Source organism: Populus nigra, chromosome 10 (assembly GCF_951802175.1).
Source record: "Populus nigra chromosome 10, ddPopNigr1.1, whole genome shotgun sequence".
Classification (NCBI taxonomy): domain Eukaryota; kingdom Viridiplantae; phylum Streptophyta; class Magnoliopsida; order Malpighiales; family Salicaceae; genus Populus; species Populus nigra.
Window position 1 is genome coordinate 16,417,153 of NC_084861.1, and position 114,622 is coordinate 16,531,774.

A 114,622-nucleotide genomic window follows, 5' to 3' on the forward strand; every position below is an offset into this window, starting at 1 on the left:
GGTTCCTATCATGACCCTCACACCTTCTCTAAGGTGTCTTCGCCTGTTGTCATGAGGCGATCTGAATTGGGGCTTCTATCACGGCCCTCACACACCTTCCATCTAAGGTGTCTTCACCTTTCATAGGTGATCACATCCTCCTTCAGCTGAGATGCTTCAAAGTGGCTCCAGAATTCTCTACCACCATGTGCACTATGGGAGAGATAGCTGCCACTAATCATATAGAAAGAGAAACTTGCGGTATACTCCTCGCAATCCTCCACCTCGATTTCTATGTTTGGAGCTTCTGTGCTTTTCTGCTTGACAGCTCAACCTACACCAACTCTCTCTGGTGTCTTCGCCTTTCATCATAGGCGGTCGCCTTTTATCACAGGCGTTTACACCCCTTTAATTAGGTGCCTCTGCAACAGCTCTCTTTCCATCCTTGCATGCATTGGAAAGGTCTTCGCCTGTTGTCTTCATTAAGAGCATAAGAGACTTCTTGTTGTACAAACTTTAACAGTCTCTGCTCTGAGCTTCATCTGGAAACACTTCTTCTCCTTGCACCTGTTGTCTCATTACAGTACCTCGTTGGATCCTACGGGTACTCCTGCACAATCTCCGCGTGCCCTCGTGCAATTTCTGTTCTCCAGATTTCTCCCTATTCCTTGCTTATGTTTGACAGCAGCTCATCCTGTCACAACACCTGTCCAAGTCAAAATAGGGTGCCAATCTTTATCCCCTTGCTGTATTTCTCTTCCATTATTAGGGTCTTCATCAATTCTACCCTTGGAGAAATCACAGTCACCGAATCTAACTTCATTGGAGAAATCACCACTCCATCAGATCCTTGAACCTTCGGAACCCAACTGTTCCCTTGTTCCGTCATCCTGCTAGTCTTCAACTGTTTCATTACAAACTGCTATATATACGAAAATAGTACCGTATGGATAATCCTTCCACTAAGCAAGTTCCCAGGAAAGATTGGAGGGGTCACACTGGTCCCGCTTAAAACCCAATCTCCTAGACAGAACTTCTTAGGCCATATCTATCCATCGTATTGCCTTTTCGTATATACAACCATTTGCTAGCTTTGTCCCGGCTTTCCTTTACAAGTGATCTGGAATATACTGGTTTAACACATGATTTCTCAACATTTGGCGAGACTACCAGTGTTTAGATTCGTCAAGATTGGTCTTCATCAGTTTTCACTCTACACCTCTAATTGTCCACTTGATCGGGTGTCCAGAGTATCCCAATTTTGCCTTCCCTCAAGGCAACTGAAAAATTCTCCCCACTTAGCAGTTCAACACATGTAATTGGGTAAACATATGCACCTTCTTCTTTATCTTCATCGACCACCACGAAGACCATCAGATGCCTCCTGATCGGGCAATCTCTCTTTAATAATTCACCACCACCACTTTCGGTCTCAAATCTCAACGATCGGACCGTACCATTGCATCCGGAACGATCAAATTAGCTGGAAACAAGTCTGAAATCGTCCAAATCGCATTTCAGACAGCTACGATTTGATCAAAACAATTCTGGCCTGATCAACGGCTCAGATTTAATCTCAGATCCGGTTGCACGTACGATCAGCTACACTGGATCCTGTCCCTCGGCTCGCCGCACGGCTCGGCTCAGCTCGGCTCGCGGTTGGTGACGTGGCAGGTGGGTCCCACTTTGCTGACGTGGCTGATGACTGGGCGCTGACATGACATGCTGACTGTGCGTGATGATGTCATAATTACATCATGCTGACGTCATCCTTATCCGGGTCTAGCACGTGGGTCGGGTCGTCTGGTATTCGGGTTGGGTCGGCTCATCCGGGTGAAGAAGACGCGTGTGATGCGTGGCGCGCGTCTGTGCGCGTGGGCAGTGTCCTCGCCGGCACGTGCGGCGGATTCCGACGTCCGATTTTGACGCGGTTTTCAACAGTGGCTTCGTCTCTTCCTCCTCTACACAGTGGTATGGTCAAAACATAATTTTGACAACTTTTATTTTTGAGCAAAAATCAAACACCCCTTTAAACCATGTGCTCTGATACCAATTGTTGGTAATTCCGGTGTACTGATAGTTGCTCATCGGAGGGGTAAACACACTGAGATAATATTTTACGTGGTTCGGCAAATTCGCCTACATCCACGGGAGAGAGTTCATATTATTTAGGGATAGAGAAAGAATACAATAAATACATGGAGGAGGATCACTCAACTCTCAGCTCATACACTCTGCTGCATATGGCAGCAGGGCTGCTGCCCATGGCAGCAGCTCCTCTTTCTCTTCACTTCACGTTTTCCCTCACTCTCACAACTCTCACAATTTTGCTCTCACATAATACCTCTATTTATAGGCATTTCATGACAGCTCTTCTTGCTTTGTTGTCAACATTGGTGGCTGCCAAACTCCAGCTCATTCAACAATGGTGGCTGCCAATAGTCAATGGTTGGTGCCAACCATTTGCTGCACATGCAATGGCAACCAACCTAACAGAAATCAAGTCAGTATTTGAGATGCCATTTCGTTCAAGCTTCAGAAGAATGTTAAAAGCTATCAATATAAAATTCATTGAGACTATGATCTGCTCAACTCAAAGGTGGAAGATTGTTCATCTTATGAAAACAGTAGTCATATGGTGGTAGCTAGTCTCAATGTTAGTGAGCGTGATCAAGAATTCATGATTGATGATTCAAACTAAGATGTCATTTTGTTCAAAATTCCAAAGCTAACGTCCTAAAAATTCTGAGATACAAAGGAAACATTATCACCCCTATGATACAAGAAACAATTTGTAAGAAATCTCTCAAGAAATGGAAATGTTTAACGAGTATTGATTGAAAAACCAGGGATCCCTGCACAAAAACATGCGGAAAAGAGGGACCGCGCTATCTGATAGAATCAATCCGTCAATAACAGTACTATAGTTTCACCTCCTTCTTCTGCGATCGTTTGCTTTTACTAATTGCCTGACAACATCTCTCATTGAGGGTCTTTTGCTAGGCTCTTCTTCAGTACATCTCAAAGCCATCAAAAGCACGTTAATGACTTGATCCTTGATGCTGTCAGAACTCAAAAATTCCTCTCCAAGACTTGAATCAGCAATCCTGTTGATGTCTTCCGTGATGTTCCAAACAGACCTAACCCACCCTACAATAGCTGTTCCCTCCGTAAATGAGGGATCCAGTGCCTTCTTTCTAGTTATAAGCTCAAGCAAAACAACCCCATAACTATAAACATCAGATCCCTTCGTCTTTATTGTCGTAAATGCGTTTTCTGTGAAAGCGAAAGATGATTAGATTTTCTCTACAAGAAAAACAGTAGCAGGATAACATAATAAGTAGATGCTTAAAACAGTAGGTGAACAGGTTACCTGGAGCTATATATCCAATGGTTCCCGCAACAGAGAGGGACTGTGCTGAAGCAGCAGAAGACTGATCCATTAGCTTAGCTATGCCAAAATCAGAGATATGAGGCTCCATATCAGAGTCTAAAAGAATGTTTTCTGGTTTGATGTCTCTATGCACTACAGGAGGATCACAATCATAATGGATATATTCCAATCCATGTGCAATTCCAATAGCTATCTTATACCGCATTTCCCAATCCAGGATTGGTGGTGCTCTGGTTCCATGTAAGACATCATAGAGGCTCCCATTTTGCATGTAAGTATACAGGATTAGACCGTAGTCCTTTTGAAACCAAAACTCCTCCAATTTGAGCAGATTCCGGTGCCTGATTTTCCCAATGGTCTGAATTTCTCTAACCATGCTTTTGTTCCTTTCTTTGTGGCCTACAAATACAATTTTTTTTACTGCAAAGATTTTGTCTCCTCCCAATGAAGCCTTATAAACTGTTCCATGAGCTCCCCTCCCAATGATATGTCTGTCATTTAGATTCTCAGTAACTTCCAGCATCTTGTTGAGTAGTGAAGATGGACCCTCTAGAGAAGTGTTCTCAACATCCTGCCTATATCTTCTGCGCCTGATAAACAAGTAAACCACTCCAAGAAGCACAGAAACAGCAGCAACAGGAGCAAGGGCTATCATTACGATTGCCACTTTAGACAGTCCATTTTGATTGCTTGTTTGACTGTCACATGGCAAGAAATTTCTGTTCTTGTGGCATTTTATGGGGCTTGATGGAGAGCACATGACACATAGGCCAGGATTGCCCAAGAATGATGACGGAGAATAGTTAAGCAAGTCCATCAGTGTTTCCGGTATTGCACCTGTGAAATGATTGTTTGAAACATTGACCTTGTCCCATGAAAGGATATAATCAAGAATTGCTAGAGTTCCTGTCAGATTATTGTTTGATATATCAAGTCTTTCAAGCATTTTCAAGTTCCCTAGCTCGGAAGGAAGTTTTCCGACGAATCCATTGCTGCTGAGATTCAAGGCATACTTCAGACTCCGCACCGATCCAATGGATGAAGGAATCACACCTCCTAGAATATTCCCACCAAGTTGTAGCTCTGTAAGCATTCCAAGTTCTGGCAGGAAAAGTGGAATGCCCCCGGTAAAATGATTCTCACTTAAAACCAAAGTGGATAAGCTCGTCCAGTTCCTCAAACTTGACGGAATTGTGCCATTCAGTGAATTAAACCCCACATCAAACTCGCCTAATTTGTAACACCTTGACAGCTGAGATGGCAAAGAACCTTCCAGTTGGTTGGATGAAAGATCCACTACCAGAAGGTTTATAAGATTACCTAGCTCTGAGGGTATGGACCCTGTAAGCTTGTTCATGGAAAGACGAATGAAAGTGAGACCACTACAATTCCCAATGCTGGGCGGAATTGGGCCTGTAATGTTATTTTTGCTGATGTCCATGTACAGGAGGATAGGATTTTCTGCGAACTGTGGAAGGGTACCTGAGAGGTTGTTCTCCTCGAGGGTCAATCTCCAGAGTGTTGGGCAGCCTCCCACATCAGAAGGAATGCTGCCTTGAAGTTGGTTGGAACCCATAACAAGAATTCTCAATTGCTGCCCGTAGCAAAGATTTGGCGGAATTTCACCAGTGAACTTGTTGCCAAAGAAATCGAGCCACAATAAGCTGCTGTTGATTCCCAAAGTTTGGGGAATGACCCCATAGAATTGATTTTGTGCCAGTGAGATATTCTGTAGTTGCCTGAGCTCAGTCATCTCAAGCGGTAATTCACCAGAAAGACTGTTGTTGTACACATAGATGCTCTTAAGACTTGCAATCTTCCAAATGCTGATAGGAATTTCACCACTCAAGCGATTGTCAAACAATTCCAGGTTCTCTAATTTGCTTAGCCTTCCCAATTCACCCGGAATCTCTCCCTCAAGTTGATTTGTGTACAAGTTTAAGGTCGTCAACGACTCGCAGTCCCCAAGTTCAGGAGGAATCCTCCCAGACAATTGATTCTGGGAGAGGTCAAGGTAAGAAAGCTTTTTTAGGTGGCCAAAGGAAGATGGGATGGCACCTCTTAAGTGACTATTAATAATGGCCAAGATTGCTAAGCTGCTAAAATTGCCAAGGTCTGAAGGGAAACCCCCACTAAAGCTATTGAAGGACAAATCTAAGGTGTCCAAATTCTTGCAATCGCTGAAACCTGTAGGAATTCTACCCTCAAGACTATTATGATCTAGAAGCAACTCGGCAAGGCTTTCAAGCTTGGTTAGACTCTCAGGTATCTCACCAGAGAGTGAATTAAAGGAAAGACTCAAATACTGCAAATTTTGAAGGTACTTAAAGCCATCAGGTATTTTTCCAGTAAAGCTATTTATGGACAAATCCAAGTGCTCAAGTAGACTACAATTGCCTAGCTGTGAGGGTATGTCACCAGAGAAATTACTGGTGTGCAAATCGATGGTTTTCAAATGCTTTAAGAGTCCAATCTCTGGTCCCAATTGACCAGAAGTTGCATAACCAGAGAGGTTCAAAGAAACTACACTATGGGTTCTACTATCACATCCTATACCTAGCCAAGAACATGGAGTTGAGTCTGATGCATTCCAGCTTGAAGTTATGGAAGGAGGGACAGAATTCCACCGCCTCAAGAGTGACAACAGAGTCGACCCATCATAGTTCAAGCCAGACACGGTATAGACAGACACAAAGTACCAACATAACAGGAAGACATGATTCAAAACAGAACTCATAGTCTAAAGGAAGCTGGGTTTTGCAAGGAATGCTTTAAGATTCAACAAACGGTATAGCTAGACATGGAAGAAAACTAAGAATTTGGACACCTGAGATAGTCCTAAGAGAAAACGAGAGCTAGAAGGTGAAATGTCAAAGGGATTTTTGTGAGTTGCTTGGTGGTGGTTGATAGTGGCAGGGGGGGCGGGGTCTTAAAGGGCGCGAGTCTAAACAATTTCAATATTCTTTATTAAGAAAATATTAAATTAATATTTTTAGTTGATTTTAATATAAACACATGAAAATAAAAAAAAAAGTAATAATTTGAGGATTCTTTCAATAATATTGTCGAACACAAGCTAAAAGCTTTGCAAGACTGTCTCTTCCATCGAGAAGCTTCAAAGACACAAACTTTGCTTCAGAGCCTTAAGATTACAGAATCCAAATTTGACTGGCATTGGAACAAGCCATATGGTTGTTTTTATTGGAAGAAGAGAATTCTCTGACTTGGAATCGAAGTAGGGACAGGTTGTTCAGTGGAGAAAACATGGGAAGGTATTTTCTTCAATAACAGTTTTATAATACTGCAATGAACGTCAAGAACGAGTAGTCAAGGTGCAAGCTTGTCCGGACCAAAAAAAAGAAGGAAAAGTACACATAAGCTAAGCTATTGTTAATTTAAGGTTTCATTCATTGTTGTCTTGTCATAAAAAGCTATAAGAACAGGCACAGACAGTAAGCCAAGTGTGCATTTGGTTTTATTTTATATGACTAAAACAAACCCTTCAGGAACGTTTGCGTGAGCCCACATGTTAGGTGTGCTTCATTTGATTTACTGATCATGCTCCAAAGTCTACATATTTAAATGCCCAATTAAGCTAACTACCCTGACCCCAACAGTATTAAAACTTATATTTGTATTTTAATATATAGTTATCAAACCCAACTAATTCATTGATTTACATTCTACATAGAATTTGTTTTTTTAATACAGAAACAAAGTCTTTCTTTTTTCCTAAATCTTGATAAAAAAACTGAATCAACATCGTTTAAAGTTTTAAAAAACCAAAGCAACGTCTTTTTAGAGTCTTTTTTAATCCAAAAAATAAATTGATTTTCGGTAGCTCTAAATGTACCCATCAACGAGAAGATTAAGCTAACAAACACCCCACTCGAACTGCTTAAAAGAAAAACGAGGGACTAAACACTGATACTTTTAGACTAGGATGAAACGCTTCTAGACAAGGAGAGAAAAGAGGTCTCTTTTGCATTTTCTTGATGTGTATCTCAAGCTGATACGTTACTATAACAGCAGGTGATTCTAGATAATTACATATGAGTTTATTATAATTAGATAAAAATTTATTTTAGATAGATTGATTATGTAGATGGTTTAACAAGTATATTTATGAACAAATAAGATAAATCTAGGTCTAAGAGAAGTTTTGGTCATATCAAACTAGAATAACAACTTAAAAGAGTTATAACTTTTGATTCGATCATTGGATCATACTCAAATTTTTACAGGAGTTTTTGAATATCTTTTTTTATTGTCAAATCTTTAGATTTTGCAGATCTCGCCTTATGATCCTGATTTTGACAGTTTTTATTATTTCATTATTAATTTTGAATTTCATGTTATTTTTGGATTTTATGCTTCCTTTAAAATCTCATATTTTTATTTTTTAATTAAGATGGAGTTTTTATTCTATTTAAAACTTTGTAAATTTCTAAAAAAACAAACATTATTATTTTTATTCTAGAAAAAGAAAAAAAAAAACTTGCAAACTTGAGTTTCACATCTAGAACTCATTTTGCTCATTAAAATTAAGGTGTTCTTTCTTTGTCTTACCGTCTTCCGCTTCCGCCTCCATCAACATACTTGTACTTAGTTTCTTTTCATGCTTAATGTTGACAGGATTTAACAATTTTTGAACATCTCGGCTGGAGATGATGGAGGGGCTGAATTCTTTTCTCCACTATTCTTGCAACATAGATTTCGCTGTATATCATGTGTGGAATATCAGGATCTGTTGGGAACTTTTGGTGCTTGACTGCAATAGAATATTTCCCAGAATGGATAGAGAATCCTGTCAGCCTGGAAAGAATGGAGCTCTTTGATCGGACAGCCCCATATCAAGTGACTTCGACATCTTCAACCGCTACCTATACTGACATTGTCAGGAAATTCCGTCCTCTACTGAGAATCTTACGAATTAATTAACTTATCAGTATATAGGAAAACCTAATCTGTCTTTTAGCATTTAATTGACTTATCATTATCTAATACACCATAATCTCTTTCTTTGTTAGCTTATTCAAAGAATCGTGATATAGTTTTACTTCAATTCACAGAGATAAAGATTCATGGAAGTTCATATTCCAAAAAATCAATAAGGGTGTTTTTTTGGGTGCTGAGGAATAATGGTTTCTTCAGACTAGCTTTAGCAATTCGTACATCAAGATTTAACCCGTTATTGTTTGGATAAACAAGCCATGGTTACACATGAATTCTATTGTTCCTCTAGGGCCATTGTTGAATTGATTGAACAATTTTTTTGACTTGCAGGAGAAGCTAAAGGTGGAGGGCCGAAGGCTCGGTGAAACTTTCAGAGGATGCAATGGCATCACTTAATGTAGTCATTGTGAGTTATATGGGGGTGGGCAACAACTATTCACGAGTCGAGTTTCTAATATATTTATATTTTATTTATTATTTAACTGGTAAGAAAAATATTTTTTATTGATTTTCAAGTATTCATATATAAGTTTTAGTTAAGTTTGACAAATCTCATATCCTGTGACTGCTTATTGGTAAAGATAATTATAAAAAAATTATTTATTTGAATAGATTTTGATTGATATCCATAATATTTGTATGAAATTGTCATCCTCAGAGTAACATTGGTTAGGGAGAAATTTTTTTTATGTGGTAGAGGATAAAATTCCATCAAAATGGTTTAGGTGATTAACAATAGTTCTTTTTTTCTTTTTTGGTTTTCTGACTAAAATTGTGAATGATGGATTACTATTTTGGTTTGAGAGAGAACTGCTTAGGCTCTTCCTCTTCCCTTTCTTTCTCTGTTTTTTTTCTTTCTTCAATGCACACGCTGTTAGGAAGAGAGCAAGTTGGAGAGTCCTTTGTTTTCAGCTTCCGAGGCCTCTGTTGATCGGTTTGTGCCACATTGAACAGAATCAGGCATGTTGTGCTTCTCCTGCACATTTTTCTTCTCTTTCCTTGTAACATTGACAGTCCACCACCAGGCCCTGTCTGTTTTTCCAAACCCACATCCTGGAAGTTGCAAGGGTTCGAGAGATGAGGGAGCATCAGCTAGCAGTGTCTCCGAACCACGTGTGTCAGAATCAGATATAGCCAAGCACAGGATTGTTCGGCTTGGAAGCTAAATGTTGGAGGACACTTCATTAATCATTATTGTTATGGCTCTAAACCAATTGAGCTGTGTATTTTCAAGCTATATTCAATACCAATCCACCAGCACAAATTCTACACCAGTCCGAGTCCTGGACTTGCATCTCAGCAACATTGAGTTAGAGAGTAGCAAAGAAAAAACCTACGTCAGAAAGCAGGTTATAAACAAATTCAATCAAACTGCTACCTTTTTTTCCTTTTTATTCTCACAAATAAAATCATGTTTTCCTAAAAATAAGAAGTTCTGTTTCCTTATGGGATCCATTGGTGGACTTTCCAACTCAATCGTGTCGAGTTGGCAAACCAGAACTTGTGTAGAGCATATGGGAGGTGAGATGGGCCTGTGTATTTTTAGTCATATCCTCTTATATGCTAAAACCAGTAAGAAATCCTCCACTTTTGGTTAATTTAATCCATCGACTAGATAGACCTTATCTCAGTTTTACTAGAATTATACTTCGTGTCGCATTCTATTACCCTATCTAGATACAGAGTCCCCTGTTTTACAATACTCTGCCTCAAGGCAGAGCCAATATATACAGAGATAGAGCAGAGGCATCAAAACCCTTCTTTTTACAGCTTCCTATATCATCCATGCAGAATGCCAATCCTCCCTTTAGATATCATTATCAACATCCTCTGCTTCCTCCCTGCCAAGATTTTGGTTCGCTTCAAGTGTGTATCAAAGTCATGGCAATCCCTTATTGATAGTCCACAATTTATCACCCTCCATCTTGCTCACTCTTTGGAGACAGATAATCTAGGAAACCTTTCTTTCTTATATCATTTCTGTGTCTAGCCTTGCGCATTAACGCTGGTGCTAATGTAGGAATCGGTGAAAAGTATTCAAGAAGGTAAGTACTAGGATCCGAGGTCACAACATAGTGGATGGATCGAGTTGCTGTTGACCATGTTGGAGGGGATGGACTGGAGGAATAAAAGATTTGACCAACTCTTAGTGTCATGGAATTGGTTTAGGATTAGATGAACTTTATTAGCCTTTTGAAGTGTAAAATTGGTTTCACATTTATGATTTCTGTTAGGACAATAGCTGTTTAGCTTAATGCATGATCATGCATTACTACATTTTGTTTTATCCAGGTATAAATTGGATTAGAATTTGAAAGGTGCATGAATTTCTATATAATTTGGCCCATTCGCCTAAGATTCTTCCTATAGGGTTCTACCACTGGAGAAAGGTAAATACAAAATGAGGGCACTACCATGGATCTACATGTTCCGGTTTTTTTTTTATTATTATTTTGTGGTTAGTTTTACCTCGGTTCACAAATAGCTTGCCATTTTGTGCCAAGTCTTTCTGGTTCAACATTTTGTCCATATAATGGACCTTAGGCCACACGGTAGGGATGGTTCTCACCTAAATCTTAAACCCCAAATGGTCCTAAAAGCTTGAATCCGAGACCTATACAGATCCTTAGTTTTTAACCACTAGATGACCCCATGGAACCATTTTATGCTTAAGCAAAATGGCAAAACAAGCCTCGTAAACCGTCTAACCTGCGCTCAAGTCAAAAGGGCAATTTTTCAGCAAGGCTCCGCACAAGTAACCATTAAGATTTCCGATCTTACACTCAGACAGCTAATTTCTCTGACTTCCGAGGAAAACAATGTAAAACATATACAATTAGCCCTTCCTTAATTAGCTTACTTAACTGGATTAAGACAAATCTTTTCTCCAATAGCAAATTATGAGCTTGAATCAACAGCCCCCACCAGCAATACATAAAATTTAAGAAAATTATGATTTGGGTCCAGCATTGTATTAAGCAAAAGTTATCATAAGCTAATTAGGGTGAGAAAAAAAGTTTTTTCTATAAAATAATAATATCAGTAAGCAGTAAACTATTTTCTATGTTACACCCAACATTGTGTTCATCCTCGCCATAAAATACAACATTTCTACCAGCCTGAAATGGAGAAAAGCTGTGGAACCACTTTATTTTCTAATGTGAACAGCACTCCATGGGGCACTGCAATCTAATTTTGATAATTACGAACTCTTCCGTTTTGTCATCAGATGGAAGCCTCAAATCATTGAGTGGATTCATCGAAGAACATGGACAGCAATGAATCTTAATGATCAACCAAAATGACCTTCTTTCCTGCCAAGTGTCCTTGTTTGGCTATTTTTTGATTGTCCAACATGTTCTCCATCATGTCGTGTGACGATTTTTAGAGGGTGGGCTTCTGTGTTGAAAACCCACTCATCTAGTGAGATGACTGAAGATGGAGAGAAAAGAAGATAAAGATACTTAAGAGTCTCGGCCAGAAAGAAACTTTGCATCATATTGTCTTTGACTCCAGTATTAACCTGAGAATACCAGCAGAGCAGATGGTCAGTAGCGGCCATGGGGGGAAACAAAGAGAATATATCACTCTTTATGTTGTGAAATTTTTTCTCCAAAATACAAGTATAATCAAATACTGTACTGGCAAGACAACTGTAATCATATAGTGGCCACAAGAATCTTAGGCTACAATATAAGAATCCAAGTTTAAAACTCGAGAGCAGCTGTTTCAGACAAAGGGGCCACAAGAATACTTAAGCAATTATAGAAACATCGACTGGTCTCTTCATATTAGCACTTGAAATTAAAAAAACCCTCCCAATTACTAGCAAAATAATTGTCTTCAACTCAAAAAGAGTAAAACAACTCAGTTAAGTCCTATATGATTTCCTAGGGCCAAATATTTAAGAAGATTTTGCTTCTGACAGAAAATATGGTTTAAAGATCATCCCAGAGCAAGTTCTGACAGAAAATATGGTTCTTTAAAAGATCATCCCAGAGCAAGTTCTGACAGAAAATATGGTTCTTTAAAAGATCATCCCAGAGCAATACTACACAAAAAAATGTAAACAAATGATACATTATGGTTTTGTGGGCCAGAACGCTTACATCCTTTAGTCCAACATAGCCTGTTTCAATACGTGAGTTCTTTTCAAATGCTTGGAATATATTCCAACCCCACTCTCGATAAGTCCTGTTGCCCGTAAAACGCCACAGGTAAAAGAGCGATTCAACAGTTTCTGGTCTCAATATGTTCCAAGATGTACCAACACTCATGTCCTGAAAATGACATGTATGGAAAAACCATCAGATGGAAATAATTGATTGCATACTTGGAGGGCATTGATGATGACTTACCTCCCCAGGACGAAAAAAATAATTCTCCCCAGCCAATTTTGTAGGTGTTGATTGGTAGAAGTTGTAGCAAGTCCAAGCAAGCTGCATAAGGCAAAAGGAAAGCACAATTAGGTAAATATTAGTAGCTGACAAAAGGGTGACCTAAGGAGTGTCGAATTAGATTGAGAGTACTAATGAATGACCAAAGCACAAGGAGTACCCAATTAGATCAACAAAGTGCAACCTTATCAGGGGCATGCATATGTCCCTTGGGAAATCTGCACAAGTGCCTATACTTGGGAGCAAGTTGAAGTTCCAGTGGCCAAGATGCACAGATGCACCATGATCATCATGAAGCAAAACATAGCTTATAAAAAGAGCTACAAATGTGAGCAAGAGGGGAATAACGCACACGTATGAATGAGCAGAACTGCAAAGTCTTGCACACACGTGCTCACACAAATAAAATTGTTACATCTTAGTTTTTCACATCTTTTAGGTCGTCACTGTGTTACCAACTTCATATGGCAAGCCCACATCATTTACAAACACAACATATGCAGGCATGAAACATCAGCCGGAAAGAAAATAGGAAGATGATCTATAACCTGCAACAGAATTTGCTAGTCTAATAAATGAAAAAATGTGTCAAAAATTTATATTGGCAACCATGTCTAGTAAATGTACCTTAGGATGAAGACCACTAACTACCCAACTAAACATGCAATGGTTTCAAGTCTTGATTTGAAGGATGTTACAAATACCTCTTCAGCAAGTGTGAAGATTTTCTGAGACTCGTCAGGCCCATAACCAGATGATCCTAAAGCCAGCATTCCTGGAGCAAAGCATGCTAATTCATCCATCTGCATATTAAAAGAGAGAAGGAAGCAGGCAGACAAATTCAAACTATTCATTTCTTCTGATGAGTAATGAAGATTACAAGAAGCTAAGGCGGCATGCCATATTATCATCTAAAGGCATGAAAAACAAATAGTACCTTGTCTGACAGTGAGTCTCCATTCTTCTCACAAAGGTATGTGAAAGATGATGGTGTCGTCTTCCGAACCAAGCTTAAGAGACCTTTCATTGATTTCTCCCACATTTCTCTGCTTCCAATATTTCAAATTGAATTTTTTTGTGAGGAAGAAATTCAATAAACAACAATAAGTACATGATACATTTCAATTAAAATAGTGGAGTGAGTGTGAGAGAGAGAGAGAGAGAGAGAGAGTCCTGGCACATTAAAAATGGAATTGTGAAGTAAACGTCACCCTTTCCTGTACTTAACATGTACTATTTCTTCTCTTTGGAGAGTTCATTTTGGACCTTACTGTACTTGAATTTTTTTTTATCCCATTTTACAGTGGCATGGAGGATGGAAATATTAATCCCATATGGAGATATTAATCCCACAGTCAAGAAACCTAACTGAATTTGATGAGACAGATGACGTGAAAATTTCCCATTTCCTCAAAGCAGCAAGGTGATAATTCTTTTTCTACAGTTATTCAGGAGCTCGGCTTCCTCAGGAATCTAAATTCAGTAAGAATATTGTTTCTTCATTTTCAAACCAGTAAAGCAGGCCATTTTTTTTATATAAAATAAAAGTAACACGATGACAACATCTCACCTATAATTTCTCACAGCTGAAGTTTTGTTCCCTTGAATCCAAACTTTGAGCAAATATTCATAAAAGCTGCAAACAGATTTTCAGTAAACAAGTTCAGCATTGATTATTTTAGCAGTGTCAACATAGATGACAAAACTGAAGCCCCATCAACAATAAATAATTCATATCAAAGTCTTCAAATGGTCAATACCTGTCACCCATTGCCCCAAAAGTTATGGTCGAGTATGATCCAATTCCTCTATCAGGACTAATATAGATTGGAAGCAAACCATCGTCAGGGAAAGTTTTATTAAGCTCTGCTATAACATTCTCTGCCTGAAACATTCATTCTCAAGCAAATTAACTGCTTGCCAACAAATTAACTATCACAAAAAAGTCAACTACTTGCCAATGAATTAACCATCACTAATTTTTATTGAAGTTAATAAATAATAAGATACAAAGAAAATAAGCCCGCTTATTTATGCTTTTCTCAAATAACAAATCAAGTCCAGTTTTAGCTTTAAGGACCAGAAAATTAATGACAGGCATCATTTTGCAAAATACAAGGCCAAGGCCATCATATCTGAAGCTCTGACACAGTAATGCAAAGAACACTGGCAATTACATATGCATGGAGACGTGGGAGAAGATACCTTCTGCTGATACTTCGGGTCTCCTGTCCTATGAGAAAGAGCAATGAATTCAAGCTGCTCTGTGCCAGAATCGGCAAGAATACTGTCACCCTACAATAAAGAGAAAGAAAAATTAAATACTTCCATTGTTTGCAAGCAAGCATAAAATAAGCATCTGAACAAGTTAAAGCTCTGCAACACATCTTTTACTCCTATGAGATAATAATGTCTGGATAAGGAGACAGTGATTGAATATACATACAAAAAGTACTAAGACTTACACCAGTCCATCCTGGGTTATGAGCATTTCCATGTACCAAGTTAATGGTGTTGTAAGGAATCCCAGTAGGCGTATTCCATGCAGGCAGCAATCTGTCAGCAATGTCCCTGGCCTTTTCAAGAAAAACTTTGTCCCCTGAAAGATCATATGCACTAAGCAGTCCACCTACAACTCTGGATTCAATTTAAAGGGACAGGATATATCAGCAAGATGATCAATCTCTGAAATGTAACTAATCTAACAGACAATTGAAACATGGCATCGTTACAGTTGTTATTTTCTAAAACAACAATAACTACATATTAAACCTGATAACGCAACCTTATGGTTGTCTCAAACACGCTAGCATCATAATCCTTGTTAAAATCCAATGAGTTCGCAACCCACCTACAAACAATGGAAGAGTTAAGTAAAAACAATGACGTTAAAGCATAAATTTGCTCTATGAATGCACCTAACTATCATTACTGACTATGAGAAAAGCAAAAGCATACTGTAACATATAAGTGCAAGGGGAAATACGGAAATGCAAAGAAAACTCACTCTCTAGCTCTTTGGAACTGCTCATCTAAACCCATAATATATAGAGTATCAAGAGCATCTATTAGAGTTGCTCCAAGACCACCAAAGCTGTCAATACCTTTCTTCGACTGCGGCTGTTGGGGAAGAAAAATAAAAATTAACATGCTGAGTATGTAAAGCCTTTAGAAAAGATACAAAAATAACCTTTCATGTCCAATTAGTCTACCCTAGGTGCCATTTCTATAGGTGCCATTTCTATAGAATATTTAGGTAAAATTTACCAGTTAATCACTTTATCCTACTTGAGGAATCAAACTAGCTTAATTCAATGATCCATGTGACATCCAGCAAGGAGAAAACAAAGCACAAGCTTGACTATCATATATACATGGGCTATGAATGCCATTCAATTTTTCTCAGTGGAAATGCATTGCAAAAGAAGAGAAACAAATTAAGCACAAACCACAAACTTGCATAAATCCAAATCATACCTCCGAAACAAAACATAAAATCAACAAAATTGGTCAAAAAAGAAACAGAATTATCATTACTTGAAGCTCGTCGTGGCCCCACGCATACTTCTCATAAGAACTCCATGCATGGATCATAGCTTCTTTCACTTTCTGTCTTCTCTCAACATCAATGGGTTCGTCAGGCACATCCTTTTTCTCACTAATCAACTTACCATCATCTCCACCACCACTCTTTAACCCTTCCAACTTCACCAAACAAAAGAAAAATCACTATAAAAAATTTTTACTCGAAAAACAACACAATGAAATCACAGATCCTTTCTAGGTTTTTACCATAGTTTTTAGCTGATTCACTTCCCCATTTAATTTCAAAATCTCCACCTGCAAAAATAGTAAACTCTCATAATTTTCCTTCGGTTTCTATCACATTTTCTCAACAACCAAGCAATTAGGAGAGAAATTGAATAGATTTTTTTCCTTTTTTGGTTTACCTCGTGTTCTCTTACGAGAGTCTGACGATCCCAGACGAAGAAAGAGGCGCAAACAAAGACAATGAAAAGCAAAGCTAAGCGTTTCGGTCTTTTGAGATAATACGATGGATTACAGTACCTCCATTTGCTTGACGACGACGACGATCTACCCCTCGCCATTGCTTAGATCTAATTCCAAAACACAATAAACAGGGATCTCCTCTGTGTTTAATTGTAGACTGATCTGAGAAAAAATGGAGAGTTTGAAACGTTTCGAGATGGGGATTTCTTGGTTCCGCGTTTCGCGGGATGCAAGAGACTTTGGTTGGATTTTGGAGAAGACTACGAAAGTAAATAAGAAAAGCAACAGCATGAAAATAATAATATTTTTTACATGGATATTTTGAATTAAAAAAATATATTAAAAAATTTAAAAATATTTATAATATAAATTATAATATTTTTTATATTAATACTTAGAATTATAATAAAAATAATAATATTTATAATACAAATAATAATATTTTTTATATGAATATTTTGAATTATAAAAAAAATATTTATAACATAAATAATAAACATAAATAAAATTGAGTCTGACAAATAATTTAAGAGACTTAAATTATCGGCAGGATTTAAACTTAATGGGTCCTAACACGTGATTCAAAATCATTAGGTCCTTATACAGGATCTAATTAAAATGAGTATTGATGAAGAACCTTAAATCATTGGATCTTAATTGAGAACCCAAGCTAAAAAGGTTTTGATGCAGGATCTATAAGCAGTGGGTTTTGACGAAGGACTCAAGACATAACACCCTACGTCTATAGCTTGGGGTTTAAGCATTGGGTCCTACATCAGCACCCATTTATCTTGGGTCCTGATGCAGGACCCATTTATCTTGGGTTCTTTAGCCAAATCTATTTATTTTGAGTCCACATTAAAAATACTCATAATCTACAATATTTTTGTTATAGTACCGAACAATACAATCTAGTAAAAGCATTTACAATCCACAATAACTTCTGCTATAAGAAAATATTAATCATTTTAGTTGTAGTTAATGTTATAATAAAAATAAATTATAAATTAGATGTATGTTAAAACATTTTTTTAAGAAAGAGTAGTTGTATGTAGAACCCACAAGTTAAATTTAAATATTACTCTTGAATTAAGTTAAAAATTGTTTATAACCAAAGAAACTAATGTCATCTCTATAAATCAAAAGCTGAAATGCAACTTAAATCAATCTATAATAAAAAAATGAAGTAAGATTAAAAGGTTAAAGATCTCAACTTCATTCTCTTTCTGGTTTGTTCTAATATATATTTACAAAAGATTTCCACAAGCCACCGAAACTAATTAAGAGGCCGAGTCTTCTATACCTTTTCATACACGAGCACATAAACCCCATCTCTAGCGACTGCCGCCGCAGCTAAAGAAGAAGGTGCCCTCTCAGAAGCATTCGCTCATATGATGGATGGCATTCATGCAATCATCATCCAAATGCTGGATGATCATACATAAAGATACATAGCGCATAGCATGCGATATTGCTGTAAAACAGGGGAGGAAACCAGAAGGACACGAACCTCAACTTTTGCCATCATGACTGGCAGTATTTTGCAGATCATCCAAAAAGTGATAGCACAGGTAGTCAACAAAACAGGTGCTGATAGTCTTAAACAAGTATAAAAACTGAGAAAATACACCTTGACTGCGTGTTGGGACACGTGCTTGCAACTCTGGCATTGCATCCTCAACACAATCTTCTTCTTGACCGGTTGTTCTAGCCTATTAACAGGAGAACCAACGATATTAAGAACAGGAAAGACCTGAAATCACACTCCAGATGAGTTATGGCCGGTAACAGTCATGTAAATTCTGTTTTTGTACTTGAGCAAATACACAAGAATACAAAATTGTTGGGAAACAGGCTTGGTCTGACCTCCATGCATGACTCCTTGCGATCATATCGGCGCTAGCTTTCCTTGAGCAGCTAGGCCATCTTAATTTCCCCAGCTTCCTGTACTGGGTAACCTTGTGTAAGTGTGCCCTTTGCACTCCTTGTTTTTGCAGTAACTCTTCCTTGTCTTGGGAACGTTCACCTACGTATAGTAGAAAAGCTACAAAATCAACAAACTAACATCGCATTCTATTTCTCATCTTTCCACCAACAGAAGCTAGCAAGCAACACTACTCTCCTCTTTCCCTCCTTGTTACTTGTGGAGTAGAGTGCAAATATATATTATTTGGTGGTTTTTTGGTTTGCGGTGAGACGATATGTTTTCAGAAAAGCTTTCTCTGATACTGAAATCAAAAGACAAGTTATCTGCCACAAGATAAGGGATTATACATGATAATATAATAAGTTGTATACTCAGGGTTTAAATTCTGGTGATCATCGAGAAGGAAGTATATGACATTAACCCCTAAATGTATCAAGAGAAAGGAAGAAAAAACAGAAAACGAGGGAGCAAAAGAAACTCAAAAACTTCAACTTGTTTAAATAGTACAAAGGAATGTTGAATTAAATCGAGAAAAAAAAACATGGAACGGGAAAGGAAATACCAGAGGATGAGATAGAGGTAAGTACCTCCATTGAGCCAGAGAAGAAGAGGCGAGGACTCTTTAGAATGTAGAGCCTCAACAGAGTAATAATAGAGTGCTCGTCCAGCAGATTTATCAACAGTAACATAACCACCATATATATTGCGAGAACTCTACTTTTGGCTGTCCAGGAAAGCTCTCTATTCTATCTTTCTCTTTTAATCCCTCTTGATGATGAAACTTGGATATATCTACATGCATGTTCGGTTGCTTGAAGAAGAGCGCTGTCAATGTTAGAATTTCCCTCCAACTTGGCCTTGTAGAGATGGCCAAGTGCTTCACTTTGCCTCATGCCAGCTTCGATTTGGGCAATGGAACAAGAAACAATAAGAAAGAAAACGAGAGGCAAACATGGGTTACTTTCCATGGTATATATTTCCTTTTGTTACTCCCGTACGCAACACTATAAGAAAAAACCCCCCAAGAGGAAATTTAAATAAAGGAAGTTCATTAGTCAAGTTTCCTTTTCTCTTCTTTCCCTCCTTGTTTCCTTTCCGAATACAGATATTGCCAAATCTGTAATATTTATTCAGCTTCTTTAAATATGTAATTTAATTCACTCTCCATACACTTACATGTACCAAATCTCTTCCAACACATGCACCTAGCATAATCTTTCGGGCTTGAAAGGTACTTAGCTCAAGGCAATATACTTCTTCTAGTTTGCAACTATTAGAGAATAATATAAATCATATCCTGGGACCTCACCTAAAAGCTTAAGCTATTGGGTGAGATGGTTCTTTGACATGGTATCAGAGCCTTGATGACCAAGTGGTCACGAGTTCGAATCTCACCATCCCTATTTATTTGATAAAAATTAAGCACAAGGTAAAGTGAGCCTGTGCAAGTTTCAAGTCTAAAGAGCTTTCACTTGAGAGGGTGTGTTAGAGAATAATATAAATCATATCCTGAGACCTCACTTAAGCTTTTAGGTGAGATGGTCCTTTGACAGCAACCAAAAAAAAACCTTTATAGCTTGAAGTGATTAACTTGTTTTTCCTCTTTTATTTATTATTTTTGCAGATAGGTTTTCTTTCTCGTTTCAACTCTCAAGACCTCTACAGCACCCATACGTACAAGCTCCAACAGGCAAACCTCTCAGCCGCTACCTGCATAGGAGAAGAACAATATCTTCTGTCAACCCAACCGTAGGCTTCAATCCAGTCCAGCAGGAGCTTCTTCTCTGCGCCATAGCAACAGCAGGAGATTTGTTTCAGCAGCATCCTGTTGGCATGCAGAGAACTTGAGTCTCTTTCTTCTGATAGCAGCAGCACCTGGAATCTTTTTTTACGTTGAAGCAACGACAGCAGGTGCTCCTCAGCCACACCTTTCCCCAGCTGCAGTGGCAGAACTAGCAGCAACCTTCTCTTCCCAGCAGCGGCAGTGCTGGTTTCAGCAACACAGTAACAGTCACCACCGAGAAGATCTTCCTCCAGCAAGCAGCTCTGCACCAGCCGTGAACGGCAGTAAGCTGCAAGCTCCAACAGACAAACCTCTCTCCCCACCGTGCTCCTCCGGCCAGCGTCCATCAGCTGCTCAGTCGTGAGAAGCTCTTCTCCACCGGAGTCAGCTTCCTCTCTTCTCCCCCGGACCGCAGCTCCAATTCAACAGCGCCAGGTGAGTCTCTTCCCAACTTTGCAAATTCAGTTCCTTTGACACAGTGCGAAGGCAATTATAATTACCTTCGCACTGTGCATAGCATGCGTGAATAATTCACGCATGCATGCAGTTTTGCCTGGCCGGGTTTTCTCCGTGTTTTTTCCCCTTTTTTGAAATCTTTAAATTGTTGCTGCAGATTGTGCAATGCCGCCGAAGCATGACTTCTCTCTCAGGGAGATAAAACCAAACATTGATGGAGGAAAAACCTTGACTCCCAACATGCTCACCTTGGTTGAACCACTGTATTTCGTGTATGTAAAAGTTGTGAGAGCCTCCCACTTGCCTTTGAATCAAGCTACTTATGTTGAAGTGAAGAGTGGAAACTATAAGGCAACAACCAAGTACATTCAAGGTACATTAGCCCCCATTTGGAACCAGGTGTTTGCTTTCAACAAAGATCGTCTTCAAGCGAAGACTATAGAGATTTCGGTGAGGGGTAAGGTAAGTGTGACTAATGAGATAATTGGTAGCATTGAAGTTGGTATAGGTGATATCCCTACTCGGCTTCAGGGGGATTCTTCATTGGCACCGCAGTGGTATGGACTTGAAGATAAGAATGGAGTTTCTGGTAGATCAGGAAATTTGATGTTGGCTATATGGGTGGGGAATCAAGTGGATGATGCCTTTTCACTAGCTTGGCATTTAGACGCAGCATCTGTTAGTGTTGACAAGGTATCTAATGCTCGTCCACAGGTGTACTATTCGCCAAGACTCTGGTATCTTAAAATAAAGGTGAATGGTGCTCAAGATTTGGTAGTTTGGGATCCAAATCGAAAACCTGAAGTTTACGTGAAGGCTACATTGGGGAATAAGGTTTTGAAGACCAAAGTTTCGAAGAACAAGGGTGTGAATCCAAGCTGGAATGAGGAGTTGATGTTTGTTGTAGCTGAGCCATTCGAAGATGCTTTGATTTTGAGTGTGGAAGATGATAAAGGAGATAATATGGTGGATTATTTGGGGAAGTGTGTTAAGCCTGTGCATAAAATTACTCAGAGACTCTTGCCTCCTCTTCCAAGTGAAGAGATAATCAATCTTGAAAGGTATGGGGTGGTAGAGGGGCCGATGGAGAAGTTCTCGAGTAAGCTTCGTGTCACTATATATTTGGATGGCGTGTATCATGTTTTCGACGAACCTGCTTTATTTAGTACTGATTTGAAGGCATCATCACCCAAACTGACGCCAGGAAAAGTTGGAGATTTGGAGTTAGGAATCTTAAAAGCTGAAGGGTTGGTGCCCATGAAATCCAAGAATGGATTGAAAACTACTGATGCTTATTGTGTGGCCAAATATGGACCCAAGTGGACAAGAACTAGCACTGTTGTTAGCAGTTTAGAACCAAAATGGATGAAACAATATCAATGGGATGTTTTGGATCCATGCACAGTGATTGCTATCGGAGTTTTCGACAACAATAATTTACAAGCAGGGGATGGATGGGCAACTGATAGATTAATTGGCAAGGTAATCAGAATTCGGCTTTCTACACTTGAATTTGGTCGGATATATAAATATGCCTATCCTCTGGTAGCCTTGATGCCTGATGGGGTGAAGAAAATGGGGGAACTTCATTTCACTCTAAGATTTATCTATACTAAAGGTTCTGGTGACAAAATTTATCAATACACGCAGCCTATGCTTCCCAAACCAGCCTATACAGACCCAATGTCTGTGTACCAAATAGATAGTTTAAGGAACCAGGCTGTTCGTCACATAGCCATGAGACTTGCCCGTGCTGAACCACCATTAAGAAGAGAGGTGGTGGAGTCTATGTTGAGTGGACGGGGACCTGTATGGAGCATCCGGAGAGGAAAAGCTAATTTCCAGAGAGTGATGGAATGTTTGAAATTCCTCAAGACAGCTTTGATTTGGCTTGATGACCTACGCCAGTGGAAGAATTCAAGGACGACGATTGTCATGTTTGCAGCGTTTTCAGTTTTTGTATATTATTCAGAGATCATAATTCCATCTTTCTTTGCCTTCCTCTTCTTGAAAGCTCTGCGCAACTATTTCAAGAGGCCTCGAGACATTCTATGTTTGGATACGAATCTATCACAAGTTGAATCTGTGAATACTTTAGACTGGCAGGAAGAGCTGGACACATTCCCTTCATCTGCGCCATTCGAGGATTTGAGGCTCAGGTATGACAGATTGAGAGCCATTGGATACAGGATAGAAGAAACAGTAGGCGACTTGGCGACTCAATTGGAGAGGTTTCATGCTATATTTTCATGGAGGGATCGAAGAGCTACTTTAATCTTTACACTCTTCTGCCTAGTCGCTTGGATAGTGTTTTACCTCGTGCCTTTCCGGTTGCTTTTTTTTCTTTTTGGCACCTACATGATGAGGTCTCCAAGATTTCGAGTTACTCTTCCACCGATACCTCAAAATGTATTCAGGAGGTTGCCTTCGAGAGACGATTGCTTGCTTTGATCTAGCAGTCTATCCATCATTGATGCATCAGACTTGGGGCGGTTTTTTATTTTATTTTTTACTACAAAAAATCTAAGATTGGTTGATAACACAAGGAGTTTTTAATTCTAAATTTTAAGCGATGATGAATTTATTTTATATTGTGACTGATTTGAGTCCTTTTTCATCTATATTGTGACTGATTTGAGTCCTTTTTCATTCATGCATGATATTGATACCCTGATGCTCTAATATATTCTCGAATATATTCTGTTAAATTTGGCATGTTGCTATTTTTAATACAATAGCATTCATTCAATTTACACCATTTCAAGCACACATACACTTCGTGATTTTTGACCTTGCCCTGTAGAGCTAGGATCAGACCATATGATTACTGTAGCTGGTCTGCTTAAGATGCATTTTCTTTCTAGGTTCAGCGGCGTGGGGATACAGTGGAAAGAATCCTTGTTAACATGTGGTTTGCGTTAGAATCTGAAAGGGATGTTTAAGATGGAAAATGCATCTGCCCAATTACAGAGATTTTACGTACATCTTGTTTGTTCATGTAGCGAGTTACGAGGCTTCAACTCCAGGTGAAAGAACTGTAATTTTGTTTTTGCTCAACAGGTGGTTTCTAATTAAGAAAAACCAGTTCCTTAAGGATGGTACAGTTGTTACAAAGCCAACCATGCAATGTTTGATAAAAGGAAGATGGCTTCATTCGTCTGATAATTTGCTTTTTAACAGAGGAAGCAGCCCATATACTATAAAATCTAAAATAACAGACTGTACTTTCCGATTCCAGTCACACCAAGATTAAACTGTGAAAATTATGCTTCCCTGGCAATTCATTTGCTTCATCATCACTCTCCATGTTGTTCTTCCCATTCTTCTTCTTCACTGTTTGTTTCCTGTTTTTAGCACCGAGATCATGCTCTTTTGAGCTTCCATTTCCTTCATTAGTGACAATATCACGTGAAGTAGCACTAGAACTTGAAGCACCTCCCTCCAAAACTCTATTTTCTCCATCCACTATTTCAGGACCCTCCATAATCTTCATCCCTTTCTTCTTCTTTTCCTTTTTGTTCTTGTCCAGACCAGCAACATGGGAAGAATGCTCCTTTGTTTCTTCATTGCCTGGAGAATTGTCAGTTGAGGTCGAACTTGCTTCATTCAATAAGACAAGACTCTCCACATGAGAGTCCAAGTAAAATTTACCTGTGGGAGAGAGTATTTTAGAGCCCCAAATTCTACAGCTCCCATTTTTTTGTCTTCGAGTAAGAAATTAGCTCTCCATTCCAAGCAGTAAAAACATCTCACCATTTTTCTTAAATCCGACAAAATCAGAAACCCGACCTTTCAAATGGTCACTATTGAAAACCTTAATCCAAGATTTGGCATCACCATACTCTTTCATTACCCAGATGGAATCATGTCCTTCCCTACAGAACCTTCTCTCCAACACAACCAATGAAAGCAATCAATCAAAAACAGTAACAATCAAGTCTATATGATCCCTACAAAGCACACAATCTGGAGTTATCATTTCCCCAATCTTCTCATCTACTAAATTAAAAACCACAATCACATTCAATGCACACCTTTGGGAACTCACAGTTGTCCACTGACAAGCTCTGTTCAGAAAAGCCGACCTTGAACCCCGACGGATGACATGTTTGAAATCATTTTCCACCATTCTCCAGCATCCACTCTTCAACAAGTGAAGCTCAATCAATGGTGGCAGTATTTTCTCCTTAATGCTCCAAATATACTATTCTCACTGATTTATAGCCATGGTTGATGGTATCAAAACCAAACGCTAAAGAGGGCGCAAAGAATCCATAAGACTGGAAACTAACACTTGGCTCGGGGATAGGCACCGTCTTTCTAATACTAGGATTCCACAAAGCAGCCCTGTGTTTTTGGGTAAACTATTGGTGCTGGGGGCATTGGTTCCTCTGCTAAAAATTACTGGGTAGCTAGACCCAGTATTGTTAGCTTTGATTATCAAGTTAAATCCAAAAATTTTTCAAAGAAGTCAGCAGTGTTGGGTTAGGCTGAGCAAGACCCACTTGTGTCAGGATTTTTGCTTGGGTTCAATGTTAGGCCCATTTCTTTTAGGTTAATGCAGAACACAAGAGTGTTGGATCAAAGACAAAACCTAAAATTTTTAAATCTTGAATTTTTAAATATTTTTTAAAATATTATTATTTTTATTATAATTAATAATTTTATTTTTTGTATTATACATATTATTATTTATATTATAATTTATATTATTAATAGAATAATTAATAAATTTGAAAAAATATTATTATTATTATTATTATTATTAAATTTTAAAAATACTATTATTACTATTGAAGAAAAACCATTAAAATATTAAAAAATATAATTCAAAGTGTTCATATAAAAAATATAATTATTTGTGTTATAAAATATTATAAAGGTGAAAATTACACATCAATCATTCTTCTTCACAACATGACAAGATTCATGAGTTATAGATATACCATAAAACATTTGAAATAAAAATTTATAATTTTTATTAGAACATTTCTCTATATTATTGTATTCTTTTTCTTTAAAAAAAATCATTATATAAGTACCAGAAAGTTTTTATTTTCACTTAAAAAAACCTTTTATAAGTATTATCCACGAGCTATATTGGTCTATAAAGCTTTAAATATAAGTAATCAATCATTTTAATTAAAAAAAATTATTGTAACTAATTAATTTAACGATTATCCATTTCTGGATTCTACTAAACTACTAAGATTTTTTTTTAATTTATCATTTTTGTATACAAATATTAGGATTATATATAACAAGCACAGAAGAGACAAAACAACCTGTTGCATGATCCCACTAGGTGCGTGTTAGAGTAGTAGCCATCTATTATCAATCCGAGTGGGAAATCAAGCTCCTCCCATGGCATCTAGGAAATTCCTTATCCGGGTACAAAAGGTATAGGTCTTGGACCTTCCTTGTGATATCTAAATAAAAGCAAATCTATTTGGTATTTAATTTTTAATATTGAAAAAAATAATTTTTTTTATTAAAATCTTAGTTATTACTTATTTAGAAATGTGATTGCGGTTGTTTTTTAAATAACTTTTCATGTAAAAATACATTAAAATTATGTTTTTTATTTTTTAAAAATTATTTTTGACATTAGTATATTAAAATGATTTGAAAACATTAAAAACATATTAATTTAAAGTAAATAAAAAATTTTAATTTTTTTTAAATGTTTTTAAAATGGAAAACAAAATTAATTGATATGGAGTTGATTTCTAGATTTGATTATTTTAGAAATTATTATTATAATTATTAAACGAGCATATTTACTTGGAATCCAATTAACCTCCTCCTCTAGTACAGGACATTCGTAAAAAAAATAATTTGAAGTTGACATGACAAGTTAAATCATGACTAAGTTGATTGGATTAAAATTGATTTGATTTTAAAAAGAATTAAAAATGAGAGAAGATCATTTTTACCAACCATAAACTCCTCATACTGGGTTGAATTACTGTGAATTTGATTTTCCCCTGTGAAATTTGTGCGATCATCCAGGCTCAACCACATTAACCATTCCATGCTGGTCAAGAACAATTGAAGGGGAAACAACACCCAAACAGTCCGTTTCCTCAGCTGTGTCCCATAGAAAATCATTCCAATCACGCTACTCATGGGATTTGTGATTTATGATTTGATCTGATTTAATGGTTATAGTTTAAAATCTAGTTTATTTTTCTTTTATTTTTTTAAATAATATTATTTTTATTTTTTAAAAATATAAATTAATATCAGTATAACTTGAATTTTAAACCAACCTGATTTAGAGTATATTTGAAATTGTAGTACCGGTAACGATTCAAAGTATTTTTTACTTATAAATATATTAAAATATATTTTTTAATTTTTAAAAATTATTTTTAATATTAATATATTAAAATGATTTAAAAATTTATAAAAAATTTTATTTTAATAAAAAAATTTAAAATTTATAAAAATACGGTTCAGGTTACAAACACACCTTCAAGAACTCTTGAATCAAGATTAAAAAGGAACAACAGCAGAGGTATCGTACCATCCTCCACCTCTAACCTCATATGGTGTCCTTGCCACGTGGATGCTATTTTGTATCCTGAGTACGGCATCCCTCTCTTGTGAGGCCATTTGCGTGGCTCAAAATAAAAGCATGTAGTTATATCGCAGCTATGGGTTTTGCCACGTAACTGGATATCATGTTCCATTTTTGAAATTTCGACTTTGTAACTAAGCCGAATAAGTCATGCAATCAGGATTACTATCAATTAGTTATCGTAATTATTGACTATGACGGTATTGCCCCGCACCTTTTTTGAAGAATGATAAATAATGAACGGTAGAAGCCAGGGATGCGTGTCGTCTGAGGGGCAAAACAGGAATCAAAGATTAACATTACACCGTTAGGAGCCTTGTCATCAACTCAGATCTTCAACCACAAAACCAGCACATAAAACATTCAAACTTATTTTAGATTTTAACAATTAATTAGAGTGTTCTTGAGGTGATATTCTTCACATTCTAGTCAATGAGATTTCTTTTTTAGTCGGTCTCTCTTCTAAATCCCACAACAACACAAGGAAAAAACACCCGAGCTAACCTCTCAGAAAACGACGCTCCATCAAATTTGAAAACAACATGATATGATATTTTTCTCAATTACAAAACATCTTCTAGCAAATGTCAACGTTACTACTAATTAGGCCAAAATAAGGTACCAGAATGCAAAAAGAGAAAAAGAACAGATTTTGGAACAAGGTTCACTAACACGTGGACAAAAGAGAGTGAAATTTCGTAGCCGAGGATCCGGATGGTTAGAAAGTTTAATTTGTGAACTAAATAAAAGAAAAAAAGTCTAGAGGGTTAAAACTAGGATACTTTTTTTATACTTAAGAGTGGAGATATAATTTGTTGGAGGGGTCAGGGAAACAATATTTCCTGGCCAGCCCCCCTGGTTCCGCCACTGCATGGATGGACAGCACCATATATTATATTAATATATAGACACGCACCGCCTTTATTAGCCTATATCTTTTAGCCCCTACCCGCCTCTCTCTCTCTCTGCATTACCACCAACCACCATCTTCACTGCCGCTTCTCTCTCTTCTTAATTCTCTCTTCAAGATTCAAATCCTTAAAGCAACATTCACAATATCGCTTAAGCTTTCTTCATCTGCAATATTTCCGTCATCTTACGTCGTTTGAAGCGTGAAAGTTGATGATAAAGAAGTAATGGCTGTTAAAGTTTGTGAGCTTTGCCATAGAGAAGCTGGTCTCTACTGCGATTCAGATGCTGCGTTTCTTTGTTTCGAATGTGATTCTAACGTTCATAATGCTAACTTCGTTGTTTCCCGTCATCTCCGCCGTGTAATTTGCTCCGCTTGCAATTCTCTCACAGGAAGTTCATTCTCCGTCACCGCCCCATCTCTTCGCCGTGTCACCTGCCTCTCTTGCTCGCCGGAAAACAAAGAATTGGACTCCATCTCCTGCTCTTCATCCTGTTCCAGTACTTTATCCTCTGCTTGCATTTCAACCACCGAAACGACGCGCTTTGAGAACACAAAAAAAGGTGTCGAAACCAGCTGCGTCACCAATATCCCGGCAAGATTTTCCGGGGGTAGGCTGAAGAGATCGAGAAATTTGAGGTCAGAGTGTGTTTTTGTGAATTGGTGCGAAAGGTTGGGGCTCAATGGTAACTTAGTGGTGCAGAGAGCCACTCGGGCGATGGCGCTGTGCTTTGGGAGACTGGTTTTGCCGTTCAGAGTGAGCTTAGCGGCGTCGTTTTGGTTCGGGGTCAGATCATGTGGGGACAAGTCCGTTACAACGTGGCAGGATCTGAGGAGGTTAGAGGAGGTATCTGGGGTGCCGCGGAAGATGATATCGGCCGTTGAAATGAAGATTGAACATGCGCTGCGTAGCAGGAGATTGGAGCTGCATAAAAATATGGAAGAAGGTTGGGCTGACTCGAGTGACTGCTCTGCCTGAGCGGCACGTTCAGACTTCAGAGTATCGTTGTCAAATAAGTTCACAGGTGTGTGGAAATTAGGAATTTTCTATGTTTTCAAAGAGTTTTTATTTGTTAAGATTAACATACATAAAAAAAAACTTGTCAGAAAAATAAAGATATCTTGAGACAATTACAAAAAATAACTCGTGTTAAGCTAATCCAATCTCTCGTATAGTTTTAGATTTTAATTTTGTTATTATGTGAATACTTTTGCTCATATTAACAGTTCCACCAGGTAAGAAGAAGTTCGATAATGCCATGTGGTGCTTTCTAAAAATATATTTTTAATTGAAAAATGTTAAAATAATATTTTTTTATATAAATTATAAAAAGACACTTAAATAATATTAATTTAAAATAAAAAATATTTTGAAAAATATTTTTTTAAAAAAAAATAGGACAACAAAAACAAACAATCTCTAAGTTTAATTACGAGGGAAAAAAATCAAGGATGTTCACAAAATAATGTATTTCTTGTTTGTTACTATACTTCTTTTATAGGGTCATATTCTTCAACTTGTTAATATTAGCGAGTGTTTAATTACTATCTTTGAATAAAAAAAAATAAAAAAACACATTTTAATGTATTTCTTGTTTTTTAAAAGATAGAGATCCATTATAAAACTATATAGAATATATTTACTTTTATATCTTCATCATCTATGTTTGTATAAATAAATATGTTTATGTATTTGTTTTTCTGTTTTAATCAAATACAACCTTATTTTTCTACAAAAAAGAAAAAAGAAAAAGAATTCCAACTTATTATTTGCAAATAATAAAAAAAGGAAGAAGTGAGGTGGCGAATTCGGCAAGAGCAAGCGGCTCTCATGGCTTGCAAATGCTGGCGTCGAAAGCTTATTAATTAATACATGACTGCATGAATAAAACATCCAGGAAATATTCGACAAATGAGTTACATCCATACGTACAATATAAAAGATGGATGGATGGATGGATGGATGGATGCCATTCAATTTCAATCTTTTACTTTTCACTATCAGTACCTAACTTTCTCGATCATATTAAAATCGACTGGCAACGCTGATCTATACCTCACCTAAAAAATCTCATGCGTTGTCTCAAATTTATCTTGGCAATATTCAGCTTACATTAAATCAGCTGGACCCCATTAAGATTGTTCTATAATTAAACATTTGTCCTATTTGAGAAATTATAAAATGTTTGATAAAATTTTATATTCAATTGTGATTTAGGAATAAAATTAACGTGTTAAATAATTGAATAATATTTTAGCTTAAATAATTTGATTTATTTTTTTAATTAATATATCTAATGACTTGATATATAAAGCTTATATATTTGGTAATTGATATTAGATAAACCATAAATAGTAGTTGATGTCAAAAATATTTTTTAATAAAAATAACGACAATGTAATAGTAAAATTAATAAAAATTACAATAATATTTTAAAAAATAAACTCCCAACAAAATATACCGAAAGTGAAGAATGAAATGATAATCATATCAAGTACAAGTAAATGTTATCAGCAATCGTTAGTTGCCATCAATGATTAACAAGATCCACAGCGCAAAGCAGCAAACAAATACTAAATGGAGTGTTCTGAGTAAATTCATCTGCCAGCAAACTACAAATATATCTTCAGAAATTGCCAAAACAATGAGAAATTAATAGTTTGAGCTGTGTCCAGGAAGGCCAAGTAAATGTGAAGAGGCATTAACATCTAATACTGATCCGAATAATATTCGTACCTTTTGCTGCTGAGTTTAGTTTGATTTATCAAGTAAAGCAAGACTCTCTACAAAGTAATCCGCGTAGCCATCGACTGACAGCTCCAGCCCCGTATCACGAATTCTCGGTGTCTGGGGATCAAAAGAAACTAACCGACTCCATGAATATCCTGCTATTAATATCTCTCCATTACTCCTATGAACCACTGGCCTAGCTATATGGAGCATTTCAATCTGGTATTTTATGGCCCATGATTCCCTCACATCATATTGGTTCATCACCCATATCTCACAAAGACATCTTCCGCTATACAGACCACAATTAATGACATTCACGGAAAGAGAGTCCTTGAACACTGAAAATGACCTATCTGTCACCGCTTTCCTACGATCATCAAAACATTCAGGCAGCATTATCTCTCCGAATGATTCATTGCTTAAATTGAAAGATAGTGCAAACACTTTGTTATGGCCCGGTAAAGGTAACGGACTGTTAATGTATCGTTCAATATTGATTTTGCCCTTACGATATAGAAGCCAGTGAATAGCCCCGTTTACAAAAGCCTGATTGTCATGGCGATAAAGGGTGATATCACGCAATGCCTCTTCGTTTTCAAGGCTTCTACTGAAGAAATCAACGTTTTCATTCCAAGATCCTGAATTGAGAGAGTAAGACTGAAAAACAAATGGACGTTCGGCTGAACTACCAAGCCTCACAACCCTAGCAACCTTATAGTCATCGGTTCGTGGATCATAGCCAATGCCTAATAAAGTAGTGGCAACTCTGGCATAGGACCTCGGAGGTGGAAGATGCAAAGTTTTTCTAATAGATGGATTCCACAAAATAACACTTCCGCTGGCATCAAGTTTGGGATGTATACCCGAAAGACATACAACTCCATTACAAGAACCATTTACCTTAAAAGCATTAGGTTGGCAAAAGTCCAATTGTAAGCACCTATCTAAAGAATCGTTGTCAAGATGCAAAGAGACAGATGCTACAGGCTTTCCGACTCGAAGAATCAATTGCTTGGCTTTGGCAAAATGTCTCTTGATGAAGTAAGGGGAAGTAATGAGGGAGTTGCATGATTTTGATACACACCTGAATCTCAAAATAGATTTGATGGGTAATTTTAAGAGTATACTCATAACTACATCCTCTGGAATAGGATCCTTTGTCACTTCTTCTTCTGCCATCTTTACGTCCACGACTACATCATTTGGAATAGGATCCTTTGTCACTTCTTCTGCCATCTTTCTGCCCATCAGAGAGAAAGAAAAGGTCTCAAGATTCTTTTCTTTTCTGGTCTGATAGAGGGACTTAATTGATTGCGAAATGCCTATGGGGTGGGTGTTTACTTGGTGGTTGATGTCAAGAAAGAAGGGAAAATGTGAGGGAACAAAAGAGAGGGTCTCTGAGTCTTTTCTTGAGCTTCTTGGCTTCTTTTGCGATAATAGAGGCTGAGAGAGAGGGAATTTGGTGGGAGAGAAATAGCAGAGGAGAGTAAAATTGGAGTCCTCGCATCTTTGCTGGGCTTTGAATTTTGAACTTGGCAGCATAAAGCCCACCGCATTTAATCTCCAAATTTCATCACTTTTTTTTTAAAGGAATATTTTGTTTTCGAATTTGTTAGGAATATTCAAGAGTATAATTTTGTCCTGAAATTCTCAATAATTTTTTTTCCTAATTTACTTTTATTTTTTAAAATTTCCGGGCCCAAAATTCTATATTGTTTACACATTTAATAGAATCATGGAGGAGGAAACACGGTTATAAATAAATAAATTCTTGAACAGAGAGAGGGACGTCCTGATAAATTGGGAAAATAATAGGACCATATTAAGAGAATCTTTAAGAGTAGAGGGACTACGTTACGATTAATCCCATCAGGGGGCCAAAGGGTGTGTATCTTCTACTTACATCTAACTTAAAAATGCTTTTTTAACACGATACGAAAAATACAATATAAACTTAGATTGTAAACTCAAATCATAAAATTATAAAATTATAAGTAATTTTTTTTAACTAATTATATATTGATAATTCTAGTCAAGAAATTAATTTACATTAAAATCTGATAAAATAAGTCAATAATATTATAATCAATTAATGATTTAAATAAAATAAAAGAGGTAGATAATATAAATTAATAAATTAATGACATATAAAAATAAAAAGTCTCAGAATGAAATTTTTCAATACAGGAGAATCACTGAAAGGTAGGAAACACACATAAATCTAATGACAATCTGGTTGTTCCCATCACAATAAGTCTTGATAGATCCTTTTAGGTTGCAAGCTAATGAATTTACATTAGTAATTAACTAATATAAATTTAATATATTTTTGACAGATTTGAGTCCTGATTTCAAATATGTTGTTCTCTTCTGATTTCAAAATGTCGTTTTTTCTCGTTTGGATAAATTATTGCGTTTACGATATATAGTTGAAAAGTTTCAAATATTTAGTTCTTATCTCAACTTTAATCGAAGCAAAATTTCATTGATAGCTTTAGATATGTCCCAAACAATACACGAAGGTCTTGTATGACATATTTGACATTATTAATTTATTAACTTTGAACCTCTAAAATATTATATTTTCTATCTCCATTTGACTTGAAAATTTACCATAATCTATTTTCATGTATTTAATATTTTCTTATAAAATTTCAGATTTATCCAATATATGCTTTGAAAGATATGTTTAATCTCACAAAACTAGTTAGAAGATATTTTAAGGTCAAATTTAAACCTGACGTGATTTATATTACAAATTTAGTAAACTCACAAAATCAGATTGAGTTTATCGAGTTTATCGATTTTGCACGAGTTAAGTTTGATTTTACTAATTTTAAATTTTTAATCTGATTTAACATGTTAAATACATATTAAATCATAAAATTATAAAATTTTAAGAAATAATTCGCGATCGTAGCAACATCCCTGGAGAGACGAAAATAAAAACGGTAAGAGATAATGTATTTTCACTGAATTCTCTAACTGGCTGGTGTAATCACAATTTCTATTACAAGGAGCATAGCTGCATAGCCACACAATTACACGCAATTTGAGATGCTACCTAGCTAAGTCACCACAGCCATAGAAACGAGCTGAGCCGCATTTTTATTATCAGCATTCTTTGCCATCAATCATCGACAAGATCGACAGCGCAAAGCAACAGCCGCACACCAGCACTAAAAGGCTGATATGAGGAGATATATCTACCAGAAAACTATAAATTCTTCAGAAATTGCCAGAACAATGAGAAATAGTTTGGGCTGTGTAAATGTGAAGAAGCATTAACATCTAAAACTGATCCGAATACTACGTTCCTTTCCGAAGACAACCTCTCCAGTGCCTCTTTCTTATTTTATTTAGGGTGCTCCATTAGTTGCTGCGTGTCCAGCAGCCTGCATAGAAGAAGGGTGCTCCATTAGTTGCTGCGTGTCCAGCAGCCTGCATGGAAGAAGGGTGATTACATGCATGAATGATGCAGAAAGAAAAACCGATCAATCCATGACTGCATTGTTGTGAAACAAAAATAGTTAAAGAAAAAACATCCCAATTCATTTCAATCTCAAAGGACAATTAAAGACATTAAGATCACACACGTACCTTTTTCTGCCGAGTCTAGTTTCATTTATCAAGTAAAGCAAGACTTTCTACAAAATAAGCAGCGTAGCCATCGATTGACAGCTCCAGCCCCATATCACGAATTCTCGGTGCCAGAGGTTGACATGAAACTAATCTATCAGATCCGTATCCTGCCATTAATATCTCTCCGTTACTCCTAAGAACCACTGGCCTTGCTACATGCAGCATTTCAATCTGGTATAGTCTGGTCCATGATTCCCTCACACCATATTGTTCCATCACCCATATCTCACAATTATATCTTCTGCTATACGGACCACCCTCAAACACATTAAAAGAAAGTAAGTCCTTGAACACTGAAATTGTCCTACATGTCACCATTTTGGTCGTATCATCAAAACATTCTGGCGGCCTTATCTCACCGAATGAATCATTGCTTAAATGGAAAGCCAGCACAAACACATCGTTATAAAGCATTAAAGGTGACCATCTGTTACTGGACATTTCCATATCGATTTCGTCCCTACGATTTAAAAGCCAGTGAATAACCCCGTTTACTATAGCCTGATTATCATAGCGATAAAGGGTGATGTTGCGCAACGCATCTTTGTTTTCAAGACTACTGCTGAAGAAATCAACGTTTTCATTCCATGATCCAGAATTGAGAGAGAAAAACTGGAAAACAAATGGATGCTCGGCTGAATTGCCAAGCCTCACAATCCTAGGAACCTTATAGTCATCACTTCTTGGATCATAGCCAAGGCCTAATAAAGTCGGGACTGTACTGGCAAATGACCTCGGAGGTGGAAGGCGCAAAGTTTTCTTAATTGACGGGTTCCACAAAATAAGCCTCTTGCTGCCATCAAATTCGGGATATCTACCCTGAAGACATACAACTCCATTACAAGAAGCAACTATCTCAAAAGCATATGGGCGATGAAACTTTATTTGTGAGCTCCTATCTAAACGATCATTATCAATAAGTAAAGAGAGTGATACTACTGGGTTTTCGGTTCGAAGAATCAATGGTTTGGCTTTGGCCAAATGCTCATTGATGAAGTAAGGGAGAGTAATGAGGGAGTTCCATGATTGTGATACACACCTGAATCTCAAAATTGACTTGATGGGTGATTTCAGTAGTATCTTTGTCACCACATGTTCTGGGATACGATCCCTTTTCACTTCTTCTGCCACCTTTCTGTCCATCAAGATTAGTTTCTTTTTGGGTGGGTGTTTTCTTGGTGGATGATGTCAAGAAATAAGGGAAAATGTGAGAGAACAGCAGAGAGGGTCTCTTAGTCTTTTCTTGAGCTTCTTGGCTTCTTTTGCGATAAAAAAGGCTGAGAGAGAGATAGAGAGAGGTGAATTGATTGGGAAAGGGCCCTCGCTCTCACTGATTGTCCGAGGCGTTCGAGGAGGGGAAATATGAGAGAAATAGTAGAGGAGAGTAACGGCTTAGAGATGAAGATACTCTTCAGTGGTATCTTGGTTTTATAGTTTACTGATGATTGGTAGTTAGAGGTTATGCAGTAGCTTTTAAAGGAAATAATTCTGGTTCGTTAACCTTCAGCATTATTAATAACAAACCTCGTCCATCACACTCTATCCTTCACTTTCCTTCTCTTTAATGAAAATCCTCGTATACATGACCTAGCGTGGTTTATTTACCTTAAAAGCTTTAGTTTCAGAAAGATACAGCTTCGGATTCTTATAATCAGATCCATCCCCTAATCTCATGATCCAAGGAGATTGGGCTAATCTCAACCTGAGACGAAATTTGTAGCAGAAACAATACTGCAACACTGGCCTGTGAAACTGACTTTTTTACACTTTTTTAGAAGAGAAATGAAGGAAAAAGATCGAAAACATTTGGTTTTCCAGACGCAATGGCTTGTAACAACCCCCGAAGTGTCTAAACGTAGTCAACAAATCTTAATCCCAAACCCTAACATTACTCTCCGGCTTCAAATTGCTCGACTCGATCTCTCTGCCAGGTAAAACCACACCTCCATTGCTGTAAACATCGTCACACACATAGACAACTTCTCCAAGGCTTGTCTTCTTTACATGGACAGCTTCTCCAAGGACTGTCTTCTCTACGCAGGCCCCTTGCCCCACTGTGGAGCTCCACCCGATGATACTGCTAGATATGCAAGCATGCTCCTTGATGGTAACTCCACTCATCACAGAGCAACGAGAGAGTCTAACTCCTGACTCGACAACACATCCTGGTCCTATTGCAACATCAGGTCCAATCAAACAACCCTCTCCAATCTCCGCAGTCTCATCCACCAAAACATTTCCCACGATATGGGGACCAGTGGCCAACTTAGATGGGGATTTTTTTCTAAGGGAATCTAGATAGAGTCTTAGGCCTGTAATATAGTCCCTTGGCTGACCAATGTCCATCCAAAATCCTGGAAGCGCCATTGCATAGAGCTTCTTCTCTGCCGCTATTTTCGGGAAGACGTCTTTCTCAATTGAGGTGGGCCTCAGTTCAATTCTATCAACAACAGATGGGTTCAACAGATAAATTCCAGCATTGATTTTGTTACCAACAAATGCTTTTGGTTTTTCCACAAATCTCTCAACTTTTCCCGTGGATTCTTCCATAACCACAACACCATACTTTGATGGCTCATCCACCTACAGCATAATAGAGAGAAACGGTTGTCGGTTGTCGACATTTTTAAGGTTAGTTTAGTTTCACGTCTCCAAGAAAAACTGACTAAGGTAAAGTGATAACCGGTAGGTGTTACCTTGGTCACCATTATGGAAGCCTCTCCACCATGGGCTTTGTGGAATTCTATCATCAGCTTGAGTGGGTATTCGCAGATGACATCACTATTGAGAACAAAAAACGGTTCGCCAGAATCATCGATTAGCTTGTCCCTTGCTAGTGCCAAAGGACCAGCAGTGCCAAGCGGCTCGGTCTCTTGTGAGCAAGTGATCTTAATATCAAGCTTCGTGTCAAAATCCTTCAAGAAGTTCATCATCTCCTGCAGGGAAGAGCACAGTTTGTTAATTTTTAATAAAAGTTGATAGTGGTGAAAAGCAGGCTGCCTGTTCGTACCTCGGGCTTGTAGTTGATAGCCAAAACAACTTCAGTCACTCCAATAGCCTTGAGAGCCTCTATCTGCAAACAATTCAAAGAATGTGGATATGAGATTGACAGAGCATGGAATTGTGACGGCCCATTATACACGGACAAGTGTTTACATTCTTTTGGCACCTGGGTTTTAAACAAGTTGTTTCTTAATCGTGGAAATCGACAGAGGAAGCAGTTAACCATAAAGACAGCATCCAACACGAGTCCAATTATGTTATATCAACAAAGGCAATGCTCAAGATTTTATACCTGATGCAGGATCATAGGTTTGTTAGCAAACTCAACAAGTGGTTTAGGGTGTTTGAGAGTCAACGGCCTCAACCGTGTTCCAAACCCTCCAACAAGGATCAGTGCCTTCATTCTGATAAGCTCCCTGCTTTCCCTGCAAATTACATGTTCAGAAACCAGGCGGCAAGCAGTCTGACCAAGAGTAACAGAATACAATTTATGACTGTTTCGTTCTCTAACTAGTGTTATGGCAAAACTGTCAAATACACTCCAACAAACAAAGCTACCCAAGAAAATCCTTTTTCTGCCATTTTGCCTGCTTTTTTTTTATGTGATGTGATGAGTAGCAAGAGTCACCATATTCAGTAGTTTATGAATTAGAACCATGATGGGGAAAAAAGCTTTTAAAATGATTACACTAGAATGAGAAGCCAGGTGAGTACTTAGGGCATTAAACCCCAGAAATCATACTCGAAAGAGTCAATCCCGACCGACTGCGAAATAGATTTGCTACAGCATTCAGCTAAAAAAGATGTTAACATTCTAGCCCTCGAAAATTTTAAAAACTTGTTTCATCATTCAACTCATCCGCAAGCCTGACCTTTACCGAGTCGGATGCATCATTGGATAAAAAAGAAGAGAGCATTCCATCATTTAAACCATGAAGAACAGCAGAAATGTCAAAAGGGGGTCCTCATAGAGACAAAATCTTTCAACATGATTCGTCCTTTCTTGTTTTAAGTGGATTTTACATTGAGACTGATCGTACACATTAAATAGGACTAAATCTCACTAAAACAACAAATCTTAATATAATATAAACTGAAGTAGTACATGCACACAAGATCTAACTTATATATAAAAAAGAAGGATAACTCTGAATTAATAAATTAACCAATCGTAAAAATGGCTTTAAAATTCTTTCAAAGATCAAACAAAACCACAAAAATCAGAATCACAAGTAAGCCAAAAACAAAAAAAGGAATCAAATTCTTGTCAAAACATTATCCACGTTGCTACATTTCAGAAAACAGCACCAGACCCAGACAACAACACCATAAAGCCTAAAAACACAGAGACAAAAAACAGTGAAACGAGTACCTTTAGCCTCACAAGATCCCGAGCCCGAGTCACAAGAGCAGGTTTCCGAGAGAGCGAGTCAGAGGTGTCTAAGGATATAATACAAATGGCAGAGCTTGGTTTGATGGTGGTACGTCACGTACGTGAATTGCATGGAAGAGGCAGAGGAAGCTCAAACGGAAGAAGGAGGAGGAGGAACAAAGATTATATTATATACTTAGAGAAGTAGAAGAAGAAATTATCAAAACCCCACCGGCCTTTGCCCTCCCTCCCACCTTTGCCTCTTCACTTGGTATTTATAGACTGCTAGAATTGCATTTGCTTCAGGACTCCACTTCCACCTAAAGAGAGGATTTGTCTTCCATTTTTTTCTGACATGTCAAGAATTAAAAGTAAATTGAACATATGGATCGTATTAAAATGTATTAAAGTAAAGGGACCAAATGAGATTAAAAAAATAGAAGGCACGTTGAACAAAATTGTTGTCCGAGCTTCTATTCGGAACTTGGGCTTTGGCCCGTCAATGGAATAAATGTAAATCAATGTCCTTTTTTGAGAGGCCTGTTTGGTAAACCGGTGGATCATACTAAAAGCTTCCATTTTATGTTTTTAGTGGCCCGCAGTTAGTGGACGAAGGTATTTGTTCAGTAATTAGATCTCATTTGAAAAACAAAATTAGGACAAACTAAAATTTAATTTGACAGATAAAATTAAAAAAAAATTAAATTAATAAATGAATAAAAAATAAAAATAATAAGAACCAAATTAAAATAAAAAATAAAAAATCACGATTATGGATCTAAGAATGAAATTCAAAAAAATTAGAATTTAATAAAATAGCTAAAAGTTAAAATTAGAAATCAAAACATTGAAAGTCAAACTTTAAATATCATCAAATATTGAATTGAAGGGCAAAATTGAAAAAAAAACTAAATTCACAAAAGAATCTAAAATAAAAATAAAAATAAAGAGAATGGGGACTACAAAAATTAAAAAATAAGGTCATGGATCCAAGAATGAGATTGGAAAAAAATTAAAATTTAATAAAAGAGGCAAGAATCTAAATTAGAAATCAAAACATTAAAAGTCAAACCTGAAACATCATAAAATAAGAGCACACATTTGATATAAAAATCAAATGTTAAATAATAAAATTGAAAAAAAATAAAGTTCGATATAATTAAAAGAATAAAAAGAAAATATGATAAACTTAACAAATTACACACTCTTCTGATTTTTAGGAAGGAAAACACATTACTCAAGGTGGAAGAGAGAGAAAAGAAGGTGGAAAAAAATATTTTCGAAACACATTGAATATAGCCTGTTTGACAGTGTGGTTGCGGGTGCTTTTCAAATAACTTTTCGTGCTAAAATGCATGCCAATGATTTTTTTTTATTTTTTAAAAATTATTTTTGACATTAGCACATCAAAACGATCCAAAACGTACAAACCATATTACATTTTAGTAAAAAAAAAATTCAAATTTTTTAGAAACGCAGGTTGAACACGTTCCCAAACGTTACTATAGTCTCAAAATATGATGTTTAACTACTAAGAAATGCTGCATAAGCTGTTCAAAGAGCGCATATATATGTTGGTGTGTGCGATGCAGAGCCAACATTTTTTTTAATTTAATTTGTACAAAAATCAAATTTCCCTCGGACTAGAGAATATCTATGACCACTGCTCTCCCTGAGAGTGTATAAACTCAAGGAGAAAAGTATAAGCTGATAATTCAAAGAATATGGCAGGAAAGCAAGACTTGAAACTACCCTTGAAAGGGAAACCAATTCCTTGCTCTCCTGCGTTCTGTCTCAGTAGGTCATTCATTTGTTTGAATATTGGTAATGACTTCCAGGTCAGAACCCACTTCATCCCTTGGTTTAAGGGAATGGTGGAGACTTCGGGCAGGTACTGGCTGACGAGATCATCATGTATTTTCTCCTTAATAATACCAATAAAACTTGATCCGGTTGGGTTATAGACTTTTCAGTCTTCTTACTTGTCTTTGGACATAGCTTAATCAATTTACAGTAAGTGTGAAGAAATACAAGTATAACTTAACCAACAGATCGACTTTATCATCCCTCTTATAAATCATCCTCCTATGAAAGGACGAGATTATGCGAGCACACAATATTTATAAAAAAAAACCCTTTAATTTTTGCTATAAATTATTTGAATCTAAAAGCACTTTAATAACTACACCGTGTTAAGAAGTGAAAACCAAAAACACTCGTGCTCTTATTGTGCAAATCAAAGACTAAAAACTTCTTTACCCCATTCAATCTTGTAATAAAAAGTATATCTCATGAAAAATATCATATCAAGCATGCTATAAATGATAAGGGAAAAACAATGAGTTTATTGTAGAAATCCTCGATAAAATGTGAATGTATGTACAATATATCACTGGGTGCTTCTAGCTTTTGTTCTAACAAGCAAGTACGCCTTTATAGTGCATTTAGCAAAGGATTCATATGGCTAAGAAGCTTGATTTAACCTATAGTTTTCGATTAAAAGAAAAAAATTATCCACACAAGGATGTATGCTTGGTTCTATGATGACCCCATTTTTGTAGCTTGAAGGCATTGACTAGTTGTCAATTTCTCTTCACTGGCAATCTTAGACAATAAAAATGCAAGCTTGATACCATAAGATCCTGGCTTGACATCATTAATGTTACCCCAAGTTGAACACAAATCCTCCCCTGGAGGCTTTGATGCCTCTGAGCTCTTGTTCTGACCTTGGTCTAAGCACCATTTTCCAGGCACCAATCCATTGGGTTCACGGTTCAAGACATTCTCATCTATCATGTTTAGTGCAGCAGCATCTTCTTTAAATGGCCTTGCAAATGCTGCTCCACCATTTAGCATTTTGTCATAAGGTGATTCCCCATCTGTAGTAGTTTCCAGAATATTGTACCTTAAATCATTGCTTACTGTTGTGTTTTGAAACTCAGGAGAGTTGCAGAGGACAGAGTGGAAATACGATTCAAGTGGGGATGCCGTGTTGCTGAAGTACATTAGTAGTTTTCTTGGAAGGTTGTCCCATCCTTGGACACAGTACTCCATGAAAGCTCTTGAAAGAATCAGCCAGGGTGAACCTGGTAGACAAACAAGCATTTACAACAAGTGATGTCTTTAAGATATGCCCTTTGAGTTGTAAGGGAAACTGACCTCCAAATATCTTGAAAGCATCAGGTGTTGTTCGAGTCTCAACAGCGTAATAAAGGTGGCTACTCTTCTGAAGATGTAAGCTGGGGTCTACAACAATTTGGTTAATCTTGTGTATCCTGCACCAAATCAATTCAACAGCCATTGCTTCTTTAAATCAATCAGGTTGCCTTGAACTTCTTCTCTCTATAAAGTAAATAAATTGCAGGATGAAAAATGGCTCATGCTTACTCGTTTTTTGCAGTGTCATTAGTATAGTTGATGAAGTTGAGATCTCTTGGCAAGGAAGTGAAGGCATGGAGGAGATCTGCCCAGAAATATTTATTATTAACAAATGCCGTGGACATTGCATCACAAAGCTAAATTGCTAGAAAATATTGCAAGTAGCATTTACCATCTTGACTCACTAGAGGATAGTCTGAGACACTTAAATTGATGAACCAATCCCAATCTGCACTCAGCTTAAGAAGCAATGCAGCAGCGTTGAGTATGGCAGCAAGAGCAGACGATCCCATTTCGTTGATAGCATAACCTTTTCCAACAACATTAACATTACCAAATGCTTGAAACAAACTTTCAGATTGAACTGAAACAACTAACTCTGCCCTTTCATAATCTGAGGATTCAGCATCAAGTTGCAATAGATATTGGTTCCTTGGATGATAAATTGCTTTTAATAGCCTTAACATTCTCTTCCCATCTCCATTAGTACCACATATCCAATAAGCAAGAACAGGAGGATAGTCCCGCCCTTTTGAAGGGACAATCACTGAAAAGTACTGCAAATCCTCACTTGCAGTAGCAGAAGCGTGATCATAAAACCATGACTTCGACAAGGCAATCAGTATCAGTAGAGTCATTGCAAAAGCAAGAATCCATGCATGATAGCCTGAATTCCATGAAGAAATTTTTGATGTCCTCATTTGATCATCAGCTTCTCAATGCCAACTTCACCTTCAAGAATTAACGTTTGAAAAAGAACTGGAAACCGGTGAAGAACAGGATAACAAAAAACAGGAATGTGGGAGAACTCTAGGAGGTGAGAAAATGCAGATACATGGTGAAAACTTGAGAACCTAAGAAGGGTTTGAGGAAGGTGTGAAGTTGTTGAACTAGCACTGCTCAACTTACTAGCAAAAAGGAATAAAAAACTTGAAGTCGAAGAAAATTAGAAAAGCAAACAAAGGGATTGTGCAAAGGGAGGGTCCTTTCAAAACAAGGAAGCAAGGTTGTCCATGATGACAGCAGGGCTTTTAGAAAAAGACATGGAGGTGGGTGGTGGTTCTTTTCTGCGAGTTATAATGTTTGCTGCTCTCTTTTCACTTTGTTCTGTAGTTTGCTCATTGGTGGGCTTTCAGCTTTCAAGACCAACCCCCCAAAAAACATAAGAAATTAAATTTAAAAACTTGAAAGTATTTTTCTTATCTAAAACTATTTAGAAATATTTAAGAAACATTAATTTAATATTTTTTCAGATAAAAATTACATGGAGAATCATTTAAAAAGGCATTAGAATAGCAACGGTGAATGATGCCTCCTTGATAAGATATATATATATATATATATATATATATAGCTCATGAAGTGATTATTGACATTATTTAAGAAATTAATTTGGAATAAATATTTGGAGGTAAACAATATTACTCTTTGTTGTCTGCCTAGTAGGATCCTCAAGATTATCCATCAGCAGTTGAAGACAAGACAGCCCAGCCAAAGCTTCTACTTTAATGATTTCTGATAATTGAATCATATGTCTTCATCATTAGAGTTTTTAGTAACTTGAGTTTTAAGCCATTTTATTATTTTGTTTTATCATTTTTCTTTCAATATATATATATATATATATATATATATATGGGTTGACTTTTATTCAATCTTTATCCCGAATCAAATTTATAGCTATCCTTATTAGTTATATCTTTAATCCCAATTAGTCTATTTATAATGTCATATCTTTACATGCAAAGGTAATTTAGATGGGTTAGTTAATTGAGCAGCTGGTGATGGAAAAGGGCAGGCCCAAACCATTATATATATAAAAAATAAATCTGATATAACAAATGGACTGATCCAAAAGAGGGGTTTTGTTTGGGCCCAAAGAGTGGCCGTGTTTGTGTTCGGTCCAGTTGGTAAATTAATAATCTGCCAATCATCAATATATATATATATATATATATATATATATATTAAAATCAATCCACTTTTTATTCAATTCCCCCCCCCCCCTAATCTAGATTGGTTTCGCCGGGTCTTCCCGCTGCAAAATTTTCTCACGTGATAATTCTAGGCTAATAAGGATTACGGATAATTCATAATGAAATAATTAATAATAACAATTAAAAAGAAAAGAAAAAGAAATCTCCCGTCCCTCGCATGCACTTGCCTCCTCCCCGCACAACCCAGAAGGGTTGTCATAAAACCCTTGCTTTCATTCCTCTCTTAATCTCTGCCTACTCCAAGGGAATCAATGCTGATGACAAGTTCTGTCTTTCCAGAGACATACCCACTTCTCAATAACATCCCCTCTTCTCCTCTGCCTCCTCCTATCAAATTACACAACACCAAGCGGACTGGGTCTCTCAGATTTGCCCAAAATCCCCACTTTATTTCCCTTCGTCTTCCAGCTCTAGCACGTCATGTTTCAGGTGGTGATGGTGATGATCAGGGGCTGTTAACTAATGGGTCTGCCTTCTTTTCTGATGAGACTCTTTCTTTGCCTCAGGTGATCATGTTTTTTTTTCTTTCTTTTGGTCATAAAGGTGAATGCTTTATTTCTTGACTTGATAGATTGACAATATACGAATTTATGAAAGTTTTTGCAAGGTTTAAGGAAGTCTCAGGAAAAAAAACAGGGAAAAATAGTTGAGGTTGAATGTTGTGTCAGAGAATTTGATTGTCTTGTTTGTTTTTTATTCAGGATTGGAAAGAGCGAATTTTTTTACTGTTGAGATTGGAAAGAAATTAGCTTTAAGAAAGGGTTCAATTTTCTTTAGGATGTTAGGGAAAAGAGAAGAACTTTGCTCTTTTTCTTGAGGTTTTTGATAGGCTGACGTGATGCTTGGTGGTAAGGGAGTTGTGGAAACAGGGTTGAAGAGCTGATAGGATTATTTTGAGCTTGAGAATCTCACAATTTCTTATACTACTAACCTGGTAGGAATCTGCAATTCTGTCCATTCAAGTTTTGTTTCCTTGTTTAACGGTGTATTTTTTATTTTATTTTTTATTATGCGCAGATTATAGTGAGTTGTTAGGCTGTTAGGGATGTTGGGGGGGCAAAACCTGTGGTCAGTTTCTCCATTTAATGTAGAGGGTGTGGTTTTTTTTCCTTTGTCTTCGATCAGAGTTGTCTTCGCATGCCTATATGATGTTTTGGAACCTTTTCTTTTCTATGAGGTAGACAATAACTGGATTTATCAAATGGCTACTTCGGCTTAGTAGTGATGGCTTATCTCATGTTATGAAGGATAACATAAATCAAAGTGAAAGTAGTGAAAAAGATGCGGAGAAAATACTGAAGGTGGAGACGCCTCTGATTGTACCACATGGAAATGGAACAGGTGGGGGAGCCAGAGCTGGGCTTTTCAGAACACCAATTTCTGGTGGAGTGCAGAGTGCAACATCAGCTCATGGCTTACCTCGACCAGCATTAGCGGTCCGCAATTTGATGGAGCAGGTAATGACCATTTGTTTTTTTTCTCCGGAACCCAGTCATTGCCCAGAATGTGTCTAATTTCATGTGTTTAATATAATGATTCTGAATGCATATTTCTTCATAACTCAGGCTAGATTTGCTCATCTGTGCACTATAATGTCTCGAATGCACCATCGAAGAGAAGGGTATCCATTTGGTTCCTTGGTAGATTTTGCACCAGATTCAATGGGCCGTAAGTTCTCAAGTTTTCTTACTGATTACTGCTAAATGATATAGTTAGTTTGGCTAATAAGATCTAATCAAATTGGACTAGAATTTGACACAAACTCTCGATTCTGGACACTCATTTGTACATTTAACAATGATTTTCATAGTGTGTACATGTGTCTGCAAATGATTTGACTCATTTAATCTTTTTGGTTTTCGCAATCTGTAGATCCTATTTTTTCATTTTCACCATTGGCCATCCACACAAGGAATTTGCTAGTAGACCCTAGGTGCACACTAGTTGTGCAGGTTAGTACATGCTCTTTCACTCTAGAAAATCCTGGGTAGTTTTTTTCTCCGTTTATGAACTTTACTGACAGTTAGGTTTCATAGATCCCGGGGTGGAGTGGCTTATCAAATGCAAGGGTAACAATTTTTGGTGATGTTTTCCCACTCCCAGAACACCAACAGGTAATCCTCCCTCTGCTCTTGAGAAAGTATGGTTTTGCTATATGCCCTTGAAGGTTAGATTTCTTTTCCTTTTTTTTTCTAGATGCACCGTGCGAGGTTATACACAACAGGACCAGTTTCCATCTTAGTAGTGTCTATAAGGATCTCTTTGACATTAATGATACTTTCAATAGAGTATGTTGCATTCTTCTGGTATTCGTGCTCCTGAATATTGGAGATCATTCTTTGCTGTAACTTACCTGCCAATGGGTTGTTAGTTTGTTGAGAAACACAGAAATTTCTCTAAAGAATCAGCACCAATTTTTGTAGGGAATGTGCATCATCTCTTCATTTTTGTTACTCTAGAGGATCTCTCTTTTTTCTTTGTTGAGTATAATATCTGTTTGCATCTGCCAGGAGTGGGCTCATAAGCAATACATTGCAAAACATCAACAGGGGCCTTCCCAGCAGTGGGGGAATTTCCACTATTTCAGGATGCAAAACATAAGGTTTGTTTCTTGCATATCAAGGTTTGGTTAGATTTTCTTTATGCTTTTAGCTCCTTAGATTAGCTGCTTCAAATTTTAATTAAAAAAATTAGTTCCAAATTCATCTACTGCATTTTGAGCATTGTGCTTGCTTAACCAAAACTTCAAAGCGGTTGAAGAACATGCCATGTAAAACTGGAAATACAATTAGCATATGTCTTCTCAGAGTTGGTTTAGTTAGTTTTGCTCAGAAGAGGTTTAAAATTCTTATTTCGATGGCATCTTTGGGGCAATTTTTGTTGCCCTTCTTGTTAGATGGTCATGACATGAGCTGCAAACTGATGTGTTCTTTTGCATGCTCATTGATTCGTGGCCTATTGAGCACAGTGGCAATAAGGAAGTTGATATTTGTGTGCTCTGTGTTTGAGATGTTTTTTTTGCGAGTAAAGGCTTAAAACTCAACAGAGGATTTAACTTTACAAAACTTAATGAACATTTTCGGCATTCTAGTATATTGTATACATCTTAATCAACATTTCAGTAAATTTGTTGGCAGGAACTGCTCGTAATTAGGTGGAGTCCCTAAGTTTATGTTATGAGCTCATCTTTAAATCTAAAGATAAAAGATCAAATGTCTAAAAACTTCAATCTTTTGCCAGTGACATATATTTTATTGGAGGTTTTGGCACTGTCGCTTGGGTTGATGTCAAGGAATACGAGGCCCTTCAGCCTGATAAGATTGCAGTTGATGGAGGGGAGCAAAATCTCAAGGTGATCTTGAAAATCCTCATTAGTTCCAACAGAGATGATGTGCACATGCATAAGGAAGTTGTCTCTGGTTCTGTTATTGTGTTTTAATCTTTTATTTTATTCTCTCTATGGTCTGATAAGTTCATTTGGGACTTGTTTCTGTTTGGTGTTCTCTGATCAAGGATGAAAATATCTAATACTGATTAGTTTGATTTGCTCTTTTACACTAAGGAGCCAGACTGAATTTCATCTTTGAATAATAAGCTTAGTTCCTTATGACGTTAGTCTGGTCTATTACTGATATGGCTGTTAATGTGTCATAGTAAGGGAATGGTGAAACAGAAAAATCATGCATGTAGGTATAGCTATGCAAATGTTAAACACAGTTTTTGAGGGCTGCAACTGAATGCAGTCAGATTTGAATGTGCCAAAAAGTAGCTTGGCTTTTATTGATTGTAGCGTTTTGTTTTGTTGAGTGTCTGTAATTATTGTTTACTTGGTGGTCGCTTCACTTTCCACTTTCAGGGATCTCAAGTGCTACTTGGCCTGATAATAGATTTCTTTTAACAAAAAGTCACCCGACAATCACATGAACTTTATGTTTCTGAGTTTATAGGTCCAGAGCTTATCTCATACATTTTTCTCTATGATGATAAGATTTTCCAGCATGTACTTTGGGTTTCACCGTATTGGGATTTGCGTTTGCTACAGGAACTTAATGCAATTTTCTCAAAACCCCTTAAAGAGCTCCTGTCATCTGAAACAGAGGTAGATGATGCTGCCTTTATATCAATAGACAGTAAAGGAACTGATATTCGGGTCCGTCAAGGGGCACAGGTAATTCCTTCGTTCAAGAACATTTCCTAGTCGATATTTGGTTATGTTCTTATGCTGGTGACTATATTTTGTATTCTATTGTTTTATAGTTCAACATACAGAGGCTATCATTTGAAGATGGGCACGCTGTCGAAACATTAGAGGAAGCCAAGGCTGCTCTTTGGAAACTAATAAATAAAGGCCAGGTGCACGGTTGGCAGAAATAAAACTTGGGCTGCTTTTAATGCGACCTTTCTTGCTTTTTTTATTGGGCTTGAAGCGAAATAGCCGCATGAAGCTGAGTTTGTATCCTAATTCACATCAAAATAACTCATTAGTTTTCTTTTCCCCGTTTTCCCCCTCAACTTTCATGTCCTAAAAACTCCTAGGACTTGTTGTAGGTGGACTGCAGTTTGTACACAGGTCTCATGATAATGCAAAAGTTTTTTTTTTATGGCAAGCACAATTTCTTGCAAATGCTTGACTTGTATTGCCAGTAATTGATCTTCAAAACACACGTAAGGCAAAAGGGCTACTACATATGACAAATTCAGCCATCATATTAGCTTCTCCAAACATGCATGGCCATCGGTCATCCTTATCGGCTTGGAAAAATAGGCTAGGACCGACCTTTTCTGTTTGAAAATGTGATGTTGAAATGCACCGTGATCAAACTGTAAGGTGTAATTGTCATTAACGTGAAATTGCAAATCAAGACAGAATCTCTTGATAATTGCAAGCAACCAAGTTTTAGTCTTATCTCAAGGAAGTATCAAAATGGTACAGCCCCTGGCATCAGAAATTTGGTTTTTGGCCTGTTGAGAGACTACCAAGGCATGAAGGAAGCCATTTGTTTAAATCTATTCTTCAATAACCTGTGATGAACCGAGAGGGTTCATAGGATACTTTTCGTTAAGCCTTCTCACTGCTTCCACTAACAGGATGAAAAGAAGGTTGATGTTTCGTTCATGGGTTTTACCCACCATTAGAAGTTAACACAAGTGCTTCATTTGGTGTCTTAGTGATGATGATGGTGTATCCAACGGTTTCAATTATGACACGTGGTAGATTAATGGTCCCTTTTAAGTGTCAATCCTGATGATGACTATTCCACCTGGCACTCGAAATTCTATTGCCCTCTTCTCTCTCACCTAATGATTCACTGTTGCAAACATTTCCTCTGTCATGTACAAGGATCCTATAAACCGCTTGTCGATCCCTAACCTTTATATAGCCAGGGAAATCTAGTGAAAGTAAATCTAAACCTCAATGTAGTCCGTCATCTATACTGAGTCCCAAGACAGTACAATCTATCAATCGGATCCCTAATGCTTCACATGTTATACGCGGTATAGCGGCTTCGTTTTGAAGAAACTTGACAAAACAATTGATGGACGGGAGACCTAATTGAGAAGTGTGTCTGAACTCTTTGGGACTCAATTGATAAAACTTATAGTTTTGAAACTCAATTGAGAATTGGGTAATATGTAGGGTCTTTTGGGTTTTAACTTATCTAAAAGGACATCCCATTTGGACTCACACAGTAAATTCAGGAAAAAAAAGATAAGAGAGTAGAAGAAGATAAAGCGAGAAGATACAGACAAAGGTCTCTATTTGTCATTTGGCTTCCTTGTCTTCAAAATGACATGGTGGCAAGGAACAGTTGAGAATGAAGGTTGCTCATCATTTCTTGTACCAGACAAAAGAAATGGGCTCCCCTCATCACCTATCTTTCTATCCACGATCTATCTCTTTTCAAGTCTACTGAATTTACCATCTTCCATATTTTTCACCATTTCATTCTTTGACATGACATGAACACCAGACCATTTCAGAACTATGTTTTGTTTCTCCCTACCCTCTGTCCAACACAATCCCACATACCTCAGTTGCTCCAATAACCATAGCCTTACATCTTAAAAGAACACAAGTCAGGACTCAGGACTATCCTACAAAACAACAAGCATGGCTACTTTCTTCATGGCAAAGAGTACTCCTAGAAGCAGCAACATTGGATCATCATCAGCATCACCGATAGTTAAGCTGGCTGATGACCATCTCTTCACAATTATGCTTCTGCTTCCTGTAGATTCACTTATCTCCTTTGCCATGACTTGCAAAAGGTTCAGGTCCTTAACAACTTCTGATACACTGTGGGAGTCCATATGCAGGAGGGAGTGGGGGTCCACATCAGTGGATGCCTTCAAATCTTCTATCAATACCAACAACAATCAGCAGTTGCCATGGATGAGGCTATACAAGCAGGTGTCTCAGCTTGACTCATTTTCTTGCCATAAACTGCCTGACCCAAATAGTGACTTGATGCTCCCAACTCCCAGGGCTTCTCACTCTCTCAACTTTGTATCTGATTGCCTGGTCTTGTTTGGTGGTGGCCGTGAAGGAGGTCAGCCTATCTTTCATTTGATTAGATGTTATGATTCCCAAATCCAATCTCTTAATAAGTTATGTTTCTTAAATGTGGCCGTGTGCGTCTGTGATGCTTCACTGTTTGATTTGCTGGTTAAGGATGCTAAAGTGATGTTTTTATTAGTTTATGCCTGCTCATTAGTTCTGCCTTCAGATTTCTAGTGTTCCTGATTCAACTAACCATGGATTAGGGTTTCATTGCTTGAGAATTTTCTTGCTTCTTGATCATGGCTTCAATGTATTGGTAAGTTTGAAATCGAGCATTCGTTGTGTTGTGTTGAGTTGAGTTGAGTTGAGTTATGCATCATAAGTTTCTGGCTGCCTTCTACGTTTATAAATTTAACTACATGTATCTGTGCAGCATTATAGCCTAAAGCATGCTCCTCTGCTAAAATTTTTAACATACAAGATATTGTGAAGTGATGATGTGGTTTCTTTCTTGCTAGCTAGCTGCAAATGCAGTAGTCCCACTTCTTATAATGCTTCTTGAGTGCCCATTTTGGCAACCAGATTACTGTATGGCAGCAATGATCTACTTATTCCACAATGTTTTCTGCTGCTGCTTTTCCAGTCAAAAACGTTCTTTAGAATCAATTTAATTGTCCATTTCTGATAAAGTACAGTTACCCTCATCCTTGAACTTGAAAGTAATTGCAACTAGTAAAGGCGTCAATTCCAGAAGCTAATCAATCTCAGCATCCGTTTTCGCTTCCTGCACTGTGAAATGGAAAACACATCCCACTATGCCACTTTGTTCATATATTCCAATATTTATTAGCAGTTTGAGTTATAATTATATTGTGGAAGGATGGTTGAATCATTTCAGCAGGCCCCATCGGGAAAACTTTTAGTGAAAATGGACAATAATTGAACGATCATCATTCTCTTGATTTTTCTGAAGCTGTTCTGCATTTATTTATTTTTACCTGTTTATGTCAAATTGCTTCGGTGTATAACCATTTCTTGTTTTTGTTGTGTTGGTCTTTTTCGCAGGGCGAGATCTCGATGATACATGGGTGGCATACATAGGTAAAGATTTTCAACGAATGCTGAAATGGCAGAAGGTTACCTCAGGAATTCCGAGTGGGAGATTTGGGCATACTTGCGCCGTCATTGGCGAAAATCTTGTGCTCTTTGGAGGAATTAATGATCGTGGGATGCGTCAAAATGATACATGGGTGGGGCAAGTAGTACTTAGTGAGAACCTTGGTATAACAACATTGTCATGGAGGCTGCTTGATGTGAGCTCCGTAGCACCACCACCCCGTGGGGCTCATGCTGCTTGTTGCATTGATAAAAGGACAATGGTCATCCATGGAGGCATTGGATTGTACGGCCTTAGATTGGGAGATACTTGGATTCTAGAACTTTCAGAGAATTTCTGTTCTGGAACGTGGATAGAGCTGGTGGCGCATCCATCACCTCCACCTCGTTCAGGACACACATTGACATGTATCGAAGGAACAGGAACTGTTCTATTTGGAGGAAGAGGTTTGGGTTATGATGTGCTGCATGATGTCTGGCTCTTGCAAGCATCTGAGGATCAACTCAAGTGGGTACAGATGCTCTATAATTTGCAAGACATTCCTGAAGGAGTCTCTCTCCCGCGAGTTGGCCACTCAGCCACACTAATTTTGGGAGGTCGGCTGCTAATCTATGGAGGTGAAGATTCACAGAGACACAGGAAGGGAGATTTTTGGGTGTTAGATGTTAGGAAGATCCCATCAATTAAAGTGCAGTCAACTCCATTAAACTCAAGGGGATTACAAGCAAATATGTGGAGAAGGCTCAAGGCAAAGGGTTATAAACCCAACTGCAGATCATTCCATCGAGCCTGTGCAGATCATTCAGGGCGTCGCTTGTATGTTTTTGGTGGAATGGTGGATAGCTTACTTCACCCTGCCGAAGCATCTGAGTTGAGGTTTGATGGGGAGCTCTTTCTGGTAAAATTTGAGCTGGAAACAGGAGCAGTAAGGTGCTGAGTTAACATAAGAGTGTTTCCAAATGATCACTCAAAAGGCCATAATTCCTAGCCCTGTAGATGGTAGCCCTCATGCAGCTCAATCATCTGCTTTGTACATGTTTCATGAATAAAATATGAATAATGCTAGACTATGCCTATTTTAGACAAATCTTGAGGGAGGCCATGGAAGTGATCCGTATTGAGTCACTGCCTCCAGGATCAGAATGAAAATCATCAGCCTCAGCCTCATTTTTCCGTCAACTTATTATTTCTATAAAATCAGGCTCCAAGCACTAAAGCAGTGGAGTGAGTATTCATGAGTCCTTTTGGACTAGCTCAATTAGCCATCCATAGTTTGGACTGATTGTTTCAGGTCATTTCATTTGATAGACGAAAATCGATCTTGCTTTTTGTTAAGAATAATAATAATAATTAAAAAAAAAAACCCATACTTGTTGACACTCAATAGTTATAAACCTTACAAACTATCCAAGAATAGGACTTAAATCCTAGACTTCCCTGCAGTTATGTCTTGAAGTTATTATAGTGATTGTTTTATAAATAATTTTTTATTTAAAAATAGCATTCTTTTAATTTTATAAAATTTACTTCTAACATCCGATCTAAAAACAATAATTTTAAGTAAAATTAAATTTTAAATTTTCAAGGAACAATGTTTTAGCAGCCAAACACGCATTATCTTGATCACCATGCTTTACGTTGGTCACCAGACCACCCAGCCATAATCTCACGCATCAAAGAAACATCTTTTCGACGGTTGAAAGACGAAGGTGCGCGTTCCTCAAATACTTGTAATCACGAGAATTTGAAGCCAGAGATGGGATTGAAAAGGGCACATATTTTTATTATTTTTCCACAAATAAAATCTAATAATGCGCTTTCCATGTTACAGTGAAGTATATTCTCAAGCTGATACAACACATCGGGAAGAATTGCTACTTCCCTCATTCCTTGACTTCCACTGGGGAGTAAAAAATGTTGACAAAAATCACAAAAATGTGTGGAAGAATGATACAGATAAATATTAGCCTTGATGATGAGACATCAATTGGTTAGATAGGAGGGGCTATCCTACCAAAGAAGAAACAGATATCGGTCATGAGTTCAATTTCAGTTTGGTTCTCCACATATCTGCAATTACTTTTTTTGGAGCTGGATCATCTGGTCCTCTATCTCGCTGTCCTGATGTAAAGTACAACCATCCGTTCCAGAATCCAACCAGTGTAGTTTTGACACGATATGGAAGTTTTCCGATTACTGACCATGTCTGCAGGCATTTATGACATAAAAATACAAGTTATATAATACCATTCGTTGTAACAGAAATCAATTTACAGAGGGGGGAGAAGAAGAAAAGGCACAGGTTAATGCAGCTAAAAAAACGTGATCTAGATATCCATATTGTATATTGTTGTGACTGCAATGATATGACAAAAGTTTGTCAGATTCTGGGGCAGGCATTACCACGATAAACTTCTAACGGACTTTTGGGAGACACAAGCACATGGCACGGTAGAAGGTGCCACAAACCGATTGTGAAATTGATCAGGTTCTTATCACTTCTAGATTTTGGTGTTCACCTGAACCAATACTAATTCATTGCTATTCTTGGTCAACAAAGCTTGATAGGGCAGTCAAGTTCAGGTAGCAGTGACCCGAATCATGAAACACGGGGAGGAAAAGTTTCTTGTCCTTCTGGGGTCAGAAGGATAACAGAAAAATCACATCAGCTGTTCTCTGACAATACTTTCAAGGTATTCCTTAAAATCTTCGTAATCTGAACAAATCCAATTCCAAATACAATGCTATAATTTAACGAATCAATCTCCACACTTTGATAAATTAAATCTGAAGTTTCTTGACTATCAGCGAACAAAGATTTCAACCAATTATTGGGCTGTTCCTGTACAAAGCCTTCCACCAGGAAAAAAGAATGGAGCCTAAGATTTAACAAATAGAGAATGCATACTGGAGTCTATAATATGTCATCAAATCTTTGGAGAATTTCAATTCAAAGTTTAAAAAACCATTCAAAACAGGCAGATGAAAGCAACTAGAGAGCTGCGAGCCAATAACCTTCCAATGGCGGCAACCAGACAAGAAATGGATGTGTGCGTCTTGAAGTGTATGCACAAGCATTTAACACATGTATAGAGATATGTAGGGATATGTACAAAACCCATTACAGATTACGCCTGGGGCATTGTGTAAATTGCAGGTACTTTGTCGTGTAGAAATATGTTGGGTTATGTAAATTGTCTGGGAGAACATCCAAAAACAACAACCAAGCCTTGATGCCAAACTAGTATGGAAGCACATAAGAAACATAAATTTCATACCAGTGTATCCAAGTTGAACTGGAAAACTTCACCAACCAGGACCATTTTTTTAGTTATAGGGTGTTTTTCAGTGGTGCCTCCAGCAATAACAATGGAATTATTAACAATTGCCCAAGCAAATTCAATGTGAGAATCAGCCTTTGGCATAGGAGATAAAGGTTTCCACTTCATCTCATCATCCAGCATGTAGACCTCATCATATACTATCTGAAACAACAAAAGACTCATAATGAGCCAAAACCATTAAATAAAAGCAGAGGGAAAGAGAGAAGGGATGTGAAGACAAATTTCTCCGAGTTACAACATAAACGTGGAATGTTTTAGTGATAATATACCTAAAAGTTAATTCAAAAATATAAACATTAGGTCTCAAGGGTGGTTACACAAATAAAGGAGATTGAGCATAGTTGAAACAAACTTATAAAGCTTAATGATACAAGATAATCACCAAATCAACGATACATCATGTTTTTATTTTCCGTTTCATATTAAGTTCTATTTCATATAAAATTGAAAGACAAGTGATGAGTGATGTCAGGCTCTCTTATTTTCTTCTTATCAAACATGAGCAAACCAAGAAAACTTGAAAAAGTTTTAGGGGACTACTTAAAAGCTTGGATAGAGAATGTCGATGCAATCTACAGAAGAAGTCATATAGGATTTGTATATAAAGATCACTAGTCAATATACCTCATTCCTACGAGAGCATTTGAAAATAGGTGATCCTGGCTTTGCCATAAAATCACCTTCCTGACCACCAATAATGAGAAGTCGATCATTAACCACGACACAAGCCCTGCATAGACACATAAATTAAAAACCTAAACAAGCTTCAGTTGTGAACTATTTCCTCGGTCATTTCACTGGATGGTTACAAATTGTGATCACTTGATTGACAGAAACACTATCAACAATAAAATGTTTTATTAGTGAAACTGTAATAGCCTATTGGGAATTCATTTCAAACCAAACAACATAACTAAATGCGGAAATAATAAGACTAAGATTGGCCAGAAACCGATGTGGTCCTCCACGAGGAATTGGTATCTCAGTCCTCCATTCCTTTTCCAATGCTTTCCCATCCTTTACAGCAAGACTCCAATGCTCTAATGCTGGAGTGTGCCGATTTTCCTTGCTACCACCCATCACATGGAGTCTACCTCTCCAAAGTTGAGTTGCTGGTGCATATCTGAGTGTTATTACATTAAAGTTCAGAACCATTTACCAAAGAGCAGAGGAAAAAATACAGAGCATGAACTAATTTTGTTTCAAATATTTAAAGCCACCACTACATTCCATCACTGACACATTGCATTTCAATTCAGAATAAGAACCACCAAGATAAGGCAGATGACTATGCAAAAAGCATAAGATAATCCATTTCTCAAAGAAAAATCAACAAACCGTCAAATTATGCTGTTGCAACATCAGCCAATGTCTTGCACACAATTTAAAGTTCATTTCAAACTATCTTGACACGTGCACATACCTAGGAACTGGTAAAGGAGGTAAATCCTGCCATTTCCTTGTCTCGGTATCTAGCACGAAATTACGAGCTGTAGGCCCTCTGCATTGAGGACCATATTGTCCAGTGACAACATAAATGTATCTCCCATCTGTGACCATTCCCAAGTGTGAATGAGCCATTTCTTTAGGCATATCAAATCTCCCTCCCCAGGTATTGCCAGTAAAATTGTAAATATCTACATGTGAATGCACCTGTTAATTCCAAGAGAAGTTCCACTTAGAAAATTAGCAAATACATACGCAAAGTCAAACCATAGTGAACAAGAATAGTAGAAGAGGTGGAAAAGGTTTCTCACAAAATCAATTGTTCCATATCCAGCAAAAACATATAGAAGATCCTTAATTTGTATTGCAGCCCCATCCAGCCGAGGCACGGGTGCATTAGCCATTTTCTCCCATTTCAGTTCCGGTGCAGGCAAATCAGCAAATGTAGCCGATAAGGATCGATCATGGACACCATCTACCTGCACACATAAACAAACAAACAAACAACTATTCTTAACCTTTCCTAGACATCCGGGATTTCACTATAAACACAAAGCAAACGGGCATTACATAAATGGATTATGCTACAAACCTAAATTGAACCAAAAAACTTGTAGCTTTATCAGCCCCCACCATAACAACAGTAATAAACAACAAAGCATTCAACTTTTTCCTACATTACTCCCATAACCATAAAAAAAGCTCCGAAACTGCAAAAACACTCGAATGGGCAGTGCTAAAATTGTAAGTAAAGCAAAAAAGATCGTACCTTTATTTTTTGGGGTTTAGTGTCAGCAAGATGCGGTTCTTGTTTTGGAATTATTACATTGGATTGAGGATATTTAGGAGGAACCCGGTTGGATACATAAGAAGAAGAAGCAAAATGTGGAGAAGATGCCCACAGATAATCACCAATCAGGCCAAACCCTAATAGAACCACACAAACTATGACCAGTTTTGTTGATTTTTGCTTCCCTGGTGACCTTACCATCTCCCTCTGTATATTTATATGTGCATGCACATTTAGCTCTAGAGAGATAAAAAGCTTAACAGAGAAGGTGAAGTAGGAGTCTTGTGTCTCTGTACAAATCTGACCTGTGATCTTTCTCTAGAAAAAGGAGAGATATTGAGAGACAGAAGATGACAACCGGATGTCGGTTCATTTTATATTAGTTTCTTTTCAGGCTTGGGCAAGAAAGGAGATCTATCTATTGGATTGTTTTCAATTAGGTCCTCTATAACTCTGACTTACTATGCTCGACAAATCAGCATCATCCCCTCCATTAATGGGAAGTTAATTTACTCCATTAAATTCTTCTTAAGATAGATAATCCATTAAGATATTTTAAGGAGATGCCTCGTAAGTAAGAGGTATGATTTGACATGTTCATATGTAAAGGTTACTCCTGGAATTATTATTGAATTATATAAAGGATATTAATTACTAGATTAACTATTTAATCACTGAGTTAACTCACTTTTATTTCTTAATAAGAAATCAGAAAAGATATTGTTTTGATCAATTGCGTTTTCAACACGCGTGGCCGAATCAACTCTTTAGTTTTAGTTTTTCGAATGAACATGCTATGAAAGGAGATATGGATTTAAGAACACGGGACAAGGACCACCTGGGCCATCATGCCCAAGCCTTTCATGATAACAAGAATACAAAAAGATTACTATTCTACGTCGTTATGATCTAATTTTTCGTTGCTAAGAACACAATTAATCGCATAAGATTTAATGCTCGGGATAACTTAAAGGAGAATTGGATTATGCAAGTCTTATTTCTGATTTTACTAACAGGAAAAATTAAATCCTACTAACAGAGAGAATCCTACTAACAGAGAGAGGAGGTTCGCACAGAATTAAATAACTTTTCATGTCAAAATATATACCAACGATATTTTTTTATTTTTTAAAAATTATTTTTAACATTGAGAGTTTTTAGCAAGAAAAAAAATTCAAATATTTTAGAAACACAGCCGCAACCGCATTCCCAAACGGGACCTTAATACATTGAGAGAGACGCAGAATTCTTACATGTTAGTTTTACTCCTGAACATGGATTTTTTTATGGAAAAAGGATACAAAGGATGTAAGAAGAGCAACGAGTACAATATTACAGACCATTGAAAGCTTAAGCATGCTCTCTTCAATACACAGAAGCTTGAGTCTTCCAGACTGATACTGCAGATATTAATCGCTCGAGGAAGAATCTTCAAGAAGCTCAATTGATATGATTAACAACTTGCCATGTAAACAACAAAGTTATCTCTGCTTTGAGAAAATATACTAATATCTCACAACATTTTTCTTTCTATTTATCATAATCTCAATCCGCTGCCTCAAGCATGTAAAATTCTCTACAATATATCAAACCCAACCCCCATCACAACCTTCAAGACCTAGGTTAAAAAAAAATGAAAAAAAGATGGCAGAAAACACTTAAAACTATACACCTAGTGAAACCGAAAAGAAGAAAACACCACCACCAGTCTATCACAATCATCAATGCCACCTCCATATCACTTCCACCACCATCGATATTTAGATGGAAAAGAGAAAAAAAAAAAAAAAAAGGAATCCCAAAGTGAGTCTACAGCACAAGCTATTACACAGGTATGACATCATTCTTTGAAGTGTCTTCGCATCTCAAAACAATACCCTCGAGGCTAGCTGGAAAAATACATTTGGCCCATTGGCACCCAGTTGTAATCGGTTCGGGGGGAGGGACGATCATAAGCACGTTGTCATTCCTTTGAACAACTCCCATTACACTAACAGTGCTTCCTTCTTTGATGTACCTACACATAAAACATCTACAGTTATTACAGGTTACATGCAACTCATCGAAATCAACTAATATAATAACAGAAAGGATACAAGACATGAGGACCTGAAAGATACTGAACAGCTACCATCTCTAATCGAGGGTAAAACAAAAACTAGAATTCTTGGACTGCACACCCTATTATTTTTATAGAAAAACTGTTCGACAAGGGTACAAAGTAGCTTGTAAGTTATACTGGTCAGCTCCGTCCCCTCTTCTAACCAAACAAAAGATTGTTTAATTCCCATCCCCCTCCTTGCAAATCTAAATAAGCGAGAGCACAGTCTTCCTTTCCCTCTCGATCAGTAATTCTTCCCTCCCCTCCCCGAAAACTATTCCTGAATATGACTAGGTGTGTCCCCCAGAAAATCCTTATTACAAATGAGGAAAAACAAAAAACAGAGAGTTTGTACTGGCACATAAGCTTGCATAGACCAAGAGCTATGGTGAAAGTAAGAAAATCAAAAAAAGAAATGATTTACCCTTCTTTCATTCGCATTATTCGATCATCACTTGAAAGATTCCTTTCTCCCAGCCATTTGACAAAATCTGGAGACAGCTCTTCAGCACCCGGGTTAGCATCAATGACAAGGGAATCGTCAACATAAGGAGTCACCCTCGCTCCATAGCCAGTTTTAACCAATGCTCTCAATCCAGATTGAAAATCAGAAATGTAGAAGTCAACTGCACGCCTCTGTGAAATAGAAAATTTACAGAAATTCCAGTAAAAACTCAAAACCCAATAAAATAATCAATAATCAATGGGCACATCAGCCTGTAGAAAGTGGCATGAATGGGCACCTTGAATCGATATGTCATTACAACCAATCCAAGAGCCAAATAAAACAAAGCAAAACAAGTAAACATGGTAAGCAGAAAAGATGTTGTTGGCAACAATAACAAGGTCAGACAGTCTCCAGAAAAATGAAAAATGCAGATTATTCATGGCCACCAGCCTGAAGCAGAGACAATTTGTAGCAATCACCATTTTTGTCTACATGCATGAGGTGAAATGTTTAAGATATTTCCCAAGTTGTACAAAATTTAAAATGAGAAAACAATCTATTTACAGTAAACACTAATGGTTAACAAAATTTTCCATAAAACCTAAGAGATGTGCCAATTACTTGCATGCACGATAGAGTCCATCAAAATTTATCTAATCAATATTTCAATCACTCACTTCTAATGATCTGAGACCCCAACTGAAACGACGATGAGTTGGGTTGGCTGCTTTTGAGTCCCATCCTCTGTACTCGTACAAACTCGTGGAGGTATATACACATCTAGGAACTCTTTGGAAAGATGACTCCAGGGGCACATTACCACAGGTGACCACCTTTAAAAACACAATAGTCGTGTATATGAATTACTTGAGCATAAAAAAGTGGTAATCAATAACTAAAACAACATAGCCAGTGCCTCCAAACATATTGGAAGACATGCACTGTAAAGAAATTCCATCCCCGTCAATCAAAAATGTACTTAAGAAAAACAGTATATTAAGTATTAACCCTCATCTGCCCACTCCTCCCAGAACAATATCCTTCTGCCAAAACAGATTCGTGCATTGAACTGAATACAAACTCTTCATTACATTTTATATACATAATTTTGGTTCTGAAATTATTTTGAATGAAGATTAGCTTTCCTTTGCAAATCATATGCATTGAACTGAATACAAACTCTTCATTACATTTTGAAAACATCAGTGACAATTAATGACATGCAGAAATCTGCATTGCAACTTGTAAACAGGCATGATTTTTTTTTTGTTTTGGGGGGGGGGAGCTTCGGAAAGGAGAATCATGAAAAAGTAAATCTACTTAAATAAGAGCAGATGAGTATAAACATGTTAAAATAAATTCATCACAACTGTGACTAGCTGACATACCAAAACAAATTTTAGGGGAAAAAAAGATACATACCCCAGAAATTTTCACAAATTGCCCATTTTTTGCATTTCGTAGCTCAGCATCTGGGTAACGTGCAATGTAAGCCATGATAGCTCTTCTCCCAAAACAAGTATTCCATATGAAAAAAGAGGCAACAGCACCAAAAAGAACGACAACAACTATTAAGAGAATGGCATTATGGACTGCTCCAAGGATAAAACCACCAGCAATGAAACCCATTACAAAAAGTAGAATCAATGACCACAATATCAGCTTTGGGAAGTTCTTTCTGAAGGAAAAGTCATCATCTTGGCTAAGAACAGTCACTGCCTGATTGTGAATAACAGCATAGCCTGGATTTTTCATAGACCCCATAGATTCTAAAGGACCAGATACCTTCCGAGGTGCCCCAGACGAGTTCAGTGGGCCTGAAGATATAGGACCGGATGTAATCAGACCAGTAGTAGGAAGAACAGGAGGAATGGGACCAGAGTTTTGGCGGCCAGAAGGCGTTACTCCACCCGACTGAGGGCCAGATGACTTCTTTACTGGCTCTCCATGCTTATTTAGGGGTCCTGAATTTGATTTTTTTAATGAAACTGAACCAGTTCCTCCAGATGATACAGCACCTGATGTAGTATAGGCTGCCCGGGCAGCTGCATTAGGCATGATTGGCCCTGAATGTGAAGCAGCTCCTCCAAATGACCCAGTCCTTGAAGGAGCACCAGTTATAGGTCCAGATTTCCTAGACTTTGAGCCATCTACAGGAATATCAAACATTTTGCCCAACTCTCCAGACCTCTTGATATCACCACCAGTATATGGCATGGCCACAGAGCTCATTGTTGGAGCCCTCTCCTTCGGCTGCTCAGGCCGGCCTGATACATAAAGGCCATTGCTGAGCTGATGAGATGGGAACCGAGAACCCATCTAGATACTTTAGGAGACCACAGGAGATGTTATGAAACAAATACCACTGCTTATAGTGATGCAATGGTCAAAGCCCTCCTACGTATACAAAGAAAAACATTTAGTATTTAGACAAATTCTTTGGAAATAAACAATTCTTGACGTATTCTTTAGAGCTATTAATAACCAAAGAAAATACAAATTTAGTAGACAAAATGTGTACAGCGTGCCATAAAAATGCAGAAGAGCACAAAAGATTCCAATGACCTAAAAAGCACCTATCTAGAACATAGGTGGTCACAGTAGTTAATTGCCAAGACCCATGAGATAAAGAGCACCAATTACGTGTCCAATCAAAGAAGTCTGATTGGACACCTATCTCGAGTAAGTAAAGAAAATGAAGATGACCAATCCAAAAGAACCAAACACCAAGAAAGCTGCCCAAAATCAAATCACCAAACAATAATAGCCAAAATCCCTAATGAAGTATCGGGAGCCCACTGAAAAAACTATCCCAAATTTCAGTAAACTCAGCAAATAAGCTAAGCCATTTCCATGCTCTTGAGGATGAGCCTTAGAAATTATCTTTTCTATATTCCTACAGCTTCTCAGCAAGCAAACCAAAGAGGGGATAACTAATACGAGCCCCCCCCCCCCCCCCCCAACAAAAAAAAAAAAAAAACTAAAGTAAACTCCAACAATGAAAAAGGTCTGAAGATCCAGGTTATCCTGATATTCTCCCAAAATACCATTCAAATTGCGTTCTCATATCATAGAATCATGGAAGATCTAAAGCAAGAAGAAGAGAACCGGGTTGGCTAAAGGAATTTAGCTCAAAGAACCTCAAAATAACAAAAAAAATGTACAATTTTAAATTTGCTACATCTATTGTAGAGTTAGAAATCAAAATAACATATTAGCACCGTCAAGTTCCGTTTTCATAGAAGTCAATCGTGCAACTTATTGACATGCATAGAACCAAAATCCATCATCCAAATGAATGAACTAAGAGTTACAAAATCAGTATTTTAAGCATAACCGAGGAAAGACCAAGAATTCTGAAACAAGGAACCCCAAATGTTCTAAGTTTAACAGCTTAGGTTTAAAGTCCAGTTATTCTTCTGTTTACAGCATTTTTTCAGCCACCTCAGGCAGACATTGAACTAAAATCCCTCACACCCAAAAGCGAGATACCTAACCTTCCATCCTAAGTTAGTAAATCACAAAACACCTAAAAAACTAGAATATATAGACCAAATCTAAGAAATAAAGCACTCCAATACTGCCATTTTGAGTAAAAACCATGAAAATCATAGAGATCTAATAAAAAAAGTTGAGATTTCAAAAGGTAAGAGCTTGACCGAGAGTGAGATTTCACTATATGTAAACGAAAAAATGGCAAATCTAGGAGTCAATAAAAACAGAGAGCAGAAATAAACAAAAATAAAAACAATCTGCACGCTCAAAATATCAAAATCCATCAAAGGAACCAACTTTATAGCTCAAATCAAGAAAATAAACCAAACACAGATCACCATTTTAAGCAAAAAACGAGAAAATGGGAGAGATCTAAGAAAAGAATCATCCTTTTCAGGAGTTTTGAGAGAAGTGAAAAAAAGGGTCTAAATAGGATTAAAAAGAAATCATATTTCTTCTTCCCAACACATACCTGAACAGACAGTTGAGAGAGTTGTTGTTGTTGAAATCTGGAGAAAATTATGGGAAGACAGCAATAACAGCAACAACACGGCTAAAGTGAATCAAAAGACAAAAACAATTTTTATGGTACTCCTAGTACTAACCAAACCAAAACCTCTCCCTCTCTAAAGAGCCACCCCTTTCTTTCTCTCTCTAAAAAATGAATCCACTTAATAACTACTTAATGAGACTCTCCCTCTCTCTCTCTCTCGCTCTCTTTTCTTTTGTGCGTGTGAGTGTCACTTGAGAGAGCCGCGACAACTGGTGAGTTGTCTCGTCTGGCAAAAAAGCCCCTCCAAAATCTCTTCAAAAGGAAATATTTTAATTTTATTTATCAAGATAAATATTTTTTATAAACACCACTAACGTTAAACAAGAATATACTAATCCCAATTAAAAAAATTCTAGGTAATTAACAACAAGAACAACAGTAATAGTTAATACCTCAAACAAACGAACAACCCCACATTTCCCTCTCTGTTGTTGGCTCAATGAATAGGGTCTGGATGATGAGTGAAATTTTGAAGTTGCCCTTTTACACATTTTGTGGGGACACCTCATTTCTTAAATAAATTTTCATTTTTTTAGAAAAAAAAGTTAACAGTAGTCTAGTCAAGGTAGGAGTGTTGGGAGGTTAGGTCAGGTCTGGTCCGATCATCTCAAAAGCCAGGATATTTGTGAGACAGCATGATCCAATACAATTGGAATGATAAAGCAAAATTTGCTTGTGAAATATTCATGAACATAAAGATCAAGGACAAGACCTATGAGACCACTCCTTTTGTGACATTTGTTTAATGCATGTGACTTCACGCTCGCTCCTCCTTTCACACCTGGAAAGTGAGACCTCCGAGGCTCAAAATCCACATACCACACAACCAGATGCCATGTCTAGGCAATTGAGGTCCAGTTTGTCCATATTGTCCGATGGAGCGCAGTCATACTTGCTTCCACCGAAAACCCTTTTAAAATTTGATGATTTTTAGTTTTGTGTTAAATTTATTTTTTCAAATCACGATCATCATCATCAGACGGTGCTTGTTATTTACTTCTCCGTGTACTGGTAAAAGGGTAGGTCGTTGGTTGTCTGTTGCATGGCAAGTCAGAAATACGTGTAATCAGTGACTTTGTGCATCGTTGTATTGGTATTGCTTTCTTTTTCGTGGGCAAAACCCTGTCTCCCGCGCATCCTCAACTTGTTAAAATGGAAAGGGACATTATCATGACACGATTAAGTTTTCTTACGACTGAAGTCTTTTTTTTTAAAAAAAAAAAAAAAGACATTGCTTCCTTTCCTTCAAATCTCAACAAGTCGTAATCAACACAATTCGGTGATAATGTTAACAACCTGCTCTATTTTTCAAACTCTTGAACTAAAATTTGATTTGTTCGATTTGAATGTTTAACCACTGCTTTCTACAATATTCATGCAACATTTTTTTTTATTTTATGGTCAGGCTCTGCATTTACTTTTTGTAATTATCTTTCCTGTTATTTTTATCTCTCGTGAATATACAAGGAGAGGAGGGCAGTGCTCAACATCAATTTGGTAGCATCACAGAAACTAGAAATAAGCAGCAGCAGTAGCAGCGTTGCTGGCCTAGAGTTAGTGTTTTTTTTAAAATAAAAAATAAAAAAAAGTAAAGGATATACTTTGATCAACTTACATGTCAACTACTAAGATATTATTTAATGAGATTGTTTTTTAAAATAATTTTTATTTAAAAATATATCAAAATAATATTTTTTATTTTTAACGTCCACATATTAAAACAATAAAAAAAATCTAAAAAAAATTAATTCAAAATAAAAAAAATTCATTACAAAAACTAACTGTAGCTAGGTTCTCGCTCATACAATCTTAAAACACACATCCCTTCGTACACTAGGAAGAATTTAATAGATTTCACCTGATGCTGCCCTCAATAAATGATCCGCAGAGGAAATGACAACGAGTAGGATCGATGAGGATGAGCCAAACCCTGAAAGATTGAAACAATGATCAAGGGCTTACTGGCCAGAATCAACAATACCACATGCATAAATTATTAAATACCTCCGATTAAGATCATCATTTGGATGTTGATCACTTGTTTGCTACTCTTCATTTTACATTATGAATCTTCATTTCTAAAAAAAAAATAGATATAGTTGCTAGTAAGATCATAAAATACATGGATCTCAACTTCAGGGCACATCAAGCGATGCCGTCTTTTTTTTTCAAAAACAAAAAGAATCGAGGTTGGCTTTTTAACGAGAGCCGATGTTCTAAAAGAATGGGAAAAGAAATCTATACAACATGTTGGGGGGGGGAATTAACAGAAAAATAAAACCACAATCACATCTGGAAATCAATTAAGTTTTGGTTCTGGATACTGCTAACTACACAGGTATCACATCATCATTTGATGTATCTTCACATCTCAAAACAATACCATCAAGGCTAGCTGGAAAGATGCATCTGGACCATTGCCATCCAGTTGCCAATGGCTCCGGAGGTGCGACTATCATAAGCATGTTGTCATTTCTCTGAACAATCCCCATCACACTAACAGTGCTGCCTTCTTTGATGCACCTGCAATAGCCATGGCTGCAGTTTCAAAACTCCAAAACATCCAAAATACCTAAAAACAGTTCAATGGTTATAGATCCTCAACTAATAAAAATCAAGATGATGCCTTACCTTGACAAGGGGACTATAAAAAATCACTATGATAAACATCTAACATGTTTTCTGGTTCAAGCTCCAACCTAAGGGTACGTAGAGAAATAAAATACTTGATGACCGAATTCTTCAAGGAGAGAGCTTACCCTTCTTTCAGTCTCATTAAACGCTCATCGCTTGAAAGGTTTTTCTTTCCCAACCACCTGACAAACTCCAGAGACAGGTCTTTCTTTTCAGGGTTAATATCAACAACCAAGGAATCGTCAACAAAAGGGATTATCCTTGTGCCACTGCCAGTCTTAACCAGTGCTCTTAAACCAGATTGGAAATCAGAGATGTAGAAGTCAACAACATGCCTCTACAAAAAAAAAATATATCCTTTTAAAAACATGGAAATTCAAGGCAAAACACTTGCTCCAAATGTAAATGTCCATTCATCATCGCAAATATTGAAAACTAATATGGAATGTAGTGAAATAGGAAAGGGAAGGTGATGCGGCCAAAAATCAAAATAAGAGGAATAAGGATCATTTTCCTTTATTTAGTGGGTTTATATTCTTTTCTAGTATAAAAGATCCAAACTAGGATTTTCTATGTTTAGAGTAGTCCCTGTTTCTGAATGTAACCTACACAGGAAAGACAGGGAATAATTGATGGTTGAAGAATTATGGTTTCTCAGAGTGGTCAAGGTTTCAAATAACTATTGCTTTTTACTACTCCTGGAGTAAATTCAGTTTGAAGTTTCAAATAACTAGGATTTTTGCCACCAGAAGGGGGGCGTGGTTAGTAAGAGGGGAATAATAGTTTCAAAAGGGCACCTATCCAGATATTTGGATAAGAAAAACCCAGCCAGCTCGTAGGATGCTAGTGTATGTGTTAAAATCCTTTGTGTTTGAGGGAATAGTCTCTTCAACACTACATGTTCAAAAGATACAAACTCGCAAAATTACTCTGGAAAAGAAACTGCAGCACAGGCGATCAAAAATACAAAGCCATGCTCTCTCACCTCTGATGATCTCAATCCCCATGTAAAATGGCGATGACCAGGGCTGGCAGGTTTTGAACCCCATGCACGGTACTCATATAATCTTGTAGAGGTATAGACACATCTGGGAACTCTTTGGAACGAAGACTCCAAAGGGACATTACCACAGGTAACCACCTTCAGCAATTGCAAGAGAGTAAACATTCTGATCAATATCACGTAATTATGCATAAGAGAAAAAGATAAAAAATTCAAAATCGATATACATATTTTCAAGACACAGATATTAGAAAGTATAATGCACAGTTGTTAAAGCATTATTGGATTCAGGTGTAGAGAAGGGAGAAAAAGGCGCAGGTCAATTAGTGGAAACCAATAAGAATATAGATCTCAATCTACATTAAATAAAAAAGTTGCATGCAGATATCAAGCATGCACATAAAAAACAATAAATGAAAGCACCTATTACATACCCCGGAAACTTTCACATATTGCCCATTTTTTGCAGCTCTTAGATCAGTATCAGGATAGCGAGCAGTGAACTCCATGATATATCTTCTTCCCCACCACGTATTCCAAACAACTAATCCAGCAACTATGACAAAAAGAACCACAACAACAATGAGGAGGATGGCGTTGTGAACAGCTCCAAGAATAAAACCACCAGCAAGGAATCCCATCACGAAAATCAGAATCACCAACCATACTACTGTTTTCGGGAAGTTCCTCCTCGCAGAATAGTCATCATCCTGACTTAAAGTAGTCACAGCTGGGTTGTTGCTGATGGAGGAGCTGTGTAATTTCATTGAACCTGTGGATTCCAGGGGACCAGACACTTTCTTAGGAGCACCAAAAGAATTTAGTGGTCCTGAAGAAATAGGTCCAGATGTTATGAGACCAGTTGCTGGCAGGACTGATGGAATAGATCCAGAATTTTGCCGTGTTGCTCCACCAGATTGAGGGCCAGAGGACTTCTTTACAGGTTCCCCGTGTTTATTTAGTGGTCCAGAACTCGATTTCTTTAGTGAAGCTGAACCAGGCAAGCCTCCAGAGGATAAAGGACCTGATGTGGTATAGCCAGCACGAAGAGCAGCATTTGACATCACTGAACCTGAAAATGAAGCAGCCCCTCCAAAAGATCCAGTCCTTGAAGGAGGACCAGTTATTGGCCCAGATTTCCTAGACTTAGAGCCATCCGTAGGGATATCAAACATTTTCCCCAACTCTCCTGATTTCTTAATATCACCTCCTGTATAAGGCATGGCAGTTGAGCTCATCGTTGGAGCCTTTTCTTTTGGCTGCTCAGGTCGACCAGATACAAAAAGGCCATTGCCCAGTCGATGAGATGGGTATCTGGAACCCATCAAGCTTCTTTAAGAAAACCCAATAACGCACAAGATGAACTAGTAAGTTGTCAAAACGATTCTCAAAGTCCCACTGAAATTGAAAAAAGAAGCAGGAAAAAGAAAATTAAAGTGATTACTCATTTCTCAACCATTAGAATTAATCATCATAAGCAATCATAAACTGAAAGCCTTCTTTTCAACAAAAAGGAATGATTTAATTTAAGTATTTGTCTGATAAACGAAGTAAAGAAAACAACAACAAAAAATTTGTAAACCTCACACATTTATGTTTGCTATGAATCTACTCCTGAGTGCATTTCCACTGCAATGTTGCAATCAATAAAGATGAATAACAAAATTTGTGAATTTTATATGATTCTCCAAGAGGCATCCAGATACTACTTTTTTGTTATTTGTAAATCAAAAGGTTCCTCGTTAACAGCTAAGATTGTCAATTCCATATCATTCTCCAACAAACACGCTACTGTTAAGTTCATCAACAACTCTTATAGGAGATTACAACAAATAAACTTAAAACGTAACACTCTCCTTTACAGTTTTTACGGTTTGATGGGTACCTCGTTAATTATTATTCTTCTTTTTCATCGCAATCACTAGGGCACTCATTAAAATTAACAACTCAAAAACTTCTGTTCTTTGTTTTTTCCGTGCAACCAAAGGCCATAATGATATCAAGAAAAAGCAGCCAGGGAATTAAACATATCCTCTATTTTTAATTCCAAACAATTCAAAACATTTCCCTGCATCAACCCACATTGCATGAATTGAATACTTCAAAACATAAATCCAGGGAATAAAACATAGTGCTCTATTTTTAATTCCAAACAATTCATAACATTTCCATAGATCAATCCACAATGTAGAGATTCATAACTTCTGAGCAAAAATTCATTGATTACATCGGCCAGAGACAAGATGGAACGTCAGCACTTAAAAATCCATTTGCATGTTGGCCGATAAAAAACATGAAAGAGAAAATAACTTCAACCATATTCACTATTTTAGGTAACAATTGAATCCTGATTCATCATCAAAACGCTCTAAATTGTTAATCTTACCACGATCCAAATCTAACGCTCTCCACTTTTATGCAAACAGATTGCCAATATGCCACAAACAAAACAAATATAATAGTAACATTCTATTAAAAACAAAAAACCCGTATCCAAAATCAAGAAAACAAAAAACACCCATTTCCATGTTTTTCAATAAACCAACAAAAAGAAATGCAAGAGATCTAAACTTTATAAGGCAAAACATCGAACTTGGGAGAAACACGAAGAGAAATTCAGTGATAGTAATAAGAAGTTAAATGGGAGAGTGGGCAGATATGACATTGGCGTTTGTGATAATTACCTGGGGGAGGAAAATGAGGATTTGGAGGATTTCAATGGAAAAACAGTTGTTGCAGTTAACAGTGCAGATAGTAGCAGTGGCTGCCTAAGCAACACTGATTGTGAGATCCCATCTCAGTACAAGTCACCATCTCTCTAAAAATCTCTGCTTTATCTCTCTTTCTCTCTCTTGAAGGAGGAACAGCAACTGATGGGTTGTCTCTAACTGCAGAAAAAAGGAAAAAACCCACCAAATTAAGAGAGAGAAAGAGAGTAAAAAATAATATTTAATTATTAATTGTTAGTAGCAGCAGCAGCTGAAGACAAACCTCTCACCTTCTCTCACTCTCTGTCTCCCTTGTTGACTGTATTTTTCTTTTTTTTGAAAGCGCGTGTTTGATATAGCGAGATATATAATGTTTTTTAAAAATATATTAAAATAATTTTTTTTTATTTTTAATATTAATACATTAAAAAAATAAAAAAATCAATTTAATAGTTGTTTAAATAAAATATACTTTCAAAATATATCAAAAAAACATAAATAACCGCACTCTTAAATATTTACTTGGTGTTTCAGACATGGACTGAGATATAAATATAAAATATGAAGAAATATACTATTGATTTAAGAAATCAAACTGTAACCAAAACAGTGTTGTTATTCTTGAATCTGGAGCAATAACAGGAGAAAAAATGTGTTTTATGATTGCTGTTACTCTTTTTCTTTTTCTTTTTTACATTATTAGTGTTGTGATGTTGCGAGGAAAGGCCATGATTTTTATGCTGAAAAACAATGCTAGAGTAGGAATAACGTCGAGTGGTGGACCCGGGACACTATGTCACGGACAAGAACAGCGCAGGTGTGCAACAAAATTGATCATGATGAATCCAGAGAGGTTAGCGTAAAGGTTTAATTAGCTGTTTTTGAACCTTTTTATGTTGTATTTTTAAGTGTTTTTTATTTGAAAATATATTAAAATAATATTTTTTTTATTTTTAAAAAATTATTTTTGATATCAACGCATCAAAATGATCTTAAAACACTAAAAAAATATTAATTTAAAGTAAATAAAAAATAAAAAAAATTAATTTTTTTCAAAAATGTTTTTGAAATACAAAAACAAAACTTAACATATTACTAATGTTTTTTTCAAGTGAAAACTTCCAAAAAAAAATCATAAAAGGATTGATTTAGTATGATTTGGTTAACTTTATAGAACAAAGAGCAATTCATATAACTCGTAAAAATATGATATGATAAAAAAAAAATGATATCTTTTTTAATATTAAGATAGTTAGATATTAAATTGATTTTTGTTAATTTGGGTTACATGTCAAATCCACAACTTAGATTATAAGACTATAGTAACTCCATGAAAAACAACTCAAAATAAATTATAAAACTTAATTCTCAATCAATACATTGTTAATGATGGAATTGAAAAAAAAAATCTTATAGTCTAAGTTATCATACCGAGAAAACCTCATGATTTTTTTTAAATGATCTAATTTAATCCGTGTTGATTTATCAAATCCATTATTTTAGTCAAGAAACTAATATAACCCTATATACAGTAAATTAAAATAAATTACAAGATTCGGTTCTCAATCGCTCCCGTTAGATCCAATGTTAAGCAATGAAATTTATATAATTTTTTTTTTAAAAAAATAACACTAAAAACAAGTCAAACCAACTCAAGTTAACTCGTCAAGCATTATCCCACGACATAAGGTTGAAACAGCCCAATAAAAAGCAAATTAAAACAAATCATGAAGTCCAATTCTTAATTAAATATAATATTAAATGAAAAAATTATAAAAAAAATCAATTAAAATAAACCTAAATAATTGGGTTAACCGGCCACACCCGTGACTCGAATCATGAGACAAGAACAACCCAATAAAACACAAAATCAATATTGAAGGACTCATGATATGAGTGATTAGATCGGAAAAATCTCTTACAAAGATAATAAAAAAATAACATGGTTAAACTAGGGTTAAATAAACAAAAATCTGTGATCTTGATCGTGAGATCAAAATACTCTTTGTAGAAAATAAATTAAAACAAGCTTGATTATCAACTAATTCAGTGTCGAGTGATGAAATTTTTTTAAAAAATATATTAACAAAATGATACAAAAAATAACCCGGGTCAACCGGGGTTAATTCATTAAGCATTATTCCCGAATTATGAAGCTAAAATAACATAGAAAATAAAAAAAATCCTGAATTATAATTCTTAATCAACCCAGTATTAAAAAATAAAATGAAAAAGAAAGTTAATAAATAAATAAGAAAACTCAAATTAACCGAGTTAACCGGGTAGACTAACAAGTCTATGCTAAGAAAATAACACAAGGATAAAAAAATATAATATTAAAAAATGAAAAAAAAAGAGTAAAATGCTATTTCAATAAAAAAGAGTCCGGTGAAGAGTAAAACCTCCTCCTCCTTTTAGATGATAACCAATTAATGTAATGTTATCCATAAAGAAGCAACGAATTTCCGGGGGAGGAACAGCAAGAAGGAAGTTTCTATCCATTTGTTGGTGGGCTAGTCGAACTTCAAGCCCACTAACTAGAGCCCACGAAGGCTAGTTGTTTGGATGGGCCGATCAAAAGAAAACCCCACTTCTTGGATCAAGCCACTCTCACCCCCCCCCCCCCAAATCCAGGGCAAGTTAATTAGACCCTTAAATCATCACAACAGATTTCTCATGACCATCTGTAATTCCCATAAGTCACTGGAACAACGCATGTAAGATTTGCATATTGCATATATTATATATTTTTTAATAGATATTATTATACATATAGTTCGTTCATGATCTTGGCTGGGATCATGGTTTTAGAGGGAGTGAAGAGGTTGTAGGAAAATTAAAGATCACAGACAAGGTTTGTAATCTCTCTCTCTCTCTCTCTTTGTAAAAAATATAAAATTAACACATAAAAATCTCAAGTCATAAAAAAATAAAACACACTAAAAAAAACATTAAACTCCCCTTTTAGAAGCCACCGTACTCTCAAAAGAAAAAAAATCTAACAATTTAGTAGGTATTCAGTGATAAAAATCTGGGACCAAAAAATTTATTTTTCTTGTAATCTTAAATTCCAATCATGTGGTTGCTAATATAATGAAAGTTTACATGATTGTTAATTTTAGGGTCCATGAGATTAGTTAAGATGAGCACAAGCTGACCCGGACATTCACTTTAATAATAATAATAATAATAAAAAATTCTTGAGAATTTTAATTTCTCCTTGCTTGATTCTTGCAAACGAATATTCTAATTACCTATTTAATGTTTATATTAGCAAAGAAAAGAATTGTTAACATCGTAGCAATCAAGATCAAGCTGCTCCAAGATGTACCTATAATTTTTTATTTTTTTTTAGAGGAATAAGGAGCAAAAGCCGCCTTCAAATTGTAGAATGTACTTGTTGCTATTACAATGTTATCACCTTGTCCTAGCGTGGAAGATATTACAAGGTGCTACCTAGCCATGACTAATTAATAAATTTGTGGTGATCCTACCTGCACATGCCTAATTTTGCACCCACGATCAATAATTAATCTTAAATAAAAAAAAACACGAATCTAAGTGTGGATAATATGTCTGAAATCCAGAAAAAGTTTTTATCTTAATGAGTGAATATCGAGGACAATAAACTATTATCATTTTAATCTCAAAGATACACTATCTCTTTCAAAAGAATTTTTTTATGCTAATCATATAAATCTAATTAATTAATTAATTAATAGTGGTGATGGATGTCGCAATTATTGTTATTTGTCATAAGAAATCATAGTCTGATTTCTGATTAATGGTCATATTAAAAACGTTAATTATAACCAGTCTATTTTTTAAATTTTTATAATAATAACATCCAGTCCGCTAATTATGACAAAGAAAACGGGCGAATCTGTAATTCTTTAATAAGTAAGAGACCAAGAATCTTATTAGTGTGTGAACAATTAAATACACCAAAGCTTTGAGGATAACTGAAACTCAGTATAGGGACAACTACATTTCAGCCCTTATTTCACTTTCACCCCCTAGTTTCAAATGCTTCAATACTATCCCTATTTTTAAATAAAGTTTTGATTTTACCCTTTATCACCATAACTAAAAAATAAACCTTTTTCCGTTCAAATATTTATTTCGTTTTTTATTCTCAATTAAATATATATATATATATATATATTAATATCCCACAAAAAATTAAAAGTCTTAAAAAAATTAAAAATCTCAAAAACATATTCAATAGTCGAGGGCAACATTGGAACATTCAAGAAACTGCCTCAAAAGGGTCGTGAAGAGTTTAAGCCAGAAGGATACAGGCGACACAGCTATTAAAATAAAGGATCAAAATGAACAATAACATGTCACTATCAGAGAAAATACCGACCAAGCATCTCCACCTCTCTATATATCTTCAGGTCCTCCTCTCTCTCTCTTCTTTTCAATATCCACAACCAAAATCTTTCCTTAGTAATCTCCCTGTATCTGTATCACCGAAAACATCCTTTGATGGCTCGCTCTCTTTCTGTTTCTTTAACAAAAACATATTGCTTAACATCACCAACGAGATTCTCTTCTCGTTTGCTTACCCTTAGAGCACAATCAAACATTCCTAACAGCAACAGTCCATCAGAAACTGATGATTCCTCTTCATCAACCGACCCCTTGCTTAGAAAGCTAGAAGATGCAATCCATCGGATCATTGTGCGGCGTGCTGCACCTGATTGGCTACCTTTCTTGCCCGGATCTTCTTACTGGGTCCCATCTCCTAGATCTACATCTGGCTCTCTTGGGATTGCTCATCTTGTTGAGAAATTGGCTAATCCTTTGTCCGATGAGGAGTCCCTTTCCACCACTACTGTTAGAGGATGGCCCTCCTCTGATTACTTTGTTAAAGGTACTTTCTTTGCCTGTTTGTTTCTTTTTTTAACCATCTGTTTGCTTTTTTTGTATATAAGATTTTGTAATATGGGTTTTTTTTCCCTTCAAAATTACTGATTGATCAATTGCTTGTGGATAATTTGGTTATGGGTGTATTGCAAAATTTAGTCTTTTTTTGTGTTAAATTGACTGAATTGTTGTTTGGTGTTACTTACTGGAGATGGTTAGTACTGTAGCTTTATTTTGGATCTGGAAGAATGTGATTTATTTTGATTATTGATGTTTTTTGGGAAATGGTTGCTTTGAAAACTGCCTGCTAGTGCGTTTTATTTTTGATGATTGGTATTTCCTTGCAAAAATACTTGCTCTGCTAAGTTATAGAGGACATGCACAGGAAGAAAGTCTGGTATTTTGAGTGTTTCACTTAGAAATTCGAGATTTTTGGAGTGAGGAGTGATGGTGTTCTATCTTCAATTGATGTTATCAATTTATACTGTCTTCAAAATGAGCCTCTTTGCTTGCACTCTTTTTGCATATATTGAGGAAGCTATATAAACAATTGAAAACAAATGAATTGTGTTATCTTTGAATCATCTGATGTAGCCATTTTGGTTTTATGTTGTTTGAGGCATTTCTCACAGTAAACTGTAAAACTGACGTGTTTGATTGCTATCTTACAAGTTTCTGAAGAACATTAATTTCTGTTTATGTGCTACATTGCTGATTACACTTTTGTTTTTCTTCAATTATAGGTGCACCTGCACATATGATGGAGTTAAAGTTGACTTCGAAGGAAGTAGAGTCAGATACTACTTCAAGTAACGTGTCTCACTCTGAGGACGAGGAAGGGTAGATCAAAATTCGTACAAAATTAGCTTCTGGGTAAGGTTTACTTATCTGTTGACAAACCAGCCTTTTCACAAACTAGTACAGGAATTTTTTAATCTCTTTTCTTTTATTGACTGCTTATTTGCTATGTGCAGGCTCATCCAAGCATGTAAATTTTTTGTAGAATCAAGAAAAGTGAAACAAGTCAAACACCAACTGAATCACAATTTGATCAACTGGAGCTTTTCAGATGCGACTTGGTGTGGTAGCAACTGTGTTGTTTGTGATGCCCTTTCTAGCTTGCTGGCTATGGTGTTTTTTATTTAGTTCAGGTGCATGCTTTTGTACATATGTTTGAAGCTTAATAAAATGGTTATTTTAATCTCTCTCTCCCTCTTTCTCTATTTATAATGTATTACTAGCTAATGTTTGCAATTTGCTGCTAATATTGATTTCTTTTATTTCTTACTTATACATGGACAATAACTAGAAAGAAGAAAGAAGTACGAGCAGTGTAATCAAGCTACCCAACAGCTAGCATTCACTTAACCCCCCTCCTCCATTCCCCACCATGCCAATCTCACTCGGTTTCTGATTGTTTTACTTATGCATCATGTTTTGTTGATATCTCTTTACTTCGTGGTCCTGGCGATTCTTGGTGTCTCTGCTGTCAAAGACTGCTTAGTATACTAGTACAGTGGTTTCTCAATCCAATTCTCATGCTTCATGAGGTCTTTATAGTTGCTTCCAACCCCAATGTGCTGTTAGAGGTGCTAGAGCTGCTGTCATTCAGCCCCCATCTTGTTTCATCACTTAAACTTCAAAAGTTTTATATCATTATTTTCTGGAAGTGCTAATTTGGATGCCTTTTGATATTTGATTCAAGAAAAATGCGATTCAGATCCTGTGGGTGCTTGTTTATTGGATATGGATATGGTTGTGGATCTTTGTTGTTTTCTTTCCTGTGATGTACTTCCATTTGCAACATTTTTTCACAAGATTTAATCTCAGTGTCTCATGTGCCATATGGTCTGGTCTGCTGCTGCAGCTCATTTTTCCTCTCAGTGCCATGTTTTTCGGTGCATTGAAGGTTCTGTGTTCTGTGATGGTTGGATGCCATAAGGTTCTCTGTGCAGATTACATTTGTTATTTTCAGCATCATGTCTTCTGCAAGCTTAGATGCAGATCTGCTGATGATTCTTGCTCGAGTTGTTTTTAGCTGTCTTGATCTTCGGGTTGGTGATTTGCAGTACCCAAATCTGGTTTAGTTTGGGTTTTTGTTTCATCTCTTTGTTATAACTGTATTTTGCTGCAGATCAGTCGTGCATGTTGGCCATCTCTGTTGACTGTTGCTTCAGCTTATCTTTCTTTATTTATTTGTTTAGCTGCGCTTTTTTATCTTGTTCTGGTAACATTTCCATGCCATGAATTCTATACCTCTACTTAACAATGAAGTAAAGGAGTAGCTCGTTATACATGACTAAGCTATAATACTAAGACGACACACATCAGAAGCTCCCCAAAAGAGACTGAAACAAGGGCATTCTTGGCCTGGCCATGTGCGCCACCCATTTACATCCTTTAGGAGCACAAGAAAAAGAAGCTGATATAATTTTTTAGCCAGATGGAATGGGAACTGTAAGATGAGCAAATGGATTGTTTAGTCATTCGTCCGTTTTATATGCTGCCCAACAACTTTTTCAACAGCAACATCAATCCGATATGTACACCAACTGTTGGTGCTGTAGCTGGAGCTGATTTTGTTTCTTCATGGCATAGTGGCACCACTAGCCCTTTAACCCGTGCTAAACATGGCAGATAATAAAATTATTTCCTGTAATAGCAAATGGTTTCAGAAATTGAATAAAGACTTCAATTTCAATCAATAGATAACAATAGAACAAAGTAAAAAAGAAAAGCATCTGCTTAAATGTCAATGAAGTCACTGAAAATAATCTAACGCACGAAAAAGTTGATTCAAAACATTGAGCAAAGGAGAATTCAGAGCATAGCAAAATCCTTCATATTCAAACAAAAGTAAAAGCCCTTCAACATACACATCATAATATTTTAATAACTGCAAAGCGAGTTTTTTTTGCAGGTGGCTCAGCTGGAGTGTTGCTTTCAATGGAAGCATAGGTTTGTGATTGAATGATCTCGGGGGTGAGTGATCCTGCTTGCAACATATTGCTGTCAACAGGATAAGCAGTTGAGACTTCTCACTCTCAACTGCTTGCACCAGTTGAGAGTGAGAAGCCTCTATGCTGCAGGGAGCAAAAGACATGATATGTCATTGAAGGTTTAGAAAGTTGTCTCAATGATTATAAGCATGAAGCTAAATTAAAAGGTCTGAATTGAAGAATGCAATTAAATGTTTAAACGAGTCACGTTTGTTTTGAATTAAATTTTAGGAAAGCCAACAGATTTAAAAAAACATTATTTTGAGGGGTCGCAAAATTATAATTCAAAACACAAAGGTATGTGAAAAGCATGAAACGTATTTCAAAAGCCTTTTATTTCATAAAATTCACCTTCATTAATGTTTGAGGCAAAATAATAGGCAACATCTCTTGTTTTTGTTGACCCTTCTATTGTATCTCCCTGTAATTATTTCTATGTTGGAATGAATTGACGATGAGATGTCAAAAAGTAGTAATGCAAGAGATGACAATGCAATGAATTGATTATAAAATTTGCAAGGCAAAATAAAAATAAAAATAAAAATTATATGAATAGTTTAACTTATGGAAAAGCAACAAACTTGTTGATCTGCAAAGAGGCAATTAAAGCTGCTGTTTATGCCATTTTGTTTAGGAATCCAAACGCGACACACTCTTGCTCGGATCAATTGGTAAATAACATATTTCTTAATGTTTTTCACAGGAACGACCATTAATTCTAGAACTTTTAATTGTGTCAGTTATGAGGCCTCGGTTACCGAATTGTTTCCTGTTAACTAATTGTCTTGTGAGAAGAGAAGTTGATTCTAGAATCCAAACCTGCATAAAGCTCAGATCTTGAAATGGATTTTAGTTAAAGTCTGAATTCTCAGGTTGATTTTGGAGGGGTGGGTTCATGGATTATCTGGTGCATTAATGGTGAAATAAATGACTTCTCTTAAGGAGCAGCCGGCAAAAAACAGTTGAAAGAAAAAACAAAAGATTAAAATGAAACAACAATGAGAGGAAAAACAGGGACAATGAGGAGCACCAAGCAAGAACTGTGACAGAGCACCAAAAGAGAAAAGCTTCAGTTCCAACCAACAGATAGCTAACCAGCTCCTTCGTGGAACGACGCACAGAACTTCAGCCTGCACGTTCAATGAAAGAAACTTGAAACAGTGAAACGACGCTCAAAAACATCAAGAAAGGACACAACAGAACCAAAAAAATCGAAATAGTGAAGGTTATGATGAAAAAAAAATGCTCATCAAGAACAATGACAATCATAAAAGGGAGACAAAATCTAACACCAAATCACCAGACCTCAGAGAAGAAAACCCACCCTAAAACACAAAGAAGAGAAGCATGCAAAGAAAACAAACTCCCTAAGAAAAAAATGATGTGAAGGAGCAGGAATCCCAAGGAAAAAGCATGGCAGCCAAATAAAAAAACAATTAAACAGGACTGGAAATGACATGAGACCCAACGAAAAATTAAAGGAACGAAACTAGGGCAGCGTGAAAGACAGATCTGGTCACAGTAAAAAAGCCAAAAAAAGCATAATAAAAACATCGAAAGTGCGAAACACTTAAAGCGCCAAATATTTTCGTCCAGATGAAACAAAGGTCTAATCCAACCCAGAAACCAGCAGCTTCTCGAATGCTGTCCGATAGACAAAACCCTGCCAGGTGAACATAATATTTAATGCACAATCATGCTTATGGGTCCACTTCTTTGAAAATCAGTCATGACCAAGCCACAAACATCACTGGCACCAAAACCCATCATTGACTTGCGTAGAAGTTCAAGCGACCCAGCCGCTGGAAACACCATAAACAAACAGCTCAACAAACAACCCATGCGCGCAAACAACCCAAATCAAGCCTTTGATAAAACCCCTGAGGCGCGCCACACAGTGAGAGAAAGACAGAGCCAACCGATCTCTGATCATGACACAACAAACCCCTGAGGCGCGCCACGCAGCAAGACAAAGCCAGAACAAATTAGAACGTGACAAAGACAAAATTAGGCAAGAACCCGTGTGAAAGTGATAAAGGCTGAATCACTGTTGAAGTCCACAGTAATTACTAATTAGAGTGTTTAGTGCACAGTGAATAAACAGTAAAGGATTCTCTATAGGAAAGGAGTCACCCTCGTTGTAACTCCAAAGTTACAAAGTTACGTCATTATGTATTTGCATTTTAAAAATGTATTTGAATTTTTTTTTTTAAATTAATTTTTTTTAGTATTTTATATTATTTTAATATGTTAATATTAAAAATAATTTTTAAAAAATAAAAAAATATCATTTTAATATATTTTTAATAAAAAACAATTCCAATCACAATTCTATCAACTACGGTTATTACTATACTCGGCAGCATTGTTGGCCTGTTCCAGACAACCTCTGCTCTTGCCTATTCCAGGCTTGCTGTATAAACTCAACGCAAGTTTGTGCAACACATAAGTAAATTTATATAGCAATTCTCAAAGGGAACAAGACCCGTACTTGTTGATGTTAAAAAAAACTACTGGAGAGGAAAAGGTGAAGAAGCCTTCTTAAAAAGTGCAACTTTCACTAATTAGATGGCAGAAATTTAGAATTATTAGATTTCTGGACTTCTCCATTCCTCTGTGAATATATTGGATGTAAACCTTTGGAAAATGTAGCTTTGTTCTGAACATGGGAGGCAGATGAATATTCCTAATATTCTATCTCCTTAACCCATCAAATCCATCTGGATCGTTTATGAAAGCACTATGGATTCCATTATCATTGATTACCAGGGGGAAAAATTGTCCACCGAGAAAGAAAACTGCTATACTTGAAAACAGCAGGTGAGCTTGTGATGTTCTTAACGGATAGCACCATTAATTCTAAGAGGTTCATAAAAAGGAACTGTAATGCAACTGTAAATGTAATTAACTCCATCTTTAATTAATTTTTTGACTGAAGATTAGCGACAGTTTCCTAAAATCTCTACCTTGTTTTTGGTCCACACTCATTGCTTTTCCATATTAAATGGTCCACGCCCTCTTTTGCTGCCAGTCTGTCACCAACCTGCAGCAAGCATTGATTCCAGCTGCAATACATAGAAGGAAAGGGGCTAGTTAAATTTGGTAATAATGAAGGGAAGCAGGGCTCTATTTGTATCATCCTTGTTGCTAATAGCAGCATCGGGCATTGTGTTGGCTTGTTCCAGCCCAGTCGGTTCCCCTCATGCACCTAGTCTCGTACCCTTTCTTAAAGGACCAGCACCATTCGCAGGTATAAACCTACCAGGCCTCTTGCCACCGGGAATCAGTCCAGAATGCAAGGTACCTCTTTGGAATGTCCAAAAATGTGTTTCGAAAACCGCTGGACCGTTTCATACTTCAGTATATGGCCCTGTTATTGGAGGATGCTGCTCGACTTATGTTAGAGTTCAGGACCATTGCTGGCGTCAATGGCGTGTATTCTATCCTATTGATCTCCACTTTCCTCGGAGATTCAATATATATTGTCTTCATGCAAGGAAAAATTAAGAGAGATGGACCAACGCTGCTAACGGGAATTTCTCCATGGATACTCTTCCCGCAGCCGGCAAACAACATATGATATTTTTAGTGAACTAGAACAGTTGTGGAAATTTAAAAGCATGGTGCTAGTTATTCTGAAGTCAAAAGGTTTTTTGTTTTTTCCGGTGAAAGTTCTGACGTTCATGTTTTTGCAGTGCAATAATGAGCCATATCGTTAATTACCAGTGGTCTTTCAGCCTTTCACAGTTCGATTTTGCACATAGCAATATTGTTATATTACTAAACTCGAAATTAAGCTCGCACATTCTCTATAGAAAAATAAAGAGTTTGATAAATCTTGCTGAGAAAACATGTGAAAATGCTGTGTTATATACGAAAACTATATATAACTCATTAAGCTGATGACCGAGAACACAGCAATGGTCAAAATACATACGTGTGCAGAAATATACAAGAAAAACCACACCTTCTGTGGTTGTGCAGTTTGATGGAGAAAAGACCATCTTCGGGCGTGACGTCTCTCAAAATTCAAATGCCATGATAAATCTGAGATAAACTACAGGATTGAAAGACCTTCAAACAGTGGTGTGCAGAATTTAAACAGTTACGCTATGGACTGATGAATAAATTCAGGTAGTCCATATCAACACCAGGCACAGAATAGAGAGACCTGAAAAAAAAAAGACGAGAAATATGACATTGATGCATAAATTTGCTGAAGCAGCACTAGTGCATGCATCCTAGATTAACAATGGTCTGGTATCAATACAAAAGAAACACTCAAAAGGAATCTTTACACACTTGTTCTTAGACCATATCTTTGATAAAAAAATAATTAATTTTTATGGGGAGAAGATGACCATACAAATGAGAAAGTGATCAGCATAAAAAGTACATAGAAGTTGAAATCACTTACAGAGTACACAGAAGGGAAGAAAATTCAAGACTAACAAAGACCCAGCATTCTTAGTTCTGAGACATGACTAGCTCCAAGTTCAGGGACATCCTTGCAAGCTTCTCTGTCTAATACCACGTATTCCTGTCATTTTGGCAGTACCACTGTCATGATACTTTTGGATAAATAAACCAGAGCACAAATAAAATCAAGGGGTTCAGAAATACAAAGCATAAAAAATTCATAAGCATGCAATGAAAAATATTTTCCACCAGGAATTTTCTTTTCGCAGAAAATGAACTAAAATAGAACTGATAAGAATTTTAGCTACTGTTTTTCTAATTAAATTCTACCTTATATTAGCTAACATTACAACTGGTTTAGAGACTCTAAATGCTTTAAGGATGAGATACCAGACCTTCGTAAGTTCTTGCTTGGCAAGAACATGATAGTGTCGCTCATTGATCCTTTGTCCACATATTATAGCAATGAAGAAACCGTAGAGCAAACCCACCAAAATGATTGCTAAAACTGCATAAAAAATAATGAACTAAAAATCAGCAATACTGACAGTGAGCATAAAATTCTCATGAAAAAGGTTGTAGATCTTAAAATGTCACAAGTCATGCCAGAAACAAAATGTAGGACTAGTACCAATAGTTCATCCCGGAAGAAAGGACTCACTAAGCCGGGATCACTAACTAATCCTAATCTAATACTAACTAAACCTAATCTAATACTATAATCTAATACTGATAGAATAGAAAATAATAGAAAAGAACAGTCTTTTCTGTATACTTTCTCTGGTTCTGTTGCTACCGCGTGCCTTGCGCAATCGATCGGACCATATAGATAAAAGGGTGTAGATCTGAAGATGTCACAAGTCATGCAGTCTTTCAATCTTCCAGCAATAAAAAATAGCAATAGTTCACACAAGCTTGTTCAAATTTTAACAAATTTTCTCAGCAAATTATTTATGTTCTTAACTTTGTTTTCCTCAAAAAAACAAGGCTGATATATATATATATATAGTAGAACAGGTTATTGAAAACATTGGCATCAACTGGGTTTTACTTTCAATGCCTGGATTTAACCGCTCTATCAGTCAGACTAAGCCTAGCTTGATAATAGTCATATTAATAATCGAATTGGTGTCACCTCACCAATCATTAATGTTGCTTTTGAAATTGAGTTAATCTATTGGCAAGAAGTTAAGGTTAGTGGCATGGTAAACCGTTAACAAATCTATGATATAAAGCTGGTTTTTACACCACATGACATCTCACATTAGGCACTAACATCAATGGAGCCTAACTGCAAATCTCCACCTTCCAAATTAGATTCTTTCTTTTCCTAAAATTCCATCAATCTAAATGCATGTAGTGAAACAATATGATAACAGCACTTCAGATTGAAAAGAAAGGCATCCTAAAGTTTAAATGGGAAACTTCTTCGGAGAATCAGCAACTTTAGACATAAGAAAAATGAATTATATAGCTTCTTGTCCTTTTCTTATTGCAGGAAAATGAGTTTCCTTCTTTTAACATTATTCTGGAGTTGCTCAGGTGGATTTTGTGATTAGGAACACTTTCCTACATCCTTATCTTCTTCGAACCAAGCTGGATTTTGGGGGAAAAACTCAAGGAAAGTTGATTGAGAAGCAAAACATGCAAATATTTACAAGCAAACCATGTATAATGACAGTAAAGAGAGTAAAGTCAATCAAAACAAGGGCTCTGCATACCAGCCATAGTATAGAACCCATAGGGATGTTCTTCATAGCCAAACATTTCCCTTAGTTCCTCCCCGTAGAACTTGTACACCAGCACACCCAAGAATGCAACAACCTGTTTGGAAAATCAATTTATTAACTTACCTAAAACGAAAAACAAATCTAATGATAAAACAATATTTGACCGATCATCTCACCAAATCAATCCCTTATGCGCGACAGGTAAAAGCACTTGGATCTTCCAAAAGAAAATGACAAAGAATATCAACATGCAAAGATTTGCATCTTGGTCGTGGGAAACTAAACTGCCAGAAAAGGGATCCTTTAAATTGTTTTGAACAAAACAGACGAGAAAAAAGTTTACTAGCTCACATTTTTACCCCCATATTTGTTCATATAGTTCTTAAGCAGAATATCAATGGAAATTTCCAAACAAAGACACCTTGGGTCAACTAATCACGGGTACATGCAATCACACTTGTAATTGTGCATGCACATGTGTGTGTACGAATGCATGTCTTTTATCAGCTGGGATTCGTTAAACTAATTAGGTCGGTTTGGTTTCACACCAAAAAGTACAATTTCCATAGCTGAAGTGACTTCCTGCACCAAACTCCCCTAAAGAAATGAACTTAATAATAATGCAGCTAAGCGCATGGAAAGCATTACATAGGGCAATGATAACAGTGCCTACAATTTCAGAGAGCACTTTGTAGTGTATGCTATTGCAGAAAATCATGTCAATTCTAGACGGAAGAAACGTACTGGTGATACCCACAATAGTGATACCCAATCAACATCCAGATTATGTTACCAAATTTAACTAATATGAAAAGGATGGTGACCTTACCAGCTGAACTACCATGAAAATTAATGCATGGTCCCTTGCAACAAGGAAGTGAAACTTCAGTCTCAACCACCACCTGTCAGCTGGGACATTTGCCCGCAATATAAACATTGCTCTGCATTCTGTACAGTGAGCAAAAGCAAAGCCCTCCTGAAAATGGATAGCAGGAATTAATCATTGAATCAAGATATAAATTTACTACTATCACATGCATACATGCATGCAATGGCAAGTTACAAATAAACATCTGAAGGGTCGACATGATTTTCCTAATTCTCAAAGTTCCACACATATCACTCTGTAAATCAGGAAAAAGGTATGTCGGAGAAAAACGAGCATTTACCTTAGTTGACCTCCAGTTATCAAGACATGATCTATGGACATGCTTCTGAGTGCCTTTGCAATGACATGGTGCAATCAAGTCTTCCCCTGAGATAAAATTAGCACAGGTTTCATCAGCATTAGAAAGAAAAAAACAGATAATAGAAAAGGAAAGGAAACACCAATTTACACACACAAACTACTTGCACTCCAGAACTATTCACTGGTTTTTTCAGAAATAAACAAAAACCCTCCATGTCAAATGATGATCACAAAACTTAAGGAACCTAAAAAAAAGGGCACCAAGCACAGTAAATAGAAAAGACCTCCAATATCAAGGCATATACGGCACTGTGGCTGGTCCGGATTCACCAGATGGCTAGTTTCATCGATGCAAATACTCTCTAACTCAGCAACATGAACATCACAATCCCTTCCTAAGGATTTAATTTCACGAGAGGATGATGATTCTTCTTCAGAATGCTGCAAAATATTAGATTGGGATAAGATGGGTTCACTTTCCGAAACATCTTCCTGGCGACTATCATTTGATACTAATTGCATTGTGAAGAATATCGAATCAGGATAGAACTTCCAACGTCATTGCCAGACCTACAATGTGAACAGAACATCTCAGCTGAAACTATGCGGCCTGCAAGCAAATCAAGAAAATCAGAAAAGTTACATAAATGCCAAGTCAATAATGACAAGGACGACAATCATCAACATCAATTATCCATAATTCATACTATACGCAGCACAAAAATGAATAAAAACGCTATCCAAACTTTCCATCCACGCGCATTAAAATACTACATATACAACAAAATTTAAAGAACCCAGTTTTCAGATCCTCTAAACATGTATACTGGAAACTCTGCGATAAAAGAGTTTTGTTTCTCAACAGATTTGTCCATCAATAATGGATATTACATTTGTAGGAATGTAACCAATACGTCTCCGGCTTGTGTTTCAATGACTGGCAAGGCGGTCAAGCTCCCTTCGCCTGTCTGGTCCGATCGTTTAGCTGCTCTTTCTAAGAGACGTGAAAGCAAATAAAAAACATAATTGATTGCTCATACCTTTTCATTCTGCAAACAAATACTACACAGCAGACAGTAGGCTAAAGGTTATACCTTCGTTACACACGCGAAAACCAACATGTAGTTCATTAGGTCAATGGCTTGCAGATTGCAGAAAGGGTCAAAGTTGGCTCAAAATTAGCACACATTCACAGAATTAAACAAATTCAGTACTATTCAGCACCAAAAGTACAATCTTCACATCACCAAAACAAAAAAAGTTTCAATCTTTACGCAAGAATCATTGATAAAAACAACATAAAGCCATAAGATTTTGAAAGAAGAGGGAATGTGAAGATGGGTCTAACCTTACATTTAGCAAAACATATTTGCATTCCCTTGCTTTGAATTTGAGAGTTTTGAAAGATTTGAGATTTGTCGTGTTGGTTTTCTTGTAGATTGCCAAGTCAATGCAGAGGAAAACATACAGACGTAGAAAGGGTGGGTAAAAATTAATCGAAAACAAAGAAGACAAGAAACTAAGCTTTGAACTCACCAAAATTATTATTATTATTATTATTATTTATGAGCACTTCTGTTTGATACTAGAATAATCATCGTCATCTTCTTGCCATTTGATGAAGTACGGTGCCCTTTTATTTATGATGCATGACAGGCCAACTGATTGCGTCCATGTCATAGAAAGAATGTCATGTATGATTACGTGTTGTGTTATGACTGGTCTGTGATGCGCGTGTTTTTATGTAGGGAAAGAGTTGTCGTTAACGTTTGACAAAATAGAAGGAAGACACCCCCCGGAGAGGGAGAGATATGGAGGGACACGTGCTGAGTGTATCTATCCGTCGACTACAATAATTAAATATTCTGAAATCATAAAATTCAGTCATTAAATGTAAAATCAATTTGATTATGTCCTTTCCTTTTTGTTTTCAAGGGAAACATCAAAATATACCCTTGGGCAATATCAATTTCATACACAAACTATTTCTTACATCAATCTTACTGGTTTCTCAATTATAATTTTAGCTTCTGTTAGAATAATCTAAAAGAAACCGGTGATGTTTATATAAAATGATATCATTCTATATAAAATAAAAGCACAGTTTAGATAAGAATATGGATAAATTACGTTAAAAATGAGTGAAGAATTTTTTTTTTAAAAATTGACATTGGATGATGAGATTGAGATTACATAAATGGAGGGTATTCATAAAGTTTATCCTGGTTTTTATTAATACTTGTTCGCTCTAACGTGTCTCCCAGTTGCATTATTATCCAAGTCTTAAACACAAAAAATGTCCGAGTGATTGGCCGAGGTGGTCGATTCCACGACGACAATGATACATTTGGGGCGGCAGAGATGTTTACTTTGTCATGGTCCTCCCATGGTTTTGTTTTCTTAACGTTACACTTCCATTCATTTTCGGATATTGTTCTTCTTCATCAGTTATACTGCAAAGTTCACCGCACAATTAACTTGAGAAGGTTGAGGGTTAAAAGCCTCCTCATTCATAGACCAAAGTACACTTAAATTTCTTTCTTTTATGAGGCATTGTGTTGGCACGTTCCAGCCCAGTCGGTTCCCCTCATGCACCTAATCTCTTACCCTTTCTTAAAGGACCAGCACCATTCGCAGGTATAAACTAACCTACCAGGCCTCGTGCCACCGGGAATCAGTCCAGAATGCAAGGCACCTCTTCGGAATGTACAAAAGTGTGTTTCCAAAACCGCCGGACCGTTTCATACTCTAGTATCTGTCCCTGTGAATGGAGGATGTTGCTCGACTAATATTTATGTTAGAGTCCTGGACCATTGCTGGCGTCAATGGCGTGTATTCTATCCTACTGATCTCCACTTTCATCGGAAAGTCAATATATGTTGTCTTCATGCAAAGAAAAATAAGAGAGTTGGCTGCATCTCAAAGAGAACCAATGCTGCTAACGGGAATTTCTCAATGGATACTCTTCTCGCAGTCGGCAAACAACATGTAATATTTTTAGTGTACAACTAGAACAGTAATGGAACTTTAAAAGAATGATGTTATGGTTGTTCTGAATTCGAAGGTTTTTGTTTTTTTCTGGTGAAAGTTCTGACGTTCATGTTTTTACAGCGCAACAAGGAGCCATATCGTTAGTCACCAGTGGTCTTTCAGCCTTTCAGAATTCGATTACGCACATATCAATATTGTTACATGACTAAACTCGAAATTAAGTTCACACATTCTCCACGGACATAAAAGAGTTAGCTTAACCTTGAAGAGAAAACATAAAGAAATGCTGTGTGTAAATCAATAAATTTTAAAATACTGTATGACTCAAAATTCAAATGCCATGTTAAAATCTGAGATAAACTACAGGATTGATAGGCCTGCAAGCATATAAAACAAATTATGGATGATAAGTTCTCCCTGCGTCTAACAGTGCAAAATTTAAATGCTCCAGCCAAAAACGAGGAACAAGAGCTGCGGACAAAGCATGAATATTGGCAGTTGAGATGGTAATCGTCAACAACATTCACAGCAGCTCGGAGCAAGGGCTCTTGCTCTTGAATCTTAGCAGCCTGAGCCTTGTCCAAAGTGGGAAGAGTCGTTGGCCCTTGACGGGTGCCAAACTGTTAGGCTTCACGAGTATCTTCTAATACTTTTTCTGTACTTTCACAGACTGCTGCAATCATATCAATTCTAGCCTGCAAAACTAGATAGATAAAAGTCCCTGAATACAAAGAAACGATGATGATATACTCGATGCAAAATGAACTCTCATCCACCTTTAACCTCTCATTTTGAGACAATACCGGCAAGTTCTGCATCCCCTGCAGCAACTGCGCGCTCTTGGAATTAAAATCCACTTCCATCTCTGGCAGTAGTTTCGAGGATAACATAACTGGTAGCACTGTACCACGGGATCCAAAATAAAGTTTTCCATGTTAAAATTATGCAATATATGCCAAATTTTGATCCTTTTGAACAAAGCTGTCTAGTAGTTTAGCAGGCAATGGAGAATAGAAGAAATGCGGCTGTAGTGAGTGACTGTTCCTCCTGCATACTATGTCCTCGCGCACATGAAATTGACCACATATTTGTCATCAGAGAGTCTAGGAGCGGAAAGCTAGTCCCCGAACATGGAGTACCTTTTCTGATCACAATTACCCTGGTGCGCTCCCAGGAGAGCAGCATCCATTATATCATGAGGCTGGATGTGAGAACTTCTAATCATTCTAATTTCTTAAGGTTCTTTACTCGTCCAAATTATTAATATGTATGTTCGAAGCAAGTAAATATATGCATATCTCAATGAAAAAAGACGAAAAGAAAACAAAAATTTCACAGGCATGAAAGCATTTTAGCCGAATGCCGTTTGAGGTTTTCCTGCGGCTAAAGATTCAATCATTACCCCCACAAATGTACTTGGTTGCTAAAGCATATTGTTGTGTTTAAGTTTTGTAAGATTGCGGTTTGCAAGGATATAATGCATGGTTTATTCCATAGACGTGTTTTGCATCTGCAAGAAGAGAATCGATCTGTTTCCGGTTTCAAAAGTAATCTTCATTCCAGCAAAGGATAACAATCCTCAAACAACTTCTAAGAGTTTCGAATAACTACTCTCTCTTGATTTCCTTACAAATAGGGGAACAAATGTTTTGTTCATTCCCTACATCTGCACATCGTTTAGTGGATTTTGTTGCCAGGAAAGATATCGTCACCGTCATGACAGAAGTTGTCAGCGATATTTCTCCCCCTCCTGGTATTTCACCCTATCCTTCCCTTTTTGCTCTCATCGACTAACATCATGTTCTGTGACCTAACTTTTTCAGTGCTGATGCCGAGATTACTGTCTGTGAGCTTGCCCTTTCTTCCGTATCAAGCTCTCCCTTTAATACTCGGCGTGTTTGTTTGATGAGCAGATTTTCTCCAGTAACAAAACCAAAGAGTGATCAAACTTGTGTGTGCTGATATCATTTCATTTTGCAGGTGCTGTAGCAACCGTATCAGATGCACCTCCCATCCATTACATGTTTAAAATAGAGTCATTTTCGTCACTTGGGAAAAATGCAGTGGAGACATATGAATCAGGGGTTTTTGAAGCTGGAGGCTATAAATGGTACATCTTATTGCTAGTGAATATTTGTCTTTCTCTGTCTTTCCATCTCCAACCGCAGTCATGTTTTATCATGAGATACCCCTCTCATTTTTATTACCTCCTCCTGTGTTTGCTTTGCAAGGAAATTAGTTCTGTATCCGAACGGAAACAAGAGCAATAATGTAAAAGATCACATCTCTCTCTATTTAGCAATGGTTGACGCAAGTTCTCTTCCACGTGGTTGGGAGGTCAACGTGATTTTCCGGTTGTTTTTGCTTGACCAAAACAAGGACAGCTACTTGGTAATTCAAGGCATGTTTTCTAAATCATTACTCTGCAATAGATCCTCAAGCTATTGTCAATAGCTTCAGTTTTTGTTTTAGTGTTTATAGTATCACCAAAGTTAAGCGTTGTAAATTGGGTGACGGGCAAGATTTACTTGCAATAGTTTTCTTCAATCACTCTGGGTAATTTAGTTTAACTCAAGAGAAAGTGATGCCCCTCTCTGATGTTTTGGCCTTGTTGCCAAGGTTAGATGCAGCAGGAAAGGAAAGACGCTTTCATGGATTGAAGCTTGAATGTGGTTTTGATCAATTCATTAAGCTTTCAACATTTAATGATGCTCGTTATGGATTCCTTCTGGATGACACTTGTGTGCTTGGAGCTGAAGTATTTGTCTGTGGAGAAAGAAGCAGAGGCAAAGGAGAGGTCTTGTCAATGACAAAGGATCCTACTGCTTCCAAGTACACTTGGAAGATCGTAAACTTTTCCAAGTTGGATGAAGAACGCCAAGAATCACAAATATTCAGCACGGGAGATCATCAATGGTATAGTTATTTTATTATTTTAATCTGGAATCTTAATTAAAACATGTTTCGGATGCGCTTTAGGAAGCCGATGTTTCTCTTACATTACGTTATACTCCATGTGCCAGCTTGCCCAAACAATTCGTTAGTGGTCAGAACGAAATTTACTGTTGTATAAGCAATCCTGTTAGTGATCCCTTTCTTTTCGAGATGAACACGAGCATGGAAAAATCACCTGGTATTTAGTAGTAGCACTTGTCTTTTTTCTTCTAACTGTACTGGTTGTTTCAGGAAGATAGTGCTCTATCCTAAAGGAAGAGATCTTGGAATGGGCACCCATCTTTCTATTTACTTGGCTCTGGATTTGGCAACCCTCCCTGCTGGTTGCAGAGTATATGCGGATTACACCTTAAGCCTTGTGGATCAAGTCTATGACAGACGGAAAGACAGGTATGGTAAAGGTAAGAACACAGATGATCTTTTCGCCGGTTTAACATGTCAATGAGAGAGAGAAAAAAAAGAGTTGAGATTGTTTCTTCTTCCTGCAGCTAAATACTGGTTTGCTGCCTCAAGCTCAGAAAGGGGATGGTCAAAATATATTCCCCTGGGTTTTTATCAGTCACACGATCACTTGGTTGCCAAGGACATTTGCATAATTGAAGCAGAGGTCATAGTACTTGGAATTGGTTCTCCCTTTTAGTTATGATTTTATTTTTTTCAATCAGAAATATAATGTAAATAATTTCATCGACTTTACTAATAGGATGGGACTTGTGCAATTGTTTGTTGACACTACTATTTACTAATGGGAAGGGACTTATGCTATTGTTTGTTGACAGCTAAATGGGTAGAAGTGACTTTACCATACACATAAGTTTATATATATATATGAATTTTGTTTCCTCGTACAAAAAGACCCATCAAAATATGTTTTTTTTTTTGAATAAACTCCAAACAAAATTTTCATGCTAGAAAAACTCAAAATTTAACTCAATCACTTACTTAACCCATTGTTTTATGATTTTATAGATACAAAAAAAATCATAGATATGCAATCTTATAAAATATGTTGTTATATTAAATTCATTAAATAATTTTTGTGTTTTTAAAATTCTAAGATAAAATCCACCTGGAAATTCACGTACATGTAATGAAAAATATTTCCACCAGGAAAAAAAAAATACTTGAAGATAATGAACCACTAAAATAGAACTATTAGCAACTGTTTTTCTAATTAAATTCTACCTTATAATCAGCTACATTGCAACTGGTTTAGAAACTCCAAATGCTTCAAGGATGAGATACCAGACCTTTGTAAGTTCTTGCCTGGCAAGAAGATGACAGTGGCACTCATTGATGCAGAGTCCACACACCATAGAAATGAGGAAACTATAGAGAAAACCCACCAAAACGATTCCTAAAACTGCACAAAAATAATGAACTAAAAGTCAGAAATACCGAGAGTGAGCATAAAACTCTCATGAAAAAGGTAGTAGATCTTAAGATGTCTCAAGTGAGATGCAGTCTTGCAATCTTCCAACAATCAAAGATAGCAATAGTTCACACCATTCTATGATAAACCAAGCCAGGATCAATGCCTAGATTTCACCGCTCGATCAGTCAGACTAAACCTGGCTTGGTAATATTCATATCAATAATCGACTTGGTGCCACCTCACCGATCATCAATTATCGTTAATGTTGCCTTTGAATTTGAGTTTTAATGTACAGGCAAGAAGTTAAGGTTAGTGGCATGGTCAACCGATAACACATCTACGATGTAAAGCTGGTTTTTACACAAAATGACATCTCACATTAGGCACTAACATCAATGGAGCCTAACTGCAAATTAATCTCCCCCTTCCAAATTAGATTCTTTCTTTTCCTAAAATTCCATCAAACTAAATGCATGTAGTGAAACAATATGATAACAGCACTTCAGATTGAAAAGAAAGGCATCCTAAAGTTTAAATGGGAAACTTCTTCAGAGAATCAGCAACTTTAGACATAGGAAATTGAATTACATAGCTTCTTGTCTTTTTCTTATTGCGGGAAAATGAGTTCTCTTAACATCATTTTGGAGTTGCTCAGGTGATTTTGTGATCAGAAACACTTTCCTACATCCTTATTTTTTCTGAACCAAGCTGGATTTTGGGTGAAAAACTCAAGCAAGGTTGACTGACAAGCAAAACATGCAAATATAAATTGAGTCAATCAAAACAAGGGCAAAGATTTGCACAGATTGTGGGAAACCCATGGATAGAAAATGACAAACAAAGTATATCAATATGCAAAGATTTGCATCTTGATTGTGGGAAACTAAACTGCTATGAAAAGGGATCCTTCAAATTGTTTTGAACAGAACGGATGAGCAAAAAAAGTTTAACAGCTCACAATTCTAGAAGGAAGAAGCGTACTGGTAATACCAACAATAGTGACACCAAATTAATCATCATCCAGATTATGTTACCAAATTTAACTAGCATGAAAAGGATGGTTGCCTTAGCAGATTAAATATTGCAAAAATAAACATAAGGTCCCTAGCAACAAGAAACAGAAACTTCAGTCTCAATCACCATCGATCAGCTGGGACATTTGCCCGCAGTATAAACATTGCTCAATGCAAAGCAGGAATTAACCAATTAATCAAGATGTAAACTGACTACTATCACATGCATACATGCTTGCAATGGCAAGTTATAAATAAACATCAGAAGGGCTGACATGATTTTCCCAAGTCTCAAAGTTCTACACTCATCACTATGTAAATCAGGAAAGGGCATGCCGGAGAGAAACGAGCATTTACCGTAGTTGACCTCCAGTTATCAAGACATGACCTATGGACATACTTCTGAGTGCTTTTGCAATGACATGGTGCAATCAAGTCTTCACCTGAAATGAAGTTGTGCAGGCTTCAGCTGCATTAGAGAAAAAAACACTGCATGCACTCCAAAACTATATTTATCAAAAACATATTTGCATTCTGAGAGTTTTCGAAAGACTTGAGATTTTTTTGTTGTTTGTAGGGTTTTCTTGTAAGATTACCAAGTTAATGCTTAGAAATAAAAGAGACAAGATCATCACTATTATTATTATTTATTATATCATCGCCATCTCGCTGCAATTTGATGAAGGAACTTCCCAAGAGGGAGAGTTTTGGAGGGACACTTTTTGAGTGTATTTATCCATCTAGTACTGTAATTTGATATTTCGCATCAATGTCAATGAATAAACAAATCAATTTTATCCTTTTGTTTTCAGAGAAACATCAAGTATAGGATTGGTTCTATATATATACAAACTATTTTTTATATCAATTTTGCTCTTCTCAATTATAATTTAATTTATTTTAACCACAATAATTTAACAAAAAGTGTTAAATTCTATATAAAATAACATTTTTTTTTATAATATACAAGTACGATTTAGATTGAAAATATGGATAATGAAAATCTTTAAGTAAAGTTTTTAAAAATAAAATCGATTTAAAAAATTATCTAATTGTAAAATTAAGATTACATGGGTGGAGGATATTTTTGAAGTTTATCCTTATATTTTATCGATGATTGTTCACTATAATCCGTCTACGTGTTCTGTTATTATTATTTAATTTAGAGAAAATGCCCATGACTTACGAGGAGATTCAAGCTTCTAATCCAAGTTAATGTAATTCAAGAAAAACATTGAAGACCCGAGAGGAGAATATGTGAGAGAGAGGATGGAGGTGGTCTGAGAGAATCCACGACAATGATACATTTGGCCGGCAGGGATGTGTAATTACTTGTCATGGTCGTCTCATGTTTTTGTTTTCTTAACGTTACACCTCGGAAAATTCATTTTTGGATAGTGTTCTTCTACAAATTAGTTCATCACAGAAAGGGTATCATACTGAGCAGCCATTGAAAGAGCTAATTATGCAGTCGAGTACCACTTAAGATGGAGCATTACAAACAATATCCTAAGTTTGGTCCCCAGATAGAAAACAGTTATTAATGGCTAATTTCCCAAGTCTCAAGTACTGGTGACTAAAATTAAGTCCCCAATTAAGGGTAGGGTAGCTGACACCAGTGGCCAAAGACCGTTAGGTTTCCACCTGCATTTCAAACAAAAGCTCCCGGGAAAGTCCATCTAACAGAGGACAAACAACGACACCAATCTTTCAAGGACTCGGTGATAGAGATAGAGGGAGCTGCAGAAAGGAAGAAATTAAGGGATTCTTCATCCATGGGGTGTGGTGATGTTACTCCATCTTCTTCGCCACCAACACCACCATCACCTCTTCCCATAAGTGTTGGACCTGGAAATCGAAAGTACAATTTCTCCTGCTCCTCCTCTCCTTCACCACCCTTTTCCCCTCCTCTTTCTAGCCACACATCTGCTGAAAACCTCCCTTTCTTGCCTCAAAGGTTGGCTAGTCCTAAACGGGTGCCTTCAGCATTTTCATTGGAACGACCGGATCCTGATCCATTGGATTCTAAGAGTTCTTGCCTTGAAGACTTGTAAGCATTCCTCCCTTCATCTCATGTGATTGGTTTCTAGCTTATATGTATTGAATGTTCACTTCATTTTCTGCCAGAAACTTCTCTTATTTTTCTTCTTTTTTATTCGTTCTCTCGTACTGGTATATCTTGCATGGACATTCAAAGAAATGAATCCTTTTCTGTTTCTTCATCCATTTGGTATCATCTAATCTTGCATCATACTTTAGAGATAAACGAGATTCAATTGTAATGGAAATTCAAGTCGAATCTACCCAGCAAACCCCCCCACTAGTTTTGGTTGAGCTTGCTTGGACCTTCTTGAGTTTTGACTGGTAGGTTTTTTCCCCTTTATACCTTCCGTTGAAATACGTACACCAACCAGTCAAAAGCAAGCAAATGTGAACTAATGACATTATGACAGTTGAATCTGCCTCTTGGTGACTGACAGTAAAAATGCAACGGTAATTCAACCATAGGCAATTATTTTTCATCACAAAATAGTCTAATAAGCAACTCATGATTTAAATTAATCTAGCTCATACTAAAAATGGAAGAAATTAAGGATAGAGGAAGATCGAGCCTGATGCTATCACATCACAGGAAAAAAGAAAGAACCAATTTCTGATTATTTCATAGTTCAAGAAAGCAGGGGTGCTGTTCACTGCTAATTTACTTCATTTTTCCTGTTCAATGCAGGCTAGAATGGTTTGTGCAGAGATGCTGTAGTTTTTGTTCCAAGTTTGTTTGAACCCATCATCTCATGCCTTACATGTGCTGCAAACTCTTCTTCTCCACCGTTGTCCTGGAGAATTTGAGGCAATTATTTCTACTAACTGCATTCTGACTGGATTCGAAGTCCTGAGGAATCATTTTACAGGGGAAAACAGGTGCATCAATCAGATGTCACGATATTTTCTCACAGCTTTGATTCCAGCACCGAACCACAGTTTTCCTTGTCTTTTCTCAGCTTACATATTACAATGAACAAGAGAAGGGCCATATCCTGTTAAGCTTAACTCTCATTTTCAGTCATCTGTAATGTAAGTACACGGTTGTGAGTTTCATTCAAACATGTAATCTTATCACGGCTCTCAAATCCCTTGCGAGGAGTGGACCATAGTTTGAAACATGGGTAAATTTAGAGTGCGGCTGCTGGCCAGAGTACTGTGAGTATATAAGAGGGATGGTTTGGTTGTGCAATGAAATACAATCAACATCGGTGTAAATTAGTGAAGGACATTGCATAGATAGACAGCCAATACAGCTTCTGACAGCCAAACTTAACTGGTACATAAACTCTTAAGATATGTGCCCTACCACCCAACAAACCATAAAGGCACACACCGATTACCAGTGGGTATGCAAACTTCCAACATAGCAAATAATCATTGGCACATATCTTGTAAATTCCGAGCATTTGGTTGCGTATTACCAAACTCCCAACCTTGTCACAAACTTTCAACAGTGTATACCTTGATACAGGATATTTTGTCAGGAAAAATAAACTGTGACTGCCATGCTTGACTGTAAGTTCTGAGCATTTGGTTGCATATTACCAAACGCCTCTTGAGAACCAAGCTGCTGCTGCTGTATGGGCATTACACCACCGGGATTGGATACTCCCGTATTATAGACTGCAAGCAAAGGCCACAACTGAACTTCAGCCTCGTATATTAAGATTCTAATAAACATAAGACGAGCGCACTTGCTTCTTTTTTTGTGTCAAAATGAACACAATGCAGTCACCGCACTGCATGGATCTGATAAGGAAAGCAGAAGACAACCTCCCATTCTGACAAGGGAGAAAAAAACAGAAGGACATATCAGGAGGAGATGTCAGGCGAAAGAAAAAAAGGGGCAGGAAATAACTGCAAATTCATAAACCAAGTATGACTGAAAGGCGAAAAAAATAGAAGAGCAGGCTCATGCTCTGATCATTCTGAACCAGAGAAGCATGACTCCTCTGGGGAAGCATGCTATCAGCTAATCCAAACTGTATAGTAGATTTAACAAGGGGAAAATAAATTGGAACAATATTAAACTCTCTATTTTAGTACAGAAAAGAATGAGCAATTGATGAGAGATTTTTTGGGTAAATTCTAGATCCCTGCTGTAATGTTTTGAATTAATGAGCAGGAAAATACAATAAAACCCTTGGTGGCTTAAAGTGTGGGTATAAATGAATGAGGGGTAGTGTGGTAATTAGATAAACATAATAAATATAAATAGAAAAAAAAAAACAAAAGAGGGATCTGAGAATTTGAGAGAGAATCGGCATGAGAAAGAAGGGAGAAAGAAGAAGAAGATAAAAGAAAGAAATTAGAAGGGAAATAGAAAGGAATTGAAGGGAATAAGTTTAAAGGTAAGATTTAGGTTGTTAAATGTATAAATGTGTATTATTGAGCTTTTAATTTTGATTTTGATGAATATTAGGGTTTTGAAAATTTGTGTTTTGGGTTTAATTGATGAATTAAATTGATTGTTGTGGGTTAATTGTTGTGGGTATTTGATTATTTGGATGATTTTGAGAGATTGAATTGAAAGATGATGATTTTGAGTTATGATTTTGTTTGAATGATAAAATTGTGTTAGAAATTTGGAGAGAACAGTAGGTTTCTGTTAAAATTCTAGATTGGAGGTTGAAGATGATGAAAATTCAATTTAGTCCCTCAATTTTGGGAAATTACAGTTTAGTCCCCAAACTTTGAAAAATTACAAATTGGTCCCTGGAGCATATTCTGAGGTTCTGAACAGCATAACATATGAATTATGGTTAGAATTTCAGTATATTCATGGATTTATGACATATTTTAGTTTGGTCCTCCATTTGACAAAAATTACAATTTGACCCTAAAAATTTGGTAAAATTCCAGAATGGTCCTTGGAGTATAATGAGATGATCTGGACAGAAATGAGGACTAATTATGGTCATAATTTCAGAATAGTAATGGATTTATGATATTTTTAGTTTGGTCCTTCAATTTGACAAAAATTACAATTTGACCCTTAAAAATATAATAAATTACAGATTAGTCCCTAGCTGTAATATTAGCTTTTTCAGATTGGTTTGATGAATAATTGAGGGTTATTTAGTGAATTATTACCAATTTTATTATTTGTTTTATTATGGATTAGATTTCGGGAAAACCGTTAAATGTTAGGTTTTTAGGAAAGATAGCTAGTTAGTTCAAAAACATTTAGGGTTATGGAATACACCCTTAGATAAGTATATTAAATAGGTTATATATATTCTTTTGAGTCATTCTTAAATATGTCTCCTTTATATTTAGATAATCCTGATATTCTACCGGCGGGACGTCAATAGGATTTTCTTCGATATCAGCTTTGAGTTTTGTTGCTTTCAAGTCAGGTGAGTGGATAATTTTCCATATGCATGAGAAATAGTATAAATATTTGATTTGTTAATATGAATTGAATCATGCTTCTTGATAATATATATGTTGATTATTATCCTTATTATGATAAAGTATGATCAATTATTGAATCTGAATTCTTGATATGCACCAACATATATTTTGAATTGACTTCTGAATTGATAGCTCCTCATTTGATTGATGTCATGAGTTGAGCTTTGAGATATGAATATGTTTGTTAGATTATGATTATGAACCTATGGTATGTCAGTCAGAATACCCATGCTAACAGGGTAGTGTTAGTCTTTGTGCACATCGTATCTGAACCCTAGTTGGTCGGGGGAGTCACCAACCTGTGTGGACTGATCATCCCACAGTACGGAGCCTCATGCTCATTGCATTTTGATTTTCTGACGAACTTTACCATTTGATCTTCTTGTTATGGCCTATTTGAGAAACCTTCCTATAAGAACCTAGAGCCATACTTGTATATATATTTCTCATTGTTGTATTACCTCGTGTGTGTATATTGAACGTTATCTATTCACTGAGTTATTGAACTCACCATCTCATTATTTATCCTTTTCAGGCTTATAGCTTGATAGCAGGTCATTTTGTTGGACCTTCAGAAACTGCTTTTTGGTTGTACTTTGTACCTTTCCTTTATGTCTAGTTAGTGCTACAAAATTCTGAACTTTTATTAACTCTTGTATTAAGATAATTCAATTATATTATGAAGTTGATTTTGTTATTAATGCTGCGTTGAACTCTAATTAAGTTAGGATAAGTTTGTGTGTAAGTTTGGGTTCGCATAGGTATGGAATCTTGGAGGGAAACCTTGTCTATGTACCGGTCATGAATCCGGGATTCAAGTCGTGACAACCTACATTGCAGATGAATCCAATATGCACTAATGAAATCAACAAGCCCTATCTTCCCTAAACACAGAATATAAATTTGCAAAGCACACAGGAGGCATACCTGCATTCGTGGCACAAGCGGCTGTGATGATATTGTGGAGGACATGTTCGGAATCTGAGGCAAACAAAACAGTACAAGCTTAAGACGGATCAAAAAAGAAAATAATCATAAAAAGAAAAAAAAACTCAAACTAAATAGAGAGAAAAGAAACATGGTACAAAAATCTGCACCATACAAGCAAACATCCATTATGAATTTATGAGCACAAGTAATATGCATGCAGCTTAAAAGAGAGAAAGCAGTTTAAAAGAGAAAGAAAGGGTAGTAATATATAAATATTTAAGCAAGACAGATATGAAGGTACACTCAAGTTTTTTTTTGTTAAATGAAATTGAGGTCTAACAGCATGCTCTCTGACAATAAATCCTCCCAAACTTTGGTAAAACCCTCTTGATCATACACAGAGAAGTGATGCGAAAATACAGGAGAAAGCTTAAAGATGAAATTTCATGGGCCTACATTCCTCTAGCAGCATATTAGAATTCCTGATCACGAGACAGAACTGCACAAGTGATGCCCATGAGCACACAATAAAAGAATTAGATTTAGGAATGTAATACGCATGAATTCAGAGTGAGACACACAAAGCCAAACTTAAGATATTGGTAGAGTAAGAGACTCTGTGCCCTGAAATAATGCACTGTGTATTCAGAGTGGGCAGGGGGATGTTTGTCGCTTAACCTTCTCCTCTGACCAAATATACATTCTTGTTAAGTTACCCCATGCTTAGTAGGTAAAATGCAAACAAAATGCCAAAAATAAAAGTTCAAGACAAAAAGCATGAAAGACACAGAAATGCATGGACGTAGGTTGTAAGGAGAAAGACCCAAAAGAAGAAAAACAATAGAAACATAGTGGGCCAAATTACTAATGATGACAAGAAGCTAATACTAGGTTACCGGCCGAAACTTCTGCTGAGCCTGGCCCTGTAAATCATGCATTTGTGACTGTTGATTCTGCACAAGAAGTTAAAAATATTAAGATCAAGCAGTAAGACTCATCGATATGAAGATATAATTATCGAAAAAAACCTGTGCATCTAAGAAAACTAGTGATGATGATGATGATGATATAGTATAAAGGAAATGAACAGAAAACATTTAAATTACAGGGAAAACCCACTTTTTCACACAAAGTGATGATTTATTACCAGAAGAATCAGAAAAGCTATGCATTCCATCAGACAGCCAGCACATCTACCAAGTGCACTGGAAGTGGAGATGTAATCTGCCTCTGGTCTCCAGATACACGTAGGCCTTGAAGCATATAAAACAAATGATGGATGATATGTTCTCCCTGCGTACAAGAGTGCAAAATTTAAATGCTCCAGCTAAAAACGAGGAACAAGAGCTGCGGACAAAGCATGAATATTGGCAGTTGAGAAGGTAACCGTCACCTACATTCGCAGCAGCTCGGAGCAAGGTCTCTTGCTCTTGAATCTTAGCAGCCTGAGCCTTGTCCAAAGTCGGAAGAGTCGTTGGCCCTTGACGGGTGCCAAACTGTTAGGCTTCACGAGTATCTTCTAATACTTTTTCTGCACTTTCACAGGCTGCTGCAGTCATATCAATTCTAGCCTGCAAAACTAGATAGATAAAAGTCCCTGAATACAAAGAAACGATGATGATATACTAGATGCAAAATGAACTCTGATCCACCTTTAACTTCTCAATTTGAGAGAATATCGGCAAGTTCTGCATCCCCTGCAGCCACTGCTCGCTCTTGGAATTATAATCCACTTCCATCTCTGGCAGTAGTTTCGAGGATAACATAACTGGTAGCACTGCACCACGGGATCCAAAATAAAGTTTCAAAATTATGCAATATATGCCAAATTTTGATCCTTTTGAACAAAGCTGTCTAGTAGTTTAGTAGGCAATGGAGAATAGAAGAAATGCGGCTGTAGTGAGTGACGGTTCCTCCTGCATACTATGTCCTCGTACACATGAAATTGACCACATATTTGTCATCAGAGAGTCTAGGAGTGGAAAGCTAGTCCAGGAGAGCAGCATCCATTAAATCATGAGGTTGGATAGGAGAACTTCTAATTACTTTAATTTCTTAAGGTTCTTTACTCGTCCAAATTATTAATATGTATGTTCGAAGCAAGTAAATATATGCATATCTCAAAGAAAAAAGACGAAAAGAAAACAAAAATTTCACAGGCATGAAAGCATTTTAGCCGAATGTTATGGAGTTCCGTTTGAGGTTTTCCTGCTGCTAAAGATTCAATCATTACCCCCACAAATGTACTTGGTTGCTAAAGCATATTGTTGTGTTTAAGTTTTGTAAGATTGCGGTTTGCAAGGAAATAATGCATGGTATATTCCATAGACGTGTTTTGCATCTGCAAGAAGAGAATCGATCTGTTTCCGGTTTCAAAAGTAATCTTCATTCCAGCAAAGGATAACAATCCCCGAACAACTTCTAAGAGTTTCGAATAACTACTCTCTCTTGATTTCCTTACAAATAGGGGAACAAATGTTTTGTTCATTCCCCTACATCGTGCACATCGTTTAGTGGATTTTGTTGCCAGGAAAGATATCGTCACCGTCATGACAGAAGTTGTCAGCAATATTTCTCCCCCTCCTGGTATTTCCCCCCATCCTTCCCTTTTTTTCTCTCATCGACTAACATCGTGTTCTGTGACCTAACTTTTTCTCTGCTGATGCCGAGTTTACTGTCTGTGAGCTTGCCCTTTCTTCCGTACCAAGCTCTCCCTCTAACACTCGGCGTGGTTGTATAATGAGCAGATTTTCTCGAGTAACAAAACCGAAGAGTGATCAAACTTGTATGTGCTGATATCATTTCATTTTGCAGGTGCTGTAGCAACCGTATCAGATGCACCACCCATCCATTGCATGGTTAAAATAGAGTTATTTTCGTCACTTGGGAAAAATGCAGTGGAGACATATGAATCAGGGGTTTTTGAAGCTGGAGGCTATAAATGGTACATCTTATTGCTAGTGAATATGTGTCTTTCTTTGTCTTTCCATCTCCAACCGCAGTCATGTTTTATTGGGAGATACCCCTCTCATTTTTATTACCTCGTCCTGTGTTTGCATTGCAAGGAAATTAGTTCTTTATCCGGACGGAAACAAGAGCAATAATGTAAAAGATCACATCTCTCTCTATTTAGCAATGGTTGACGCAAGTTCTCTTCCACGTGGTTGGGAGGTCAACGTGATTTTCCGGTTGTTTTTGCTTGACCAAAACAAGGACAGCTACTTGGTAATTCAAGGCATGTTTTCTAAATCATTACTCTGCAATAGATCCTCAAGCTATTGTCATTAGCTTCAGTTTTTGTTTTAGTGTTTATAGTATCACCAAAGTTAAGCGTTGTAAATTGGGTGACGGGCAAGATTTACTTGCAATAGTTTTCTTCAATCACTCTGGGTAATTTAGTTTAACTCAAGAGAAAGTGATGCCCCTCTCTGATGTTTTGGCCTTGTTGCCAAGGTTAGATGCAGCAGGAAAGGAAAGACGCTTTCATGGACTGAAGCTTGAATGTGGTTTTGATCAATTCATTAAGCTTTCAACATTTAATGATGCTCGTTATGGATTCCTTCTGGAAGACACTTGTGTGCTTGGAGCTGAAGTATTTGTCTGTGGAGAAAGAAGCAGTGGCAAAGGAGAGGTCTTATCAATGAAAAAGGATCCTACTGCTTCCAAGTACGCTTGGAAGATCGTGAACTTTTCGGAGTTGGATGAAAAACGCCAAGAATCACAAATATTCAGCACGGGAGATCATCAATGGTACAGTTATTTTATATTGTAATCTGCAATCTTAATTAAAACATGTTTCGGATGTGCTTTAGGAAGCCGATGTTTCTCTTACATTACGTTATATTCCATGTGCCAGCTTGCCCAAACAATTCGTTAGTGGTCAGAACGAAATTTACTGTTGTATAAGCAATCCTGTTAGTGATTCCTTTGTTTTCGAGATGAACACGAGCATAGAAAAATCACCTTCTCATATATTCTTTTCTTCTGTTATTAGTAGTATTTAGTAGTAACACATTTCTTTTTTCTTCAACCTGTACTGGTTGTTTCAGGAAGATGGTGCTCTATCCTAAGGGAAAAGGTCTTGGAACGGGCACCCATCTTTCCCTCTACTTGGCTCTGGATTTGGCAACCCTCCCTGCTGGTTGCAGAGTATATGCTGATTACACCTTGCGCCTTGTGGATCAAGTCAATGACAGACGGAACAACCGGTATGATAAAGGTAAGAACACTGGTGATCTTTTTTGCCGGTTTAACATGTCAGTGAGATAGGAAAAGAAAAGGTTGAGATTGTTTCTTCTTCCTGCAGCTAAAAGCTGGTTTGGTGCCTCAAGCTCAGAAAATGGATGGTCAAGATATATTCCCCTGAGTTTTTATCAGTCTTACACTTACTTGGTTGTCAAGGACATTTGCATAATTGAAGCAGAGGTCATGGTACTTGGAATTGGTTCCCCCTTTTAGTTATAATTTTATTTTCAATCAGACATATAATGGATATCATCATGTAAAGAATTTCATTGACTTTTACTAATGGGAAGGGACTTATGCTATTGGTTGTTGACAGTACTATTTAGCATAGTTTGGTAAAAAGTAGGTATACACATAAGTTTATATATATATATATATATATATATAATTAGTAATTACCCAAATCCACATAAGTTTATATAGCACAAAAAGACCCATCAAAATATATATATATATATTTTTTTTTTGTATAAACTCCAAACAAAATTTTCATACCAGAAAAATTCAAGATTTAACTCAATCACTTATGATTTTATAGATACAAAAAAAGATCATAGATATGCAATCTTATAAAATATGTTGTTATATTAAATTCATTAAATAATTTTTGTATTTGTAAAATTCTAAGATAAAATCTTTCATTCTAAAAAGTCTGAATGTGTTCACAGTGTTAAGATAGCGTGGAGATTTTGTTTTTAGGTTAGATTTTGTTTTTGTAATTGCCCCTTTTTGGTCAATGAGATTTTAGACCATCTTTTACATCAAGAAATTAAATCTACTTCTTGAATGGAAAAAAGAAGAAGAAAAAAGCTCTTGATATTTAAAGTGCTACGCTGCGTTCGAATTACAAGTTATGTGTTGTTAATTATTTTACTTAATATCAAGAATATTTTTAGTTGTAAATTTAAAATTTGATATATGTGTATAATAAAATAAATTGATAATTATATACACAATAAATATTAATAAATTATTAATAGTAATTAAATACTATATTGGAAAGTTACGAGATAGATACAAATTAAAAATTTTATTTTATTTAATTATATATCAATATTTAATTAAGAAAAGTAATAATTTTAATTCTATTAAAACAAAGTAATTTACTAGTATAATCCCTCCTTTTCTTATTATTTTTTTTTCATAAAAAAATATAACTTTTTTTGTTCCATGTTCTTTGTTTAATAAAAACAAGAAAAAATAAGAATGAATATAAAAAAAAAACGATTTTAAATAAGATTAAATAAAACATCTCTCTAATTATAGCGTTTTTATTTGATTAACATGCTATCTTTCTTTTTAAGCTTTTTTAACTAGAATATTTACTTTTTAGACAACACCTCATCAAGCAAGTTTAAATTAAAAAGTAATAATTTTGAGGTAAATGTATCAAAAGATATAAGAATAATATACAACTCGTACAGTGATGCATGGAATATTTTGTCCATATTATCAAACCCGGTCCAGTTTGTCACCTTTTCTATATCTAATTTAAAATTAAACTAAGTTGAAGTTGATGTGATGTGATTATATTGACATAGTGGGTCCAAACAAGATCCAGTTGATATAGTCAAAACCCGGTTTGATTTTAAAAAAATTCAAGCCAATATCATTTTATTTTATTTTTTTAATATCAAAAAATAATATTTTAAATCAAATCAAGTTAACCCGTTAAAGTAGTGACTCGGTTTTTGGATCTAGTTGAGCTTAATAGCTCTTTTTTTAAATTTATTTTTTTTAATTATATGATAATACAAATAGACATGCGCAAGAATGCAACAAAAAAAATTTTAATTAAAAAATATTGAAGGATTGTAAAAAAAAAAAAGGCGCTTGGAAATATTATAAAAATAATATTATAATCTTATTTGAAAATAAAATAAAATTGAATGGTATTGATAAAACAATATCTCAAATATATTTTAATAAAATTCAATTTAAATTTCTGACCATTTTTTTTTTTTACTAGATTGTCTTCCGTCCATTTTTTATATAAAAAATAGATGATATATTTTCTACTATGGCAGACAACATATATCATTTGAATACCCAGATTTAAGCTGCCATATATGTGTTCAAGAATTCAAGTTGGGTTATTTGGATAAAAAAAATATTTTTTAATTTATTTTAACCTAATAAATACTTTTAGAATGTTAATAAATTATTTCTCAACTTAAAACACTCCTAAATTTATATAAAAAATAAAAAATAATTTTTTTTCAACTCTTGTCAACCTTTTCTAGAAAGATAAAGGTTTAAAAACACCTCACTGAAAATCCTTTTTTAAATAGAATCTATTAATACTAAGATTGTTTTTTTTTATTGTTGAAGTGTGTTCAACCAATAATTTTTGCTATTTTTTTTATTTTCTATTTTTTATATTCTTTTTCAAACTCAAGGATTGAAAAATAAAAAAATAGAGTTTTTGATTAAAACTAAAATTTGAAAAACTAAAGGGACTGTAAAAGAAAGAAAAGGAAAACAGATTGAACAAAAACTGTTTTTTCACATGAATTGGAAATTGGCCATACCGTTTTCCTCTATTTTTTAGTTTGATCCATCCTCTTTCGACTTTATTACAAATTTAAACTATATCTAATTAAATTAGCTTGCTATTAAATTTCAAAATATGATTAAAACCTTTAAATCTCAAAATAATGCAAAGATAAGGGACCATTAAAATTCATAGTCAATTGTGAAGGGAGCTGTAATAATGGTAACCGGTAACTACAGTGAAATATATAGGAGAATTAGTTTTTTTTGTAATATATTTTTTTAGAATCAAATCATATGCTTAATTAAACAATTTATAAACAAATTTAAATTCAATTAATAACTTATTGTAATTATTATATTTAAAATAAAATATTAAACCATAAAATTTTATAAAAAATATTAAATCATATAATTAAATCTAATTATATTATTTGAAATACACGTAGAAATAAATTGAATTAAAAATCTTAATTATTTCCTCTTAATTTAAAAATACTTTTCATTACATAAATCATTTATTTATTACAAGAATCTTATATTTATTTAAAATAACAAAAAAAAAAAAACTCAATTCAGAGCACGGAAAACTAATCTATAAAACTAAAGGGTTATTTGAGATGACCCCCCTGAGGGTCAGGTGGGATCCTGTACTGGTTTCATTAGGGAATTGATGCATTTTGATGATTTCGACCAGTACAAGATGATGAAGGCATTGCGTGGGCTTTCTTGCACAGCTTGTGAGTTTGAGAATGGAGGAAGTAAAGGCTGCCGTGAGGAGTTTATAAGTGTTGCAGATCTGACCAGTCATTTGTTTGCCCATCCATGCTTAGAGATGGGGATATGGTTGGTGTTCATTAATTGTTTTAATATTCAAGATCCACCAGACACTGAAGACAGTTTGAATATTGCCGGCACAAGGAACACTCGAGCAGCCTGAGCCGAGACAGTAATGCGACCACGCTCCGCTCTGTGAATCTGAACTTTAAACCAAAACCAAATGGGTTTGGACCCGACCTGAATCGTGGAGAAGTATCCAAAACCAAAAGCAGGGTTGATCATCATATATTTCTCCGCCATTAATATAATTTTACAACGCGCAATGTAAACTAGATATTAAGTTAATATAAATATGAAATCTTATCATAACTCAAACGCACATTTTAATATAAAAAATTAAATTAGAAATGTAAACTTAACAAATAATTTTATTTTAAATAAGTAATTGTTGAAAAAATATATTTGATAAAATATCAAAACAATATATCTAATTGGATTGGAGTTTCTTGAAGGACAGAAACATGTTTTATTTTTTTTCCCCTTGTTTATGTATTGGGAAAAGAAGAATGTTCATCATACCCATCTTAAATCAAATGGGTATCCATCAAAATGGATAATTTTATCACATGTTGCTCTCTTCGCAATAAAAAGAAAATACATTTTAAAAAAACATAGAGCAACGAGGTGAAGGCAAGAAATCATTATTTATTTATTTATTTATTTATTTTTATTTTGGAAATGGCTAGAAATTATCATGGTTGAAATTTGTTAGATTCCCAAGTTTTCTCAAGGACATGGTGAGTGGCACATGCACCACCGGCAAAACCAAGACTTTTTTTTTTTTATGGACAAATCAGAAAGGCAGAGTCTTTTTCCAAGTCAAGCAATAATTAAGCAAGTAGTCACGCACCCTTCAGTCTTCATCGTAAGTCACAAGTCTCCTGTCGTCTTTGGAGACCCACTTCAGTTTCTGTTCAGTTAAGGTGAGCAAGAATTCAGAGAGAGGCAGAGAATGGCAGAAACAAAAACTGTTCATTCGCCACTGGTTACTTATGCTTCAGTGCTCTCGCTTCTCACTCTCTGCCCTCCTTTTGTTATTCTACTGTGAGCCCTTTTTCTTTGCTTCTGGAATATGACAATTCTTGGTTTCTTCACTCTCTTTTTTTTTTTTTTTGGTTATCGGCTATTGTTTGGAAAAGAAAGCACCATAGATATACTAAATGAAGCTACTATCTTTTTAAACTTTATCCGGGGTGTTTTAGATCTTAATAAACCTTTAGATTATTGCTTGTCAAAGTTTGATCTTTTTTAATGCAAGTTTATTAGTCTGCTTAAGAAATCCCAAGATTGCTGCTTTTTCTTTCTTCAGCGAAATTCAGAGAAAAGACCGTTTTTACTACTGCAGTATTAAAAGCTATAAATCTTGATAAGTCTCAAGACGATAATGTATTGATTTTTTTTAGCATCGTGCTATTTTGATTAGTGTATGAGAAAATGCATGGAAGAAAAAGGAGGGATGGATTCATCGATAGAATAAGTGGTTATTAAAATTAGAATCTTCGAACTAATGCAGATGGTACACGATGGTGCATGCTGATGGGTCCGTATGTCAAACTTGGGATTTCTTGAAGCAACATGGCTTGCAAGGATTTATAAATATTTGGCCAAGGCCCACTGCAATTTCCTGGAAAATTATTGCTTGTTATGCAGCATTTGAGGCTGCACTGCAGCTTCTTTTACCTGGAAAGATGGTTGAGGGTCCAAATTCTCCTGAAGGAAACCGACCTGTTTACAAGGTACTTTTCACATGATATTGTCTTTATCAAACTGCTACACTGTTTCTTGTGTTGTTTGATTATAACAGCTGGAGATTGAAAACAGAAGTTTATGCTACTTGATACATACTGAATGGCTCCAGTCATGAGCTTTCTTTCTGTGGTTGTTGCAGGCGAATGGCATGGCAGCGTACACAGTGACTTTGGTTACCTATCTCAGCCTTTGGTGGTGAGAACTTTCTCCATCAACATCCTTTTGTTTAAGAATTCCAATAAGCTTTACACTCATTTTAAGGGTTATAATCAGTAAAAAGTTCTTTTAGATTCTACCATGGTATTCTTTGCACTTAAGGTTTTGGAGAGTAAGACAAGCTGCTTCTGACTGGCACTGATTAATTTCACCTGAGTCACAAATGATTATAGAGTGCACCTAATACTTCTTCTGTTTTAATTCTTCAGGTTTGGTATATTCAACCCCTCGATTGTTTATGATCATTTGGGAGAAATATTTTGTGCTCTCATTTTTGGAAGCTTAGTCTTCTGTATTTTCTTATACATAAAAGTAAGGATTTTTAATTACGCAACCTTCCTCGGTTCACATTTATTTTGCTATAACTCCTACTGATTTTCTTATTTTCTATTATAATTTGGAAGGGCCATTTGGCTCCATCGTCTACTGATTCTGGTTCATCTGGGAACATAATAATCGACTTCTATTGGGTGAGTTCATAACTCTACAATACCTTTCATTTTTCTCATGTGACTGTCGTTATTTCTCATTAAGCAACATGATTGATGGGGGGAAAGGGAGATTGAGCCAGATATATAACCGAGGGGAAGAAGCTTAAATTAAAAATCCACCAATCTTTTTTCTTTTAGCCAGGATCAGCTCAAATTTAAGCTTCTTCTTTCCAAATTTGTGAGCCACGACAATGAGTTTATAGACTGGCATCTGAAGGTTTTGGTAAAACAATTATTAAACTATTGTTTTGCCTTCCCACTTGATATGGTGCCTTTTGTTTTGTCACTCAAATTCCTATATGGCTCTATTGTAGTCTAGGCCTTGCTATTATAAAGGTCTCCTTTTCTGTTCGCAGGGTATGGAGCTGTATCCTCGAATTGGAAAGAACTTCGACATCAAAGTTTTCACAAACTGCAGATTTGGGATGATGTCTTGGGCTGTTCTGGCATTGACCTATTGCATTAAGCAGGTAAATGATGATTATAACCTTGGGATTGTATACATGCTGATTATAAGATGAATCAAATTCTACAGTGAAGAGGTTAAATCCTGTCTTTTGGTTGATAGAAGCATCCTTTTTTTTGTATCAAGTCATGATTAAAATTTAGTTAGACATTACTTCTCCTTTGATGCATTGCTCAAATGTTCTTTCTTGATGAAATACTCATTCTGATAGGGGTAGCAACTAGCAATTTTCCAATCTCTTAGCTATAAGCTTATTCCTTGTTGACAAGTGGATTTAAGAATGTAATAATTATTGGATAGCCAACCCCAAACCTAAATGCTATATAATGGGGTGTGTTTTGAGTGCAAGTTCCTTTCTGGAGAAATGGATTAGCTCCCAACTTCCGAAAAAATTGTGTTTAACCCTTCTATTATGCCTCGTGGAACCAGTGCTACATGTCGAATATGTGGTTGTCAATTCATTATTTTGGTGGCCTGAGGCTACTATCATAAAAATGCTTTTGTGTTTTTCTCGTCACTGAAGGTTGTTTTTACTTTATACATGCAATATGTGTAATTCAACTCATTTGTTATAAAGTTTCTAATTCAAGTTTTGCATGTATAATCGCATGAATATAAATCTTAAAATGCACTTTTTTTGTATTCTATCAGTATGAGCAGAATGGGAAAGTAGCTGATTCCATGCTTGTAAATACAATATTGATGCTGGTGTACGTCACAAAGTTTTTTTGGTGGGAAGTTGGCTACTGGAACACAATGGACATTGCACATGATCGAGGTTTACATATTCTCTAGTTCGTCCGTTTATTTTTTTGAAATGTATTTTTATTTGCAATTTTAAGGTGTTTTTCTTTTCCTTTTTTTTTTTTTGAAAATTCTAGTGTTTGTCACTGTCAAAGTAGCTTTGTAATTTTTTTCCAGATCTTTCGTTTTGATGGTTATTTCATTATGCTTATTCCTCTTCTGGGATTTGGCAGCTGGATTTTATATTTGTTGGGGATGCTTAGTATGGGTTCCATCTGTGTATACTTCTCCGGGCATGTACCTTGTTAACCATCCTGTGAACCTTGGACTTCAGGTGCTTTGCTGTTTTCATCTATTTGATTTCCAATTTAACTGCCCTGTTTTCAGCCATTCTCTTTGCTTTAAGCTCCGTGTTTTGAATTGGAGTGGAATTTTTTAGGAAAAACTTGGAGTTGACATTCAATAGTGAAAGATATCGATTTATGGTCCTTCTGCCCAAGAAAAAAGTGTTGCGGATTTAAATTTCAGGCCAAAAGTAGGAAACTAAAAGCACCCATCAATTTACAATTGAAGAGCTACCCTAAGGCAATATTCAAATCCAATTAGGAGCATAAATGCTTGATTGTTAGAGTCTTGAAATAGAAAAACAACCAAAGTCCTATATCCCTTGATATACTGTATTCTAACCATTTCCCTCCTATTTCTCCAGCTTGCACTCTATATACTAGCAGCAGGCGTTCTCTCCATATATGTCAATTATGACTGTGACAGGCAAAGGCAGGAATTTCGCAGAACAGATGGCAAATGTTTGGTCTGGGGAAAGGCTCCATCAAAGGTGATCTGTTGATATATCCTTTATATTTACATGGTCTATAATTTTCAACCATGAGTAAGAGGCATAATACATTCTAATTTTTAACAGATTGTGGCCTCATACACTACAACATCCGGGGAGACAAAGACAAGCCTCCTTTTGACTTCAGGATGGTAACTGTTGTTGGACACAGTTGCTGTCAAGTTTATTTTAACCCGGCATTCGTTCCATCTTGCTGTATCAACAAAGCTATATGCTTGTGGTTATGTCTTCTGCTGAGATTTTGTATCCTGGATTTTGCAGGTGGGGCTTATCTCGTCATTTCCATTATGTACCTGAAATATTATCTGCTTTTTTCTGGACTGTCCCGGCTCTTTTTAATCACGTAAGCATTTGAATATAGGAGTAATTTCTCAATTCATGAAGTCCTGGGGACACGCTACTGATATCTTTGTTTGCTTCTGCAGTTTCTACCCTATTTCTATGTGATATTTCTAACCATCCTTCTGTTTGACCGAGCTAAAAGGGATGATGATCGATGTGGATCCAAGTAAGCACAGTTTCTTGACTTGTATTCTTACTTGGATGGCCTACTGATAGAATTGCTGAACATAATCTTAAAAAATGTCATCTGTACTGCTAGACACATAGTTGGATTCTGATATGTTTGAGAGATGAAATAAAATTTGACGGCCACCTGGTTGCAGATACGGGAAGTACTGGAAGTTGTACTGTGAGAGGGTCCGCTACCGGATTGTTCCGGGAATCTACTAAGACATCTCTTCTAGTTGCACCACGGCTCGCATTGAATCGATCTACCGTGCCTGTTTATATCTAGTGGTGAACTCAAGAATGCAACGCCCGATTATTCCGCTGAAACTGTATAACTCTTGTTTAAGTGATTTTAATGTTTTGGCAAGGTGTGAGTCTTGCTGTTTAATGCACAATGTATTTTTGGTTCCCATTGCCCATGTCTCCTCTTTCTGCGAGATTGAAAGGGGAGGATTGCTCTCTGAGGGGATGTCATAAAATGTATTGTGTTTCCTTGCAAACTGGTGGGATGATAACCTTTTCTTTTTGGTTTCTTCAAGTGATTGGGTTGGTAGCCATTGCTTTTTTGGAGTGGTTGAATTATTGCTACTATCATGTAACCGTGCCCTGGCATGGCGAAATCATCAACACCTCACTCATTTGCCAGTATTTTTTTTCTCCAGATAAGGGTTTGAAAGATTGTTTCCATATTCTCGGGGTGTGAATCCTTTTTTCACATTTTCATATCTGATATATATATATATATATATATATATATATATATATATATATATATATATATATATATATATATATATATATATATATCTTAGTAACCCAAACCCTAAACTGGATCAGAACTCAGATTGAGTCTGAAAACTTTACAAGTTGTTTTTACCCTGTACAAGTTGCTATTGTAACTTCTGGTACAGGGAGGGATCTCGGTGAAATATGTGTAAAGAATCTTTGTCTCCCTTGCCGCATCATAAATAAACACGAACTCAATCCTCAAACACATTAAAGCAATGGCTTCAAAGCTTCTAGCTTCCTCCTTCCATCGCGGCGGCAACAGCAACCGCTCCCCCAACACAAAATGACGAAGCTATGACAATAAAAGGCTTGAAAATCTCAGCACGGCCACTCTACCTCGACATGCAAGCAACATCACCGGTGGGCCCCAGTGTGTGTTGGACTCTTGCCGGCATCTTCAGGAAGAGGGTTTTGAGGTTGCGTATTTACCGGTTGGGAATGATGGGATTGTTGATTTGGAGAAGTTGAGAGGGGGTCGATAAGGCCGGATACTCCATTAGTGGTGGGGATGGGAGTTGGCGAAAGAGGAGATGGGGTATGATGATGAGAGGATTGGGGGATCGCAGGAGAGGAGGTTGGATGGAGTTAGGGCTAAGCTTGATGGTGGTCGTGGTGAATGGGAGTGTT

General features: G+C 36.4%; 19 protein-coding genes and 1 long non-coding RNA gene across 36 annotated transcripts; 9 read left to right on the forward strand and 11 right to left on the reverse strand.

Moving 5' to 3' along the window:
- Nucleotides 1-2,636: 2,636 nt before the first annotated feature.
- On the reverse strand, nucleotides 2,637-6,262 carry LOC133705975 (receptor-like protein kinase). Its single transcript, XM_062131444.1, has 2 exons — nucleotides 3,353-6,262; nucleotides 2,637-3,255 (listed from the first exon to the last, which is right to left on the reverse strand). The coding sequence occupies exons 1-2, from the start codon at nucleotides 6,108-6,110 to the stop codon at nucleotides 2,909-2,911; spliced, it is 3,105 nt and encodes a 1,034-aa protein (XP_061987428.1). The 5' UTR covers nucleotides 6,111-6,262; the 3' UTR covers nucleotides 2,637-2,908.
- A 5,072-nt stretch (nucleotides 6,263-11,334) lies between these two features.
- LOC133705683 (mannosyl-oligosaccharide 1,2-alpha-mannosidase MNS1-like) lies at nucleotides 11,335-17,005 on the reverse strand. Its single transcript, XM_062131025.1, has 14 exons — nucleotides 16,677-17,005; nucleotides 16,519-16,566; nucleotides 16,264-16,431; nucleotides 15,734-15,846; nucleotides 15,512-15,577; nucleotides 15,192-15,363; nucleotides 14,932-15,021; nucleotides 14,487-14,611; nucleotides 14,297-14,362; nucleotides 13,664-13,772; nucleotides 13,431-13,529; nucleotides 12,688-12,768; nucleotides 12,439-12,609; nucleotides 11,335-11,852 (listed from the first exon to the last, which is right to left on the reverse strand). The coding sequence occupies exons 1-14, from the start codon at nucleotides 16,833-16,835 to the stop codon at nucleotides 11,622-11,624; spliced, it is 1,698 nt and encodes a 565-aa protein (XP_061987009.1). The 5' UTR covers nucleotides 16,836-17,005; the 3' UTR covers nucleotides 11,335-11,621.
- A 4,063-nt stretch (nucleotides 17,006-21,068) lies between these two features.
- Nucleotides 21,069-23,354, forward strand: LOC133705807 (FT-interacting protein 3-like). Its single transcript, XM_062131184.1, has one exon. The coding sequence runs from the start codon at nucleotides 21,069-21,071 to the stop codon at nucleotides 23,352-23,354; it is 2,286 nt and encodes a 761-aa protein (XP_061987168.1).
- Nucleotides 23,355-28,302: 4,948 nt separating this feature from the next.
- LOC133705041 (B-box zinc finger protein 32-like) lies at nucleotides 28,303-29,555 on the forward strand. Its single transcript, XM_062130133.1, has one exon. The coding sequence runs from the start codon at nucleotides 28,623-28,625 to the stop codon at nucleotides 29,373-29,375; it is 753 nt and encodes a 250-aa protein (XP_061986117.1). The 5' UTR covers nucleotides 28,303-28,622; the 3' UTR covers nucleotides 29,376-29,555.
- A 1,309-nt stretch (nucleotides 29,556-30,864) lies between these two features.
- Nucleotides 30,865-32,545, reverse strand: LOC133704421 (F-box protein CPR1-like). The gene has a single exon (XM_062129234.1). It carries the CDS (start codon nucleotides 32,376-32,378, stop codon nucleotides 31,149-31,151), a length of 1,230 nt encoding a protein of 409 aa, XP_061985218.1. The 5' UTR covers nucleotides 32,379-32,545; the 3' UTR covers nucleotides 30,865-31,148.
- Nucleotides 32,546-34,210: 1,665 nt separating this feature from the next.
- Nucleotides 34,211-35,915, reverse strand: LOC133704477 (F-box protein CPR1-like). 2 transcript variants are annotated; one of them, XM_062129305.1, is made up of 3 exons: nucleotides 34,914-35,915; nucleotides 34,731-34,777; nucleotides 34,211-34,571 (listed from the first exon to the last, which is right to left on the reverse strand). In XM_062129305.1, exons 1-3 carry the CDS (start codon nucleotides 35,913-35,915, stop codon nucleotides 34,490-34,492), a joined length of 1,131 nt encoding a protein of 376 aa, XP_061985289.1. In that variant the 3' UTR covers nucleotides 34,211-34,489. The 2 variants fall into 2 exon arrangements, 1 of the variants encoding a protein (XP_061985289.1); XR_009844074.1 differs by having other exon boundaries at nucleotides 34,211-34,525; nucleotides 34,731-35,032.
- Nucleotides 35,916-36,351: 436 nt separating this feature from the next.
- On the reverse strand, nucleotides 36,352-39,506 carry LOC133704142 (mannose-1-phosphate guanylyltransferase 1-like). Its single transcript, XM_062128899.1, has 5 exons — nucleotides 39,148-39,506; nucleotides 38,068-38,200; nucleotides 37,783-37,845; nucleotides 37,469-37,708; nucleotides 36,352-37,355 (listed from the first exon to the last, which is right to left on the reverse strand). Exons 2-5 carry the CDS (start codon nucleotides 38,176-38,178, stop codon nucleotides 36,642-36,644), a joined length of 1,128 nt encoding a protein of 375 aa, XP_061984883.1. The 5' UTR covers nucleotides 38,179-38,200; nucleotides 39,148-39,506; the 3' UTR covers nucleotides 36,352-36,641.
- A 1,966-nt stretch (nucleotides 39,507-41,472) lies between these two features.
- LOC133704624 (beta-glucuronosyltransferase GlcAT14A-like) lies at nucleotides 41,473-43,509 on the reverse strand. Of its 2 annotated transcripts, none has more exons than XM_062129504.1 (4): nucleotides 42,711-43,509; nucleotides 42,535-42,610; nucleotides 42,307-42,453; nucleotides 41,473-42,233 (listed from the first exon to the last, which is right to left on the reverse strand). In XM_062129504.1, the coding sequence occupies exons 1-4, from the start codon at nucleotides 43,224-43,226 to the stop codon at nucleotides 41,686-41,688; spliced, it is 1,287 nt and encodes a 428-aa protein (XP_061985488.1). In that variant the 5' UTR covers nucleotides 43,227-43,509; the 3' UTR covers nucleotides 41,473-41,685. The 2 variants fall into 2 exon arrangements, with proteins under 2 accessions (XP_061985488.1, XP_061985489.1); XM_062129505.1 differs by having other exon boundaries at nucleotides 42,307-42,422; nucleotides 42,698-43,504.
- Nucleotides 43,510-44,553: 1,044 nt separating this feature from the next.
- On the forward strand, nucleotides 44,554-49,129 carry LOC133704055 (uncharacterized). Of its 2 annotated transcripts, none has more exons than XM_062128791.1 (9): nucleotides 44,554-45,028; nucleotides 45,704-45,979; nucleotides 46,088-46,190; nucleotides 46,395-46,474; nucleotides 46,559-46,636; nucleotides 47,033-47,124; nucleotides 47,763-47,874; nucleotides 48,565-48,690; nucleotides 48,780-49,129. In XM_062128791.1, exons 1-9 carry the CDS (start codon nucleotides 44,774-44,776, stop codon nucleotides 48,894-48,896), a joined length of 1,239 nt encoding a protein of 412 aa, XP_061984775.1. In that variant the 5' UTR covers nucleotides 44,554-44,773; the 3' UTR covers nucleotides 48,897-49,129. The 2 variants fall into 2 exon arrangements, with proteins under 2 accessions (XP_061984775.1, XP_061984776.1); XM_062128792.1 differs by having other exon boundaries at nucleotides 44,558-45,028; nucleotides 45,770-45,979.
- A 1,183-nt stretch (nucleotides 49,130-50,312) lies between these two features.
- On the forward strand, nucleotides 50,313-53,399 carry LOC133705668 (F-box/kelch-repeat protein At1g51550-like). Its single transcript, XM_062130995.1, has 2 exons — nucleotides 50,313-51,073; nucleotides 52,090-53,399. The coding sequence occupies exons 1-2, from the start codon at nucleotides 50,635-50,637 to the stop codon at nucleotides 53,076-53,078; spliced, it is 1,428 nt and encodes a 475-aa protein (XP_061986979.1). The 5' UTR covers nucleotides 50,313-50,634; the 3' UTR covers nucleotides 53,079-53,399.
- A 499-nt stretch (nucleotides 53,400-53,898) lies between these two features.
- On the reverse strand, nucleotides 53,899-58,209 carry LOC133705661 (kelch repeat-containing protein At3g27220-like). Of its 2 annotated transcripts, none has more exons than XM_062130986.1 (7): nucleotides 57,701-58,204; nucleotides 57,243-57,410; nucleotides 56,909-57,138; nucleotides 56,438-56,608; nucleotides 56,110-56,215; nucleotides 55,420-55,626; nucleotides 53,899-54,347 (listed from the first exon to the last, which is right to left on the reverse strand). In XM_062130986.1, the coding sequence occupies exons 1-7, from the start codon at nucleotides 57,920-57,922 to the stop codon at nucleotides 54,177-54,179; spliced, it is 1,275 nt and encodes a 424-aa protein (XP_061986970.1). In that variant the 5' UTR covers nucleotides 57,923-58,204; the 3' UTR covers nucleotides 53,899-54,176. The 2 variants fall into 2 exon arrangements, with proteins under 2 accessions (XP_061986970.1, XP_061986971.1); XM_062130987.1 differs by lacking the exon at nucleotides 53,899-54,347 and adding an exon at nucleotides 54,566-54,857 and having other exon boundaries at nucleotides 57,701-58,209.
- Nucleotides 58,210-59,230: 1,021 nt separating this feature from the next.
- On the reverse strand, nucleotides 59,231-64,533 carry LOC133705434 (uncharacterized membrane protein At1g16860-like). Its single transcript, XM_062130634.1, has 5 exons — nucleotides 64,238-64,533; nucleotides 61,693-62,667; nucleotides 60,948-61,103; nucleotides 60,247-60,458; nucleotides 59,231-59,738 (listed from the first exon to the last, which is right to left on the reverse strand). Exons 2-5 carry the CDS (start codon nucleotides 62,587-62,589, stop codon nucleotides 59,546-59,548), a joined length of 1,458 nt encoding a protein of 485 aa, XP_061986618.1. The 5' UTR covers nucleotides 62,590-62,667; nucleotides 64,238-64,533; the 3' UTR covers nucleotides 59,231-59,545.
- A 1,840-nt stretch (nucleotides 64,534-66,373) lies between these two features.
- LOC133705720 (uncharacterized membrane protein At1g16860-like) lies at nucleotides 66,374-71,062 on the reverse strand. Of its 5 annotated transcripts, none has more exons than XM_062131080.1 (6): nucleotides 70,954-71,062; nucleotides 70,640-70,843; nucleotides 68,390-69,353; nucleotides 67,938-68,093; nucleotides 67,078-67,289; nucleotides 66,374-66,841 (listed from the first exon to the last, which is right to left on the reverse strand). In XM_062131080.1, exons 3-6 carry the CDS (start codon nucleotides 69,278-69,280, stop codon nucleotides 66,649-66,651), a joined length of 1,452 nt encoding a protein of 483 aa, XP_061987064.1. In that variant the 5' UTR covers nucleotides 69,281-69,353; nucleotides 70,640-70,843; nucleotides 70,954-71,062; the 3' UTR covers nucleotides 66,374-66,648. The 5 variants fall into 5 exon arrangements, with proteins under 5 accessions (XP_061987064.1, XP_061987068.1, XP_061987063.1 ...); XM_062131084.1 differs by having other exon boundaries at nucleotides 68,390-69,287; nucleotides 70,947-71,028; XM_062131079.1 differs by having other exon boundaries at nucleotides 70,947-71,027.
- A 4,007-nt stretch (nucleotides 71,063-75,069) lies between these two features.
- On the forward strand, nucleotides 75,070-77,752 carry LOC133704267 (uncharacterized). 3 transcript variants are annotated; one of them, XR_009844032.1, is made up of 4 exons: nucleotides 75,070-75,542; nucleotides 76,279-76,408; nucleotides 76,510-76,686; nucleotides 77,403-77,752. XR_009844032.1 is itself a non-coding variant. In XM_062129049.1 (3 exons), the coding sequence occupies exons 1-2, from the start codon at nucleotides 75,155-75,157 to the stop codon at nucleotides 76,377-76,379; spliced, it is 489 nt and encodes a 162-aa protein (XP_061985033.1). In that variant the 5' UTR covers nucleotides 75,070-75,154; the 3' UTR covers nucleotides 76,380-76,408; nucleotides 76,510-76,740. The 3 variants fall into 3 exon arrangements, 1 of the variants encoding a protein (XP_061985033.1); XR_009844031.1 differs by lacking the exon at nucleotides 77,403-77,752 and adding an exon at nucleotides 76,845-77,259; XM_062129049.1 differs by lacking the exon at nucleotides 77,403-77,752 and having other exon boundaries at nucleotides 76,510-76,740.
- On the reverse strand, nucleotides 77,697-80,696 carry LOC133704268 (uncharacterized). Its single transcript, XR_009844033.1, has 2 exons — nucleotides 79,565-80,696; nucleotides 77,697-78,188 (listed from the first exon to the last, which is right to left on the reverse strand). It is a non-coding gene; the product is annotated as an uncharacterized LOC133704268 (long non-coding RNA).
- Nucleotides 80,697-82,386: 1,690 nt separating this feature from the next.
- On the reverse strand, nucleotides 82,387-87,430 carry LOC133704696 (uncharacterized). 2 transcript variants are annotated; one of them, XM_062129616.1, is made up of 8 exons: nucleotides 87,226-87,430; nucleotides 86,157-86,482; nucleotides 85,853-85,938; nucleotides 85,513-85,659; nucleotides 84,675-84,777; nucleotides 83,349-83,461; nucleotides 82,952-83,074; nucleotides 82,387-82,705 (listed from the first exon to the last, which is right to left on the reverse strand). In XM_062129616.1, exons 2-7 carry the CDS (start codon nucleotides 86,392-86,394, stop codon nucleotides 82,982-82,984), a joined length of 780 nt encoding a protein of 259 aa, XP_061985600.1. In that variant the 5' UTR covers nucleotides 86,395-86,482; nucleotides 87,226-87,430; the 3' UTR covers nucleotides 82,387-82,705; nucleotides 82,952-82,981. The 2 variants fall into 2 exon arrangements, with proteins under 2 accessions (XP_061985600.1, XP_061985599.1); XM_062129615.1 differs by having other exon boundaries at nucleotides 87,221-87,430.
- Nucleotides 87,431-90,468: 3,038 nt separating this feature from the next.
- LOC133705995 (ubiquitin C-terminal hydrolase 12-like) lies at nucleotides 90,469-92,602 on the forward strand. 3 transcript variants are annotated; one of them, XM_062131487.1, is made up of 6 exons: nucleotides 90,469-90,616; nucleotides 90,844-90,973; nucleotides 91,095-91,264; nucleotides 91,488-91,779; nucleotides 92,050-92,219; nucleotides 92,307-92,602. In XM_062131487.1, exons 1-6 carry the CDS (start codon nucleotides 90,508-90,510, stop codon nucleotides 92,456-92,458), a joined length of 1,023 nt encoding a protein of 340 aa, XP_061987471.1. In that variant the 5' UTR covers nucleotides 90,469-90,507; the 3' UTR covers nucleotides 92,459-92,602. The 3 variants fall into 3 exon arrangements, with proteins under 3 accessions (XP_061987471.1, XP_061987473.1, XP_061987472.1); XM_062131489.1 differs by having other exon boundaries at nucleotides 90,472-90,616; nucleotides 92,050-92,208; nucleotides 92,307-92,537; XM_062131488.1 differs by having other exon boundaries at nucleotides 90,475-90,616; nucleotides 91,494-91,779.
- A 3,143-nt stretch (nucleotides 92,603-95,745) lies between these two features.
- Nucleotides 95,746-97,334, forward strand: LOC133704628 (protein PROLINE CONTENT ALTERNATIVE 22). The gene is made up of 2 exons (XM_062129511.1): nucleotides 95,746-96,256; nucleotides 96,935-97,334. The coding sequence occupies exons 1-2, from the start codon at nucleotides 95,982-95,984 to the stop codon at nucleotides 96,984-96,986; spliced, it is 327 nt and encodes a 108-aa protein (XP_061985495.1). The 5' UTR covers nucleotides 95,746-95,981; the 3' UTR covers nucleotides 96,987-97,334.
- A 1,118-nt stretch (nucleotides 97,335-98,452) lies between these two features.
- Nucleotides 98,453-105,143, forward strand: LOC133704626 (uncharacterized). 3 transcript variants are annotated; one of them, XM_062129510.1, is made up of 7 exons: nucleotides 98,453-98,600; nucleotides 99,529-99,608; nucleotides 103,411-103,540; nucleotides 103,662-103,831; nucleotides 104,055-104,346; nucleotides 104,646-104,815; nucleotides 104,903-105,143. In XM_062129510.1, exons 3-7 carry the CDS (start codon nucleotides 103,452-103,454, stop codon nucleotides 105,052-105,054), a joined length of 873 nt encoding a protein of 290 aa, XP_061985494.1. In that variant the 5' UTR covers nucleotides 98,453-98,600; nucleotides 99,529-99,608; nucleotides 103,411-103,451; the 3' UTR covers nucleotides 105,055-105,143. The 3 variants fall into 3 exon arrangements, with proteins under 3 accessions (XP_061985494.1, XP_061985492.1, XP_061985493.1); XM_062129508.1 differs by lacking the exons at nucleotides 98,453-98,600; nucleotides 99,529-99,608 and adding an exon at nucleotides 103,030-103,182; XM_062129509.1 differs by lacking the exons at nucleotides 98,453-98,600; nucleotides 99,529-99,608 and adding an exon at nucleotides 103,030-103,182 and having other exon boundaries at nucleotides 104,061-104,346.
- Nucleotides 105,144-108,965: 3,822 nt separating this feature from the next.
- On the forward strand, nucleotides 108,966-113,770 carry LOC133704360 (7-dehydrocholesterol reductase-like). Of its 2 annotated transcripts, none has more exons than XM_062129171.1 (13): nucleotides 108,966-109,218; nucleotides 109,688-109,910; nucleotides 110,063-110,118; nucleotides 110,349-110,451; nucleotides 110,544-110,609; nucleotides 110,987-111,100; nucleotides 111,748-111,874; nucleotides 112,074-112,174; nucleotides 112,550-112,675; nucleotides 112,763-112,827; nucleotides 112,958-113,039; nucleotides 113,122-113,204; nucleotides 113,362-113,770. In XM_062129171.1, exons 1-13 carry the CDS (start codon nucleotides 109,127-109,129, stop codon nucleotides 113,426-113,428), a joined length of 1,305 nt encoding a protein of 434 aa, XP_061985155.1. In that variant the 5' UTR covers nucleotides 108,966-109,126; the 3' UTR covers nucleotides 113,429-113,770. The 2 variants fall into 2 exon arrangements, with proteins under 2 accessions (XP_061985155.1, XP_061985156.1); XM_062129172.1 differs by having other exon boundaries at nucleotides 108,967-109,097.
- The last annotated feature ends 852 nt before the right edge of the window (nucleotides 113,771-114,622 follow it).

Bases quoted from the DNA above. Each gene is read 5' to 3' on its own strand.
- LOC133705975 (XM_062131444.1), bottom strand. From the start codon at position 6,110: ATGAGTTCTGTTTTGAATCATGTCTTCCTGTTATGTTGGTACTTTGTG. The intron at 3,256-3,352 runs GTAACCTGTTCA...TCGCTTTCACAG, and splicing joins CATTGGATATATAGCTCCAG to AAAACGCATTTACGACAATA.
- LOC133705683 (XM_062131025.1), bottom strand. From the start codon at position 16,835: ATGGCGAGGGGTAGATCGTCGTCGTCGTCAAGCAAATGGAGGTACTGT. The intron at 14,612-14,931 runs GTATCTTCTCCC...TGAATGTTTCAG, and splicing joins ACCCGAAGTATCAGCAGAAG to GCAGAGAATGTTATAGCAGA. The intron at 12,610-12,687 runs GTAAGTCATCAT...TGTCATTTTCAG, and splicing joins ATTTTTTTCGTCCTGGGGAG to GACATGAGTGTTGGTACATC.
- LOC133705807 (XM_062131184.1), top strand. From the start codon at position 21,069: ATGCCGCCGAAGCATGACTTCTCTCTCAGGGAGATAAAACCAAACATT.
- LOC133705041 (XM_062130133.1), top strand. From the start codon at position 28,623: ATGGCTGTTAAAGTTTGTGAGCTTTGCCATAGAGAAGCTGGTCTCTAC.
- LOC133704421 (XM_062129234.1), bottom strand. From the start codon at position 32,378: ATGGGCAGAAAGATGGCAGAAGAAGTGACAAAGGATCCTATTCCAAAT.
- LOC133704477 (XM_062129305.1), bottom strand. From the start codon at position 35,915: ATGGACAGAAAGGTGGCAGAAGAAGTGAAAAGGGATCGTATCCCAGAA. The intron at 34,778-34,913 runs GTTCTTAGGAGT...CTTATTTTGTAG, and splicing joins TGCATGTAGCAAGGCCAGTG to AAAGTCTTGCTTTACTTGAT. The intron at 34,572-34,730 runs GTACGTGTGTGA...TCTTCCATGCAG, and splicing joins ACTAGACTCGGCAGAAAAAG to GCTGCTGGACACGCAGCAAC.
- LOC133704142 (XM_062128899.1), bottom strand. From the start codon at position 38,178: ATGAAGGCACTGATCCTTGTTGGAGGGTTTGGAACACGGTTGAGGCCG. The intron at 37,846-38,067 runs GTATAAAATCTT...AATTGTTTGCAG, and splicing joins AACCTATGATCCTGCATCAG to ATAGAGGCTCTCAAGGCTAT. The intron at 37,709-37,782 runs GTACGAACAGGC...TCTTCCCTGCAG, and splicing joins CTATCAACTACAAGCCCGAG to GAGATGATGAACTTCTTGAA.
- LOC133704624 (XM_062129504.1), bottom strand. From the start codon at position 43,226: ATGAGGACATCAAAAATTTCTTCATGGAATTCAGGCTATCATGCATGG. The intron at 42,611-42,710 runs GTGAGTCAAGAT...ATTTCTGGGCAG, and splicing joins GTGTCTCAGACTATCCTCTA to ATCTCCTCCATGCCTTCACT. The intron at 42,234-42,306 runs GTCAGTTTCCCT...TTTGTCTACCAG, and splicing joins TGCTTTCAAGATATTTGGAG to GTTCACCCTGGCTGATTCTT.
- LOC133704055 (XM_062128791.1), top strand. From the start codon at position 44,774: ATGCTGATGACAAGTTCTGTCTTTCCAGAGACATACCCACTTCTCAAT. The intron at 46,637-47,032 runs GTAATCCTCCCT...TGCATCTGCCAG, and splicing joins CACTCCCAGAACACCAACAG to GAGTGGGCTCATAAGCAATA. The intron at 47,125-47,762 runs GTTTGTTTCTTG...ATCTTTTGCCAG, and splicing joins TTCAGGATGCAAAACATAAG to TGACATATATTTTATTGGAG.
- LOC133705668 (XM_062130995.1), top strand. From the start codon at position 50,635: ATGGCTACTTTCTTCATGGCAAAGAGTACTCCTAGAAGCAGCAACATT. The intron at 51,074-52,089 runs GTCAGCCTATCT...TCTTTTTCGCAG, and splicing joins TGGTGGTGGCCGTGAAGGAG to GGCGAGATCTCGATGATACA.
- LOC133705661 (XM_062130986.1), bottom strand. From the start codon at position 57,922: ATGGTAAGGTCACCAGGGAAGCAAAAATCAACAAAACTGGTCATAGTT. The intron at 57,139-57,242 runs GTGAGAAACCTT...TGGAATTAACAG, and splicing joins GATATGGAACAATTGATTTT to GTGCATTCACATGTAGATAT. The intron at 56,216-56,437 runs GTTTCTGGCCAA...GTGTCTATGCAG, and splicing joins CCTCGTGGAGGACCACATCG to GGCTTGTGTCGTGGTTAATG.
- LOC133705434 (XM_062130634.1), bottom strand. From the start codon at position 62,589: ATGGGTTCTCGGTTCCCATCTCATCAGCTCAGCAATGGCCTTTATGTA. The intron at 60,459-60,947 runs GTGAGTGATTGA...TCTATTTCACAG, and splicing joins GGGGTCTCAGATCATTAGAA to AGGCGTGCAGTTGACTTCTA. The intron at 59,739-60,246 runs GTAAATCATTTC...TTTTATGTGTAG, and splicing joins ATAATGCGAATGAAAGAAGG to GTACATCAAAGAAGGAAGCA.
- LOC133705720 (XM_062131080.1), bottom strand. From the start codon at position 69,280: ATGGGTTCCAGATACCCATCTCATCGACTGGGCAATGGCCTTTTTGTA. The intron at 68,094-68,389 runs GTATGTAATAGG...CAATTGCTGAAG, and splicing joins AATATGTGAAAGTTTCCGGG to GTGGTTACCTGTGGTAATGT. The intron at 67,290-67,937 runs GTGAGAGAGCAT...TTTTTTTTGTAG, and splicing joins GGGGATTGAGATCATCAGAG to AGGCATGTTGTTGACTTCTA.
- LOC133704267 (XM_062129049.1), top strand. From the start codon at position 75,155: ATGGCTCGCTCTCTTTCTGTTTCTTTAACAAAAACATATTGCTTAACA. The intron at 75,543-76,278 runs GTACTTTCTTTG...CTTCAATTATAG, and splicing joins CTCTGATTACTTTGTTAAAG to GTGCACCTGCACATATGATG.
- LOC133704696 (XM_062129616.1), bottom strand. From the start codon at position 86,394: ATGCAATTAGTATCAAATGATAGTCGCCAGGAAGATGTTTCGGAAAGT. The intron at 84,778-85,512 runs GTAAGGTCACCA...TTTTCCAAACAG, and splicing joins TTTTCATGGTAGTTCAGCTG to GTTGTTGCATTCTTGGGTGT. The intron at 83,075-83,348 runs GTCTGGTATCTC...CCAAAATGACAG, and splicing joins CCAAGCAAGAACTTACGAAG to GAATACGTGGTATTAGACAG.
- LOC133705995 (XM_062131487.1), top strand. From the start codon at position 90,508: ATGTTTTGTTCATTCCCTACATCTGCACATCGTTTAGTGGATTTTGTT. The intron at 91,780-92,049 runs GTATAGTTATTT...TGGTTGTTTCAG, and splicing joins AGCACGGGAGATCATCAATG to GAAGATAGTGCTCTATCCTA. The intron at 92,220-92,306 runs GTAAGAACACAG...TTCTTCCTGCAG, and splicing joins GAAAGACAGGTATGGTAAAG to CTAAATACTGGTTTGCTGCC.
- LOC133704628 (XM_062129511.1), top strand. From the start codon at position 95,982: ATGGGGTGTGGTGATGTTACTCCATCTTCTTCGCCACCAACACCACCA. The intron at 96,257-96,934 runs GTAAGCATTCCT...TGTTCAATGCAG, and splicing joins AGTTCTTGCCTTGAAGACTT to GCTAGAATGGTTTGTGCAGA.
- LOC133704626 (XM_062129508.1), top strand. From the start codon at position 103,146: ATGACAGAAGTTGTCAGCAATATTTCTCCCCCTCCTG. The intron at 103,183-103,410 runs GTATTTCCCCCC...TTCATTTTGCAG, and splicing joins CAATATTTCTCCCCCTCCTG to GTGCTGTAGCAACCGTATCA. The intron at 103,541-103,661 runs GTACATCTTATT...TTGCATTGCAAG, and splicing joins GAAGCTGGAGGCTATAAATG to GAAATTAGTTCTTTATCCGG.
- LOC133704360 (XM_062129171.1), top strand. From the start codon at position 109,127: ATGGCAGAAACAAAAACTGTTCATTCGCCACTGGTTACTTATGCTTCA. The intron at 109,219-109,687 runs GTGAGCCCTTTT...GAACTAATGCAG, and splicing joins CCTCCTTTTGTTATTCTACT to ATGGTACACGATGGTGCATG. The intron at 112,828-112,957 runs GTAACTGTTGTT...TGGATTTTGCAG, and splicing joins CTCCTTTTGACTTCAGGATG to GTGGGGCTTATCTCGTCATT.